The sequence below is a fragment of the Pristis pectinata genome, chromosome 3 (assembly GCF_009764475.1).
Source record: "Pristis pectinata isolate sPriPec2 chromosome 3, sPriPec2.1.pri, whole genome shotgun sequence".
In the NCBI taxonomy this organism is placed as follows: domain Eukaryota; kingdom Metazoa; phylum Chordata; class Chondrichthyes; order Rhinopristiformes; family Pristidae; genus Pristis; species Pristis pectinata.
The window spans coordinates 101602229-101705083 of record NC_067407.1 but is presented as its reverse complement, the minus strand read 5'-3'; the positions used below and the strand labels follow the sequence as shown (position 1 = coordinate 101705083).

Below are 102855 nucleotides of genomic sequence, written 5' to 3'. Positions count from 1 at the left end.
ACCTCCATGAGTTTGTTTATTTTGTTCCAGATTCCAAAATCTACAGTCTGTTCTGTCTCCTTAATTCATTGAAAATTTCCTTAAAGCACATGCAATTTTGTTCTTCTTTCCCAAGATATTACAGAATTATTACTCACATAGAATATGTGTAATGTGAAAGTTACAACAACAAAGCAGCCATTCACCCAGTTGTTCTGAGCATAAATATGAGCCATTCACCCAGGATGACATTTTTTTTCATCTCAATTCAACATATCAGCATACATGAGCACACGAAGCAGGATCAAGAATGGGTCAATTACCATCTTGAGTCTGCTCTGCCAGTCAACAAAATCATGGCTGATCCACTCACAAAAACAGAAAATGATGGAAGAACTGAGCCAGTCAAGCAGCATCTGTGGAAAGAGAAACTAGTTAACATTTCAGATCAGGGACCCTTCCTCAGAACCGGGGGAAGAGTGGAGGAGTTGCAGTTTTCAAAACAGAGCCGGGGGGAGGAGTGAGATGTGAGACAAAATACTATATGGAGATTGGTTAAGACAGATCGAGTGATATTAAGCATGAGTACTGACTATAAGGGAGACATTTTATAGAAATGAGGTGAGAAAGGGACATGTTGAGAGATCAGTTTACCTGAAGTCAGAAAATGCAATGTTCAGTCCAGAAGGTCGCAAAGTGCCCAGACACTTTGTTCCTTTAGCTTACATTGGGCTTCACTGTGGCAATGGAGGGGTATGCAGAGAGGCAGGTTGGAATAGGAATGGGATTAAGATTTAAAATGGCATGCAACAAGCTCAGGATCACCACTGGGGACTGAGCGCAGGTACTCTGCAAAGCAATCACCTAATCTGCATTTGGTTTCTCCAATGTAGAGAGGTGAACACCAAATGCAGCAGACTAGATAGGGAGAAGAGCAAGTAAATCTGCTTGGAGATTAAGCAAAAAAAAATTGCTTGAGGAACTTGGCGAGTCAGGCAACTTCTGTGGTGTCAAAGGGATAGTCGAGTGAGCCTTTGGCTCGCAGTGACCTGGAGTTCATTCCAAAGATTCTGGAGCCCTCGTAATTTTCATAAATTGCCAAAGACCCTGGGTCAGATCCAGAGAATTTCTGGATCTTGGGCTGTGCTTGTCCATTTGACATTGGGGTTTGATGCATACGTTGGAGTCAAACCTCAACAGGCTTAAGTCTTTCCCACTATTTCCCAGAAATGGAGACAGGATGGGTCAGCGGGCACAGGGTTGACAAATGTACTTGATATGGTAGGTCATGGATAGGAACATTTGAATGACAAATTTACACACAGTAGCAAGAGGGAGGCCAGCCAGGAATGTGTTAGAATTATGTTTTTAAAGAAGCTTGCTTTTAAAATGTGCCAAAATGCCTCAAAAGTACTCCAGTTATGTTATCAGAGGCTATGGCGATAGTATAGGCTTTGCCAACCGATGGCTACACACCTAACATTCTAAATCAGGAGCATTATTTTTGTATAAAAAACTGTACTAGACCAGAGTTGGCCTTCAAGCTCAAAGCTGGTTGAATGGAAAGGCAAAACAGTGCGTTTGAGCAGCCTGTCATAAATGGCATTGTGACCGCAACCTTTCCTGTCTTATTCAAGCGGAATGTTGGAGAGTCATAGCACGGAAGAACAAACTTGGCTTATACTTGTAGTGACGCATGTCCCTTTTGGGCTTGAAAGACCAAGCTGTTACTCTTCTTTATGCCGAGCTCCTTGGTTGTCAAGGAAACACATTTGGAGCAGCTCTCATCCGGGAACCTTGACGTCCTGGTGGTGAGCTGAGTCGCTTTCCTTTCAGCTCCAGAAAAAATGGAAGAGTGGGTTGTGGAAGGGATTGCTGGGTTCCTCAGCAGCCCGTGTTGGATTATTCCAGTCACTGATTTTATCGAACAGAATTGTGCAGGTAAGCAGCTAATTCGATGTTTATTCTATTCCGTTCATGTACTAAACGGAATTTTCAGTGGTTTGTCATTAGCAGAGTTTTAGGCCTTCTGTGATTTGACAACACAAGTTTCAATATGTAACTCTGTGTTAACATGCTCCTCATCGCTCATTTATTGTGTTCTCACCAGTTTACTGAATCATAAAAATATATTACGGATGCTGAAGCAGTAGGGTTGGAGGACGTAAATGCAGTGTTTATTAGACACCTTAGTGTAGATGCTTATTTTTTTCTATTTCAGTTTTCGATGATGAAGAAGAAAACAAGTTATCTTATACAGAAATCCATCAAGATTACAAGGATTTGGTGAGTTATTTTGGTCAACAAAGTGTAGTTCAGTATCACTGGTTATATAATTTGATTTGATATGCATTGAAAAATATTTGATGGACTGTTTAATGCATTGGTGCAGACACAATGATTAAAGCTGAGGATTGCACTAAAAATTACTGTCTTAGATTTTTCTCCAAGTTTCTTTCGTCTTATTTATTGTTGTTTTATTGTCTTTGATTCTTTCAATTTTTCAGCTTCTTCTCATCTTGTCCATGAGATTTGCATTATGTTCTTTCCACTATATCTTAACCTTAACTTAATTCTGATGCCTTCATAGCCCATGTGACAATTGACACTGCAAACAATTCCCTTTCCTCCTGTATTATTTCCTTCCTCCTCGTTGTTATCATTCCCCTTTCTCAAAAAAACCCTTGTCCCTTTTCTCTGAACATATCAGTCTTGTGTCCTGCATTAATATCCATCTGTTCCACAACTCTGTTTGAACCTATCTCATTTTTTCCCCATGCTATGGTCTGAAACAACTTGCATCAAACATGAAAATAACATACTTTGTGACTGTGGCCATTGTGCACTGTACACCCCCTATCCCCTGTGACATAATTGACCAAGCTATCTTTTTTTCTTCACTTCTTCAGTGATCTGGTTGAATGGGACTATCCTTGGAAGGTTCTATTCACTTCTCTCAAATTGTAGTAGATCTCCTTGAATGACTTTTTCCAGCTCCCAAACCTTTCTATTTGATTTCTTTCTTCCAAGGAATCTATTTCTCATTTACATGCTGAATTTGGTATTCTCACACTGAATTCACTCCTGTTTTTATTTTAGGGTTTAATTATTTGTCTTTTTTAACCTTTTTATTTGCACTGAAATCTGTTAACTTTCAAGATTAATGTGTTATATTTTCATGATTCTATGGTGTTACATTTGCATTAAACCATGCATGCTTGTTGGAGATCTTCTGATGATCTGTATTACCTTAATAAATTTATTTATCTGCAGCTGGGGAAGATTTCAGTGATTCATTATTTGCAAAATATTTTTGTAATTGAGTTGTTATTATAACGAATATCAACATAAAAGCGACTAATATATCAACATAACTACACTGTTAGTATTCTGCATGTAGTGTTTGGAGAAAATGAAGCAGAATTAACGTACCAGGTTTATGACCTTCAGTCATAACATTTTTATCCTGTTTATCGAATCCCCAGAATCTTTCTTTTCACATTTCTAAGATTAATGTTAGAAAAGGAGTCCTTTGAGTTGAATGAGTCCTTTGAGTTGAATGAACTGAATGTTCAAAACATGCATAAATAGCTCTTGTGTGTATTGTGTTCATGCTGTGTTTAATATTAAATTATTTAAAATCTGTGAGCAGATATTTCATGGGTAAGCCATAAATGTTGTTATGTTGCTACTGAGAAAAAAAGTAATAGTTTTCATGAAACATTCTGCTCTGTTGTGACACATAAGAGTAGATCCTCATTTATGACATCAGTTTGAATTGTTTGATAGCTATAGTAATTCTACAGTGAGGTTGTTGAGTTTCTTACTAAGAGACCTTGGAATACATTGTGCTAGAATCTGTGTCTGCCTATCTTCCGATTGATGTTGTTGCAATAACTTTTTGAGGCCATACAGTTCCCAAATTCTGTTAGCCTTACATGAGATGGACTGTAACCAGGTTGCAAGTAATAGAAACTAAGGGTCTGTCCACAAACTTCATTGTTGGCCTGCTGATCTGTTATCATGATAATCAGAGGTATTGAGGGACAGTTGAATAAGTTTATATATTTAATATATATATAAACTTATATTTTTTCTTGTATATAATTAATTTTAAACACTTGTGCTAATTAATTAATTAAAAAGTGGCTTAATTGATATTTATTAGGATGCAAAGGTGGCCACTTGATCCATGTAGGATCCCACCTGCCCAATCCCATGAATTCATGTTGTCTATACTTTCCCCTTGCCTGGTGTTTTTCGAGGTGCTATGCAAAAGAGAGGCAATGTTATTCCTGTTAGCAATGAGGTATTTTCTTTAAACACCAATCACACGAGAAGTATTAAAGTTTGTTATCAAATTTATAAAACAATGCAGCCTTGACTTGTTATTTGTTCATACCCAATTTTGCGACAAGCAAATATGCCTTGCGCTAAACCTTTTGAATGGCAAATATTTAACACATTTTCAAAATGCTTTAACTATGTTTAAAAAATTACATTTATGAAATTTGTTACTTGGCTGAAATAATGTAAAACAGAAACTTGTTTCTTCTAACACCTTTTTGGAAGAGAACATTCTGTTCTCTAATACTATGATCATTTATGTACTAATTGCCAGGTGAGAACTTCAAGAAATAGCATCTGCTCAGATGGATTTGAAAACTCTTAAGGAAGTGTTGAGATACAAATACTTCAATATCTAGGCTGAGCCCTTTTAAAAAGTTAAGAGTTGTTTTTAGAAGTGTTTTGTTTTTTTTGACATGAGTGATTTCTAATTTCAGCTATAAATTTTTCTGGGAAATAATGCCAAATTTTAATTTACTCATTAAGATCGTGTATTTTTATACTTTTAATGAGTAGGCAGGAACTACAAAGAAATTTTTTGATAGACTGACCTGGGAGTTAATGATTTTGATGGTTTGCTTATTTTTAATGCATCAGGACAAAGCAATTACTTAGTTAACTTGATTGATAATTCAAGCAAATATTTTTGCTTTGTTGAAGTAACAGTTATGCAGGTAGGCTCAAGGGAGAAAGCTGCTTCTCGGATAATGGTAGCCAATTTAGCAGAACTGTGGTACAACTTCTGAACAGTAATGGAGTTAACAGTCAAACTACCAACATTTTGTCTAGTTGGGATTAATTTTACATTGGTAAAGTTGTACCACCCAGTTTCTTGCCTTGGTTGAGAACAATAGATGTCAACTGTAGAAAGGAAATACTTAGATTAATTTGAGAGATGATATATGCATAAGTCAATAGTGGCTGTTAAAAGTGCCAAAGCAATTCTATTACTTTGCCATTATCCATCATTGAAACCACTGTGCAATTCTTGAACAATATGCATTCCTAACTACGTTTTGGACATAAGTAATATATGGGTAATAGGTGAACACTATTAAACCTATTTTTGAGTCTGGTTGAGAGAGAAGAAAGTATTCTTTGATTCTCTGATGCAGCTTTCCATGGTGGCTTGTGGGAAATGAGAATCTAGACCTGAGGCACTGTAGGGTTCTCTAGGTCTCTCTTAGCAGCATGATGAGAATATACAGTTAGACGGATATCTTGATATTCCATGTTAATTTCTTCTGATTTCCACGTACACAGTTAATTGTTGAATATAGTTGCTGCCTTTGCGAAGCAAGTTATCAAAAGCAATTAATTTTAGTTACTAGAATTTGCATACAGCATTTAGTATGATGTTGACTCTTGAAATTTCTGGTGAATAGCTATTGCAGAATACTTAAGGACCTATCGCTGCCTTCATTCCACCATAACATGCTTCCTAGGTCTTCATTTTCAAATGATGCTCCTTTCATTTCTTATGAATTTATCCCATACGAATGTGCAGATTTTCTTGCTCTTTATTATCATTTTAATGTTTTGTCTCTTCTATTAAGGCGGCACGGTAACAGTAGCGTGACACTATTACAGCGCCAGCGATTTGGGGTTCCATTCCCGTCGCTGTCTCTAAGGAGCTTGTACGTTTTCTCTGTGTCTGTGTGGGTTTCCTCCGGGTGCTCCGGTTTCCTCCCATATTCCAAAGACATATGGGTAGGTTAACACCGTACGTCTTGGGCGGTGCGGACTCATTGGGCTGGAAGGGCCTGTTACCATGCTGTATAAATAAACTTTTTTGCAGTTTTAATTGAAATTTAATTCTTTGACCTCTGATAGGTACACTACACTGTCAGTTAACTGTACTTCAAATTGGTTCAATTCTGAAATAAGTTTCTGGGAAAAGTTAGTCTGACAATTTTTATAATTGTATAATGATTCTTTGATCCATTATAAGGTACCTTTTGCAGAAAAATATCTTTGTATATATGATAAAGGAGGTAAGAGTGGTACTTTTAGCAGATGACAGAAATTGATGGGTGTTGTTGATAATGAGGAACAGTTTTAAACTACAGAATGATATTGATCAGCTGATAAGTTGGGCAGAGCAATTTCAGATGGAATTAAATCCTGGTGGGTGATGTATATTGGTGCAAGACCTAAAAATTACAGTAAGTTACAAAAAATAGTGCAAAAGAGGGATAATGAGGTAATGTTCATGGGCTCATGGACCATTCAGAAATCTGATGGTGGAGAGGAAGAAGCTGTTCCTAAAACGTTGAGTGTGGGTCTTCAGGCTCTTGTACCTCCTCACCGATGGTAGTAACACGAAGAGGGCATGTCCCAGGTGGTGAGTGTCCTTAATGATGAATGCCGTCTTCTTGAGGCACCGCCTCTTGAAGATCTCCTCGATGGCACCACCTCTTGAAGATGTCCTCAATGTCCATGATGGAGCTGGCTAAATCTACAACCCTCTGCAGCCTCTTTCGATCCTGCGCATTGGAGCCTCCATATCAGGCAGTGATGCAACCAGTCAGAATGCTCTCCACCTTGCATCTGTAAAAGTTTGCAAGAGTCTTTAGTGACATATCAACTCTCCTCAAACTCCTTTCTTTTTCAATCTTTTTACTAATTTTCAAATTAGTACAAAATATATATATATATAACATTAGTAATTATACATATGGTGCAGAGAGATCAGGATAACAATCATAATAGTTAATACATATAATCACAAGGAGAAAAAAAAAGTAATCTGGACCTCCCGCTCTCTTATTAAGTGAACAAATACAATAGGAAATATTGAAAAGAGATGAAATTTAATTATATGAAAGAAGAACCCTCAAATCAAAAAAAAATTGATAATAAACCAAAAAAAACTTAAAAACTTCAAAAAAAAGGACTGATATTTCTTCAATTAAAAAGAAAAAAAGCCATTATTATGTCGTCAACTCCGCTTCTCTGTATTTAAGGGTTATTGAAAGGGATCTGAAAAAGGTTAGCTTATATCATATGGAAGTATTGAATAAATGGACTCCAAATTCCTCAAATTTAAGCAAAGGATCAACAGTACCACTCCTAGTTTTTTCTAAGTTTAACCATGCTATAGTTTGAGAAAACCACTGAAAAGTGGTGGGAGGTATTGGATCCTTCCATTTGAACAAAATGGATTGCTTGGCCATTAATGTGACAAAGGTGATTATATGAATGAAGTTTGAGAGAGAGAATGAGAGATTGATTAAGTTGGAATTTGTAAGATAGAGGAGTTATCTCTATGAGATGACAATATTTCAAAAGGGTAAGTACCAAGGAGCTGTTTATCTTGGCTGGAGAATCTAGAAATGCAGTACAGGTGCTGCCCAGGTTACGAATCCCCAACATATGTACAGCATGTATATATCAAAGCATTTGGGTAACCAGTAGGATGGATTTGCAGCTGCTGTGGGGCTTCAGGTATCTTCTACTGCCCCAAGAACTCCGTTTGTGTTGCATTTCCAACTTGCGAACTGTCCAGGTTATGAACAGTTCACAAGAACAGAACACTGCCCTAACCTAGGGAGGACCTGTATGTTGTCTTGATAATGGGTTTACAAATTGAGACCAAGATGAGACATTTCTTTAATTATAGTTGTGGATTTGTCCAGAGGTCTGTAAATGCTCAACTGTTGAGATTTTTAAAAGCTGACACGAGTAGATGTTTGGAAAGTATCGATAAATGTTATGGGGATTGCTTGAGATGAGGAGGTTAGCCGCAACCTCCAATGTTGGAAGAGGCTTGAGCGGCTGGTTTTTTTCCTAATTTAGTATCAAAAAAGTTGATGTTGGTGCAATGCATGGGCTTGTCATTTTATACTTTTTAAATTTTTGAGTGTAAGAAAAAAATCAAATCCTTGTCACATGTACTTGCAAACCAAAATATTTTGCATATTTTTACCAGAATACAATATCTTAAAAACATAGGGAATGAGAAGAGGTTCCAGACCCTAACCAGGCTTTCTTTCCAATAATGAGATGCTAATTGCCTTAGCTGTACATTGTAAACTTGCACCTCAGCGAAAAAGGAACTGATTGGAGGGGTGCAGGGAAAACACCAGAAATAGCCAATCCTATAAGTCCAGCAAGTTCCAACCCTTTAAGTTTTCAAAATATCTTTTAATTTTTTTTTCTCACTGAAACTGTACTTTAACATTTTACATATTTTGCCGTATGTTTGCATTGGTCCATTTGTGACCTATTTCCATTCAGCCTAACCATTCCGTGCCAGTATTTGTACTCTCCTCAAATCTTCTTGTCTTTCCTTGTCTAAATCTGAAAGCGTAACTGTCTATTGCCACTCCCTTGTGCTTACTTAGCCTCTCCTTAAATGTATCTTGCTATTTCCACCAATCTGCAGTGGCAGGTTACCCATTCTCACCATTCCTACCACCATCTTATATTGATGATCTCTGTTGTGCTCTTCCCCACATGTGAAATATTCTGTTTGTATCCACTTAGTCAAAACGCTTGATAATTTTAAAGTCCTCTGTTAGTTTCTCTGTCAGCCACCTTTTTCTTGAGAGAAAACAGACACAGTCTGATCATTTTTTTTTGCAGCTGCATATACCCTCTGATTTCCGGTATTATCTTTGTAAGTCTTCTCTACACCCTTCCTGTACCTCAATGTCAGGGCAACCGAAGTTTGATACTTTCCTATTTTTCAATTCTGTTTCTCTGGGAGTGATCTCAGGTGCTTAGTTTACTTTCTTTATAGCCTTGATAAACTGTGCTACTTTGGGATTGGTGTATCATTCTCAGAGATCTGTTTCTTCATCTTTGTCATCAAGGCTCCCAACTTCCTAAATATAAAATAAAAATTGCCTCCCTTTCTACCAAAATGCAGTAATTTGCACTTGTGTTGAACTTACTCTGCCAATTTTTTTTATCCATTCTGCAAGTTTATTAATGTGCTCTTGTACTTTGTTGCTGTCTAGTCGATTCCTCTTTTGTTTTTCCTCGTGTAAATCTATTAGTACCTGCCTTCTCAACATTTAGTATCATCCCAAATAGAAAATAACAGGAAATCCACCTATCTCTTTAATATTGTGTGAGTAAAATGAGGGAGGGACGATAAGGTGGAGACACAGGAGACTGCAGATGCTGGAATCTGGAACAAAAAACGAGCTGCTGGAGGAACTGAGTGGGTTGGGCGGCATCTGTGGAGGGAAATGGAGAGACGATGTTTTGGGCTGAGACCCTTCATTTGGACCCGAAACATTGACTGCCCATTTCCCTCCACAGATACCAACTGACCCACTGACTTCCTCTAGCAGTTCATTTTTTTTGCAAGGGACAATAAGGTGATGTATTTGAAAAAGAAATTCATCAGTGTAATTTCATTGCCAAGTTCAATGACAACACACAGCATTGTTTGCATGCTGCTAGTTGTATTCTCTCGTCAAAGGATGAGGATTTTGTACGTAAGTTGCTCAAACTGTTCTGTGCCTGATTTTAACTAACATTTAAAGTAGATTTCTCTATACATTGCAGCTAATACTCTTGAAATTTATTGGAAACACATATGGACAAAATATGTCTTGGAATTACAGTGGAGATCTAAGATCTTAGTAAATGAAACCTTCAGTATAAAAATAACATTCCTCCAACATCTGGATGTGGGTACTTATTTCAGTTTTCATCCAAACAAAAAAAATAATTTTCTATGTGGAATTGTTTTCATGTGTCTAGTGGCTTCATGAAGCTGAAATCCTTTTGTCTCCAGAGGATATTTTTCAAAGAAATACTCTCCATTCTTTTCTACTTTAACCTCTGATGACTTGGTCTTTACTTTGACCTCTAGTCCCACTAGAATTTGCTATTTTGCTATTTTCCCATTATTTTCATGGTTTACCCCCAACTTATTTGCCCCTTCTCTTCCTATGTCCTTGATCATTGTTCAGGGCATCTCTGATCACCTCCTTGCATTCCTCTCCATGTATATCTTTCTGTTCCCTTCTGAGGAAGAAATATTTTGCCCTGGTTACTTTTGTAACGGCATTTTCTAACTGTCTACTCTTTTTGCTCTCCATTTATTTGATACCTCTGCCAATGTTAATTTTATCAACAGCTTACTAACCTTCAATTGGATTCCCTATTCTCAAGAGCTTCACTGCTTCCCACCCAAATCATTCTTAGACCCTATCTTTGTGCTGTAAGTATAAATAGTACACAACTGGTTTGGATTTCATTACCAGATTTGACTGTAGCACAACAAACTTTTATGCATTTCGTACTATTGCCAAAATTGCCTCATTGGTCCAGAATCACTCTGAAGAGCAAAGCTGACATCCTCCTTTACTCTGCTATGAGCTGCCTTAAATTCCACTATCACCACCCTTTCCATTCTCAACTCCAAAACCTGCAAGAAATTCCTGAACTGCTCTGTTACTGACAGGGAGACCATTTAGTTAATTGATCATACTGTTTAATTCCTTTACTTTTGACCAACATGCCAAACTTCCCCATTCCACTCCTTACCGTAATTCTGAACTCCTGTCATCGTATGGTCCATTTCCCATATTTTCGTACACTCTCCATGTCTTCAAGTTCATTTCATCCAAAAGTTCCACCACCTAAAACTCCAACTTGTTTAAAATCTTTCCTTCCTGCTCCCTTTGCTTGCTGACTTTGTAAATAGTACTATTTCATCAGGCACTGCCCCCTCATTCAAAAGTGCCATCATTACCCTCGTGCAAAAATCTCGCCTCTTACTTTTAAAGTAAGATATCTTTATTAATCACATGTACATCGAAACACACAGTGAAGTGCATCTTTTGTGTAGAGTGTTCTGGGGGCAGCCCGCAAGTGTTGCCACATTTCCAGCACCAACATAGCGTGTCCCCAACTTCCTAACCCCTATGTCTTTGGAATGTGGGAGGAAACCGGAGCACCCGGAGGAAACCCACGCAGACACGGGGAGAACGTACAAACTCCTGACAGACAGCGGTGGGAATTGAACCCAGGTCACTGGCACTATAATAGCGTTATGCTAACCGCTACACTACTGTGCCTGCCTTTTGTTTTCCTTATTAACCATTGTTCTGTTTCCAATATACATTTCTGCACAGGTCATTGAGTATTTTGTCAATTTTCTGACCATCTCTCTTGTAACTTTTTGCTTGATGCTTCCAATCAAGTTATTGCTGGTTTTGCAATAGAAATGCCCTAACCAAATTCTGTGATTTGTGATGCATCATCTGTCATGGATACTGTACAAGAAATGCTGAAATTTATGGGACTCTGGAGCAAACTCCAGATCTTTCAGGCTAAAATGCCCACCCTACTGGTACTGCACTGCATATTGAATGTTCCATGAGCACTTCAGACCTAATGATTCTCTACTTCTTGTGAGGGACTAACCAGGTGGTCACACTGTGGCCAGAGTTGGACTTTGAACGAAAACAATGTGGAGGCTTGTGCTTACATGCAACTTGTTTACATAGATTGACAACATATTTATTCTGCAGCACAAAACTGTAGAAGTGCCTGGGAATTCATGGAATTCTCAGGGATGAAGTTGCATTTGGTTTGATTCATGTGATTATTTGCCTTACAATTTGCACAAGAGAAGCCAAGTCTTCACCAATATCACTTGCAGTGCTAACTGTGGGTTGGAGGTGGGTGCATGCAATGCAGGAGTGAAACATTTGATACTTAAACATTTCTTATGCATGTCCCCTAAGGTAATTGCTTTCTTTTCCTTAATTTGTTTTGAATAATGTGTGTATTTGCAATATATGCTTCATAGTACAGGGCATTTCATTTATGTACAAGATTCAAATTATATTTATTCTGTCAATGTTTTATTTATCTAAATTCCATGACCATGCAGTCTGAGGGATGTGCAATGGTGGCAGACTTTGTGATGGTGCACCAAATTTCTATGTGCTCTTAAACTAGTGGTTCTGGTCTTTTAGAATGTACCAATCTGCGATATTTAATTGTGGATAGCTCCAAGCATTTAAAGACCAGCAGGTTTCCATCAGTCTGGGTGTCTTTCAGCAAGTTAATAGTCTTGCAGCCATAGTTGACGTTTGTCCCTGGGTGTAGCCTCAGAGTCCTCTTTTAGTTTGTTGAACATTCTCTACAAATGTGGATTCTGTCAGGATGTTGATGAATGTCTTATCACTTACAGTTGATTTGAGAGCAGTATATGATAATATAAATATCCTGGAGGATGAAGGATCTGATGAGGAGGGTCATTTTCACCATCAATTAAGCAAAATCTTGGTGCTTGTTTGAAAGTTCTGGTGGTGAGACATTCTACCAAGTAACTTTGACAGTCTGTGCAGGAAGGTGAAAGGTGTATTCTTCTGCACAGCTTTTCTGTGAGAGAAAGGTGGTACTGAACAATCCAACCAAAAGGAATTTTGCACAGCAACATGGTTAGATCCATCCTTTGCAGTACCGGAGACCAGGGGAACCTCTGCATGGAGTGCCACAATCTATGGACTGATGGAAGTTCTGAACAGAAGATGGCAATGTAATCTATGTACAAGGGGGCTTTGAGTTGAGCAGAGCAAAAGCAGCAAGACTGAAAGAATTCAGCCAGTCAAGCAGCATTGTCCTTGCAAAATTCTGTGCCCTGGAACATGCTGGAATAAATAGTGTAGCCCAGTGGTAGTCAGTCAACAGTTTCTTTTTTCTTTTAGGGGTGGAGGGCAAGGGAAAATCTGTCCCATCTTGTTTGTTCCTTTTGTTCCTCTCAACTTGCAAGATTGGTTGAATCCAATGATACTCCTTTGCTACCAAGAGTATTTTTAAAAAAAATTTTTTTTTGTTTTACTGTTCTTTGGATTATAATGTTAAACAGTATGATGTCATAGTTACGTGTTTCATTCTCCTTTTAAAACGTCTAAGAGTATTATATTAGTATTTGTGAAATCGTCTGCCTTTACAATTGAATTTACAGACATAAAACCTCTGAAGTTTTCATGTAAGAACTGAATATTAAATTTGTTCATTTGTCTGTTTTGGGTGGTTCCTTCCTCTTTGAATATTAGTTTACTTTCCTTTGCTTTAGGTTGAACAATTGCTAGAAGGCTACGTTCAAGATGTTGGGATCCAGGAAGACCAGTTTTTGGAAGCCTGCAATTCCCCACTTGCACAGTCTGAGTCATTTCGGGTAAAGAAGCAAATTTTGTGATTGCTGTCATTTGGATTCAAAGTCTCAGACTACATCTGACGTGCTATATAGAGTAATAATTTTATGACATTCAGAACCTGAATTATTGAAAAGAACGAGGCTTGCTTTTATTTTGGTTCACATTTTCTCTCGTCTCTTGGCCAAGCCCTTCTTCCAGTGATTTAAGACATGTCACCATGTGAAAGATACCTGATAATCTGACTGATTCCTACTCATTCTGGGCCTGCACTCTTTTTATTCTGGCCTCTTGCCATCCTCAGATTTCATTGCATCATTGTTGGGAGTCTTTAGTGATAAAGCCTTAAGCTCTGAAATTTCTTCCATGCACCTCTTTGCCTTTCTTTCCAGTTTTTAGATATTTCATAAAAACTACCTCAGATCAGGCTTTTGGTCATCTGTCCTAATTTCTGTGTGTGGCTTGGTGGCAAATTTTGTTTTAAAGTTCTCTTGTGAAGACTCTTGGAACAATTTGCTATATTAAAAGTGATTTACAAATAAATGGTATTATATCTATACCTCAACATATCTGAATCTTTGACAGTATACCATTGATTTTTTAATCTGACTATTAATATTGAGTGGAAAGACTATTAATATTGAGTGGAAAGACTAATATTTTTCAGAAATTGCATTGAAGAATAACTTGTGCAAGGTTTACTGGTCAAAAATGTTATTTCCAGTGATGTATTTTAAAAGTTTGTTTAGCTCTAATAGTAGCTCCACTTTGTGAAAGAGCTGTGTCTGTGGATTTGCAACATATTGCATTGTTCTTGTAGTTGGGAATGTTCTAATCCTTTCCTTTCCTTCAGTAAATTCCATATATTGGAGTTCTCTTAACTATTTATAATTACATCACAAAATAAAATTCCAGCTAAGCTTCAGGTTGGCATGAAATAATTTCATGTCTTTCAAACCACAGATGTTGTTACTTACATTTCTCTTAATAGGTTAGTAACATTTATATTGTACACGTGCATTGATTCCCACATTTGAACATTAGAAGTAGGCTATTATGATCTGTCGAGCCTTCTCAAATCCAGTTTGTTGCTCAGATCCCTTATCCTCTAGCAATCTTAGTCTCAAAAATCCTCAATATGTGAGCATCCACAGACCTCATGGAAAATTCCAAAAAACTTCTTCTCATGTCAGTCTTAAATGGCCATCTCCTTATCCTAGCACTGCAGCCCCTAATTATAGACTTTGCAGCTAGAGGCTGTCCTTTCAATCCCTCTTATTATCTTATATATCTTAATGAGGTGACATTTTATTCTCCTAAACTCTAGTGAGCAAAAGCCATTCTTCCTTGAACTCTGCTGGACTTGATTCCAAAGCAAATATTGCCTTGCCTTAAGGTGCGGAAGCTAAGATCGCATACAGTATTCCATATAAGATCTCATTAAAGCCCTGTACAATTGTAACAAGGTCTTCTAAGTTTTGTATTCCAACCAACTTACAATTAAAGCCAGTACCTTAGTGTAGCGGTTAGCGTAACGCTATTACAGCGCCAGCGACCCAGGTTTAATTCCGGCCACTGTCTGTAAGGAGTTTGTACGTTCTCTCCATGTCTGTGTGGGTTTCCTCTGGGTGCTCCGGTTTCCTCCCACATTCCAAAGACACGTGTTGACACTGGAAGCGTGGCGACACTTGCAGGCTGCCCCCAGAACACTCTCTGCAAAAGATGCATTTCACTGTGTGTTTCGATGTACATGTGACTAATAAATATATCTTATCATACACTATTTACCTTCCAACTTGAAGGCTATGCCCATATGATCACTTTCAGCATTTCATAAATCAGCCATCCTGTCTACAATTCTTCTCAGCCCTTTTCCTGCAATTACATTTTGCTAATTACTGTCTCCATGGCATCTGTAGCTCTTCATTGAGTTCGGCATACTAGTGGAATCTTTTTGCTCTTTTGTTAGCTGACAGCCTCCTACTGTTGACCCAGGCAGCACCTGAACTGCTCAAGCCATTTAACAGCTTAAATCCTTTACTTTTTATCTAACTATACTTTAATGCAGTTGCAAACAACCTTAAAGAAATATGTCATAAAGAGCTATGTTATTTTTCCCAGGAATATCATTCTATATTTAAACACTTTTGTATTAGCAATTGGTTTGCGCTGTCTTTATGGGCTAGAATTAGGAAACATGGTCCTGACCCAGTCTAGCCTTTTCATGAACTGCCACTGCACTCAATTCTGCCCAAGTTATAACTGATAGTATTGCTTCAGTATTAATGTGGCTGACCTTCTAGTTACATTTAAGGGACTTGAACATTAATGTATTTTGATAGTATAATTGAAAGTTAATTGATGTTAGAATTCCAGTATTTATAGGCAAAGAGCGAGTGAGCTCAGTATTGTAGGGGATCCCCGGCATAACTGAAAAGTGGGAATACTGGTGAATTGTCATGTGTGGCTGGTGAGTCAGGGGGCTGGGTCTTGAGGCTCTTCAAGCCATTTGGAGTGGGATTGGTCATTTGAAGCAGGTCAGAGGTCCTGCTTGCCAATAGGTTGGGCCTTGGAAGAATTTTAATTATGTAGGCTCCTCTAATGCTACTTTTAGAATACTTAATTTCATGGATCTGGTGGATAAAAAATTATTTCCTCCATTTAATGGTAATTGGTGGATTTGCATTCTAGACATCCAGTCTTGACATTTTGAGAGCCAAACTTTCCTTGTAAACTTTGAATGAGGCCAATAATGAGATATCAATATTCTGAAGTTGGCAGGGTGGGGAAGTAAATACTATTGATCTGTAGAAGCTGGTGGTGTTCTTTTATAAACGGAAAATTAGCTAAAAATTAAATGTTATTACTCCTTTGTTTGCTAGGCCGAGTCACTGATTATCATTGGAATAATGCAATTGTGAACCAGTTAAGCATTTCATTTTTTTTAAAAGAAATTAAATGTTTCAGTTGCAAATAGTACATGAAGTCAGAAATCTGAAATGTTTGGCATGTGATTCAAATTGGTGATGCCCTGGAATTAAGATCTTGGCATAATGCTGTAATCCAGTGCAAAATGATCCCATGCATCAAGTTGGCACTAGTTCCTTTTATTAAAAAAAAATCCAGTTGGTCCACTCCCTGCTTTTTTTCCCCTATTGTTACAACACGTTTTGCTTTCTTTGAATATTCATCAAATTCTCTTTTGAAGGCTACTATTAAATCTGGATGCTGTGCCTTCCAAAATCTAACCACTGTTTGCAGTAAATAAATGTACCTTGCATTACTTCTGTTCATTCACCGTATCGCCTCAGCTTCCGACCTCTAACAAATCTTGTCCTTGGAAATGATTTTTCTTTATTCTGTATAAATCATTCATAATTTTAAACACTTTATCAAATCTTCACTTTGCCTTCTCTGTTCTAAGTTCATCCTATCTGTGTATTTCATCACACTCCTGACTTGTGTTTAGTTAATATGAACATACAGATTAGGAGCAGGAGTAGGCCTCTGGGGAGTCAGAAAGTGATTCATTTGCTGCAGAATACACAACTTCCCACTTAATCTTGTAAATATAGTAATTTTGTGGCTGCTCTCCTGAGTATGAGATTGTCATCTACCTTCTTATGGAATGTGTGCTTGCTGATAATGTCTGGAAAGAAATACAGTGGTCTTTGTGGAGACTCATCCCAGTTGACTGTATAACACTGAACTCTGTGCTCTGCACACTTTTCTGAGGGATGCACACCGAGGCAACTGCTCCTGGAAAACTTATCAACTCCATGAAAGATGTTCTCTGGCTTTATCTGAAACTTGCAACATTTCCAGTGCAAGGAGCTATCCCTATTTGAATGTTACAGACTGACATATCACAAGGTTCATGATAGCATACTGAGGGACACACTGAAGCTTGGTGTAGCTACTGCAAAGGCAGTACAGGAAAAGGTCACAGTGTAAGGTCCTGCTGTCAATGCACAATGATGGCTGAATGGGGTTTAAAAAAACTCTTTGGCTGTTTGCTCAAGGAATGTATGTGAAGGAAAAATTGATACTATGCTGAAATAATGTAAATCTTGTAAATAAATAGAATTATGACACTGAGAATGCCAACATGTATTGTACAATGAATAAAGTATATTTTTGGGGACTAAAGTATAGCTGATTTGGGTCTTAAGCAAATGTGTATCATGATCATGATAAGCAGTTTTAATAACTACTTTGGCTTCAATATGTTTACATAAACCCAAAGTGGAGAGGCAGTGCAGACATTGGGGAACACGGGGATCTGAGTAAGGCCAGAGGAGTGAAGACTCTGCCAACCATCCACTATGTGCATTTGGAAGGAGAGTGAATTGACTGGCTGTGATTGGGGGGTGGGGGGGGGGGGGGGGGAAGAAGAAAACAGGCCAGTATGGGGAAAAAAAAGTAGTCCAGTCACTAATGAGGTGCGGTTGGTATTGTGGCCCTAATTTGAGGGAATAGCCCAGAACAGGGGAAGGCCCTGTGTTTCCTTGTGAAGCTCACATTTTTAAACAGAAAATGATACTTGTCTTCTATGGCTCTTCAGGCGCACAATCAGGCTTCTGACAGTATTCTAATCCTGGCACATATTTAAATCAAGACCCTGTTGTCTTTCTCTCTGAGACTCAATTGTTGTTTAAAGGAGTAAGTTAATTAACAGGGCGGAAAAGAAGCAAGAATGATGGAGGCTAGTGATTCCTGTAATTTTCACTGCCAGTCAATTATCTCCCTATCCACCCACCTCCACACCCAATCCCCCCGGAGCTTAATTTCTGCCAGATGATGATGGTTAACATCAGGGCCTCCATGATTCAGGATTATTGAGGTAATAATGTTGCATGGAGAATTGTCTTGTGTGTAATAGTTTTTCTTTTAAAATTTAGTATTTTTTTTAGTATTGCAAAACATTTTCAATGAGAAAGCTTATTTGGTGTAGAATTTTTACAATGGTCTTCTGTTTTCTTTGAGATGTTGGTCAACAGAATTCTATCTAATGTGCTGTTAAATGGTTCAATGAAGTATGTCACTGTTCTTTAACAAAAATGTATGTTTGTATGTCTTGAATTTTCAAATTGAGCTTTTTTTTTAAATAGCCTGTCTTCCAACCAGTACTAGCTGCAGAAGATTTTCAAGTCTTTAAGTCATTGATGTTACAGAAAAATGTAGAATTGCAATTACAAGCTCTTCGAATGATTCAGGAGAGAAATGGTAAGAAGCCAACTAAATTATAAAGTATTATTGATAGTTGCAGTAGAAAATTTAAGTGATAAGCACATGGCCCTGTGAGCAAAGTTTTACCAAAATATTATTTTGTTTAAACACCAAAGTTGCAGGAGTTTGGTGTGAAATCTTCATAATACGTGACGTTATGAAGGTTTGACAATTGCACTTTGGTTGATATATTTTATAACTATGGTCCCACAGTGATGGTCTTTTGGGGGAATTACTTCACTACTTTATTTTTTTTTTAAATTCCCAATTTTATATAGTTAACAAGCAATATTGCAGAGAAAATTGTTTCTCTATCATTATTGAATTAGTTTATCATTTTAAATATCTCAATTGGATCTCACAATTAGGATAAAATTGTGCAATCCATCCTTAAAGTGTATTCCTATCAACCCTGGTAACAATCTGGAGAGTTGGTCCTGCACTACCTCCAAGAACATATTAATCTTGAGATATACAACCCAAACGTGAGCTCAGTAGTCAGGATGTGGTCTGGTGAAGGCCCTGTACTACTTTAGCATAAATTCCTACCCTTTTTTATGTTCTCCATGTCAAAATAAACATCAACTTTCCATTAGCTTTTAAGAATAAGTTTCCCCATTCGCACATTAACTTCTAATGATCTATGTACCAGTGCAACCAATTGTACTGTACAGCTCTACAATATATAGGCTTTTGTCATTAAGAAATCTTTTGATATTTTGTTTGATAATCTACACTGAATGAACTTGCATTTCTCCATAGTAGATATCATCTACTACAGTCATGTCCATTCGCTTAATTTATGTCCAACTATGCTGCTGTGAAATGCTTTGCAACATTTTATTATGTTAGAAATACTACGTAAATGCATGTTGTTCCTTTGTAACTTGCCCATCAACATGATTTGATGTTCTTTCTAATACAGCCCTAATCAAATTTCAGTATGTAAACCTTTCACTCCTTTATCCATTTCTTGTTGTATGGTGAAAGCTGTGACCCAGTCCTGACGTCTGACAAATACCATATGTGATACTTCACCTATCACAGTGCTTCCTCTTTATTCCTTTTGTCTCTTACCACCTCGCCAATGACTAGCTGGAGTCACAAAGTTGCTTCTGCATGCTGTGGTTTTTGCACACAATCTCTTGAATGGGACTTTATCGAATATCTTTTAAGTCCATAATAACAAAATCCATTAACTGTCACCTGTACATTCTGTAAGATTCTCTTGTGAACTGATGCTTATGCGAATGCTCAGTCACCCTGTTGCCAATAATAGATCCCAGTAGCTTTCCATAGTTGACATAAGAAACTATAGATCCACTAGTTTTGTTTTATATAATGTATCTTTCCAATCCAGTGTCACAAACTTGTGAATCTTGTGAACTTTGAAAACTTCTCCTGTTTCTTTTAATGTCTTTGGGTGGAAACCATAAGGTCCTGGAAATTTATTTGAATTATTTTCTCCATTACTTTTACCAAAAACTTTAATTGCTCTGAATTTTTCCTCAAACTTATTTTCAGTTTGCCTTGTATCATTAGTATTTTGTTTTCCACTTTCCATGGTGAAAATTTAAACTAAATATTCATTTAAGTTTACCATTTTCATATCATTAATTGTAGGAACACTTGTACCTATTTTTAATTGGCCTGCTTTCTCCATTGTTACTCACTTGCTCTTAACATTTCAAAATCTCCTGTATAAGTTTCAATAGTTATCTCTTACCAGCTTCTGTTCAAGCTCCTTTTTACCAACTTTTTAGTTTATATCTCTTATTTACTGTATACACCTCATGCTGCTGGATTTCCTCCTTTTTTTCCCCCCGTGCATTTATGTAACTTTTTAGATAAATATTTTCTCCTTTCTAGGGGTCATTTAATTGCAGAAGTGGAATTTTGTCTTTAGATTTTGTACTGAAAATTTCATTGACCACTTTCCACTGCTTGTTGTTAATGCATTAATAGTTCAGCTCTTGTTAATTTATTCACTTCTCACCCCCGTGAAGTTCGTCTTGCTTTTGTGTAAAGTCTTGAGTTGTGAATGTAGCTCGTTCTACCATTCACAAGATGTTCCTTTGGTCAGATTGGTAATAAATTCAGGTTACCCTCATCCCAACCACCATAAGTCCACACCAAGGAACCAACCTGGGTAACGACTAGTGTCGAAGTTATCTATTTGATGTCCTGCAATTTGGATTGAAATTGTTTTTTTCATCATTCCTTGGGATACCCAAAAGTTATAAATATATTAACTTTTTCTTGTTTCTTTAGAAAAGTTTGACACATTGCATACTCCCCACCCACCCACCCAGACATTGAAAGGCTCTAAAACTACATTTGTTTTTGTACCAGCCATTCTTGAGCCCATCCTCAGGGGTTGATGATGACTTGCTTCCACTCCAATTCTGAGGTGACTCATGATACCAATATGGGACCTGCAAACTCTGTAACAGGTTGGACAGAAGGTGCTTGATTGGGAGGACGGGTACATGGCTTCCTCTTGCCACTTATGCTTCGATTCTAATGGAGAGACTGGAGGTTTCCATTGTTATCCCATGTGATTTAATGTTTATGTGCTAGGGATTCCCATGCATTGGTGGGCATGTCACACCTTCAAGGAAGCTTTGAGAACTTCCTTGAACTGTTTTCTCCATCTACCAGGTAATCTCTTGCTGTGGCAGAGCTCAAAAGTAGAGTGTCTGTTTCTGGAGTCTAATCTTGGGCAAGCAAGCATTTCCTGCCCATGGGAGCCAGGATGTTGGCCTGGTTGTGGATACTGACATGGGTTTCTTCATTACGCCAGTGGATTTGGAGGATTTTGCAGAGATGACAGTGGTGGTTCTTCTCTAGTGCTTTGAGCTGCATGCTGTAGGTATTCCGCATCTTAGAAGTGTTCAAGAGAGCACAGATCATCGCTGCCTGGTAGATGTGCATTTGTGTTAAAGAACATAAGAAATAGGAACAGGAATAGGCCACCTACCCCGTCAAGTCTGCTTCATCATTCAATAAGATCATGGCTGATCTGACTGTGGATTCAGCTCCACCTACTTGTTGTGTTGGATTAGAGGTCATGATCAAATGTTACTCTGTGCAGAAAGCAAGAGTGAATTTCTTCACTGATTGTCTACCTTTGCTGAGAGGTCACTATTGTGATATGAAATGTGGGCCACATTGTCCAGTGTCTTGTCATGCAACTTTATTATTAGGTGGGAGGGAGGTGGTTGTGCTGCTGTTGTGCATTGGGGCCAGGTTGGTAGAGGATCTTATTTTTAAGGATATTTTGTGTAAGTCCCTTTGTCTCCTACTTCATTGATTTGAAACTCAGCCTCTGAACAAGTATTTTTTGGACTCTACAAATCTATTACTGGTGTTGGAGTGAACTCTGATCCTGGAGTGGAGGTGACAGGTACAGTTTTCCATTTGTTCTGTACATTAGCTCCACTCTAGTAGGAAGTTTGTTGGAGGTGGAAGTACAATGTCATGGTAAGAATGATTGAGAAAAGTTCTGGAATGATGACCCAGTCTTTCCCCAGGACATTTGAAAAGTCCTCCTTTTTCAGGAAGTGTGGCTTCCCTTCTGCTGTGGTTGATGGAGGTCGCTCTTGAATCTCCTCTGTTTCTCTTAGTTCTGCTCTCACCCTGCTTACCTCCAGATAGAACAGAGATAGAGTTCCCCTAGTCCTCACCTTTCACCCTATGAGCCTCTGATTCCAGCATGTCATCCTTCATCATTTTTGCCAGTTGCAACCACCAGCCACATTTTCTCTTCCCCACCCCTTTCCTCCTTCTGCAGGGACCACTTCCTCCATGACTCCCTGGTCGGCTCACCCCTCCCTGACCTCTGGCATTTTCCCCTGCCCTCGCAGGGGTGTAACACTTGTCCTTGCATCTCCTCCCTCATTACCAACCATGGACCTAAACAGCCCATCCAGGTGAGGCAAAGGTTCACATGCATCTCCTCCAACCTTGCCTACTGCAATTGCTGTTCCTGATGAAGGTGGAGACCATAATGGTGAGATCAAGCTTAGACTGTGCGACTGTTTCACAGAGTATCTATGCTTGGTCCCCATTGGCCATCTGGAGCTCCCAGTTGCATGGCAGTTCAATTCCCCTTTCCAATTCCACACTGACCTGTCCATCCTCTACCTCCTCTACTATCAGTATGAAGCCCAATGTAAACAGGAGGTACAACCCCTCTTATTCCGCCTGGGTAGTCTATAACCCAATGGCATGAATATTGAGTTTTCCAATTTTAGGTAACCCTTTCCTCTGGTGGGTTGTTTTCTCCCCCCTTTCCCTCCCTCCCTCCTCCTGGTTCCATCCATCCACTATACACCACCCATGGGTCTATTCCCCCTCCCCCCTCCCCCCCCCCCCCCCCCCCCCCCCCCCACACACCTCACACACTATCTTGTTCTGGTTTCAACTGCCATTGACCTCTCCCCTAATGGTTCCCATTCTCACCTCCTTAGTACTGAGTCCAACACTGGTAGCCCTTTGTGTTCCTGCTTAGCTCCCTCCAGCAACTGTCTCCAATCTTCACACTCCCCTCCGCCTCCGTTGCCTTATCTGCCTCTCCATATTTTTTTTCTCTTTTTGTCTGCCTCCATCTATCACTCATGTGCCAGTGGCTCCCAACTCCATCCCTGCTCCCCTCCCCTACCTGGCACTACCTGCTTGTCATCTTACACCGCTCTTCAGTCCATCAAATGTCGACAATTCCTTTCCTCCCACAGATGTTGCTCAATCCGCTGAATTTCTCCAGCAGATTGTTTGTTGCTCTTGATCCCAACCTGTGTTGAGATTGATTCTTCTGGTACTTTGCCCGTGGCTAAAGATGATGCAAATATCTTTGTCAGAGGCCCAGCAATCTCTTCCCTTTCGATTATACCCTAGGATAGATTTCATCCAGGCACACAAAAAGGTTGCCATGAAGGCAGGCTTCCCAGTCCTCATCCTTGTGAAAACCACCTTGCATCTGAAGATGGTGACTTTTTTTTGTTAAACTTTAATCACCAAATGAGACTTCTGTAATCCATTGGATTCATAGGATCAATGATTGTATGTATTAAAAGGAATTATCAATTTGAACTGTTTTTAAGAAAAACATAGTAGTGAGGGGAACAATTTGATTTTATTTTTGGAAGAATCTGATTGTTCTTGAACTTGATTTATGAAGTGGCCTGATTATCGAGTTTACTTCATAATAAAATCAAAGGAAGTTTTTATCGTTTAAAAAGAAAGACATTTGGTTTATTGTGTCAATGCTGACCTTTTGCTTAGGTAATCTAAAATTGGATTACTTGCTTGTACATCCACGTACATGTGTGCATCTTGCCTTGTTTCAAATATTTATCTCCCGAGGTAGCATTTCAGTTATGTTACTGGACAACTGAATCTGAAAACGTGAGCTTGAATTCCACGCGCCCCCCCCCCACCAAGGCAGCTGAGGAACTTAAACAAAAGAAATTAATGAATCTGATCTTGTGAATGGTGACTACGAAATCACTAATTGTTGTACAATACATCAGGTTTATTAATCTAATCTGCTGTCAAAAAGCAAAATAGTACAGGAACTTGAAATTAAAAAAAAACATAAAATGCTGGAAATGCCCAACAACAGGTCAGGTGTATTGTGCGGAGGCAGAAATAGAGTTAATGTTTTAGGTTGATAACCTTCTATCAGAACATGTACAAAGTGACTATAAAAATGACTTTCTCTGCTTGGCAGGAGTTCTACCTGAATGTTTGACAGATGGTGAGGATAAGATCAGTGAACTGGAGCAACAGGAACTTAGGATATTAAGAGAGGTGCTAAAGTGAGTAAATGCGTTGGATTACGTTTCTGGGGTGCTTTTGAATTACTTGTTAAATTTATTAAATGGACAAGGGTAGAACATCTATATAAAACAATGAAGTGACCAGACCTAACTATTGTTATCAATTATATTGGAATGTATAGCGATTGTTCATTAAGTTTTATTCAGTCAGATTGATTAATGTTTCAGCCTATTTATCATAATTCATCCAAACTTGTCCCAGTAATTATAACTTTAACTGGAGTGTTAACCTTCCATTTCACTGGACATGAACGATAGAGGCCCTACATTGGAGGATCAATGTCTTCATAGAGCAGTGCATCCTTGGCACCTTTGCAAACAACTGTGGCCTTCAATCTTTGGTTGATGTACCAGGATGATGGAAGAATGGGAGACCAGCAAGCACTAAGATGCTGAACATTTTTTTTGTGTGTTGTTTGATAAGCTGTTCCACTATGTAGTCACTGTTTAATAGGCATGGTACTCAGTCTGCCTCAGAAGGCTTACGTAAATAAAACGGGGCTGTTCAGTATGATGTGCAGATTCAAACAGAGGTAGGAGGCAACCTGTGTTATTGATCATCTTCCACCTTTGTTGAGAATTTTACTAAGGCTAACCAGCTGGCTGTTTCAAGCCAGTGTTAATAATTCTGACAGTCTTGGCCTTCAAGTTTACATACACAAGAAGGAGAGGTGGTGCTACATGTGGGATTTCTTGATCTAGGGTCCAATTATATGAAGCAAACCTATTCTCAAGCACTCCAATTTCTACTGTTTTTCTTATTTCTAACGATGATGGTTTAAAGCTGTTATCTGAAACCTTCAGGGATAGCAAGCGGAAGTACAATTACATCAATTAAATTAACTGTTTTGTTTTTATATATAAAAAAAATCACTGGCATTTAAAAAGAGTATAAAATGAGTTTGAGAATAATCAACTCAATTTTTATTGCAAGCCATTAAAAATAGACTGCTGTAAATGGTTACTTGCATGAGGAAGACTTCTGTTTATCTGGAGAGTTTCACACTGCTTTGTCCTGAAGGAGGTATCTTTCTCATTTCATTACTGTGATATGTGGGCCATGTCCTCCATGTAATAGTATGAAAAGTTTTTACATATAATTGCTGTGACTGATCAAAATAATAAGTCTGGAAATTCTTCACTGTCTAACAATATGCAGTGAGTGGTAGGCAAATAAGTGTTGAGAGAGTCCATTCCTACAAAATTTGATTAATGTAAGGGCCAAGGCATTCTGTGCAGTAGAAGAGGTATACAGGAATATTAATGTGCTCAAAGGTCTTCATTGAGCAGAGGACAAGTGGTGGTTCACAGTTCCAAGATGCAATGGTGGACTTGTTTGAGTAGGGGTCGGGTGGGGTGGTGGGAGGGAGGAAGGAGATGATGGGTTGCAATTTGATTGGGGGTAGTCATCTCTTAGAGTTGGCATCAGGATTGTAATCTGCTGCTGCGCGTGTGGCTGTTTGGGATCATGATCAGGAACGTCAAGATTGCAATTAAGTGTGCGAATGGATCAAGTCATAATATGGGGGTGGTGTTTGGAGGTTCCTTGAAGGATTCCACCCCTTCACACCCACTCAAGTCCTGGACTTCATGGGCATTGCACACTGCTGGATATTACTCAATGTCCAAGCACCTCTATGCATTAGCACATCACATACATGGAGGATCATGCCTAAAAGCTGCTGCCTCAAAAAGAAAAATGAAAACAGTGGTCTTGATATGAAATTGTTTAATGCATTGCTGAGAAGAGTGTTCATTAATGCTTGCACAATGTTGGAGATCAAGGACTGAAAGATCAGGTGGGGAATGGGGCAGATTATTAAAATGACTTGGCAAGCACATTTCCATGTTCTGAAACGCACTTTTTTTAAAAAGGTACAGTTGATGTCCATTTAAATCATAATATTTAACTTTGACATGTATTAAATTCCTAAATTTTTCCTAGAGCATATGAAATTTTGATTACCAAATTGTTTTTTAATTATGTTAAACTGGATGAGAATTTGTAGTTGTTTTGGTGAGAAAATTAGTGGTTAAATGTCTGGAATGTTAAAACAATTAAACAATATAACATCAGTACAGGTTCTCCCCATCTTATGAGTGCCTAACTTAGGTACAGCCCGTACATATGATCAATCCTTTGGGCGGCTGGCAGGATGGATTTGCAGGCATCTTTTGCCGTGTGGGAACTCAGTATGTGGCCGCATTTCTGACTTGCAAACTGTTTGGGTTACGAACAGTTAACTGAAACAGAACTCCGTCATACACTGTATTAGGCAACACTAAATTCTTCATTCATTGATTTAGGCTTCATAAATTTGAATGATATATCAATAACCCATTAAGTTTATTTTAAAGTAGATGTTTGGATTAAATTGGTGGATGACATGCTGTCATAGTCCTATGTACATTGCACTAAGTAATTCACTGTTACTGTATGTTTGAATTAATTATGTAATTTGCTCAAGCATCATCAAATAGCTACTTAGTTTTGCTTTTATATTGCACGTAAACTGAAACTTTTTTGGCTTCCGTTGGTGCCATAGTATAATTTTACATAGTACAAAACTGTTGGATAGCTGCAGTGCACTGAAGGCCCTGATACAGTTTGTGTCTTGCTCCTCCACTGTATACCAGCCTTGGCTGGCACATCTTAAACAGTGCCATTCATTTGAATGTGATTGCCGATTTGGATAGAAGTGGTAAGTGAAAGTAAATTACTTGTTAATTTTAAACTTTAATTAAAATATATTTTAAAATTTGTGTAAGTTTGATTATCTTAAATTAATTTTAATTTTTTAAAATATTTTGAATGTCTTTCAACTGCTTCTCAATATCTCTGATCATAGACATTCAGAAACAGTGTGAGCGGCTTTTTGACAACAAGCAACCAGAAGACCATGTGGGTGGGGCCCTATTTTTGCCACCTATGAGTCTGTTGCCATTTGCGGCCCTCTCCATTATTTTCAATACTGATCATATTTCCCTGATGTTTTTAGCTCACAGTTCTTTTTGTCTTCTTTTGACATCCTTTTATTTTTATTCTCCCCTCTCTATGTACTTATCATTTAGCTCTTCCTGTTTTTTTTTCTTGTTTATTAATATTTTTCATATTCGGTGTTCAACACCGTTTTAAATGTTTCCCATTTCTGTTTGACACTATTGTTTGGTGTAATTGTTATCCATTTTATTTTCTTGCTCTTTTCTCAGTTCCTCAAATCAGATTTTCTCTGATCTATGAACTTTGTCATACTTGTGTCATCTCAATTATTATCTTCTGCTGTGGTCTCTTTGGCCTAGGTACCACTAATTCTGCCCTGGTTCATTCTGCATTCTAGATCCAGAAGCAAACCTTGCGTTGTTGAGATACAATTTATTCCACGTGCACTTGACCTGAATTTTTTGGCCAGTTGATTTCAGAGTATTGTGACCACTTCTTCCAATCTTTTCATTTATTTGTTTACATATGTCTCTTCACATTCATTCCATTGCTAGGTGACAGCTCTTTTTTTATCAGTTTTTTACTTTCATGGTTTTTTGATATCTCTTTTATCTCTTATCTAGACAATCTAAAGATGAGTATGAACAGGAGATGGCAAAAAGATGTGCTGCAGAAACAGGAGCTAAAGCTGGAGCAGTAATACAAAGTGACTTGGAGAAAGCAATTGTGGAAAATGCAGAACAAGAGGCAGCGCGATTATCCAGACAACACCAACGAGGAAAGAAAAATTTAGAATGGGTAATAAAATTTCCTTACAATGGTACTTTACACTGTAGGTGAAATGTTCCATCACATTAAATGGATATCTAATGGAAATTTTTAAGAGTTCTCTTGTGATATTGAATGGGATAAATGCTAGAATATTGCTACACATGATCTTCCCATTAACCTCACAATGAGTTGTCCAGAGACTGATTTGCTCGTCAATAGAGATTTCAAGTACACAATCCTGTATGGTACATTTTTCCTGTGATCTCTGGCACCTGTGAGCAGAGCAAACTGCAAGGAGGTTTTCAACAAATCAGATTGAAAAACCTTCACTAAAAAAATTCAGTGAAAAGCAGGAGGTGGAAGAAAATGGGAAATATAAATAATATTTAAATTATTGTACAGGAAATGAAATGAACTTTGAAACTTGTGCATGGAACTAAGTAGTAAAGGAGAACAAAAAACTTATGGAAATATCTTAAAGATCTGCAACTTTAATTTTCTTAAAATAAGATTCCACATGTAATTTTTTTTCAGAGCCAGAGTGGTTATTATGCTGTTAAAGTTTAATTATTCTTAATTCTACAAGCCCTAACCTTTGCATCGTTCTTTAGTGTGACAATAGAAATTTTGGTCCAACTTTCAGCTTTATTACCAGTTATTTTTTACGCAAGATGAATTTCTTAACCTTTTACAGTTTTCTTTCCCCCATTTTCTAAATATCATACCCTGAAATAATACAAAGATTCAAAATCCATCCCACACCATCAGTCACTTGTGTTAAACGTGTATTTATAATGGTGGCTGTTCATTGTAATCGATGAAATTGAATTTTGCAAGCAGAGTACAATGCACAGCTGTTACTATGTATGTACAGTATGTTAGTAAAGTGGATCAAGGGCAAATCTATATCCTATTGCTTATGAAAGTATTGTTCTACAGTTGACAGCAGTACTCTCATACAGGCTTAGTCTCAGCAATGCAAGTAAGTGAACACAGGAACCTGAACAATTTAACCTATTTTGCAGTTTGGGCATCCACTGCCACTTTCTCCAAGTATTGTGCAGAGCACTGACAGAACCTGGAATAGTTTTGATTTCCAATGCACCCTTCATACACAGCCATTCGACAGGTCTGTGGGGTTCCTTTTGTGAGCAGGTCTTGTAGGAAACAAATAGACAGATGATGTATACCAAGGTGAATTTATAATTTATTTTTTTAATGATTGGAATATTTCGGACTGTTGTTTTCTTTTAATCAGGAAGTAAAGCATAATGTAGCTAACAAAAGAACATTTATTTGTGTCAAATTATAGCATGCATTTGCAATATTCTGAGCACTTGTTTCCATGGAGCAGTCTGTTTAACAAATCAGCAATCTTGCCCACTGTGTATTTAACATTATAATTAAACATTTGAACTATGTTTCTTTGTCTTGGCTTTACAGTGGAATTTTTGGCAGCTATAATATAATGCACTCAATCTTCCTGGACCAGGCCCACTGCTTGAAGTTGTTGCCCATGGTCCTCAGCTACTTGCACAATCTTGGTCCAGGCATTGAGGGCTAACCTCACTGATGATGAGGTCTGAATGGCAATTAGGTCTTGGAGAGCATAGCCTTAAAGCCTTGCCACCATAATGCCCCTGACAGGCTTTGATAGAAGGCAAAGCTGAAAGAGATACTTTGCTCCTGTCAAAGCTGTCAAGGATTTCAACAGTTTTTAAAATGCTCCTGAATTCTGGATCATTATATAAAGAAAAAAATTAAATAAATGATATTAAAAATATTTCTTTGAAAACAGAAGAGCACTTAGAACTGATGAAATATCATTAAATGAAAGTAATAATTTAGAAAAAACTACTTACTTTTCCCTTTGCATCTTAAGCTGCAGTCCTGGCATGTCCATTGAAATCAGTGGGATCTCTGATCCTATGTCTGATCTGACCTAGTGCAGGATTGAAAAACGTGATATCCCAGCGTAATGCTGGGGAATCCTTGCAAGATTGAGCTCCATCCTTGCTAGTGCACAAAGAGCATAATGACAGATGGAATGCCATCTGTCATTCAGTAAGTCTTGGATTTTGCTTTCAGCATTGCAATGGAATCGAAATGTATTCCTCTCCTTCAGTCACTTGTACTAAATGTGCTTCTATAATGGTGATTGAACATTGTACTGAATGAAATTGAATTTTGGAATTGGAGTACAACACGATGGAACTCAGGGTACAGAAGTCCAAAACACACTCAAGTTCAATGTCTGAGAGAAGTCATTATCTGAATTTGATGGAGTTAGTGCTTAGAAATTGTGTCTAACTTTTTATCATGTGCTAAAACGTTGTAATGTGTGATGCTAATGCCAAATTGCAATATTCAAAAATTGATCACAAAATTAGTTAAAAATGATCATTAGCCTGGCTTCAGTCTCAAAGGATGTATTGAATTGTGTAGGTCCCAATGGAACCAATATCATTGTAATGCAGTTTCCACCACCTTGCTGTGCAGCATCAAGAAAGGATCTTTATTCCTTGAAAAGCACAGTCCTCATTGCAACCAGACTACCAATAGCACACAAGCTCTATGGCGAGAGGAGGCTGCAGCAGAGAATGCCTTCACAATTGTGCATTTCTGTGCCTCTCCCTCAGAGGTGGCTAGACGACCAAAGTCATCTGACTTGCCTGGCCTTACAACTGCAGTATCTATGGGATGATAACTAAGCCAAACCTAATATTATTTTCTCACTTGTTACGTTCCCCAAAAAGTGTTTGTAGTTTTATCTATAGTCTGTGCATGTGTGTAGTATCTAATGAGTTTTGGAATGCTAGGCAAAGTGTTCAGTTGTTAGCAGAGTTACCCTTTAGTTGGGAGCTAAATATTATGCTCCTTGGTTTTGTTTTGTGATTGTTCATGACAGTCTATTTTTGGACTTTGGAACTCTAGTTTATTTCACAAGGGTTTGAAATGTGTAGTGCATGATTGATGTCATGGGGTGCACATCCAATGTTGGAAATTGTTGGACATGCATCATTACCGCAAATGTCTGGTACAATTTTGTGACCTGCATGATTTCATTCACTTGAATAATTGATCACACTTATACATGTAGGATCACAGTGAAAACCTGGGGTACCTTGTGGATACTTGGCTTAGCAGGTTCTTGGACAAGCTTGATACCTGCTGCAAGTTTACAAATCTTTGCTGGGGAACTTCCTGCCACCTCAACTCTCTCCCCTGTCCCCCAGCCACTTTTCTACCAACCTCAACTCAAGACCCCACCTACTTCAAATTAATATGCTAGTGGCCATTTTGCTGGAAAACAGATGTCAGATACAAAATCACAGGACAAGTGATTGTATTTTGTGTTGGAGACGTGGGAGGGGTGAATTGGACATCATGTCTTCTAATTTTGTAGGCAAACTTCTGTATTCCAAGGAAAGCAATAAGTACACTTAATTCGTAGAACTAATCCCTGTTGCCTCATCTGTCAGGATTGTCTTAGTTTGAGAATCTCTGCCTCCATGACTTAAGTACAAAAGCTTATCTGAAATGGAGGCAGGCAGCCTCATTAAATGATTTAGTTGACCAAGAGATCGGTTACCTAACTTGTCTCCACTAAAACCACATGTTGAATTCAGTTTGACAATTTCAAAGTTTTTAGCAAGTTTTCCTTGGAAGTTAATATTCATAATTTGCATCATTATAAAGAGGTCATGATACTTGTGTATATATTCAACTGACCTTATTCTTTGCCAAAGAAGTGGAACAAAGCCACTGTTTGTATTGGTTCCAAAATGTTTTGAAGACTGTACTCTTTTAGTTTATAATTACAGCTGCATCCACATTTCTTCATACTATTTTGATATTTCATTATTAATTCCACTGCTTTTCCCCACTGTTTAATGAACATAGTTGTGACTAAATAGTGTTCGTTAGTAAAATTGAATCCATGTGCCAGGTTAATCTATTTTAAATATTGCTTTCACACCATAATATGACTTGAAATAACTGTGACCATGCAGATTATTGGTCAAATTTGCAAAATAAATGTATCATTAAATGTATTGAATTTGCATACCTAATAAATTATCAACATTTTAAGTGCATCTCATGTATTTCACCAACCAATTTGATGAAATGCATGAATAAATCTTCAGAAAATTTTAGAATTTATTGAGATGAAGTTTCACTGAGATAAAAATAGTTAAGATCAGTGTCCACAAATAGTGGAGTTTATAACAAACATCTTAATAATGAATGGTCTTAAGTCAATTTGTTATTATTACGATGATACTTGCAACTCAAGTTTTTTTATTGTGCAATGATAAAAGCATTAATTGTCTATCCATCATTGCCTAAGCTGAGTTAAATGGTGATAACTTGGATGAATCACAATGACCTTCTGTTGAGTTTAGAAATGCATTGGGAGAATTCCCTTGATTTCTCCTTCCAAAACCACTTTCCCAAGTTAATTGACTTGACCCGAAGACGATAGTAAAAGAAGTGATGCAGAAACCAGGATGAAATGGGAGATAAAGTTGATAATATAGGAGATGGAGGTAGGTTTAGGATTATTTAGAAAAATTGGAATACCATTGAGAGAACATGTAACTTTGAAAAATCCCATGTTCAGTTTAGAGTTTACTCTAGTTTACATGGAAGGTTTCCATTTTATTATCTAAAATTGGGAAGGAAAGCGTACAGACTTTATAGATATTAAGGAACCCATTGTTTTGTGAGTGCAGTGAGGTTGACTATGTTAACATCCCAAACTTTTTTACAGGCTGTTCAGAACTCTTTGCAAAAAAGAGCTTCAACAAGAGAAGATGCAGTTGCATCCACAAGTAACTTAGATGAGGTAGTAGATGAACTTACAAGATTCTTAGTCTCTGTCACGAGGTAGTTATTAAATCATGAACCAATTTTGTATTCTTTGAAAAATTCACACTGCTTTAAAAGTGAAGGTTTTTTTGGAATAACAAATTACCTACATTGAACAGATAAGGAGATGAATCTAATATCCAATACATGATTTTTGTATAGTTCAAGATTACTGAGCACTGGATCTTAAATCCATATTTTTATATTGTTATATATTATCATTGGTTACTTCTGTGGTTTGGAAGTAATTGTATTTTCAGTTTTTCTCTCTGGTTCTATTCAATAATTCATATATTTATATGCACTGTCTACCATAAATTTGTTTTTTTTTTGAAAGATAGCAGTCCTTGGGCTGCATTTTTTTTTGCTGTCCTGGAGTTTTAGATGGATAATAGGGATATCAGAGAGGAGCTATTGTAAGAGAGATACAGTGTGATACGGTTTGTCTGTGGGTTTTTTCCCTGAAAATATGGTCCATAAATTCAAGTGTGCAAGCTTGAGGTGATTGGTGACTTCTGAGGCTTCCCAGATATTGTTCACCGAGCTGACCAATTTTCAATAGCCTGCCAGAGAAGAGTCTCAAAGGTGGGTTGCTGCTAGAGCTACATGTAAGTGTATGTGTAGGTGAAAAATATGGTATCAAGAATTGTTGGAAGGGTCAGTATTGAGAATTATGGGAAGGTGGGCCAAAAGAATTGAGCAAGAGGTGATTAGCATGTGATAAAGAATAAGTTGAATGCTTCAGGAGGAGAGTGGAATTGATGGGATTTCTCTGTTGGGAGCTGGCATGGACCTAGTGAACTGAAAGGCTCCTTCTGTGCCATAGTAGACTTTTTTTTTGAACCATCTGATTAGAGTGAATAGATTTGGGACTTTGTGCAAATCTAGAATTGTATGTGCATGATAAAATTATCTAGCCACTTCATTTTTTCTGTTGTATCAATTATTTTTATTTACATTATACTGTATGGATCTGATTTAATGGTATTAGCATATTGTCAAAAAGTTACCCCTTCCCACTCCTTTGGAATCTTCCCACCAGGAAGGTTCTTGTATTCTACATAGCATTTAACTAATTAAGGTAGACTGAAACATTGCACCTTGACATTGCACGTTGCTATTATGAACATTTTGCCCCTTGTTTGCCATCTTTGCTTACTTCCTCTTGTGCTCTTTTTCTTTGTCTCGTTGCTTTCCTTTTCAAATTATCTTTTCACCTATCAATCATTGTTTTTCATTTCCTGCGCCTCTAGCTTTTCATGAACTAATTGTGTACATAAGGAACTGATTTTAAAAATATAATTAAACCTCTATCCTTGAGCTTTTAATTATTGTTAATCACAACAACAGGGGCTCTTAACAGACAATCAGAGCCACCTGATCCTCAGGTGAAATATTTGTCTTGTAGTTTGGGCAGCAGTTTACGAAATGGGGCAAATTTTGTCCAACTTATCCATCAAAAACATCAGGGAGTGGGAGCTCTGTGGTTTGAAAGCTAATTCTTTTGACTGGAATGATGCTAGCTGGCTGAAACATCTAGAATACGACAGGTACCTCATGAATAGTTGCATTCATTTTGTCATAGGATCTCAATGGGATTTTAACTGGTCAGGTCAAAAATCTGACTCGACCATCCATGCCCTGTAGTAAACGTTGCAGAGATCTGTTTCAGATACAGTCGCCTCACTAATGTGCAGGGCTCCAATGACCTGGATTTTATTCCAGTGCTGTCTTTGAGACATTTGCACATTCTCCCTGTGACAATGTGGGTTTCCACCTGGGTCCCCCAGTTTCCTCTCACCTTCCGAAGATATTCTGGTAGGTTAATTGGCTTCTGTAAATTGCTCCTAGTGCAGCTGGATGGCAGAAGCTTTGGGGGTTGGGGGGAAGTTGATGAGCATGGTAGAGAGAATTGGTTATAGGGGTATGGAAATGATGGGAATACTCTAAAAGCTGGCAACGACTTAAAATGCAAAATGGTCTTTTGTGTCATTAGGAAATATTTAGATTAGTGCTCAATCTAGCAAGCACTCAGCTAAAACGATTAATGTCTCATGGGGTTCTATGTGTTCTTTGTAGTTTTACAAGATAATTTCCAGGTTGAACATTGCTTTTTTGCCTTGCTCATGTTGATTAAGCTATTCTTGATTCCCAGATCAATTTTTGCTTCATTGTTTTACACAGAAGTGCATCCCAAACAGCATCACCTGCAGTCTCTAACCAGTAGGAAAGTATGGTTTACCTGAACAGTGCTTGCTGACCCAAGTGGCTCCAACTTATCAGTGCTTAGAGCAGACTGCCTAAAGTACTTTTCACATTGTATGCCAAAATCTTGTTGGAGTCAAAATCAGCTGTGTTTAGACCACATAATTGCTTTAAGATGGCATTTGCTAGATATTTTTTATTTTGTCTGAATCTGTGCATCATTGACCATCCCTAATTGCTTTTGAGAAAATGATGGTGAGCCACCTTCTTGAACTGCTGCAGTCATTCTGGAGAAGGTGTTCCCACAATGTAGTAGAGTGGGGACTTTCCAAGATTTAGACTCTGTGATGATGAAGGATCAGCAAAGTATTTCTGGATTGGGAAAGTGTGCGACTGAGAAGGGAACATGCAGGTGGTAGTGTTCTTGTGTTTCTTTCTTGGGGTAAAGGTCACAGTAGCCTCAGAAAATAACTGCAGTGCATATTGTAGATGGTACATGCTGTGTTTACTGTTCATCGTGGCGAATGGTGTGAACGTTGTGGGCAGCTGCTGGGGTGTCAGTTCAATGGCCTGCTTCATCCTGGATGGAGTTGGGCTTCTTGAGAGTTGTTGGAGCTGAACTCATCTGGGCAAATGGAGAGTATTCCGTCATGCTCCTGACTCATGCCTTGATGATAGAAAGGCTTTGGGGTGACAGGAGGTGAGCCATATGCTACAAGATATCCAGCTTCTGACGTCCTCTTATAGCCATGGTATTTATGTGGCTGGTTCAGCTGAGTTTTATTATGTATTCAAGTTATGATGTGTTTTACACCATCATTTGCAGGCTCCTCTTTAATGTAAATGATGTTATCTACATGCTTTTGGAGTAGTTGTTGCAAGTTCAAAAAATGTTGATGTAGCCTGGACCAGTAATTGCAGTACATACTGCAACCATGGTAGGCTGGTGGTGAATAGAAGGCTAATCAAGCAGGTTACTTTGTAAATAGCTAGAGTTAATCTTCTCGAGTGTTGGAGTTGCTTTCATCCAGGCAAGTAGAGGATATTCTGATTTTTTTTTAGATGACAGAAAGGCTTTGAATTATTCGGTATATGATACCCAACTCCTGACCTGGTCTAGTTGATGGGGATCATGGTGGGGCCACTGTTTATTTTTTCTTTTCCTCTCATTTTTCTGGGCCTGGGTGTTGCTGGCAAAGCCATCATTTATTGCCTGAATTTATTACCAGATGATTTCAGAGGGAATTTAATGATCAACCACAATGGTGAGCTTAGGGTTGCATGTAGATCAGACTGCATAAGACCAACTGAAACCAGTTGAGTTTTTAATTATCATCATTAGTAATGACTAGGTTGTTTCGAACTCCAGGTTATTAATTGACTTTAAATTCAACAGCTGCTGTGGTGAGACTTGGCATCCCTGGAGTCCAAATCTAGGCCTCTGGATTACTGGTCTGTTAATTTAACTACTGTACCACCACTGTATCCTGAGACTACTTGTGAAGCTGGGTATAAGAGTTAAGGGTACGTAACTTGCATGGACAATACCTAGTACCCACGTGGTATATGGTGGGAATGATCCTTGTCGTTTATCAGCCCACATCTGAATGTGGTCTAGGTCTTACTGGATAAACATGCAAACTGCTTTATTTGCTGAGGAACTGTGAATGGAATTGCAATCATCAGTGAACATCTCTACTTCTGTCCTTAAGATCAAAGGAAGGTTATGATGAAGCAGCTGAAGTTGGTTGGGCCTAAGACACTGAGGAAATCTAACAGCAGTGGCTAAGGGCTGGGATGAATTATAATGATTAGTCTGGTAACTTCTTGGAAATTGAGATTGCATTAATAGCATGGAAGGATTAATGTTTCGTTGGAGCTAATTTTACCTCTAAATGCAACTAAAAGCTTTATGCTATGTTACAACTTTTATTTTGCACTCAATATATGCTTTAGTACTATATCATTTGATTGTAAAGCTCCGGTTTATAAAACTGATAGTACAGATGAACAACTTCATCCTGATTCATTAAGCTTGAATATTTGATTTTTTTTTCCCCAGAATTCTACAAAGTTTTTAAACACCTTAGAGCAAATACCAGAAGCTGTATCCTCAAGCAACTTGGGTAATGATCACCAATGCAGCTTATCAGGTAAATGCAAGATCAGCACCTGTAAAGTGAAAGGCATTTATTAATGATGTTTATGGTTTGGTGGAATTAATTGACAATATTCAGACCAACTATTATCATAGAATATAGAGCAGTTGTGAGAAAATATAAAATACTTGTGAATAAGCTTGATTCTTAAGAAAGTTGTTTGACCTTTTTTAGCATTCTGTTATTGTTTTCCCTTGTACAACCTCAATGAACTGATGTGATGAAATGATCTGTATGGATGGCATGCAAAACAAAGTTTTACACTGTAGCTTGGTACATGTGACAATAATAAACTAATTTACCAATTTGTAAAATTGATTTTTTTTAAGTCATGAGGATAATTCATTTTTATCTCCTATCCTTTTCATCTTTTGAGTGGTTCCTTGATGTTTATCCGATTACATTTTTTTGAAAAGTGCATTGGGAACAGATGTATTATCATCCCATCAAAAGCCATCAAATTAGTCTGGGAGATTACATTGGGTCTGTATTCTTTTAAGTGCCTGGGAAATGCAGAGCACAATGCAGAAGCAAATCCCACTCTTAATTGAAATAACTCGGTGTCCAGCCATTTACTCCAAGAGCAAGCAGCATCCTGTTCAAAGGTCTACCATCTCTGGGTAAAGAACCATGTCCTGATATGTAACATTTGGACCCAATGTAATCTATTTAAAATTGTAATCCTGTGGTCCTCTATCCGACTTAATGGAACTGTCAACTAGAACACAATATTTTCCCTTTTACTTTTTAAATCTCATTGGTTCACCCTTTGGAGTATGCTTCCCTAAAGTGCAGAGTCCAGCTTTTTCTTTTAAAAGCCAATCCTGATAACAAAGATGTGATAAACAGGGAATTATTATAGTGGCCGCCTTCTGTGCCCTTCCATAACTTCAATTTTACTTGCCATGTGGGGAAGACTAAAACTTGATGAAATATTCAAAGTGAGACTGCATTGCTTTTGCTGAGGATAATAGAATTATAAACACTTGCTAATTTCCTCACCTTGTCCTCACTTTTCATTTCACCAATCTCTGCATGCAGCAGAGATTTCCGCCAGTTCCAATGGGATCCCACTACCAGCCACATTTTCCCCTCTTCTGCTGCCCTCTCTGTGATTCTCTGGCCCACTTATCCCTTATCACCCACCTCTCCTGTCCCCTGGCACTTGCCCTTGCTACTGTAGGCAGTGTTACACTTGTCCCTACACCACCTCCCTCACCACCATCCAGGGACCTAAACAGCCCTTCCAGGTGAGGCAGGGATTTACGTGCAGCTCCTCCAACCTGGGCTATTGCATTCATTGCTCGCAAAGCAGCCTCCTCTACATTGGCGAGACTAAGGCTAGACTGTTTTACAGAACACCTCCCTTCTGTCTGCAACAGTCATCCCATGCTCCTGGTGAATGTCATTTCATCTCCCCTTCCCATTCACACACTGACCTGTCTGTCCTCAGCCTTCTCCAGTGCCAAGGTGAGGCCACACACAAACTAGAAGAATAGCATCTCATATTCTTCTTGGGTAGTCTACAGCCCAATGGTATGGACATACAAATTTTCCAATTTCAGGTATATCTTCCACCAGACCATACAGACTCTCTCTCTCTTTGTTCACATTTTATATCCCTTCCTACTTCTATAAACTAAACATCACCTTCCCCCACCTAGTTCCATCTGCCCATCACCCTCATACCTATCTACCTGGGTTTCTTCTCCCATGGCAAAGTTTTCCTTGCCTATCACCCTCCTCCTCATCTGGTTCCACCTATCACTTTAAGTGTAGGCTATCCCCCCTCTATACTCTATCCTGATGCACGATCTTGACCCAAAATATCGACTATCCCTTTGTTTCCACAAATACTTCTTGGCCTGCCGAATTCTTCTGGCAGTTGATCTTTTGATCCAGATTCCAGCACTTGTAGTCTCTTGTTCCTCCATGCTAATTTCCCTAGTTATTACTTCATGGCATTCTTGTATATATTTTGAGAAGGATGCATAAATTGTCCAAATTTATTTTTCTTTTAAAAACATTGTTGCTTGCAGTTTCTGAATAGTGATTGATTAATATTGTGTTGGAAGAAATGGAAATAAATTAAACTACAAAACATAAAATTGTTTCTTAAATTAAAAACATTTGATTATTGGAATCTAAATAAGTGATCTTTAATTTAAATTTAAGGATTAATTGATCTGATAGTTAAAGGGGCTTTGGTAAACAATGATCGGTATATAATTAATTCTGTCTTAAGTCTGAATAAAACAGTCCACGGAGACATAAGTTGACCTCAGTAGATTGGGAAACTAAATTACAAGGTGTATGTCAATTAACCAGCAACGGCCAGCTTTCAAAGGCTCAACACTTAGCTCGCATGTAATATATAGAACAGTACAGCACAATACAGGCCCTTCAGCCCACAATGTTGTGCCGACCTTTAAACCTGGCATCAGACTATCTAACCCCTTCCTCCCACATATCCCTCTATTTTACATTCCTCCATATGCTTATCTAGTAATCTCTTGAATTTGACCAATGTACCTGCCTCCACCACCGCATTCCATGCTCCAACCACACTCTGGGTAAAAAAACCTTCTTCTGATATCTCCCTTGAACTTCCCACCCATTACTTTAAAGCCATGCCCTTTTGTATTGAGCATTGGTGCCCTGGGAAAGAGGTGCTGGCTGTCCACTCTATCTATTCCTCTTAATATTTTGTACACCTCTATCATGTCTCCTCTCATCCTCCTTCTCTCCAAAGAGTAAAGCCCTAGCTCCCTTAGTCTCTCCTCATAATGCATACTCTCTAAACTGGGCAGCATCCCAGTAAATATCCTCTGCACCCTTTCCAGCTCTTCCACATCCTTCCTATAATGTGGCGACCAGAACTGGATACAGTATTCTAAGTGTGGTCGAACCAGACTTTTACAGAGCTGCATCATTACCTCGCAGCTTTTAAACTCGATCCCTCGACTTATGAAAGCTAACATCCCATAAGCTTTCTTAACTACCCTATCCACCTGTGAGGCAACTTTCAGGGATCTGTGGATATGGACCCCTAGATCCCTCTGCTCCTCCACACTACCCAGAATCCTGCCATTAACTTTGTACTCTGCCTTGGAGTTTGTCCTTCTAAAGTGTATCACCTCACACTTCTCCAGATTGAACTCCATCTGCCACTTTGCAGCCCAGCTCTGCATCCTATCAATGTCCCTCTTAAATCTTCGACAATCCTCTACACTCTCCACAACACCACCAACCTTTGTGTTGTCTGCAAACTTGCCAACCCATCCTTCTACCCCTTCATCCAAGTCATTAATAAAAATCATGAAAAGCAGAGGTCCCAGAACTGATCCTTGTTGGACACCGCTAGTTGCAGCCCTCCAATCTGAATGCACTCCCTCCACCACAACCCTCTGCTTTCGACAGGCAAGCCAATTCTAAATCCATATGGCCAAGCTTCCCTGGATCCCTTGCCCTCTGACCTTCTGAAGAACCTTGTCAAATGCCTTACTAAAATCCATGTTGACCACATCTACTGCACTACCCTCATCAATCAATATTATCTCTTGATAATATATACCTTATTTAAAGTAAAAAGTACCCAATAAGAAAAAGGCTGTAGCCAAGGCTGTAGGGTCATGGCTGTCATCAAATGAAATGACTTAAAATGTTGCCAGAAAAAAAACATTAAACTGGAGGATTGGAAAATTTTCAGAATCTAGCAAATGTGGACCAAGGTATTGATGTGGAAAAGGAAAGAAGAATACAAGAGTAGGTCAGTGAGAAACATAAAAGCAGATTCTAAGAATTGCTCTACATGTTCAGTGATAATAGACTTAGCAAAAGTTTTTGTGGGTTCACTATAGATTGAAAGAGGAGAAATTGTATTGGGGATAAAGAAAATGGCAGAAAAACGAAATAAATTGTTGAACAAAAAAGTGGCCCAGAACAAGTGACAAGTGTTGGACTGCAGGCCTGGAGTATAAACAAGGCTCAAAGAAATTATCATTAGTGAAAATAACAAAGCATTCAAGAAATTACGGGACTGAAAGGTGATAAATCCATAGGACATGATAACCTGCATCCTTGTGTTTTAAAATGGGTAGCTTTTTAGATAGTGAGCACATTGGTTGTTATCTTCAAAACTTCCATAGATTCTAGAATGGTTCTACCAGATTACAAAGTAGCAATTGCAACCTCTGCAATTTAAGAAAGGAGCAGGAGAGAAGACAGGACTGTAGGGCAGTTAAGCCTGACAAAGAAATTTGATCTATATCCTGTCATGTGTAGCTAAATAAATCATATCTATATTCTTTGTTTAGAAGAATGAGGGCAATCTTATTGAAACATATGATCCTTAGCAGGCACAACAAGATAGATGTAGAAATGTTTTCATTAGTGCGATTATCTCAAATGAGGGGACATAGTTTTAAATGACCATCCCCTATTCTTGTCACTGAGCTGTGTAGGAACTTCTCTGGAGGGTGGTGAATCTCTGGAATTTCCTACACCGGAGGTTTGTGGAGCCTAGGTTATTCAGGGTATTTGAAGAAAAATCAGGGAATTGAGGGCTACGAGGAACTGGCAAAGAGATGAGGGCAGGTCAGGGCGTTATGAAAAGGAAATCGTGATTTGAATGAGGAGACGCTGCCTAATGGGGTGCCTCGGGGATTCCAAGGGAATAGGATTAGTGCAGGAAAGGGCACTGAAGTAAAAGATCACCCGTTGTTTTATTGAATAATGGAGTAGGCACAAGATGCAGAATGGGCTACTACTGCTTCTGTTTGGTATGTTTTATATTGTGACATACACATTGACACCAGAAATTATAGCTCTAAACTTGAAATAATATTTTGAGTATATTCAGGTATTATGTTTTCATAATGACATGAGAATTCATAGAACCACATTTTATTCTTGGTTACTTCCACTGTGGAAATTGCAGATGAATATTGAAATTTGGTCTCTTTTAAGTTAATGGAACAGAATTCGGAATACAATGTGAAATCACAATGCAAACACGTTTAATGCAAGTTACCAATAATAAATTCCTATGTTTATTTTAAGTTTTCCTTTTCTCACTCATGCCATTTTTTTTTGCTTACAAACCAGGACAAAACAACAGAATATCCAGAGAAGTGTTAGGGCCAGTACGAGCCCCAGTGAAGGGAGAATTGCCTTTGCCTTCAGAATCAATAGAAAAAAAGACGAATCAAAGTGATGCAGCGGAGATATGGCTACAACAGGCGAAAAAGGAAGCCGGTATTTTGGGTTCTGTTTTAGTAAGTAACTGAGAGCTTGGCTAAAAATTTAAAAGTGAAACCACAGGAGAAATAAATCAATAATTATATTTTCCTCTTCCCAGATAAATGTAAGTTTTGGATTGGCAGGTGAAAAATATTTTGGGGAATGATGGTCATGCAGCACAGAAGCAGGCCCTTCTGCCCACCATGTCCTTGCTGACCACAAGTACTCATCCTCACTAATCATGTTTACCAGCACTTGCTCCTTTGGCTTCTGTGCCTTGGTGATTCAAGTACTCGTTTAGGTGGTGCTGAAATGTTGTGACAGTCTCTGTCTCCACCACCCCATTAGGCAGAGTGCGCCAGATTTCAACCTGTGTGTGTGTGTGTGTGTGTGTGTGTGTGTGTGTGTGTGTGTGTGTGTGTGTGTGTGTGTGTGTGTGTGTGTGTGTGTGTGCATGCACGCGTGCACACAGGAGGAGAACGGGGGACACAAATTTCCTCTGATTCCTTCTAAATGTCCCGTCCCTTAACTTTTGTCCTCTACTGTGGTGAAAAGTTTCCCATTATTTCCCTATCCATGCCCCTCATTATTTTGAAAACCTCTAGTCAGGTCCCCCTTCGCCTGCTCTGCTCTGAAGAAAACAAATCCAACCTATCTAGTCTCTTCTTATAACTGAAATGCTTCATCCTAGGCAAAATTCTGGTGCATCTCCCCTGCACTCTTTCCTGTGTCACCATCTTTCCTACAGTGTGGCAACTAGAACTGTACATGGTGTTCCAGTTGTGGCCTAACTAATGTTTTATAAAGTTGTACCATAACCTCTCTGCTCTTATTTTCTATGCCTTGGCTAATGAAGGCAAGTATCCCATATATTTTCCCCATCTCATCTACCTGAGCTGCCACCTTCACAGATCCTTAGGTTTGTCCACTTGGGTCCCACTGCTCCTTGATACTCCCTAGAACATTGATTGTGTATGTCCTACCCTCACTAGTGCTCCCACATGCATTTATCAAGATTAAATTCCATCTGCCATTGTTCTGCTTATCTTACTAATTCATTGGTATTTCTCCTCACTATCAACTATATCACTAATTTTCTTGTCATCTGAAAACTTACCATAATACCTCCTCCATTCACATCCAGATTGTTAATGCACATGACAAACATTTAAGGGTCCTAGCAGAAAACCCTATGGCACACCACTGGTCACAAGCTACCAATCACAACACCAACCCATCACCCTCTGCCCCCTAATTACCAGACCAGTTTTGGATTCAATTTGTTGAATCCCATAGACTTTAACCATTCAAACCTCTCTCCCACATGTGATTTTATCACACCCCTTATGAAATCCAGGAAGACACCACCAACCACACTGCTCTCATCAATATATTTTGTTTCCTTCTTGAAAAAATTCAAATTGCTCAGATAGGATCTTTGCCACTGTCCTCCCCCCAAACAAAGCCACGTTGATTATTTTAGATTAATCACTATTTGTCAATTTAATCCTCTCTATCAGAACTATTTCCAATTACTTCTCTACCATGGTATTGGACTCGCAGGCCTTAATTATCTTGCTTATTCTTGCTGCCTATCTTTAATAAGTGTACTACATTTGGTATTCTCCAGTCATCTATGGCCAGCAAAGGTTTAAAAACCTATCAGGGTCCCAGTAATCTCCTCCTTTGCCTCTTATAGTAACCTGGGATATATCTTATCAGTTCCAGAGGATTTATCGACTTTAAATCCACCAAGGCTTCCAATACCTCCTTTTTTATTAATGGCAGCTTGTTTAGAATATCATCATCCTCCTCCCTGAATTCTCCAACTACAACTTTCTCTTTAGTGAATACAGATGAGAAGTATTCATTGGTCTTTGGTCCCTATTGGGTCCCCACTATTTCCCTTGTTACCCTTTGTTCTTAATATAGTTATGAAATGCTTTAGAGTTTTCCTTAACCTTGTTTGCCAGTGATTCTTTATGCCTCATTTTTGCCCTTCTAATTCCCCTCCCCCCCAACCACCGCCCTGCGCTCCTGATGGGCCCTCTCCTCATTTCTCTATACCTGCTATATGCTTTTTTTCCCCATTTTATGCAACCCTTGATATCTCTTGTATTTCAGGTTCCCTCAGACATTCTGTCCTTGCCTTCAACCCTTAAGGGGACTTAACTGTTAAATGACTCCCACTTATCAAACGTAGACATGACATGCTCCTGTTGCACAAAACTGAAATTGATCTTTCCCTGTTACTCCTCATTTCAGATTATTGTCATTTCATCAGATTAAGGAAGCTGGAAATTTAAATGGGTTTTGTTGCTGAGAAAGGGAGGGGCAAAGAAGAGAAAAGGCGCTAAGAGTAGAGACCAGAAGAGGTGGTGGTATCCCCTAAGGTATATCTGTGGTATTGACATCACATTGGAAGTGTTGGCAATTGTGGAGGTTGACCTATTGAACACGGCGGCTAGTGCAGAGGACAAGATGAACCCTGTACATGCTGTGGGTGGGTGGGAGAAGGGCTAAGCGCATAACCCTCCATTTTACTATCATTCATGTGGCTATCTAAGAGTCTCTTAAATGTCCCTCATGTATCTGGCCCTCACAACCTCTGCTGGCAGTGTGTTCCACGCACCCACCACTCTCTGTGTAAAAAAAACCTTACCTCCAGTCACCTTAAAATTATGCCCCCTTGTGTTGGCCATTTTGGCCCTGGGAAAAAGTTTCTGACTATCCACTTAATCTATGCCTCTTATCACCTTATAGATCTCTATCAAGTCACCTCTCATCCTCCTCTCCAAAGAGAAAAGCCCTAGCTCACTCAACCAATCCTCATAAGACATGCTCTCCAATCTAGGCAGGATCCTGGTAAATCTCTTCTGCACCCTTTCTATAGCTTTCACATCCTTCTTATAATGAGGCAACCAGAACTGAACGCAATACTCCAAGTGTGGTCTAACCAGAGTTCTGTAGAGTGCAACATTACCTCGCAGCTCTTGAACTCAATACCCCTACTAATGAAGGCCAACATACCATACGCCTTCTTAACAACCCTATCGACCTATGCAGCAAGCTTGAGGGATTTATGGACGTGGACCCCAAGATCCCTCTGTTCCTCCACACTGCTAAGAGTCCTGCCAATAACCTTGTATTCTTCCTTCAAATTCGATCTCTCGAAGTGTATCACTTCACACTTTTCCAGGTTGAACTCCATCTGCCACTTCTCAGCCCAACTCTGCATCCTATCAATGTCCTGTTGTAATCTACAGCAACCTTCTACACTATCCACAGCTCCATCAACCTTTGTGTCATCAGCAAACTTACTAACCCACCCTTCCACATCCTCATCCAAGTCATTTATAAAAATCACAGAGAGCAGGGGTCCCAGAACAGATCTCTGTGGAACACCACTGGTCACTGACCTCCATGCAGGATATACTCCACCTACCACCACCCTATGTCTTCTATGGGCAAGCCATTTCTGAATCCACACAGCCATGTTTCCCTGGATCCCATGCCTCGTGACTTTCTGAATGAAGCATGGTAGAATGGAATGGAGTTCTTGTTTTCAGCATGTTAGGAGGAAGTATGGTCAACATAGCCCTGAGAGGTTCCAAGTTTGTTGTGGATACTGGTTGCTAAACAATTCCCTGAAAAGGAAACAGAGGGTAATAAAAAAGATGTCAGAGATGGACAGATAGGGGTGAGAGCAAGGTGGAAACAGGCAATAAAGATGATTAATTTTGTTTTGAGATCTTTTTCGAGTAGGAACCAGCACAAAGTCGTTGATGAAAGGAAATAATGGGGGAGAAATTCTGAGTAGGACTGAAATAAACAATGTTCAGTGTATCCCAGCTGCAAGCATTTTAATTTCAAACATATTCTCATTAATTTCCATTTATTAGAATATTTACTTTGAATGACTTTGTCATTGCATAACGTAACCTCTAGCTATAAATTTATACACAGTAGATTGGAAAGTAGAGAATGGATTATAATTGGGGTCATTTAAGGTATAACTGACTGCTTGTTTTGAATTCAAATTCCAGCATGTCAATTTTTGAGCAGTTATTAAGAATCTGGTCATTTGCGGCTGACACTATAAACACAATCAGTTTACTGATGTCCTTCAGGGAAGGAAACCATTCCACTTACTGATATATGGTGCTAATGACTTGATTCTTGCAGAACGTCGTTATTCACTCAATCAGTGAGGTTAGGCAGGAATAGGCAACGTTTAATTTTGCCTGTAACATGTGATGAAAATTATACAATGATGCTGACAAAAAAATTGGGTCCCAGAATCATTAAAATTGCTGATTGTTCTTCATGGCAGGAACTTTCTGAGAATGAGAGGAGGCAACTTCATGAACGAGCAGCATATCTTAAAGAACAGCGAGATAAATTAGTGGCAATGAAGAAAGAACAGAGAGAGAAACATCTACCAAAAAATCCAGAAACGCTGAATGCACCACCCATACTAGAAACTAAAGAGGTACTGATAACAGAGAATTGTCAACTAGATGTAGATATTTATGGCAGAAGTGCAATTTGTCATCAGATTGGGCAACAAATTTGGGAATGTAGACACACACAGTATGTACATATGTGTGTCTACATTCCCAAATTTGTATCTTTTATAATTGGCAAGGAACTATAGTAATTGTTAATGAATTACGGACTACATGTAGCCCAAGCTTTAATAACTAGCCCTAAAAGTTCCTTGTTGGAAGGAACATCTGAGCCTATTCCTGAAACTTGCAGCTTGACATGAACACCAGACTGTTTCATTTCTTTAACAAAATGAACAATGAAACTGCATTTAATTTTTAGTCAAACTCTTCCTATTCTGATTTTTGTTTTTCCCTAATTTGATTTGCATTGCTTTAGGCTCCAAACTACCCCTTTTCACTATGAATGGTGGTTGAGAATTTTCCAGGCATGGGGAAAAGTGAATGTGGCATTGAGCAGAAACTGAAGTGTTGTGGGAGACACCAGCTGAGGAGATGCAAGACTGGATGGGGTGAAACTGTGAGGAGAATGGAAGTCTTAGGATAATTATTTAAAATTTAGTATTTTAGGGGTTATGTTGCCACGTCAATGAGAATGGGTGTGATGGAAAAGTGGGAATTTGTGCAGTTCAAATTAATAGACTTACATATATGGTAAAAACTACTTGTGTTCAGGGGGTATTTAGGTGGTAGAAAAGTTTGACAGAAATCAAGGGATGCAAATTTTAACAACCGAACAATGGGCAGGAGAGATTCGAGAAATTAGTTTCACTTTTTCATATTTAACCCAAATTCCATCCTTGTTTTACTGTTGTGGGTTTGGGTTTAGCAAGGCAACCCTCTGTGAAAAGACTGGAGTTATTCAGTTGGAGCACTGTGATTCAGAATTGCATTTAATGTCTGTGGATTTCTCAGAGTTCAGGAAGCCTGGCAGCTGGAAGGAAGTGCAAGCTAGTGTCTGCAGAAGTTAAGCTAAGCCCAAAATCAGTGTCAGGGCAAAGAACGGACTATTTACTCAGTCATCTTGTTGGACACGTCCCCCATGCCTTGTCTTCTGCTTACCACGATAAAGCCCTTATTACCAACAGATAGTGCTTGTCACTGAGTTTTCTGGTTGCTTTTCTTCACAGATCCCTGCTTTTCTTTTTTTTCCTCTTTCTCTTTTACTCTCTTTCCTCCCCGCCTCCCCCCCCCCCCCCCCGGTCAACGGAGGGAAAACAAACCTTGCCCTATTTTAACAGCTGGACCTTGTACTTTCATGTTTTCCTGGTGTTTTGCATTCAGAAGGCCATTGGTAAAATTCCACAATTAGTGTGCAAAATCAAAGCAAATGGGATTGGTGGTGATATACATGCATAGAATGAAAACTGATTTGAAAGATATTAACAGAAATGAATGATTTTCTCAGAGTGGCAGGTGGTGGCTAGTGGAGTACTGGAGGGATGAGTACTTGCACCCACCAGCCCCAACCCCCCCCAGTTGTTTACCGAATACATCAGTGATTTGAATGAGGGAATGAAATGTAATATTACTAAGTCTGCTGAAGACAGTAGGGGTTGTGAAGAGGCCTCAATGCAATTTAGACAGGTTGAGTGAGGGGGTAAAGGCAGTGTAATGTGCATAAATGCAAAGTTATCCACTAGACAAGAAAAAACAGAAGGACGAGATAGATTGAGAAATATTGTTGCACGAAGGGATCTAAGTGTCCTTGTACACCATTCCCTGTGCAGCAAACGGGGAAAACATTCAAGGTGCAGCAAGCATTTTAGTTTACATGATAAGAGATTTTCAATACAAGCAAGAATGTATTGTTACAATTATATTGAACACATCCTTGAATAAGAGAGGCTATGCTTGCCAGAGAGGAAGTACAGGTTCATTAGACCCCACCAGCCCAGGAAATATTCTGCCCCTTTCCAGGAATAGTCTAAACAGGGGGTTGGAGTGAGCGATAAATCTCATTTAGGACTGTGATTGGGAGAAACTACCTCACTTGGAGTGGAAACTCCTCAAGAAATTGAATGAGGAAGTTAGAAGAATCACCTTTTACCCAGTATAGGTTTATGAAACCACAATGTTTGAAGGGAATAATATATTTCAAGAGTTTGGAAAGTTAGATGGGTGACTACCAGGGGAGTAGGCAGACAGAGCAGGGTTCCCCTGTGGCCATTCCCCTCACTAACCTTTGTGGAGGATGACCTTTCAGAGGCCAGCAGCAATACCCAGCTCAGTGGCACTGTGCCCAGCCCTGTGGCAAAGGAGGGAAGGGTGAAGTCAGGCAGAGCAATAGTGATGGGGGACTCAGTAGTAAGGGGCACAGACAGGGGTTTCTGTGGCCGCAATAGAGATTCTAGGATGGTGTATTGGCTCCCTGATACCAGGGCCAAGGATGTCTCGCAGTGGGTACAGGACATTCTGAGAGGGGAGGGTGAGCAGCCAGAGGCTGTGGTCCATATTAGTACGAATGACATAGGCACGAGCAGGGATGAGGTCCTGCAAAGTGATTTTCAGGAGCTTGGTAGAAAGTTTAAAAAGCAGGACTTCCAAGGTTGTAATCTCAGGATTACTACTCATGCCACATGCTAGCGAGGTGAGGAATAGATACATAGTGCAGTTCAATATGTGGCTAAGGAGCTGGTGCAGGAGGGAGGGCTTCAGATTTATGGATTATTGGGCTCTCTTCCAGGGCAGGTGGGACCTGCACAAAGAAGACGGTTTGCATCTGAACTGGAGGGGAACCAATATCCTCGCCGGGCGGTTTGCTGGTGCCACTTGGGAGGGTTTAAACTAGAGTGGCAGGGGGATGGAAACCACAGCAGCAGGGCAACAGGTTGTGGGGTATTGGTTTATTATAGTCACTTGTACCGAGGTACATGAAAAACTTGTCTTGCATACCGATCATACAGATCAATTCATTACACAGTGCATTGAGGTAGTACAGGGTAAAAACAATAAAGGAATACAAAGTGTCACAGCTACAGGGGAAGTGCAGTGCAGGTGGACAATAAGGTGCAAGGTCATAACAAGGTAGATTGTGAAGTCAAGAGTCCATCTCATTATATAAGGGAACCGTTCAATAGTCTTGTAACAGTGGGATAGAAGCTGTCCTTGAGCCTGGTGGTATGTGCCCTCAGGCTCCTGTATCTTCTGCCTAATGGGCAAGGGGGAGAAGAGAGAATGACCCAGGTGGGTGGGGTCTTTGATTATGCTGGCTGCTTCACCAAGGCATCGAGAGGTATAGACAGACTCCTTGGAGGGGATGCTGGTGTCTGTGATGTGCTGGGCTGTGTCCACAACTCTCTGCAGCTTCTTGCAGTCCCAGGCAGAGCAGTTGCCATACCAAGCCATGATGCATCCAGGTGGGATGCTTTCTATGGTGCATCGATAAAAGTTGCTGAGTGTCAAAGGGGACATGCCAAATTTCTTTAGCCTCCTGAGGAAATAGAGGCGCTGGTGAGTTTTCTTGGCCGTGGCGTCTACGTGGTTGAATCAGGACAGGCTATTGGTGATATTCACTCCAAGGAACTTGAAGCTCTCAACCTTCTTGACCTCAGCACCATCAATGTAGACAGGTGCATGTACACCGCCCCCTTTCCTGAAGTCAATGACTAGCTTTGTTTTGCTGACACTGACGGAAAGGTTGTTGTCATGACACAAAGCTCTCTATCTCCTTCCTGGACTCCAACTCATCATTATTTGAGATACGGCCTACTTTGGTGGTATCATCTGCAAACTTGTAGATGGAGGGTTGAGGACAAGAAAGATGGTATGACAAGACAGACAGAGGAAGAACAGCAAGGGACAGGCTCGTAAACATGGTGGGACTGATGGACTGAAATGTGTTTATTTCAATGCCAGTATTATGGGTAAGGAGGATGAATTTAGAGCCTGGATCAGTACATGGAATTATGATGCTGTTGCTATTACAGAGACCTGGTTGTGTGAGGGACAGGACTGGCAGCTCAATGTTCCTGGGTTTTGTTGTTTTAGACGATGGAGACAGGGTAAAAGAGGTGGAGGGGTTGCAGTCCTAATAAGGGAGAATGTCACAGCAGTACTCAGAGAACATAGTGAATAGCTTATCCACAGAGGCAATTTGGGTGGAGCTCAGAAGTAGGATAGGTGCAATTACACTGATGGGATTATACTATAGGCCCCCCAATAGCCACCGAGAGGAGGAACAGATATGTAGGGAGATTATAGAAAGGTGCAGAAACAAAGGGATGGCATAGTGGGAGGTTTAACTTCCCCAGTATTGATTGGCACTTCCTTAATACAAGAAGCTTAGATGGGGCGGGACTTCTTCAGTGCATCCAAGAGGGGTTCTTAAAACAGTATGTGGAGAGTCCAACTAGAGGAGAGCACATACTGGACCAAGTTTTGGAGAATGAGCCAGGCCAGGTGATAGGCCTGATAGTGGGTGAACATTTTGGGAATAGTGACCACAACTCAAATGTTTTAAGATGGTTATGAGCAAGGATAAAATTGGATCTTGTGGGAAGGTACTAAATTGGGGGAGAGCGAATTACGACAGGATAAGACTGGAGCTAAGGGGTGTTGATTAGGAGCAGCTGTTGTCAGACAAGTCCATGTCTGACATGTGGGAGTTGTTTAAAGATCAGCTGATCAGAGCTTAGGATCAGCATGTTTTGGAGGGGGGTAAGGACAAGGACAGTAAGGTAAGGGAACCTTAGATGACCCAAGAGGTCCTAAACTTAGTCAGGAAGAAAAAGGAAGCATATGTAAGGTTTAGGAAGCTAAAATCAGACTGGGCCCTTGTGGAATATAAAGATAGCAGGAGAGTGCTCAAGCAGGCGATTAGGAAGGCCAAAAGGGGCCACGAAATGTCCTTAGTGAGCAGAATCAAGGAAAATCCCCAAGGCATTTCACTTATATTAAGAAAAAAAAGATAACTAAGGAGAGGGTAGGTTCACTCAAGGATAAAGGAAGGAATTTGTGCTTGGAGTCAGAGCAAGTGGCTGAGGTACTAAATGAGTACTTTGTGTCAGTATTTACTGAGAAGTTGTTGAAGGATAATGAAAACAGAGTGGGGCATGCTAATGTGCTGGGACATTTTGAGATTAAGGAGGGGTGGTGCTGGGTCTTCTGAAAAGCATTAAGGTGGATAAGTATCCAGGGCCTGATGGCATATATCCCAAAATATTGAAAGGAGCAAGCAAGGAGATTGAGTTGAGATATCTTTATTAGTCACATGTACATCAAAACACACAGTGAAATGCATCTTTTGCATAGAGTGTTCTGGGGGCAGCCCGCAAGTGTCGCTATGCTTCCGGCACCAACATAGCATGCCCACAACTTCCTAACCCATACGTCTTTGGAATGTGGGAGGAAACCACAGCACCCGGAGGAAACCCACACAGTCACAGGGAGAACATACAAACTCCTTACAGACAGTGGCCAGAATTGAACCTGGGTCGCTGGCGCTGTAATAGTATTACGCTAACAACAACACTACTGTGCTTGCCTAGGGCTTTTGAGGATCTTTGTGCCCTCACTAACAACAGGTGAGGTACCGGAGAGCAGCAAATGTTGTTCCTTTGTTCAGGAAGGGAAATAGGGATAATCCAGGTAATTACAGGGCAGTGAGCCTCACGTCAGTGGTAGGGAAAGCTATTGGAGAGGATACTGAGGGATAGGATTTATGTACATTCAGAAAAGGCATGGCTTGCTTAAGGACTGCCAGCATGGCTTTGTGCTGGGCAGATCATGACTTAAACTTTGTCACCTCCTCAAAAAAACTCGACCAAGGTGCATAATGAGAGCAAGGCAGTGGACGTTATCTACATGGACTTTAGTAAGGCATTTGATATAGGTTGATTCAGAAGGATGCTTGGGATTCAAGATAAATTGCAAGTTTTGATTTGGAACTGGCTTGCCCATAGAAGACAGAGTAGGGGTGGAAGGCTATTATTTCTGGCTGTTGTTTGTGATTATGTATCAATGATTTGGATGAAAACGTAGATGGATGGATAAGCAAGTTTGTGATTGGTGAATTGGTGAACCGAGATTGGTGGAGTTGTGGACAGTGTATAGAATACAGTGGGATATGAGTCAATTACAGATGTGAGCAGAGAAGTGGCAGATAGAGTTAAAATCTGGGCAAGTGTGAGGTGTTGAACTTTGAGGTCAAATGAAAGAAAGTATACAGTTAATGGTAGGCCCCCAATAGCATTGAGGTACATCAGGATCTTGGGGTTTAGGTCCTCAGTTCATTGAAAGTGGCTACGCAAGTGGATTAAGTGGTAAAGAGGGCATATGAAATGCTTGCCTTTGGTAGGGGTGTTGAGTACAAGAGTAGTCATACTGCAGCTATATAAAACTTTAGTCAGACCACACTTGGAGTACTGTGTGCAGTTCTGGTTGCCCCATTATAGGAAGGATGTGGAGACTGTGGAAAAAGTGCAGTAGAGGTTTACCAGGTTGCTGCAATGGGTTACTAGAGTAGTAGTGGAATTGGGTAGTTTGATTGAGTTTGAGGCTTTTAGATAGACACATGAATATGAAAGGTATGGAGGGATATGGATGACAAACAGAAGGACATTTAGTACAAATTGGCCTCAAGATTAGCAGAACATCATGGGTGATATGGTCTGTCTAGTGCTGTAGTGTTCTATGTTCATATGAGGAAGGGAACAGAGTTTCCCTCATCGAGAGGGAAAGGCAGATAATGGCTTGAGTGGAGAATTAAGGAACTGGTTGGGGCAAGTAGCTGGTTTCTGTATTCTATGCCCTATGGATCGTTGATAATCTAGTTAGTGAATATAACATTGAAAAGCATAAATTAAGTGATTTTTGTAATTTCTACTCATTTACTTTTACTACACTTACCATGAATCTAATTCATTTTTTCCCCCATTCCCTTTCTGTATAGTTTTTCCATTCTGACAGCATGGAGATATTAATAATTCTACCTGTGTAGCAAATAGTAAAATAAGGGCTTGTTTCCAAAAAGTATTACTCTATGACACTGTATGAGTCATTAGTCACAATAGATTTATTCAACCTACATTTTTTTGTTTCCCCACACTGAAGACCTTTATCCTGGTTTTGCTTTAATTGTATGACTGTTAGAATGTCTTGGACCATATTTCCTTTTCTATTGTGGCCAGTTCAATGAGTGATTGAAAATAGAACATTCATTGATATTAGAGTAGAACAGCCTGGGAAGACTCACAAAGAATACATTTCATGATGTATAGGCACACTAATACCTAGAACATAGAACAATTTTAGCACAATTCAGGGCCTTCGGCCCACAACATTTGTAATTTTCTTTTGCATTACACTGGGTCCAGGCACTTGGGTTAGATGCTATTGCATACAACTTAATCTTTGATTTGGCTGCACTTGATACCTTAGTCATTTTAGCATGAAGAATGTTCTTAACATTCAGCAGCTGGTGGAGCAAGTGGGGGTGAGAGAGGTTAATTCTGTTACATGCCTCTTCTGACACCACAGTTTTAGTTGGCTGTTGGTGGAGCATCTTTGACTGCACAAGAGGTGATTGTGGGCACTAATGACTGAAGGCCTTCAAACAAAATCATAATGTAAAGAGATTATTTTCCTTGTTAGAGAAAAAGCAGGTATTAGCATCGTTGATGGTCTTTAAGTAGTAGATTTGGAGATAATGCAGAAATAATGACCAGTACAATGTATCTTTTTTCTTTACATAGTTATCTGAAGAAGAAAAGCAGAAAATTCAGAAAAGGAAACATTTGGCAGAAAAACTTAAACAGGAAGTTATCAAAAAATAAAATGTGGACAGCAGAGGATACAAAATCCATCATTTTAATTGAGAGATCCAACTACAATATTTCATTGAACTGCATTAAAGTTGAAGCACTATGTATTGTGACTCTTACCAGTGGTAATTTGCTGATGGTATTGAAACACTTTAGCTGCAATTTGAATTGGCCTATCTTTTACTTAATTTATCAGCTGCACGAGTAAATTAAATTGTTTGCGACTTAGAATGCTAAATGGTAGTTGTATTGTTCTTATGAATTATAATGTAGTTCAAAACTATTGTTACCTGCAGAACACTAACTTTCAATTACCATCTCATCATTAACAATGTGCTTGTGTAAATAAACCAGCTTATTACAGACTCAGACTTGCTAGGAGTTAAATATAAACTGTAATGGTATAAACAGTGAAGGCTTACAAGCTGAGAGGATCTAGATATGTCCAGACCTGTGGTGAAACATTGACAATTCTGATTGTCAAATTAACCACTAAGTTTTGGAAAACAATTTCTTCTTTCAATTACAATAATTTTCTAACTGAAGATACACAAAGATGTTCAATGAAGGCATCTGGGCTATTCATCACCTCCTTTCATATGGCTGATGCAAAAATTATAGATATTGTTGTTTAGCATCAGTAGTTAGGCAGTTGATCCAGCTACTATCTAGCATAGAACAGTACAGCAAAGGAACAGGCCCTTCAGCTCACAATGTTGTGCTGAACTAATCAAATGCCCAACTAAACTAATCCCTTGTGCCTACACAATGTCCATATCTTTCCATTTCCTGCACATTCATGTGCCTATCGAAGACACTCTTGAACTCCCCAATTGTATTTGCCTCCACCCCAGATGCAGCCTAACTAAAGTTTTATAAAGCTGCATCACAACTTCCTGACTCTTGAATTCGATGCCTTGACTGATAAATGAAGCCACTTTCAGGGAACTATGAACTTGGATCTCAAGATCCTTCTGCTCATCAACACTGTTAAGGGTCTTGCCATTAACAGTGCACTCTTTACATTTGATCTCCCAAGGTGCAACACTTCACATTTGGCCGAGTTAAACTCCATCTCCCATTTCTCCACCCATATCTACAATTGATATACAATCCTACAGTATCCTCTGGCAGTCTTCTACACCACCCACAACGCCCCCAATCTTCAAATCATCTGCAAACTTACGAACCCATCGACCTACATTTTCATCCAGGTCATTTATATACATCACAAGGAAGGATCCCTTCGGAACAATAGTCCCATCGACCACTAGCCATGTATCTTAATCTGGATGAGCCTTCCATGAGCCTTCCATGAGGGACCTTGTCAAATGCCTTTCTAAAATTCATGTTGACAACATCCACAGCTCTACCTTCATCAATCACCCTTGTCACCTCAAAAAAAACTCAATCAAGTTATTAAGACATGACTTGCACTGCACAATTAGGCCATGGTTTTCCAGATGCTCATAAATTCTATACCTAAGAACTTCCCTACCAGTGACGTGAGACTCACCGGGCTATAGTTTGCAGGATTATCCCCATTTCCCTTCATGAATAATGGAACATGAGCTACTTGCCAATCCTCCGGGACCTCACCAGTGGCTAGAGAGGACACGGAGATATTGGTCAAGACACCAGCAATCTCATCTCTTGCCTCTCTCAATACCTGGGGTATATCCTGTCAGGCCCTGGGGATGTCCACCTTAATGTTCTTTAAGAGACCCAACGCTACCTCCTTTATCTCAAAATGCCCTAGCAAATTAGCATGCTCCGCACTGATCTCCCTATCCTCCATATCCTCTTTCTTGGTAAATACTGATGCAAAGTACTCATTTAGGACCTCACCGACATAGTCTATCCTTGAGTGATCCTATCAGAATCAAGTTTATCATCATTGACGTATGTTGTGTAATTTATTGTTTTGTCAGCAGTACAATGCAAGACATAGAAATTACCGAGTCACAAAAATAAATAAATAGTGCAAAAGAAGAATAACGAGGTAACCTACTCCCTAGTTATACTCTTGCACGTGATGTATGTATAGAATGCTTTGGGATTCTCCTTAATCCTACTTGCCAAGGAATTTTCATGGCCCTCCTGGCTTTCCTAATTCCCTTGGAGTTCTTTTCTGGCTTCTTTATAATCTTCAAGGGTTCTGTTTGATCTTTACATACATTTTTGTTTATCTTCTCTACTAAATTCACCACCTCTCTTGACATCCAAGGTTCCCTGACTTTGCCATCATTGTCCTTCCTTCCTGGAACATACCCGTCCTGTCTCTGTGCAGTTGGTCTTTAAACACCCTCCACGTCAGATGTGGACTTGCCTAAAAACAGCTCTTCCCCATCAACTCTCCCTAGTTCCTGCCCAATGCTCTCGTAATTTGCCCTGCTCCAATTTCATACTCTCCCGCAAGATTCATACTTATTCTTATCTATAGCTATCTTAAAACTTTAGTTGTGATCACTGTTCCCCAACTGTTCTCCCACTGAATGGTCAGTCACCTGACCAGGCTCATTACCCAACACCAGGTCCAGTACAGCCCCTCTTGTTGGACGACCTGCATATTGATTGAAGAAACCCTCATGGATGCACCAAACAAATTCTGCCCCACCTGAACTTCTTGTACTAAGGAGGTCCCAGTCTTTACATTAGGGAAGCTGAAATCACCCACTACAACAACCCTGTTATTTTTACACTTTTCCTTTATCTGCCTGCATATCTGTTCCTCAATGTCCCAGTGGCTGTTGGGAGGTCAGAGTGATTGCACCTTTCTTATTTTTAAGTTCTACTCACATAGACTCAGTGGATGAGCCCTCCATTATGTTCCCTCTGAGGGCAGCTGTGATATTGTCCCTGATTAATAACACAACTCCCCATCCCCGTCTTTTACCTCCTCTTTTTCTAAAAGATCAAAACTCTGGAACATTAAGCACCCATTCCTGTTCCTCTCTCAACCAAGTCTCTGTTATGGCCACAACATTGTAGTTCCATGTACTGATCCATGCTCTAAGTTCATCACCCTTACCCATAACACTCTTAGCATTAAAATACACAACCTCACAAAGAAGCTACACCTGCTGGGCCTTAGCACCTCCACCTGCAACTAGATTCTGGACTTCCTCTCTGAAAGGCCACAGTCAGTTTGCATTGGAAATACTCAGAAAACCTACAGCACAATTCAGGCCCTTTGGCCCACAAAGCTGTGCTGAACATGTCCCTGCCTTAGAAATTACTAGGTTTACCCATAGCCCTCTATTTTTCTAAGCTCCATGTACCTATCCAAAAGTCTCTTAAAAGACCCTATCGTATCCGCCTCCACCACCATTGCCAGCAGCCCATTCCACGCACTCACCACTCTGAGTAAAAGACTTACCCCTGACATGTCCTCTATACCTACTCCCCAGCACCTTAAACCTGTGTCCTCTTGTGGCAACCATTATAGCCCTGGGAAAATGCCTCAGGCTATTCACACGATCAATGCCTCTCATCATTTTATACAATCTAAATAAACTTACTTCTTAACGATGAAAACATTGTGATACCAAAGAAAGGACAAAGATCTTTACAAGTACTGGACTTTCAAAGTCAGAGCTGCCTATTATGAGAATGTCAAAGCTTCTAGTTCTCCTAACAATTCTCCTACAATTCTTCAGTCCATGCCTTCTAATTACAGAATTACAAAGCAACTGAAAGAACTCATCAATGCCCTTAATGTTTTTAAACAAAATAGTCAAAGGAACAGTATTACACCATGAATCGGCATGACACTGACAAATAGCTTAGATCAACCGAAACCCAAGTCGATAGATGGATTACTGATTGGTAGGTTTGATTCCACCCCATTCTCAACTCAAACTCAGTTGGTTTTTCTGCTATCTCACCCCAAAGTAACTTCAAGAGACAACTTACCCAAGATGGGTCTGGGATACGAGAAACATGTTCTTGGAAAGCAGGGGACTCGTGACCCTCCATATGCCAGCGTACTAACGTATTGATAGTTTTGGAGATTGGCCCACCTCAAACTTCACCAGGCTGAGCACTGAAGCCCCCCAGGGCTGCGTGCTCAGTGCACTGCTGTTCATGCTGCTGACCCACGACTGCCCTGCCAACTCAAGCTCTAACCACATCAAGTTTGCTGAGGACACAACAGTGGTGGGCCTCATCAGCAGGAAAGATGAAACAGCTTACAGAGGTGGAGAGGCTGGTGGACTGGTGCTCAGTCAACAATATCTCCTTGAACGTGGACAAAACAAGGGAGATGGCTGTGGATTTTAGAAAGGCCCTGGCTGACCACTCACCTCTGTGCATCAATGGCATCATTGTACAGAGCATCAGCTGCTATAAGTTCTTGGGAATACGCATAGCAGACGACCTGTCCTGGTCAACCAACACCTCCTCCCTAGCCAAGGCAGCACAGCAGCATCTCCACTTCCTACGGCAGCTGAAGAGAGCAAACCTGCCCTCCCCACATTCTACAGGGGTACCATTGAGTGTCCTGACCAGCTGCATCTCTGCCTGGTACAGTAACTGTAACACCTCAAACCACAAGACTCTGCAGAGAACTGCGAGCACAGCTGGAAAGATCATTGGAGTACCTCTTACCTCCATCCTGGACATCTCCAACACTCGATGCACCCGCAAGGCCTGCAGAATCATAGATGACCCCTCTCATGAGCATCCAGCTCTCACCCAGCTCTTACCGGAGCATCTGGGCCAGAACTACTAGACTGTACAACAGCTTTTCTCCCCCCAGGCTGTCAGGCTCCTGAACACCCCAGAGGCAGTCTCAGACAAATGCCACGTCAAAAGTCCTGATTTGCACAATGACGCATGAGAACTTTGGCTGCTGCTGAACATGTTTATACACCTAGTGCAATACACTGAGTTCTGTATTTTCTTTGTCCAACTCAGTTTTGCGCTAACCCTGCACTAATTTTGTATCCTGTATATACCACTTTTGCACTATTTGCGTTTGCACAATTTTTCTGTCTGCCTTTATTGTATGTCCTCTGTTGTGAGAGTCTGGGGGAAACAACATTTCGTTCTTCCATGTGTTTTACAGCATATGGGTGAATGACAATAAAGTACAACTTGACTTGACTTCAACCCATCTGTCCCATCGTGTCTATTACTTTGCTCCTGCCTGTTTTTACTGGTCATGACATCGACTTTCCTCTCAATCCCTCCACTTTCTGACTTGGTGCTCTGGTTCCCATCCTCTTGCCAAACTAGTTTAAACCCTCCTGAATAACAGATCTAATATCCAAATCGATTACAGTATCCCATAAAATTCTGACTCTTTACTACCCTCAGTTGCTGAAATATCAGCTCAGTGATACATTAAAACAATCACCATTTCATTAGGTGTAAAGATAGTATGAATAAAGTAAGACATTATTGAAATAGGAATGAAGTATTTACTGTGTGCCAAAGGAAATGGGTTATCGTCTAATCATTTGGCCTATAGAGTTTTAAGTGAACTTTTTGAAACAAGTTTCATTCCTTTCCCATTCTACATCTTGCTGCTTCAATTACGTCATCACAACAGCCTACTTAATTGGCACCCCATCCAAACACCTTAAACATTCATTCTCTCCAGCACCATCCCAAAATAGCTGCAGTATCACCAACACATACTGTAGCAATTCACCACCTTGTAAACCTGCAACTCTACAAGGACAAGACCACCACTACTGATTTCCTCCATGTCACACACCATCTTGATTTGGAAAAGTCCCTTCATTGTTGTCGTGGAAAACCCTGGAATGTGCTATGAGCTCTGTAGGATTATCTTTGAACCACAGTGCAGCAGGTCAAGAATGTAGTTTGACATGCAGAAACTAGGGCTGGTCAATTCTTTTGAACCTCCTCAGCCCTTCAATAAAGTTATCCAATCAACAAGTGCAGATACTGGAAATCTGAAACAAAACCACAAAATATTACCAACACTTACTACAGGTAGCATCTGTGGAAAGAAAAACTGTGTCAAAGACATCACAAGATTTGTGAAGAGTCTTAAATCTGAAATGTTAATCCCATTTCTCTTTCTACAGATGATGCCATACTACTGAGTGTTCTAGCAATTGGTTTTTATTTAAGTACCCTTTTCCAAGTTTCTCCCCATATGTATAGATCTCTTTGCCATATATAAAAAATACATTAAGGAAGGCGATACAACCTCAAATGCCTTCTGAGGTAGAGAATTCCACAAGACCACAACTCTGTGGGCAAGTACTTTCTTCTCACCTCAGTCCGAAATACCTTGCCGTGTATCCTTTGACTGTGATCCCTAGTTCTGGATTCTTCCTCTGAACATCCTAGTCTCTCCAATCCTGTCAGAATTTTAAGTTTCAATGAGGTCCCTTGTAGGAATAACCAGTAAATAATGGCCTTGTCAGTGATGCCCATATCCCATGAATGAAAAATGCACTACAAACATCTGACAACTTGAAATCCTGCTTTTTTTAGCCATGCTTCCCATGTAAGTTTAAGCACACACCATGAATATGCATTAATGGTGGAAAACATCTTTGTATAAAAAAAACACATTTCAATAGATATCAGGAGAAGTCATTTTAAAATGACCTCAACTCAAACTTGTGGAAGACCAATCTCATTTTGCCCAGTCGCATACTATTAACAATATAAAGACTCAGTAAATAATCAAAGAAAAGTTTGAAGTCTATCCTTGATTACCAAAATATCAAATAATCTAGTTAATCTCTGCTACACTTTTGGCCCAAGAAAAATCTCGAAGTACAGTAAAAATATTTGGTTGTTCAAAAATCCAAATGGATTGGCTCACCAGGTGCCAATCCTCACTCTCCATTGAAACTCACCTGATTCTCCCATGCTCCCTTGAAACTCACTTGAGTCACCATAAAATTTATTATACTCAGTACTGCAAAACATTAAAAAAAATTGAACTGAAAGTGCACTGGGATTATTAATTGGAATAGCATCCAATAATCTGGAAAATCTGCCAGTCCAGCAGCACTAAAGTCTTATATGTGCCAGATTAAGAGGTTAACCGTAGTTAAATTTTCAGCTGTGCATCGGAAACATTTTACTCTCAAATCCTCACTCAAAAACTAGCTTCAAATAGTACAGTTAAGTAACTTGAATTTATTAAACATATTTCAATTAAATTATTTAATAAAAATCCCTTTGTTAGATCAGCACTGTGACAGCAAAAATAGTTTAACTGGGAAATTATTTAACATCCTAATACGATAGAGCTATAATACAATGTACGAAAACAATTTTATGTTTTTGGGAAAACACTTAATAAACTGGATTTTGCACATTTTTTGAAATTAAAAAACAAAAGCAGAATATATGCAAATCATTGCTTGGACCTCAATATCCTTTAAAAAAATATAAAAAGTAAGCAATGCTCAGAATTTTTCCAATAAAGTGCAGTGATAATGAAAATAAATCAGTCTGAAAATTGATTGGAATGTAATGTTAAGATGTGTTAACGTTTGGGATTGTATAAAATCCTATTAATGAGAAGTTAAAGTGCAATCAGAAGATAATACTAATCAGGATTTTTCTTTCAACTTACTCCATTATCTTGAGCTACAGTATTTGCTTTTGGAGTTAAAAATGCATTTAATTTCATGGACTAATTATAATCAAGTGGTTTAACAGAACTCATTTCTAATGCTGGGTTTATAATATAAAAGATTAATGTAACAAATTCACTTAAACTGCTGCTGAGAGCAGGCTGTTTCCACTATTTGAGAAATTATGGACCATGTATTAAGAAATGAAAAATGAAACAAGCATGTTTGAGAATTATTTCCATTGAGATACAAAAATATGATAACACATTTTAAGATTGCCCAAAAACAAGGTTGTTCCAGGAGAAAGGTCAACTAATGTCAATAGAGTTCCAAATGATTCACAGGGCAAACACAGAGGGATACACATTGCCAATGGCAAGCTTAAAATTTCTTTTGTCTTAAATATAAAAAAAACTGAATTAATCAAATGGTATTGAAATTACAATACAGCAACAGTTGATCACAAACATCACTGTTATTTTAAAGTTATAAGTATTTTTGTTTGCAAGGTTGAATCTAGTCAACAGATTCAAGTTGTTACTATTCATGAACACTTTGGAGATTTAAAATGGTACTGTGATTTGTGATGAGGATCACAATTGAAACCTAAAATTCAAATATACCAGCTTTACAGAAAAGATGTAAATGCATGTTAATCATATATTTTTAAACTAATCCAGTACATAATAGACAGTCACCCAAATAAAGTAACCAAATGACAAAAATGAAAATTAATTTTGATTAGCATAAACACATTTAGTTGCTGCTTTGGCTTATCTTTTAAATACTGTGCATAATCCTATAAATAAAATTTTAAAACATCAACTGGCCAAGGATAAATTAATCAATTTTCAGTTTACAATTCAGCACCATTAAAAAAGTTCATTTTTTTTTAACCAGAAAATAGACACAACAGCATTATGTTTATGGAATTACAGGGTCACATTTTAATTCCTGAATCTTACATTGCCTCATTAATATCAACATGTGTACAGTGTAAAATAACAGTTACAGTGGTGGTTATTCATCCATACAAAATAAACTTCTGTCTTATGGAAAAATTATACTTTGTATCTACATGACAGATAGCCCGCTTCTTCCAAAGAATGTTTATGTTGAGCTACAAAACCTCCAAAAATATCAAGGGGCAATGATGACCTCAAAAAAAAACTTTTTTTTTAGAAAAAGAGGTTTCTCAGACTTATCTCAGATGGCCAGTTGGCTGATTTGGCTACAGCTGGTTTAACAACCTGCGTTAACCACTGTATTAAAAATGATCAAAACAGTATACTGTGCAATAAAAACATCTGGAACTGAGCAAGCCTTTTATTGTGCTTGAATCTTAATTACTACTTCACCAAAACAATGTGACTAACAGGGCAAAGGCAGACTTGTTAAATTCATGTTTTGGTGCAGCTTTTTATGAAGCTCCCAGCATTATGTCAGTTGCCCGTAAAAATTAGTGTTCCCTAAAGGTAACTCCATTATCTATCAACTACAATGAAATGTTATTCTGTAATACAATAGCCAAAAATATACATAAAAATCATATGGGATAAAATTTTCTCTATTTAGTAGTATGTTCAGGCTGGGAACATTGCAATCCAAAACTTCCACAATATATAATCTGCAAATGATCTAAGAACAGTAGCTTTTCTCATGAGCCTTCTTGCTGCAACCACCAGCATCAGCTTTTACCACACTGGCTTGTGAAACAGTCTGTCGTACAGTATCTAACTGAGGTGTGTATTCTTGTGCTTTTCCAACCATTCACCATTTTGATTAGAGTTGCTAAACAGGCCCAGTGGATGTCCCAAGATCCAATGAACATGACAGCAATCTCATCATTAGGGTCCCAATAGTAGCTTTAGATCCTTCTATGTAGAAATATATTGGCAAGTTTCCTCCCTCCCCACCACCCCACAATTTAAAAACATGGAATTGGAGGCAAACAAGGTAGAGGATATAACATGTGGAATTGCACTTAATTCATTTCAGAACGCAAAGGCTTGCACATGATACTCTGTTTGTATGTCCCAGTTTTGGTTTCCTGGAAAAGAACACCAAAAATTTTGGTGGAACACTTGCTGCCTTGTTCAAGCTTTCCCTAACCCACCCCAAATCAGAATATCTTCCCCACTTGGGAAACTCAATCAACTCCCAAGTACTAACCGCTAGTCCTACCAGCCTTATTGGCCAGTTTGCCTTTCCAACTTTATTCCAGAGAGATCCAGTTCCTCATTGGCATACTGTTGCCATGTAGAACTCAAGCCCTCTGGTTGAAGCACACTGTTTGCTACTCCTTATTTGCATCTTCTGTTTTCACAGTAAAGGAGCCTTTCCCGATTCAGACCTGATGCTCATGGAACAGTTGCACCATTGTATCAGATCCCAACTCAAGCCAATGCATCAATTATGAACCTAGCCGAGGTCGTTTCCTTGGTGATGCTGCTTCTTCTTCCTCCTCCTCTTCCTCATCATCAGGATAATCTACAAGACCCACACGACCTCCCTGAAGTAATTCAGAAAAAAGATACCAATATGTTAGGAATGCTGCCCGAGAAGTACTGGCCAGCAACTCACAGTAAATGATTTACTTCTACCGTAAGTAAGAAGATGTAATACCCAGGGCACTTACACCAAAATGGGAGGGGAAAAAAAAAAAATCGAGGCTACCAAATATAACGGTATCATGGTGAAAACTTAGCTTGAATAGTATGACAGTTCATTTTTAACTCACTCAGAATTAGTTGAACCGACTTCTTTTAAATATAGCTTGCAAGGAAAGATTTATTTTAAGAAAACCATACCATCACTTAGTCAAGTGGAGACTTTAAATTTGTTCTAAAAACTCAAATCTGTGAAGTTAAAGGATCTCAATTTCCAAAGCCTAGAAGTCAAATTACAAAATCTATAATCAAAGAATTAAATAATTTGGTAATAGACTGACTTGAAGCAGATTTTCAACGCAAGTGAAGATTATCCAAACCTTTGCTGTCACTGCAGTAGATGGACTTGTATGCTTTGAGGAAGAACTAGTAGAACTGGCTGGAGTAGTCTGAGCTGCTGTTGATTTACCATTGGTGCCATTTGTTCCATTTGCTGTACTGGATGGACAAGTGTGTGAAAATGTAAACTTAAAGCTGGGACTTGATGATCGCTTTGGAAGGTTTTCCTTGTCCTCACTTTCTTTAGCTAGGAAAGAAACATCTATGAGCTTGGACCGAACCAATTTCAGGCAGTTAAATCAATTCACCTCTTTTCAACAAGAAAATAAAATCAATATATTAGTGCTCTGAAGTTGGTTATAGAGGACAGATGAGAGAAAACTTGTAGAAGAAAATGAGGATAATACAGACAGGTAAAATAAGCAGTAATTGTATGCATAGGTTTGTTGATGAAAAGAAAGGATAGGATAAAGCAATGGAATGGCATCATGCCTTCAATATGAACCCTCTCAATTTCATATTCCTGTACTCTCCCCACATTATGAACATCTTTCACTGTTAAGGTAAAGTGAAAGTTTAATACACAAAACATAAATCAAAGCTTTAAATCTCAACTCTTCCATGGAGTGCAAGAAAAATAGAACATTTAATTCTTCAAATTACTCTTCACACATTGCATGTTTGAATAAGGATTTAATCTAATATTTTCAATAACCTAAAATATTCAATTTTTAATCTTTCCAATAAAATACTGTGGAGATTCAACATTTAATCTGGTTAACCATTCATTGAAGTTTTCAGAAATACCTGTATCCCTGAGGATTGGGAGCATTTTAAAAATCAGCAAAGGAAGACCAAGAAATTGATAAAGGAAAACAAAATAGAATACGAGTACATACTGCTGAAAAACAAAAACTGACTGCAATAGCTTTCATAGGTTTGTAAAAAGGGGAAAGACTAATGAGAGCCCCTTATAGAGATGAGGGAATTCATAACAGGGAATAAAGAATGGCAAAAGAATTAAACAGTTATTTTGCATGTGTCTTCACAGAAGTCACAGTAAATACATTAGAGAGGAAAGAGTCCAGTGAGAATAAGGAATTAATATTAGACAAAAAGTAATACTAGAGAAGTTGAGCAGAAAGCTTTAAATCCCAAAGTTTTGATGATATACATACTAGAGATTTGCAATAGGTAAGCTTAAGAGATGGTTGAAGATCTAAAGTTCTACAGATTCAGGAATTGTTCCTGTGGATTCGAAGGTAGTAAATATGACCCCACTACTTTGGGAAAGGGGAGAGAGAGGCAAGGACAATTCTGGAATTTATAATGAAGGTAGTAATAACAGAACACCTTGAAAAGAATAATAGGATTGAGCTGAGTCCATGTAGTTTTAAGAAAATCAGGTTTGACTAATCTGCTGGAGTTCTGAGTATGTGACTGGGAGCAAAGGGGAAAACCAGTGAACGTGATGTATTTGGAGTTTTGGAAGACTTTTGACAAGTTCTCACATAGGTTGGTCAACAAGAAATTTCTTTGCTCAAGGGGGTGCTGAACCTTTGGAATCCTCTAAATCTGGAAGGCTCAGAGGCCCAGCCATTGGGCTTATTCAAAACAAATTGATAGACTTGTAGACATTAAGGGAAGCAATGGATACAGGGATAGTGCTGGGAAATGGCACTGAGGTAGTACACCAGCCACGATCTTGATGAATGGCAAACCAGGTTGGAAGAGCCAGATGACCCACTCTGCTCCCCTTTCTTATGTTCTTCCTCATTCTCATGACAGTCCCAAACTAGTCCACATTTACCAGCATATTCACTGGCAGTTTAATTGCCTACCACCACAGGAAAATCCGAGTTATTAAAATTCAGTAAAGATCAAAATGCACCAGAGGGCTAAAAATTCTTGTACCCTTTTTTGTCTCCAGAAATTTCCCATAATTGTCTGGATAGTCATCCTCAGATTTAGATTTCTCAACATGCGGTACTAAAGCTTCTCCTTCTTCCTCTTCCTCATTAAACCACATCTCTTCATCATCATCCAAAGCTCGTGCATCTCTCCGGTACCGGTTATTACGCAATATGGATGGCACACTTGAAATGAAAAGCACAAAGAATGAATTAGCAAGTTCTATAGTAGCCCAAAAACATCAACTGGGAAGTGCATTTCTCAGCTTCCATAGTTAGATTCACATACACATATCCACAATTACTGGAATTGTGCAACAGGGTTAAACTCTGATTTAATTCTATCTGCAATTTAAAAAAAAATTCCCCTCTACCACTTCTCCTCAAATCACCCCTTATCCCACAGCATATTCTCCAGATAGTCCTGGTTTCACTTGTGGTTTGGCTATTGCTCTGAGTCAAACTTCACGTGAACATAATCAGCATATGCTGGCAGAGCATATGCTGTGTTATTCCAGGAATATCAGACCCAAGAATAATTGTAAGTTCATCTGTTATCCCTATATATATGCAACTTGGACAACAAATAGATGAATAATACATTGAGAAGCATAACTTCTTGCCGGTTTGCAATGGAAACCAATTACAAAAGTACGAAAAATGCCCAAAACAATCTTGAATATTAAACAGACATTTTGGTTAACATTGTTGAGTATTACAATGGTGCAGCTAGTTGTGCCGCTGCCTTGTGGCTCCAGTGACTTGGAGTCAATCCAGATCTCTCGAGCTGCCTGTGTGAAGTTTTCACATTTTCGTTACGCAATGTAGATCCTTAATGAGCCTTAGTTAGGATCTGCACGGGTTTCCCTTGAGGTTTTTCATTTGTGCATATTGTAATGTTTTTAATTACTCTTTAGTGGTCCCCAGTGGCCATTCCCCTCAGGATACTGCTGGGGTGGAGGGGCGAGGGAAAATGACCTTTCAAGGCACAGCAACAGCAGCCAAGTCGGTGGCACTGTAACCATGTCTGAGGCGTTTAAGATCAGAGGAGGAATGTTGAGAGGTGTCAGAGGTAGGTCCTTTACAAAGAGAGTGGTGGGTGCCCGGAACGCACTGCCAGGGGTGGTTGTAGAGGCTGATACAATAGGGACATTTAAAAGGCTCTTACTTAGATAGGCACATGGAAGAAAGAAAAATAGAGGGTTATGGTCTGTGCAGGAGGAGAGGGTTAGATTGACCATGGAGTAGATGTTCATATAGTTCAGCACATCGTGGGCCGGAAAGCCTGTACTGTGCTGTACTATTCTATGTAACAGATATGCAGACAGATTAGGGAAAAGTGCAAAATCAACAGGATCGTCCTAGTGGGTGACTTCAACTTCCCTAATATACACTGGGACCTCCTTAGTGTAAGATAGTTAGACGGGGTTGAATTCCTAGGCGCATCCAAGAGACTTTCTTGGAACAGTATATGGATGGTCCAATTTGAGGTGACATCATACCTTGTATTGGGAAATAAGGCTGGCCAGGTGACTTAGACTTTTCAGTGGGGGAACATCTAGGAAACACTGATCGTAACTCAATTTTTAAGATGGTTATGAATAAGTATGGACCATGCGCGGAAGTATTAAATTTGGGTAGGAAAAATTACGGGAGTTATTAGGCAGGAGCTAGGGAGAATTAATGGGAACAGCTGTCTTTGGGCAAGTTCACATCTGACAAGTGGAGGGTGTTTAAAGACCAAAGGCACAAAGGACTGGTATGAAGAAGGACAGACAAGGATGGCAAGGTAAGGAAGCCCTGGATGACAGGGGAGGCTGGGAATTTTAGTCAATAAGTAAAAAGAAGCATATGTAAGGTTTAGAAAGCTAAAATCAAAAAGGGCCCTTGAGGAAATATAAAGAAGCTGAAAAGGAACTCAAGAAGGGAATTGGGAGAGCCAGGGGGGCCATGAAAGGTCCTTGGCAAGTAGGATTAAAGAGAATTGTACGGCATTCTATTCATACATCAAGAGCAAGGATGTAACTAGGAAGAGGGTAGGAGCACTCAAGGGTAAAGAAGAGAACACGTGCTTGGAGGCAGAGGATGTGGGCGAGGTCCGAAATGAGTACTTTGCGTCAGTATTCACCAAGAAGGACGTGAAGGATAGGGAGATCAAAGTGGAACACACTAATATGCTGAGGCATTTTGAGATAAAGAAAGAGGTGGTGTTGGGTCTCTTGAAGAATGTTAAGGTGGATAAGTCCCCAGGTCCTGATGAGATATACTCCAGTTAATTGAGGGAGGCAAGAGATGAGAATACTGGGCCTTGATCAAGATCTTTGTGTCCTCTCTAGCCACAGGCAAGGTCCTGAAGGACTGGAAAGTAGCCAATGTTGTTCCATTATTCAAGGAGGGGGGAAATAGGGATAATCCTGAATATTACAGACTGGTGAGTCTCACGTCAGTGGTAGGGAAGCTATTAATGAGGATTCTTAGGGATAGGATTTATGAACATTTGACCTAATTAGGGACAGTCAGCATGGCTATATGTGGGGCAGGTCATGTCTTTCCAACTTGATTGAGCTTTCAGGTGGTGATGAAGGTGGAGTTGTGGATGTTGTCTACATGGACTTTAGCAAGGCATTCAACAAGGTCCCTCATTGTAGGCTCATCCAGAAGATTAAGATGCATGGGATCCACAGGGACTTGACCATCTGGATTCAGAATTGGCTTGCCCATATAAGATAGAGCGTAGTGGTCAGTGGGTCTTACTCTGGTTGGAGGGACATGACTAGTGGTGATCCACAGGGATCCATATTGGGTCCACTGCTGTTTGCGACATACAGTATATAAATGAATTGGATGAAAATATGAATGGGTGGGTTAGTAAGTTTGCAGATGACAAAAAGATTGGTGGTATTGTGGGTAGTGTAGAAGATTTCCAAAAGATACAGTGGGGTATAGATCAGTTGCAGATATGGGTGGAAAAATGGCAGATGGAGATTAACCCGGGCAAGTGCGAGGTGTTGCACTTTGGGATATCAAATATAAAGGACCCTTAACAGCACTGATGTACGGAGGGATCTTGGGGTCCAAGTCCATAGTTCCCTGAAAGTGCCTGCACAAGTTGGTAGGGTGGTAAAGAAGCCATGTGGCAAGCTTGCCTTTATCAGTCAAGGCACTGAGTTCAAGAGTCAGGAAGTTACATTGCAGCTTTCTGAAACTCTGGTTAGGCCACATCTGGAGTATTGCATTCAATTCTGGTCACCCCATAATTGGAAGGACATGGAGGCTTTGGAGAGGGTGCAGAAGAGGTTTACCAGGATGCTGCCTGGATTAGAGGACAAGTGCTAAAAGGAAAGGTTGGACAAACCAGGGTTGTTTTCTCTGGTGCGGCAGAAGCTGAGGGGAGACCTCATCGAAATTTATGTTATGAGAGGCAATAGATAGACAGCTGGTATCTTTTTCCCAGCATCGAAATATCTAATACAAGAGGGCACACATTTAAGGTGAGGAGGAAAGTTCAAAGGTGTACAGAGTTTTTTTGCGCAGAGTGTGGTGGGTGCCTAGAATGCACTGCTGGGGTGGTGGTGAAGCCAGGTACAATAAGAAGCGTTTAAGAGGCTCTTGCATAGGCACATGAATATGCAGAGACTGGAGGGATATGGACCATGTGCAGGCAGAAGTGCAATTAGCTTAATTAGTTTGGCACAACATCGTGGGCTGAAGGGCCTGTTCCTGCCCTGTACTGTTCTAGGTTCTATTGCCCAAGTTAGGAAAGACATACAGGAAGACGAGCTGGTCAAAAATATCTGCAATCATGACACCTGACTGTGCATCTGATGATGCTAGTAGACAGCACTCATCTGCTCAGGGGCAGTGACAGTTGATGTTTGGGCCCCCCAAGTGTTAAATTCCCCAATCAATGGCACATTCAAGCTGACTTCATGTGTTTCTACTATCTGCTACACCCCATTCTCAGTTGAAATTAGTCTGAATTCCTTAAAATGTTACATGTCAGACAATAACATTGAGGTAATTTTTAGAATATATGCTTGTCATGATCATAATTCAAACACTACAAGGCTCATACTATAGTATTAAAACTGTGGTACATTTTTAGGTTCAATTCACTTTGAAATCTATGAAGCTCAATTACCTGAAAAACAGGTCCTACTTCAAAAACTGGTTTTATACAGGGTCTTAATAATGTAAGAAATAGCAGCAGTAAACCATTCAGCCTCTCAAGCCTGCCCTGCCACTTAGTAAGATTAGTAAGATGGCTGATTTTTAATTTACCCAAGCGCCACTTTCCAGCACGAACTCCACATTCCCCGATTCTCTTAATGTTTAAAAATGTATCAATTTGTCTTGAATGTACTCAGTGGATGAACCCCCTCCATCCTCTTGGGTTGTGAATGAAATGTTAGAACAACAATCTGACAAGGAACTCAACAGGTCGGGCAGCGTCTGTGGGGGGAGAGGAATTGCCTGTTTTGGGTTGAAATTCTGCATCAGGGCTAAGAGTGGGGAGGGGAGATGGCCAGTATAAAAAGGACAAGGGGAGTGATGAGATGGGGGCCACAGGTGACTGGTGAATTGAGGAGGGGTGAATGATGACGGGCAGATCAAGCCAAGGGGGGGGGGGGGGGGGGGGAGGATGAGGGGTGGAACTGGGAGACAGGCAGGTGGACGATCGATAGAGGCAGAAAATACAAAGAGGAAGATGGAGTCAGGAGCAGGGAGGGGGAAGGTGAAGGCATAGACAGCTGCTGGAACGTGATAACCAGGATCACAAAGGCTATCTTTGCTGGAATCTGATAAATAAGGAAGGCGATAAAGGGAACCATTAGGGAGGAGGTGAAAGGCAGATGAAACCAGGAAGACAGAGGAGGGGGAGAGCCAATGTGGGTAGTGGGTGGATGGAACTGGGAGGGGGACGAAAATGGGTGATGGGGGGCTGGAGTGGAGGTGTGGGAAAGGGGACAAAAATAGGGTGACCAGAGGTGGATCAGAAACTTGAGGTGAGGGTTACCTGAAATTGGGGAATTCAATTTCTATCCAGGCAGAATAATGAGGTATTGTTCCTTTAGTTTGCATTGTGCCTCACCCTGACTCCATATTCCTCCTTTATATTGTCTGCCTCCATCTATCATCTACTTGCCTGTCTCCTAGCTCCACCCACACCCAACCTGGCTTGATTTGCCTGTCATCCAACACCTCCCGGGCGCCACCGCCTCCCCCCCCCCCCCAAAATCAGTCCACCAATCACCTTTGTGTCACCACTCCCCTCTCTAGTTTATACTAGCTATCCCCTCTGTCCTGATACAGGGTTTCAACCCAAAATGTTGACAATTCCCACCCCCCACACCACCCAACAGATGCTGCTCAACCCAGTTCTTCCAGCAGTTGTTTGTAGCTTCAAGTTCTAGCATCTGTTGGCTCATGTGTCTTAATTAAATATTAGACATAGGAGTATTACCAAAGAAAAATATTATGGTCAATATCCTAAAGCTTGGTCGAGCAGGTTGAGAAATAGAAAGCTAGAGCAAGCAGAGGAGAAAAAGGCTCTTAAATTAACTCCATACCTGCTTAGTTTCTGATTTTGAAGTCTATCCCTTTCTTGCTCGTATCTTAACTTCAATCCTTTAAACGTTTGCACATACTCTATATGTTCAAGTGCTTTGTAGAAGTTGTCAACTATATGCGTTGTGAGTGACTTGATATCCTCCTGTGACAAAAACATTATAAAAGGAACAGATCACACACTTCTAAGAACAGTAGAAAGCCTCAACCTACTAGGAAATGAGGAAAACTTTAACATTTTTCTCAAATAATATCCAAGGTGAAAACATTTACCACATGCTATTACAAAAAAAAAAGAATCTTACCACTCTGATAAATTCAAAAAGTTCAATTATTGCTGAATTGAGCAGATTATATCGGGTTCCATTATCCAAAAAGGCATTTATAACTGGCTCAAAGAGGTTTCCTTTAGTAATGTAACGATTATAGAATTCATCCTTTAGTCCAATGATTCTCCTCATAAAACGCAGTGCACCTATTTTCAGGGGGAGGAAAAAATGCTGTAAAATATCCAAGTTCTGGCCATTAACTGGACCTCCTCCAGAGGTAATTTTTGTGATCAAATCCTATTAAACCACTCATCAACTTGTAAGCAACTCATGGAATCCAAGTCCAAGAGAACAATTAAGTGAAAGTTTAAAAAAGATGCTGGAAATCTAAAACAGAAAATGTTGGAAATACTTAAGTCAGGCCACGTCCCTTTTTCAGACGACCTAAAATGTTAACTGTTTCTCTTCCCAAAGATGCAGTCTGACCTGCTGGTATTTCCAACATTTGTTTTTTAATCCAAGAGAACTCTTCATCCCTTTCAAGATTTACACACCATCCAACCTCTACAACTTCTCCCCATGCTCCTTTACAAAATTCATTTCAGCTACAAAACCCAACGCCAGCTCTCTAAGACTACTCCTGAACAATACAATTCTGCCTGACCCTATGATTATTGATGGTATTTGCATTCTCCTGTTATTCTCCTTTACAAAACCAACAGCATTCCCAAAGTCCTACTCAATCCTTTCTCTCCAGGGTCTGCAAAAGCCTAGGGCCATCCAATTATATATTCACCTTTCCTTCTGGCACTCTATAATCCAGCTCTTGTACCATCATGCTTGGAACTGCAATTCAAATTCACCAAAATCTGCTGTTATTTTATCCATTCTCCACCACTGGCACACCTCAGACCATCTTCATCATAAACCTCCCTTGCATTCTAGCCAATTAGCCAACATGTAGTCATTCTTAAAAAAAAATTTGAAGTTACAGAGTTGCCCTCTGACTCACAGTGCTCCATTTTTATTGTTCTTCAGTATCTCCAGAGTTATTAAATATACTGTGGCTGCAATAACATCACACCCTGAATGAGTCAGGATTTCTTTAAGCTCACCACCAAGACCGAATCTATTCTGACTCCCAACCGGGTCAAAATGGCTTCAAGCTGTTTTTCATTAGCATTGTTTAGTCAACATCAGTGGCACAAACTTCAGTGCACCCTCTAGCCAAGTTTCCTTCCCCAATTCTTCAATCTGCAAAATCACAAGATTTAACTTGAATACTGTCCATTCTCAATTCTTCATAATCTTTGAACTTTTGTTTTCATGTCAAAAGGATTATTCTCCAAATGGCTTCCTCTTGTTTACCATACAGAAATTTAAAATAACCCAGAATTGAATGCACTTGATCCTCATCTCCTCTAACTCTAGATCAATATTTAGTTTTTCCACTCTGACAACTAAAATACAGCTACCCTTTGGAGTTCTTGTCCAAAACCACTTTACCTTATTAAGTCCTCTATAGATGGAAATGGGCAAATGGAAATAACAGATTTTTCCTTGACATATTTTTTAAATACTTGGCTTCAAGAACTTGAATTTATACAATGCCATTTAAAGTGCTCAATTTAATGCATTAAGAAAGCAAACATGGCAACCAATTTGCTCATTATTAATTCTATGACCAGAACAAGTTATGTGACTTGCTTTACTGAGATTTGGGAGATGAATACTCCCAGTATTAAACCTCAATGTCTAGCCAGAAACTATTCTTGAATCCTGATTCGAGAGATGAAAGTGACATTAACTGAACCAAAGAGCATATTATGGCATAACCATGCAATGCTAAAGCAATACACATCTACAATGAACAGGCCATTAAAAGCCCTATTTTACTGACATTCTTCATTAATTTGTGTAGAGATGAATAGAAGGGTACTTAGAATCATGATGTCTCACAACTGCCAACGCTGTGCCTCTATTTAAGGAGGATTGCAAGGACAAGCTAGGGAACAACAAACCATCGAGGAAGTTTTTGGAAGGGATTCTAAGAGACAGTATCAACCCGCATTAGAAAGGACTGATTAAGGATAGTCAACAATGACTTTGTTTGTGGGACAGTGTCTCACAAATTTGCGTATTTTTTGAAGAAGTGACCAAGAGGATGAACAAGGGCAGGGTGGAAGACGTCATCTACACGGACTTTAGAAAGGCTTTTTATATGGATCAGCATGGTAGGCTGGTCCGGAAGGCAAGATCATATTGGATCCAGGTGAGCTAGCCAATTTGATACAAAATTAGCTTGGTGGAAGGAGTCAGAGAGTGGCAGGGGAGGATTGTTTGTCAGATTGAAGGCCTGTGACCATTAGTGTACCACAGGGATCTGTGCTGGGTACCCTCTTGTTCGTTATATAAATTAACGAATTGGATGAGAACGTAGGTGGCACGATTATTAAGTTTGCAGATGATATCAAAATTGGTGGTGTAGTGGACAATGAAGAAGGTTGTCTAAGGTTACAACTGGATCTAAAATTAACTGGGAAGTGGGGGGGGGGTGCAGCAAAGGAATGACAGATGGAATTTAACTCAGGCAAGTGTGAAGTGATACAGTTAAACAAGGGCAGGATATACATAGTGAATGGCTGGGCCCTGGAGAGTGTTGTTCCCTTCGGTCCCTCTGTTCTACAAGTACATTGTTCCCTGAAAGTGGCACACAGTTCGATAGAGTGGTAAAAGGCATTAGGCAAGCTTGCCTTCATCGGTCAGGGCTCTGAGTACAAGAGATGGGATGTCACGTTACAGCCGTACAAGACATAGGTGAGACCTTGGAGTATTAGTACAGTTCTAGTCACCACACTATAGTAAGGATGAGATCAAGCTAGTGAGAGTGCCGAGAAGATTAATAAGGATGTTGCCAAGACTGGAGGGCATGGAAAGACTGGAGGCTGGAACTGTTTTCCCTGGAGTGAAGGCAGCTGAAGGATGACAATATTGAGGTTTATAAAATCACGAGGGGCACAGATGAAGTAGATGGTCATTGTCCTTTTCCCCAGGGTAGGGAGTCTAAATCTAGAGGGCAGAGGTTTCAAGTGAAAGGAGAAAGATTTAAGGGGACCCAAGGGGCATTTTTTTTCCCCCCCCACACAGTGAAATGAGCTGCCAGAGGAAAGTAGCAGAGGCAGCAACAACTGCAACATTTAAAAGACATTTAGACAGGTACATGGATAGGAAAGGTTTAGGTTGATATGGGCCAAATGCAGGCAAATGGGACTAGCTCAGTTGGTACCTTGACTGGCATTGATGAGTTGGGCTAAAGGCCTGTTTCTCTGCTATGAACTACTCATTATGTACAGAAGAATATAATGCAACACTATTGCCAAACTTCAACACACTTCGTCAATGAGATTTTCATCTCAAGTATGAATCAGTTTGCAAATCACAATAACTGTGTTAATCAAGAATGGCAAATAAACTTCAGGATTCATTAGAGCTGGTTTACATCTATAGAATAAATGCAATTTTATTTGCTCCATTCTGTAAACTTAACAAAAACATCAAAGATAAAAAAATTAGCAATACTAATGAGGACCTCAAAAAGCAATTGTTTGTTTACAGCCTTAGATAGAAAATACATATCCCAAATAATTCTATTTCATAAAATTTTGCTGTTTGGATGGAGTTTTTGATTTTGAGACTGAATACTCTGGACTTCCTCAAAACCTCGGTATGGAAGTGCGTGGTTTGGGAGAACTGCTTATGTAAACTACACAGCATGCTTCAAAATCAGTTTCTGGATAACAAGCTTTATTGTATCTCGCCCAACTTGTCAAATCCTCATCTCAATTGCTTGGTACATTCAACCTACACTGTACAGGTAGAACAACCAGCTATACATCTGCTATTTAGGTCGAATAAAAAAAAAAATTATGTACAAATTGTTGAAGAACATGGAAACAAAGGATAACTAAATATAGAGATGATTCAGTCATCAGATTTACCTCACAAACATCAACTTACACAAGGCTAGAAAAGTATGTTTTGAATTCATCAGTACCAAAACCCTTCGTAGTAAATCTTTGTTCATGATGTAGTTCTTGATATGATATGTGTGATGCTCTACACAGAACGTGAGCAGCTCTAAAATCAAGGCCAACAATTGTGCTGTCTGGAAGTTATCTACAAAAAAGGTAAATTGAGTTATGCAATTGTGATCCATACATGGATTAACAGAAGAGCTAACTGATAATATGCTTGAAACTGCAATGCAAATCTTGGTCAGACCAAGTCTTCTACTACAAAAGTTGATTCATCTAAATCCAGCTTACAGTACTGCCAGAACTTCATGTACAAAGCTGGACAGTCAAAAGAAAATAGCAACTGACTGTCATCTAAAACCAACAAAGACGATTTAGCACCTTTAACAAAATGAAAGGACACAACCTGTAAATAATATTTATGTCCTGATCTTGTTTGCATGTTTTCTGTGTTATTGCATAGTGCTGCCATTTTTTCCTCACATTCCAAAGTACTCCTCATTGGTGAATTGACTCATGTAAATCTCCGAGCATAGGTTAATAGCAAAAAACATCAAAGGGAGATGATGGGAACGTATGAGAGAACAAGTTACAGGGAAATGAGGAGAGGGTGAATGGGACTAATGAGACTAATGAGATTGTTCCCCTGCAAACCCCTCCATAGATCTGATGGACTGAATGGTCTTCTTCTGTGCTAATGTAGAAATACATATTCAGGAAATGTCCATTTGTCCCTTCACTGGATGGAAGAAGCAGGTTTCCCCAGGAGCACAGCCACAGTGAGCACCATTGGGTCATGCATGGCCCAGCTAGAGAAAGTGAGGAGAAAAGCGAAGACAGAAATCGTTATGGGGGATTTTACAGTTAGGGGACCAGATAGCAGTTCCCTTAGTTGACTTCTGAATAACAGAGTCAAAAATAGCACAGACTGGCTGCAGAATATTCTAAAAGGGAAGATGAACAGCCACAAGTCCATATCAATACCAACAAAATAGAAAAAAAGGATGAGGTTCTCTGGGCAGATTTTTGACAGTTAACTAAGAGATTAAACCTCTGGATTATTCCTGGTGCCACAGGAATTGATACAAAAATACATAATGTGGTGGTGCAGCAGTTAAGCTCAAGTCTTGTTAGTTTAATTTCAGAGAGGAGAAAATTATTGGAAGTCAATTCTATTGGATAGTATAAACCTTCATTTAGAAAGGGCCAGTGAGGATTTGCTAAGAGAAGGTTGTGTCTAATGATTGAGTTTGAGGTAATGAAGAGTATCGATGAGGGTAATGTGTTTGTGAGAGCGTATGAAAGTAGAATTAATTGGATAGATCTCCTGAAGAGCTGGCAGATGTTTTAATCGGCTTATTGGTCTTCTGCTATACTGTACACTAAGTTGCCTACTAATCAATACATGTACATACACATCTATTATATAAATATATTTATATCTGTCAGTCAATCCTTCAGCTACAAAGACCAAAATCAATGGTCAAATATTAATACCCGGAGTTACGCCTACATCAATTAACTCACCAAAACTGGAACTTTGTCATCTGAATGGTTTGGCATCACACTGCATTGATTTACCTACCAATGGTATTTGATACTTAAACAAAATTCAAATGTAAACAAGTGCTTTGAAATCAATACCAGGTGAAGTAAAATTATCAATTTTTAAAAAATATCTGCAATTTAATCTATGCTATTTCATGCCACCATAGGAAACACATTTCAAATCCAAGAAAGTGACATACTAGGGTATATGGACTTTTTAATGCAGATGGTAAATGTTAATTCACCATATTCAAAAGTGGGCAAATCATTAGGCATCTGTACACAAAACTGATTACCTTAGGATGCATTGTAATCAATTGTAAACTGTTGAAATTTATTTAATATCCAAAATATTATTAAAGCAACAAGTTATTCAATCTTAAAAAGGTAAAATTAATCTAACTTACCAGAACAAAAAGCAATATTCTTGTTAGATCCATCTACAACAGCATCTAATAATCAAAGAAAACGTTATGGAGACTCATTGCTAATATGGTTCACAAAACTAAGTTAGAAAATTACCCATTCAGAAAAAAAATTAAACTCTAATTGCTTACATTATTCTGCTTCCACTTGCATGGATCCCCCCACCCCATTTACAGTATGTGACCATTGCCTGCAAGGCCAGTATACAATGCTTGGCACTACTGGTCCCGGAGATGGCAGACAGGAGCAACTTTCTTAACCTGCAGCTGTCTTGGCACTGAAGAACTTTCACAAGATTTTCATTCAGCCTTGACAGAAGAATGACAATATTTTCTCAAATCAGGAAAGTGTGTGACTTGAGGGGTATCTGCATTTTCAAGTGGGGGAACGCAACATTCCCCCCCCCCACTCATAATGCAGGGGCTGCCTGTACTTGAAACCTTAATTATCTTTAAATGGATCCTGTTTATTGAGTACATAAACTCAACTTTGCCAACAAACTATGTGCTGGAGGAACTCAGCGGGTCATGAAGCATCCAGGGGAGGAAAGAAATTGTCGACACTTCGGGGTCAAAACTCTGCATCAGGACTACTTTGCTATTTTCCTGCTGCAAGACCAGCCTACCAGTAACATCAAGATTGACAATAAAAGCTATTGGCTGACACACTGATGTCAATCAACACTGGTTCTTAAACAGGGAAACAGTGGAATCACTGAATGTATGTATCAAAGAAAATGTGACTAAAGATTAAAAGAATTTCAAATGGAAAAAAAAACTATTACAATTGTGCAGACACAGTTAATATTGAAAAGTTCTCAGGATAATTTGTAGAAGAGAGGATTTTAACACACAAGTTTGAAACTTACCTTTATAGCTGCGTTTTTCATCTGTATTAGCCAGCAAAGGAGCACTGAGAACATGCATACAATGCTTGTAGAAAAAGCTGAGGAACTCTGTCTTCTCAGTTTTCTAACAGAAATGGCAAGAATACACTGGTAATTAGTCAGTCCCTTAATTGCTTCATTACTGAAGTTCTGACATTTTTCATATATGCATGCTTCATGGTTTGTAGAGCAGCAAAACTCATCTCTAAAAAGCGTTTGAGTAGGCATATGGTCAAATCACTGTAAAGATTTCTATCTCAACTAATCATGAATATCTTAAAAACAAGTAGATAGTTTACCAATTACTATCAAGTACACAAAAGCAGAAACATTAATCGCTCAAAAATAATGTTAATTCTATTTTTTTGTTTACAAATAAATCGTGGATTAAAAAGCCATGCCTCGCAATTGAGTCAAGTCATTTTCAATATTTTAAAAGTTTTCTCTAATGCTCAAAGTTAAAATTGCCAATTCATTAAGGTCAACAATTACATATTATTAATAAAGTCAATGTAATAAAGTAGTGGAGCAGTGTTTTGGGAACAAGTTGCACCATTGTACCAATGCAGCAAAAAGTGCTGCTGCCAATGATGGGGGCAAGGAAGAGAAGTTGCATCTGAGATTTACCAGTGGCACAAGATTTATAACATAAATGATTTTTTCCACAACGACAGCACAGAGAATTATCTGAACTTGGTGCATTATAGGATAAAACAGCTGAACTTTGGATTGGATGAGACTATGGAAGAGAATTCAGGCCAGCAAGGCAACATGGTAGTCTAGAGAAAAAGAACAGGAATTTTCTGAATACACAGGAAAATGAACTGAAAATATGTTTTTTGACTGAATCACTACTTTTGGTTGAACAGGCATTGGAGATTCACACAGGCTGAGTGACTGACTGGAAAAGGGGCAAAATTAACAATGCATTTTTTTTGTGGAGGTTGAAAACTACCTCCATATTAAAGGTGTCCGGCTGAAGAAAATGGTGTCAATTGTTGCAAAGAGTCAATGCACAAGGATCATGCAAGTGGGTGATAGAATTTGATGTCAGCATACAAATAGGAACCAATAAACTGTGGACGAGGCAATACATAGACAAGAGTAGTAAATCAAGGTTGGATTTACTGAGGACCAGAGGTGATTATTCAGAGACACAAAGCTGCTGCTGTTGATCTAGTGGCTGCTCTGTGATAGACAAGAGGGATCACGCACGGGCAAACCCAAGGATCTATACAGAGAGAATGGAGCAGTACCGCCATCTGTATCAAACCAGTGTGAAGGTTACTTTGACAAAATGTTATTCCTGATTTGTGCACAGCAACCTTTGCAATGGTAATGCTTGAGGAAGGGAAGGAAACAAAAGGAATAAGAAGAGGGAGAGGAAAAGGTGGGGGGGGGAGAGAGATGGTTCAACGGGGCTTTTTTTTTTAGGGAATAAGATGAAGGCAAGAAGAGGTAATTGAATCGTGAGGAAAACTTGAAAAGAGCTCTAAAGTGTTTAAAACTGAGAATTCTCAAAGCACAAGTTTCAATGTAGCATTTATTAGTCTCCCAGAATGTGGGTACTTTATCTGTGGAAGCAACTTAATGATACATCCTATTAGGTCCAACTTAAAATTAGGAATAGAAGCACAAGATTGTTCACAGCAAATTAAATTAGGCTTTTTATTAAAAAAGAGCATCTTTAAGTGCCTTACATTTGCTGTGGCTAACATATTCTCAGGATCAATTAATGTCTTTAGTAACCCCATTAATTGAACTGCTCCACCAAGTTCTGGGTCAGCATCACAGATCATCTGTTCGATGATTACATTAATTAGAAGAATGTCCTGAATAAAGAGAAATGGAAAAAAAACAGAATTAATTTTAAATTAGTGGACACAAAATAATACCCAGTTTCAAAATGATGCACTGCTTAGCTTTTCAAATTATAAGATCAACATTCTTTTCAATCTTTTTATTAGTTTTCAAATACAGATTGATATATAGCATCAATATTTATACACGTAATACAAAGAGATCAGGATAACAATCATAGTATAAATAATCATAAAGAACAATAAAATATAAAAATCTGTAGACCCAACGACCTCAATAAATGAATATAAAAGAAAGGAAAGATTTATTATATAAATTTTAAAAAAATAAATCAATAAGAAAAATTGTAAACAATATAAACGAAACAAAAAAATTTTCAAATAAAAAACAACAAGAAAAAAGAAAAACTGGGCTAAAATTTCTCAGTAGAAACAGAGCAATATTATGTCGTCAAGTCTGTTCCTTCAAGTTGGAAAGTTATTGAAAGGGATCTACATCATGTGAAAATATTGAATAAATGGACTCCAAATATCTTCAAATTTAAGCGAAGGATCGACAGTACCACTCCTAATTTTTTCCAAGTTTAAACATGATATAGTTTGAGAAATATTCTTTATTCAAATCATTGAATACTCTTCCAAGTTACTATTTTCACAAGATAACAAGACAAGGGAGCAGAAGTAGGCCATTCGGCCCATCGAGTCTGCTCCAAAGAAAAGAAAGGGAAAAAAGAAAAAAGAAATGAGAAATGGGGGAATGTCCATGAGAAAAAAAAAGCTATTCCTTTCTAGCCCCAATTTCCGGCCTTATCCCCATATCCCTTGATACCTTGACTAATTAGATAACTATCTATCTCCCCCTTAACCACCTCCAATGATCGGACTTCCACTGCTGTAGGTGGCAAAGAATTCCATAAATTCACTACCCTCTGGCTAAAGAAATTTCTCCTCAACTCTCTTTTAAACCTGTACCCTCTAATTCTAAGATTGTGCCCTCTGGTCCTGGACTCACCCTCCAAGGGAAACAGCTTGGCCACATCTACTCCGTCCATTCCTTTCAACATTCTAAATGTTTCTGAGGTCCCCTCTCATTCTTCTGTACTCCAGTGAGTACCGTCCAAGAGCCGACAAACACACATCATAGGTCAGCCCTTTCATTCTGGGAATCATCTTCGTAAATCTCCTCTGAACCCTCTCCAACATTAGCATATCCTTCCTAAGATACGGGTCCCAAAACTGCACACAGTATTCCAAATGAGGCCTCACTAGTGCCCTGTAGAGCCTCATCAACACCTCCCTACTTTTATACACTATACCTCTCGAAATGAATGCCAACATAGCATTCGCTTTCCTTACTGCTCTTACATCATCAAATGGATGCTAATCTACAAGGGTTCCTGTCAATCAACTTCATAAATTGACAATCTCTTTTTAATATGGTTCCTCCAAAGTGGTCCCAGAAACCAGTTCTGGTCTAGCACCCTTTTGTCATGTTGTCCTTGCATATCAACTTGCGGTTCAGTTGATTTTTTTTCTGTCCTATTACTCTTGCTGATCTCTCTCATGAAAGACCCAGATGAGCCGCTCCTTTTTCATAAGCAATTAGCCTTATTTGAGCTTGATGGATTCCATATTTGTATTTATCATGGAAGTATGCAGCACTCAAATCATGGCCAATTCGTGCAAAGCATTCAAAGCTTTCTTGGGATTTAAGCTAAAATAGGTTTTGTTTTGCTTGAGAAAAGGCAGCTGAGGTGTAACCTAATAGAATTCTTTAAAATGATGAAAAGAAAGAATATTACTGCAGGCCATCATTAGAGTCAAAATATCCAATATGGGAATTCAGAAATGTCTTTACCCTAAGATTGATGAGAATGAGGAACTAGCAATGAAGCTAAGTGTTTGAAAATATTATAAAAGAATCACTTAATTTATAAAATGGTTAACTTCCTGGTGTATTCCAGATCTCAAAAAAATTTGGTTAAAAACACAAACAACTTGAACGAATTAAAATATTGTTTCATTAACAATCAAATACAATAAAAAGCCCTAAACAACTGTCCTGGGCTCCAATCCAATCCCCACCCTTTACATCGCCTGGCACTTGGCCATCTCCCTGTCCTGCAATTCCCATCATCTCTTTTCCCCGCCGATCCTGCTGTGGACTCAAACATTTTCCCCACACTCTTCCAGCCCCACTTATGCCCTTCCCACTACTTGTTGATGCATTTAAAAGGGCACTAGGCAAACATCAGAGAGCAGAGAACAGAGTCATGCTAATAGAATTAAATGTGGAAAGACAAGAGAAAGCTCAAGCGGAGCATAAATGCTGGACTACTATTTGTGGTATGCAGGAAAGAAACAAGTTATAATGATTTGTCCAAAAAAACCTGCTACCTCAAAATTGATGTACAAGGATGCATTTAAAACATGAGAAAGGAAGGAATAATGAATGAAGTAGGATGGAATGTGGTTCATGGGGTACATTAACACCGGCATTGAATAACTATGTCAATAGGCTTGTTTTTGTTGTGCTAAATCAGTGCTGTAAATGTAATTTTGTGTGAACCTCACTTCAGTTGCTCAAGATGTTTACAAGAATAAAAATTACACCATGTTAGCTTCTTGACAATAACAAAAGCAAATATTCTATTGAGTATCAGAAACCAAGATATTAGACTACTGAATAGGGATCCACTCTGTTTGGTTTCATCGGCATTTTAATTTGTTTAGAATCCTAAACAAATTCTTTTATTACCAGATATTCAGATTTGCTCCGATTTATCTGGACACTAAAGACATACATACAAGCTTATTTTTCTGATAAGAAATCAACTCTAAAGCTTTGTTTGAAAAATATGATTGAATTTCAACTATAAATTATGAATTGGTTTTAATACATAATGAGGTTAAAGTGAAGTACTAGTAAATCATGACATTGTGCACAATATAACACAAGTCCAACCCTTTGGCAATGCAAACAGAGTTTATACCATGTAGTTTATTACTAGACAACATACATTAAACTGCAGCTCTTTCTACCTAAACACCTCATTCATGTTTAGGGACAGAATGCCAAATATTTTGTGCACTGTGGTACTTTATGATTTGAAACATATCCCACAAACCGCGACAAGAACAAAAACCTGAAGCACATAATACTAAACATATATGCATCCTATGTAATTGCAACAAAAACAATCTATTCCTTATCTTCCTTTGACATATCTGCAGTTTTTCACAGAGTTGACTACACTCTCCTCTTTCAGCGCCACTCTATCATCTGACTGGATGGGATTGCATTCACCAAGTTTAATTCTTAGTTACCCATCAAGCTCAAGCATCACCTGTACCATTATCTTTGGTGACCCAAAGAATCTAGTATCATGCCACTGCAGTATTATTTGTATGCTGCCTTTTGTCAACATCAATAAAACAGCATCAGTTTTAGTAGCTCTACCTCACCATTTTTTTTAAACCTATGTGCAGTTGCTAAATTGTCAGGCTTTTCTGACACCCAGAAGTAAATGACCAGAGTACAATAACAGCAGTTAAATTACTGGACTAGCAGCCACTGAGCCACAGAAAGTTTCAAATCCCACCACGGCAACTGTGGAACTTAAAATTTAAAATTGTTATACAATCTCAACTTAAGAAAAAAAAGCTACCTCCTGCAACAACAAAATGCCATAATGTCCTTCTGGAAAGTAAATCTGCCATCCTTATCCAATCTTGCCTATATGCAAGTCCAGATCCACCAATGCAATTGATTCTTAACTGCCTCCTCAGTTCAGTGACAATTAGGGATAGGCAATTAATGATGGCCAGCCAAGTCCACACATCATGAAAAAAAATACACGAAGGAATTTTAACCAACTCTCAAAAGACTGAAGACATCACCTTTGGTCGCAGGCAAACACTCAATACCTCCTCTGGGCAAATGACTGAAACTACTACATTTGCTCTTTGATTTGGAGATGAGTTGAGGTTTGGAGTACATATACACACACACACAGTCATTAAGACCTACTTTTCCATCAATATAACATTGCCCAGCTCACGTGACTTGTTGCCGAAACCTCAACTACACATTTATTACCCGACTCCAACCTCTCTCTTGACTCTACCTTTCACAGTTTTGAGGATACCCAAAACTTTGCAGCTCACATCCCAATTTACACCAAATTCTTTTGCTGCCCATATTCTAATTCATACTAAGTTCTGCTTATAATCAGCCAAAATGATTAGTGACCTGTATTTCCAATGCTTTACATAGCAACAGACCACTGTCAAAATATTAAGCAACTGAAAGGAAAAATCATCATTCCAACTTATGCTATTCCAGCTCTATTTTGAAACAATTAGTCTTTTTTCATGTGGTATAAGGACAAATACTTACATCGTCACTCTGCTGAGCTTCCTGCATTACAAACTCACGTACCATTGATGGACTATATTCTACCAGATAAGAAAATATGTCTGTAGCAGCAGCTCGCACCTGCATGTCATCCATACCCTGTTAAGTAAAAAGATAAAGGCTTAATCGTAATTTTAATTAACATGCATGTGGTCAAATATATTTCATTTTATCCCTAACCAACTGAAAGGCTTTGCAATAGCTTAAAAATAAAAATGACACTTAATACTATTAATAAGCTAGAAAACACAACTTACCAATACATCATTTCAGAACACACATTATGCTCCCCATTGCAAAAAACTGCAATTTTTTTTAGACTATGCCATTTCCTTACAAATCCAGACTTGCAGATTACTCTGTTACTCCATTATTTCCCACAAATTAAAACTGCAATCTTTGCCATGGTATCAGTGGGAAGCTAGTCTTCCTCATACAACGAAACAAATATTACAACTATAGCATGGGGTTTATCACCTGACTACTGATCACTCAAAACAGAACAGGAAGAGATCCACTGGTGGGTTCCAAGATGAGAGACAGAAACATACAAAGGAACTTCCCTGACAGGCAGAATGGAGAATTTATAATGGGGAAAGAAAAGAAATGGCAGAGGAAATAAATTACTTTTGTGCCCATCTTCATGGGACACATGAAAAAAGAACCAAGGCTTTAGTGAGAATGAGAAACTGAATCAGGAAGTCAGTTTAAGCCAAAGTACAAGAAAAATTAGTGAGACTGAAAGCTGATAAATTCCAAGGACCCAATGTTCCACGCCCCAGAGTTTTGAAAAATTCCAATATTCCATAAATTCCAGAACTGTTACTGTGGACCGAAGAGTTGCAAATGTGACCCCATGATTTAAGAAAGGAGGGAGTAAGTAAACAGGTAACCACTGACTGGAAGACAAAAATCCAAAATACTGGAATCAATAATAAAGAAGGTAATAACACCTTGAAAAGAACACAATTGAGCCGAGTAAGCATGAATTCAAGAAGGGAAAATCATGTTTGACCAATTGACTGAGATCATTAAGGGTATGACCTGTAAAACAGATATGGGGAAACCCATGGATATGGTGTGTTTAAATTTTATAAGAATTCAACAAGGTCCTGCATAGGAGGTTGGTCAATAAGCTTAGGGCACACATAGATTGAGAATTTTTTATTGACACAAAGCAACGAGTGGGAATAAATGAATCCTTCTCAGGTTGGCAGACTTTGACTTGGCGGGGGAGGGGGTTAGTGCATGGCTACTACAGGGATCAGTGCTTGAGCTCCAGCAATTCGCAGTCTATAAAAACAATTTGGCTGATGGAATCCAGTCATATTTCCAGCTGGGATTCCAAGTTGGGCAAAAGATGTAAAGAGGCTTCAAGTTGAATGACCGAACAAAAACATGGCAGGTGAAATAAAATGTGGAAAAATGTGAAGTTACCCACTTTGTGCATTTAACAGAAAAGCTGATTTTTTTTATATATAAAATGGTAGATTGACTAACACTGACATTCAACAAATCAATATGTACACAAGCCACTGGAAACCAACATGTGGGTTCAGTAAACAATTAGGTAGGCTAATCATACACTGGCCTTCATTACAAGAGGATCTGAGTATACAGGTATTACTGCAATCATATAGGGCCTTGGTGAGAATGGACCTGAAATATCATGTATACTTTTGCTCTTCTTAGCGAAGAAATGTTGCACTTGCCATAGAGGGAGTGCAGCGGAGATTCACTAGACTGGCTCCTGGCAAGTTGGGTTTGCCAAAGAGGAGGCATTGGCTAGACTAGGCCTGCAGAGTTTATGAAAATGAGACTTCATTGAAACGTGTACAATTCTTACCAGGATCAACAGGCTGAATGCAGGAAGGATACTTCTGGTTTAAGAGTCTTGGAAACAAGGGGGTAGGCAATTTAGGACTGAGATTAGAAAAAATTTCTTCATGTAAAAGGGTGACAAATTCCTGGAATTTTACAGATGAGGGCTTTGGAAAATCATTCCTTGAGTTCATTATAAACAGAGATCAATAGGTTTCTGGGATATTAAGGGTATGTGTAGTGCAGAACAATGGTGCTGAGATGTATCAGTTATGATCTAGACGGAATAGCAGAGAAGACCCAAAGGGCCAAGTGGCTTCTGTTCTTATATTCCGCAACAGTAAAGATAAGTATTTTATTTACTCGATGCATTGAAAAGTAGATTTAAAAAAAACTTTTCCATGGTCTCTGACATTGGAGACCTTCAATTCTGAATTTATATTTAAAAACCCATCGAGAATTTACTGTTCCATTCTCGCAAAATGAAAAGAATATCATCTGATGGCATGGAAAACATTGCAGTGAACCAATTATATTTTAATGGGAAGACAGAAATAGTTCAGTGCGATTTAGACTAGACTGAAAGCAGCATGATGATACTAAGTTTTAAAATACAAATCAACAAAATACAAATGATACACATTATATTCAAAGGCAACTCAAATTAAAATAGGACTACTTAAAAATTCTACACTTACCAGAACTATTTCAAGGGCAGGAAGTATCCCTAAATTTGCCAGGGTCTTGAAAAATGCATCCCGATTCTGAGGTTGCAGTGTTTGAGAGAATGCACAAAATTCCTTTAAGAAGTCCACCTGTGTTTTAGAAAAAATTGTCTGAAATATAGTATTGTGTGCTAAATTTAATGTTTTCAAGCTGAAAGAGTAAACTTACTAATTCATGTCTCTTATGATCATCTGTTGCTTCATCAGTTAATTGTGCAAAGAGTTCAGTCAAAAATTTCTCATCTTCCTACAGCAAAATAAATTGCAACTTTCAGTTTTGTAATTAAGTACAACTGCAACCTGTAAAACTTTTATGTACATGATCAACCTGTGAAATGGCAATTTAAAAATGTTAATTATTCTGTCCACTTAAAGATCAAAATTCAAGTAGACCTGTTCATAGAACATTGTATTTTTGATCACAACCAAAAATGTATCAATCCTAGGATCTTCTATGTGACTTCAAAAGAAAATGATTTTTCCTTCATCTACTTTTTCCAATACGAGATTAACTACAGTACAGGGGTCGAGAATTAGCATCATTAAAAACCTGGATGCAGGTACAAGGAGCAACTGAAAAGATAAGCAGAATGTTGGGCTTGACCTGAATGGGTATGAAAGGGAGAAGAAATTATTTCAGCCTTAATATCAGTGAAACAATTAGTTCTTTAAATTTATGATTGCGACTCTGTAGTATTAACCAATAGCAATGACAAGATTATACAATATTCTCTTTACCCAGTCACTGCAAATATGTCTATTGAAGTAAATGCAACTTTGAAACACCTAGCAAACGATCACCTCTACAGAAATATCTACAATCCCCAGCCCCGATCCTATGTGCAGATGAGTCCAAAGATCCTACTTTTTCCCCTAGGTTTTCTGTGAGTTACAGGCCTCCTGCTATTCAGCAGTTCCATCAGAACAAGGAAAGTTAGAAAATTTTGTGAGGAAGTGTCATTGAACTAAATGTTGATTGTGTTTCTCTTCCCTTATATGCTGCCCGACCCATTGAATGTTTCCAGCAGTTTGTTTTTTTTATATAGCCAATCTACACTGATTTTCATTTTGATGTACCAAAAAAAAACAGTAACTGCCAGGCTTAGGCAGCATTCAAGTAAACGTAATTTAAGGCATGCCTTCAGCTACCAAAGTTATTCAAGTCAGCTATATTTTTAACTGCAGTGCAAACTTGAAAGCTAAAACTACACATAATGAAAGAGATATTTATGCCTTGAAATAGTCACATAGTAAATCATACAAGCTGGCCAATTGCTCTTTTTCACTGATTACAAAGTTACTAAGAAATTGCTACCACCAAATATTTCAAAAATATATTTTAGGTATTCCCTTATTAATTTTGTTGGTTATATAAACTCTGAGCTTGAACGACTTGAGAATAGAAGAAACAGAGCTGCACTTGCCAAGCTGGACAAGGGAACAGAAGTAATACAGCTTGGGATAACTGGGCCAAAGAAAATTAGGGAACTGAATTAATAGCTAGCTAAAGTGTCTTTATTGATAACAACTCCAATTACATTCCGTAGTCTTTTGCTTTCAGTGATGTATACAAACAGGAATAATACCAATAATGCAGAGAATTATAAAGCACAATTTGAGTAGCAAGTTTCTTTAAATAAAAATGGCAGAGAAAGAAAATGGTCTAAAAATGCATTTAAAGCATTATATAATGGCAGACACAAAAAAGTAGTTTTCAATGTAAAAGTGATGCACATCTTTTGGACACACAGTTCGCAGGAGCTAAAGATTTAAAGAGTTTACATTCCTGGCCAATTAAATGATGATTTTGGAATTATTGTCATTTTTAATTATGTAACTTTACTTGTTACACACAAGGAGGTCATCAACCATCCAGTTCATGCCAGTTTCCCCAGCATATTCCCATCAATCCCATGCCCCTTTCCCTATAATCCACAACCAGTTCTCACATATCGATCAACTCATCCTGTGCGCGTTTGGCCACTATACTCATGGGTAATTTTCTGAAGCTAATTAGCCTACCAACACATCTTTGGAATTTTGAAGGAATCCCGAGTACCCAGTGGAAACCCAGAGTCACAGAGAGAACAATACAAACAGCTCTCAAACTAAGATTAAACACTGGTCTCTGGAATGGCAAGGCAGCAGAAATAACTGCTGAACCACCAGGGATTATTCCTAAATTCTTGCAGCACAAAAATCTTTCTCTTCACAAAAAGAATTTAGACACATTTCCAAATGTACTGCTTCAGAATCAGGAACAAAAGCAATATAAAATGCTACGATCTCTTAAGAAACTGAAGGAGTTGACCATATGGTCTCTTGTGCCTCCTTCACCATTCAATGAAACCACGGCAAATCCTTTACCTCTTCACCTCTTTCCTGTGCTAATCTATAACCCCTAGTTTACTTAATAACCAAAATATATTGTTTGTAATCTTTTTAATAATCAGCACATTGATATTCAACACCAAGGTCTCAAAAACAAATTTTCTCTCAAATTGCTAATAGTCAAAATAGTTAACATTGAATTAATTAACAAAAAAGTTTCAATTAAAATGCTCTCCTTAATTATTTCATGATTTCTCAAATACTATTAAGTGTACTCTAGTTTAGTCAACAGATTTGGCAATGCTGAGAGAAGAAAGGGTGGTCAAAGAAAATCAACAAACTTAAATCAATATGATTTCTTGTGTATTATTTTGTTCTTGTTGTATACCTTTAATCAATCACTAACTGCTCCAACCACTATCTTTCTTTTGAAAAAGTGCTTACTGCCACCATGGAAAACTATGGCTTTCCCTGCTAAGGTATTCACCATATTAGAAGAACAGTTGCACAGTGAGCAGCAAGACCAATTACTTATTAGTTTTGAGTGTTTCAGAGGTAGCCGTCAAAAATTAGCAGTTTGGAGAGAATTTTAATCCCAGGATGATAATTTCCCAGATTCCAATGGGATAAAGAACTCTTGAACCAATGTAGAACAACAAGGATCATTAATTGGAATTAGGTACAGGTAACTATAATTTGTCAAGCTGTGATGTGTGGATAATAGGAGGGAATACATGACAACTCTAGAAATGACAACAGCATGAATTGAGCTTTCAGTGGCAATAGCAGACAAGGTATAGGTGGAAGGAGGCAATGGTATGTGAGTAGTAACAGATAGACTCTGCTGGGTAGGAATGAGATTTAGTCAAACACTAGGGCTGAACAACACACCAAGTTTTCAGACTCTGGTTCTATCAACTTACAGTGGAATAGATCTATACGTGGACAATACCTCAAACTTACTTTTGTATCCTGATCCAGATACAACTTGCATCAACAAGCAGTTTGTCTGACATTAAGTCACAAGATTTTCTGACCAACCATCAGGTGAAAAAAAAATTGAAGTCAACAAAGACTCAGCTCCTGTGCCTGACTCCACTCTACTTCTTTGTTACATGACCAGACTGAAACATTGCTTGCCTCCATCACTGTAGACTTGAATACCCTTCTAGGTGACCTCACATCCTCTGCAAAGAGCAAGATGTCTAAACTTAAGCTGGCTGTACCTAGTCTTGTACCAATTCCTGCTTGTTCAACCTCACTGATTGACACTAGTTTCCACTTTGCACCAAAATCTCCAGAGTATAGAATCAGGGCCCAGCCAGTATCTGTGCTGAAATAAAGCAAGACACCCAGAGAACAGGGCTCTCCCTGCTTCTATATTTGATGATGCACCGTCAAGTTAGGCTTAAAAGAGGTTGGATGCATCTTAGACCAACTGGACACTTTTACACTTACTTGCAATCAAATTAAAAAGTTTAGACAGGGCAGATGCTAAAAGCAACATTAAGCAAATTGTATCCACAGCAAGGAACTACACAGTTGTAGTTATGCAGGTTCTGGAAAAAAAATTCAAAGTTCATTCAGACAACAAAGTAAAATCAAATGCTGTACATCTGAAAACAAAAGGTAGAAATGATAGACCAATCATCATCTGTAAAGAAAAAGTGTTAGCATTTCAGCCATATATTCTTCATGATATAAATAGTCTGCCTGAAACCAAAATATGTCTGTTAATGTCAACTTAGCAAGGTGTATAAATGCACCCCAAGCTTAGCTGCTTAAACAGAAGTGTCCACTCCACAAGTTGGCAAAACCTTCATATTTAGTATATTCAGATAGTGCCCGTTCTTTTTAACGGGTTTGTAGCACGAAAAATCCCACACAAAATGCACCTAATAGAGGGAAAACAAGTGTAAACTGATTTCAAGTGGAGATCTGGTATCAGTATCTGATATTGTAAAACAAAGATGTAAAGCAAGTTCCAATTACACTTAATGATTAATTGTTATTACTTCCATAGTGTGCATTTTCCCTTGCACAAGAGGAAACTGAGCTTGTCCCACTGAATCTGAGAGTAATTTTTTTCACAACTAAATCTGAAAATGAAATTAATATTAACGACACTCACAAAATAAGTAATATGTAACATACCTGTAACATACTAACAATTTCCACTTTGTTGAAGAATATAAATGAGGTCAACGTAGAAAGAAAGTTCTCCTCAAATACAGATGGAGTAGGTAAAATGATATCCTGGATATACTGTACCCGGTATGTCTGGTGGATCTTTTGCTTCAGCTCAGTGTCTGTGATAGGTATAACCTCTTTAAATTTGGCTGTTTTGGTCAAAAATTCTCGGTGTTTCCTAGGATGAGGTAAGGAAGGATCATACTCCAAACACCCGACCACATCCATAATGCACTCATCTGAAAACATCCCTTCAAACAGTGCTGCTTTATTGAGGAATAAAATGCCTCTAATAATTTCATACAAATGATGTAAACCTTCTGTGTTGTCAAGGTCTTCACAAACTCGGAATAGCTGCAAAAGCTTTTTAATGTAGCCCTCATTTTCTAAAGCTAGTGCTAACTTCTCTCTGCGGATAGGAGAGGAGATAACAGAGGTTACCAAGTCGGCAATCTCTTCCAGTTTGTTTAGTTCACATGGTGGAAGATCAACAGCATGAGTCGTTTCAGGCATTTCTTCAAATCGCTCCTCTTCAGACTCATCAATAATGTCCTGAGTTATATCAAGTGACGGATCTCGTCCCTGGACCTGCAATGATAATAAAGGATGCACTTGAAATGTATTACACTATTGCAGCCTGTAAACTATATACATATAGTATATGACGGAAATAATGATTCCAGAGAATAATTCCAAAGAATAATCAAAAACAAGTAGTTTCAAGTAGGCATTTATAGTTCTATGGAACACTTTTTTAAGAAAAAAAGGAACAATGTCTTGAAATGTACACATAGTAACGGAATATAATACTGTCAAACCAATATAATTTCAGACGCTTTAGATCAATCAGGTGACAAAAAGTAACTATTCAAAGAAAACTAGTAGATTACCATTGATTTTGTCCATGATAGTTCAGGAATACAAACTTGGCATCACAACTAGAGAACACTTAATAAATTTCTTCCATAAGGTTTACCATCCAGGTCATTAACATCATCGTGGCACTTAACACAACAGCTTAACAGCAAATACTGACAGAACAATACAACTGAAATTACAATAAAATCCAAGTCTTATGCACAAAAATCATTACAGGGCAAAAGCATAACATTCTTTGTAAAGCCACTTCACCCATAACTTGACCTTCCCCCAAGACTGCAATGAGTCATAGATCTGATCACTGTTAGCAATGGAGACAAGATCTTCCACAAAGTCCATTTCAGCCAACAATTAAAATACTCAGGTTACTGTTTCTAATGTTTGCTTTCACGAGTACTATGATTTGAGACATGGAATTGAGAGGAATGGCTCCCATTTTTACTCTTATTCTAGGGCATTGGCCATTACTATTCACCTGTGATGCATCAGCATTACCTCACCCATTTCTAAATAACCACCTCAATTAAACAGATGAATTTTGAAACACACAAACTATTCCAATTGAAACCCAATTTCCAGAGCAGAGTAATATGCCAACTTGGAGCTTTAAAATCCAAGACTAAATTGTAGGGCGAAAAAAAAGCAATGGCAGTGCATCACAGTATTGAAAAGATGATTCCAAACTTGAGCTCACTTATATTGGGGGCACATACATACCTTCTGGAAGCAAAGACAATGAGCTGGCCCAGACCCCAAGAAACTACAATCAGTTCACAAAATGCACAAGTTTTCTTTCTATCCAGTATTTCCCAAGAATATATTGTACCCATTGTTCAGATCATTCAGTATCTCCAAATTTTCCAACTTTGCAAATGCTTCAAAACTGTCAATTATCTAGACTGTATTTCTTCCATAGCATTGCCTCCTCATGGGCACCTTAACATGTCAGATATCTTCAAGGGTATAAAGATGTGATTCTAGTTCCCAAAGCAATGGATGGCTAATAATGTATGGAAACAATTAAAGTTTCGAGGGGAGCTTTTTGAAATGATGACCCCATCTTCCTTTGAATAACTGATAGGAATGTAGGATGAAGGAGAGGGTGGTAGGGGATTGATAGTGTAGAGCGACTTAGCTGTTCTCTATGTTTGAATACTCGATAGTCTAAGTATTTGAAAAATTGGCATGTCGAGAAGGTACAGGAGAATGAAAAGATATAATGCAAATCCCAACCTACTGTTTCATGCCATATGCATTTTCAAGTAAACCAGCATGAAGAATCAATTGATGGGGAGACTATGAAGGGATGATGATTATTTCTCAAAGATGACTTGGTAATTGGTTTATTATTGTCACATATACCGAGATACAGTGAAAATCTTTGTTTTGCATGCCATCTGTACAGATCATTTCAAAATATAGATCATTTCAAAACTTGGTATGGAAAATAGTTACCATAACATACTTTGATGTTTCCATACTAATACTTATGTTACAAATGATCAGACAAAACTAAAACATTTGCCACATACTTGTTACATGAATTAGACACACACACACACAGGATAGATAAGACATCCTTTCAAGAATTTCTGGATGAATTTCAATTACATGTAATAGGGATACATTGAGCTTCAGCAAATCATTAACGACTGAATTTGACTATAAAGAATTGATTTCCAAATTTTTTTCTATATTTCCTTGGGACAGAGGGAAGTGAACTGGCTCACTGTGTCGGTGCCAGCTCACAGAGAAAACCCACTTCCCGATTAATTCTCCCCACACTCTCATCAATTCTACCACATACCTAGACAAGGGTAAATTTATAGTGGCCAATTAACCTACCTAGCTACCCATACACCTTTGGGATGCAAAAGGAAACTGGAGCATCTAGAGGAAACCTATGCAGACAGGGGGAACTTGCAAACCCCATGCAGACAGCACTAGCACTGGATTGAAACTGGGCCGCTGGAACTGTGAGGAAATATGTTTTCATGCTAAGCAACTGTGCTGGCCAATTGTATTCGTAATAATCCCATGATTAGCATGGTTTTTTTTCCTTGAAAATCGAACCAGAATAGGTCAGCATTGAAGTGCATTTTGTTTAAAACTATGATGGCCAAATAACTTACAGCTTCTCATGCATTTGGTAGCATGAGAATGAACAAAACTGTTCTATATTACATTTCAAATGTCAGGCTATGATTAATAACTGTTTTGATGGAAAAGAATATTCATCTCTTTGAATTAATTATGTTTCACTCACAGCAGAGATCCAATCTTTAATCTATTCTTTCTAAAGGCATACTTCAAATGAAACTTTTAAGCTACAACCTGGCAGCCTTGGCAAGAAAAAAATTATTGGAATTGGCAGACAAAACAAAAGTATTATCTGTTATACTTTCCAAACACATGTATGCACATACTCTCAGATAAAATATGATTACACAAAATATAATCTAATCAAAAATTGACATTGGAAATTAAATACAGACTACAATCAGAACCTGTTTAAAAAACACCATTAAATAAAGAGTACCAAATCAAAGGAAAGGTGGAATGTAGATTTTCTAGAATGAGGGATGTGCAAAACCAGAGTCGTATTTACAAGAACAGCAATTAAAGGTGTAGCACATCTTAAATGCCAAATAGATTTTCAGGAGAACAGTGTATTATTTCAGCTCATCAATGAAATGGTCACTAACAAAGAACGGAAGATTTCACTCTCGAACATAAACTAAGGAAATTAGAAGCATAACATTTGCTAACTCTTCCCTCCCACCACATCCTATTACAAATTCCCATGCACAAATTTCAGAATCCAGCTATGCAAACACCTCATCCTGTCTCTGAACAATTTGATTGTTGTATTCCCACAACTGCTTTAATGTCCTCTCTTGTTAAACCAAGATGCCTTGCAGAACAAGAAGTTCCACAAAAAAAAAAATCACAGTTCATGATGAGGATGGTTCCAACATACCATCCTCTCTAAAGGGAACTGAAGAGAAAGAATGTGAAGGAAAAATGCAAGGGTCAGCCATCACTGGCATCTCGACTCCACTACATCAACTACAACCTCCTATCCTGGAGATAAAGATGGGAGTAGAGAGAACAAAAACAATTAGAGGGAAGAGGAAACAAAAATTTAAGGAGACCATATTCACTATTTACCACATCTGAAAAGATGCAAGGAAAACAAATACATACAATTAAGTGTTTTCCATTATAGATTTCCACCAAGAAATTCGGATGGCCTTCTTGCTATAATAATAGAACACTGATGGAAATAACATTCAGAGTTTTAAAGTACAGAAACAGGCTCTTGACCCAATTCATCCAGGCTGACCAAGATGTCTATCTGAGCTACACCTATTTGACTGAGTTTGGCCCATATGTCTCTTGGCTTTTTCTATCCATGTACTTGTCCGAATGTCCTTTAAACACTGTAATTGTACCTGCCCCTGCAGCTTCCTCTGGCAGTTCGCTCCATATACCCACCACCCTGTGTGAAAAAGTTAACCCTGCGATACCCTTTAAATCTTTCCCCTCTCACCTTAAATCTGTGCCCTCTAGTTTCAGATTCCCCTACCCTGGGAAAAAGACTATGACTATCCACCTTATATCAATCATATTTCCCTCATGATTTTATATACCTCTAAGGTCACCCCTCAATCTCTTGAACTCCAGGGAAAAATGCCCCAGCCTATCAAGCCTCAACCCCAGCCGATCAAGCCTCTTCTTATACCTCAAGCCCTCCAGTCCTGGTAACATCCTTGTGAATCTTTTCTGCACCCTTTCCAGCTTAATATCCTTCCTATAGCAAAGCAACCAGAAATACAAACAATACTCTAAGTGTGGTCTCACATATGACTTGTGTCGTTGTGACATGATGTCCCAACTCCTGTACTCAATGGTCTGATTGATGAAGGTAAGGATATCAAACACCTTCTTCACAACCCATCTACCCATTTTGCCATTTTCTAAGAACTATCTACCTGTACCCCCAGGTCTCTCTGTTCTACAACACTTTCCTGGGCCCCACCATTTACTGTAAGTCTCTCCAGGGCCCTACTGTTTACTGTGCAAGTCAAATTGCTCAATTAACTCACAAACAGGAAAGGTTTTGAAAAGACGCTTCAGACAATGAAACGTCTTGCTAAAAGTCTACACACTGTAGGTGATTACAAAACTAATCCATAAAAACAATGGCTTTTAATAAACTGAAAGAAAAATAAAAGCCTTTTGTTTGTGTTTTTTTTTCAGATTAGTAGATAATTAAGTGAAATAACAGAGAAACAAGCTTTTATTTCCCAGATTTTAAAAGAATAAATTCAAATCCTCAATCTACCGTCACTAGGTATTAGTTCACAATTTCTGGATTATTCATTCTGTTCTCAGACATTTACCACACACCACTGTGCCTAATAGCCATATAAATAAGTGCAGAACCCATTTTAATTAATCAAATGAGCAACATCACTGCAAATCCATGAAGACAAATAAAACAGTTCAGATACAAATACAGATGTTGAAAACTAAAAGTTTCAATAATGGAAAAAACCAATGGTTTTAAAATACCTCAAATTTTTTGATTTCAATATTTAGACATAATTAACACACTTAACCTCATACCTTAGTAACCAACATAAAAGCAATTTTCAATAAAGCCACTTTTGCAAAGGTTCAAGGAAAAAAAACACACTGAGCAAATGTCTTTAATAGTTGTGATTTTATACAGTATATCTATAAAACGGGTTATTTCAGTGGTGTGTACACTACCTGACAAATTTTCTCCCAGATTTCATCACATCCAGCTTTTTCTTGGAAACTGAGTGCCAAGTCGTAATTGTCTGCTTCAGACCAAACAATCAAAGTATCCTATTTTATAATAAGATAAAGGTCAAATACAATTGTCCACTTATAAACTATTTTAACTAATTTATCATAATCAGACATGCAACTTAGCCACTAGTGATTTCTGTAATACCACTTTTAATATAGAAAAATGTTTGTACATACTTGGAACATTCAACTGCACGAAGTAATATTTACTAATTTCGGTAACCCCAAGTTATAATAATGTCTCCATGTGATTTACAAATTACGAAATATTTATTTCCGTATTGCGGCTTTCACGAATCGCACCTTTAAGGCACTAACAGAAAAAGTTTTGCAAATGTCTCACAATTTTTTCAGTTTACCTGCTGTTTCTGGTACGCCGTATTTGGATTGATTTTCGATTCTAACAGAAGTGAACCTAGAAGGATGGAATACAAAGCATGAAAACATCTCTCCACATCCTCTTCACGCACACACTTCTATAGTAAATATCATTTAAACCTACCTCCGTCGTCTCCCCTCCCCCCGCACGTCATATTCACACACTTTCCTGCAAGATTCGGCTCGTAATTTACCCTGGGTCATTCGGATACTCGCAATTACAGTTTAACACATACAAACACGTACGCTTCGGAGCAATGAGGGCAGGTTCAGAAAAGAAAGGGCGATAGCTCCCTTTAACAAAGGGGATTTAGCTGCAGAAAAAATGCCTGGGCGAAGAGACGGAGGAAGCTGGCCAGCCTTGGTCTTACCGTCGGACTCGGCCCGGACCAACAAGGACATTCCATTCAGCCGATCGACGTAGGTCGAGGACACATGCCCCGTGCCCCGGTCGTCCCATTGCCGGTCTTCGTTCAGCGTGTACACTTTCACCCGTCTCCGAGTATCCGACATGATTCCTTCCCTCCGCTGGGATATTGCTCCCTCTTGTTTTCTTTCGGGGGGTTGCGGTCCTTCTCTTTCGCTTCTTGTTTTTCCACCTCCTTCCCCCCCAGGAAAAAACCGTCACCGCCGTGATTTTACAATGGTGTAAAACGCCACTAAGCAGTCGTGCGACATGTTATTGCAAATAAATAAAGGAAGGCGATAGAGAAGGAAGATTAAATGAAAATAGTTTGTGGAAGATGGGCAGGCCCAGCCTTCCTCCCTTTCCCTTCACCACTGTACAACATCCGCCATCTTGTAACCCGATCCGGGCGAATCAATCAACGCACGGGGTTTCTTCCTCTCTGTCGCAGGGCCTCGGCTCCCAGGCTCAAAAAAACACTGACGTCATCATCACGTAACGAGATAGGAACCCCATTCTTTCTTCTTTAAAGATACTTCAAGTACCACTTCTCATCCCCATCAAACGGATGGTTATATTCCTCTCGGATTGGAATGACAATTTTTTTTGAATGTGCAAATATTTTTGATAGAAAAATTCCAGATTACTCGTGCCTTCTTTACAATTTTCAATTGTATTTGTTTAATTGATAAAATCAACTTTCAGGCTGTATCAGATTCACTGATTAGGCTGCAAGAATCACTAATAACGCATACAAAAGAACATTTAAGATTCGGTATTGAGGGCAGGGATGAAATGGACTTTAGTCACTTTTAAGATTGTCACCCTTACTGCTATTAGAAATTGAATATTTGACTGGCAGAGTCCCAGAGGATTGAGGTGCCATCTGCCATGTCCTAATACTCCAGGTGGCCTCCTCTGGTTTTTGTGAACTCTGACTGTGAGGGGACTCTCTTCTGGAGTCATAGAAAGGTGTAGCACAGAAACCAGCCCTTCGACTTGCTGCATCCATGCCAAATGTCAACCACCCATTTTAAACTATTTTAATTCCTTTTAATCCTTTAAACTTTAAGGGGTTATTGTAGTATTATGCTCCTCGTGTCTATTATTATGCTCCTCATATTTATATTTCCAAGCTTTGTCCCTGCACACCCATATTCAAAGCCTTTTATATCAGTGGAGGCAGTGTCCCCAGTAATGACCCTTAGGGAACAACCCCATCAATCATCTGCCAGTCTGAAAAATATTTTTTTATACCACCACTCAAATTCTAGCCATGCTATCTCCGACTGTATAATTCCACAAGCCTCAATTTTTATTCATCAGCTTTTTGTATGGGACTTTATCAAATATCTTCTGAAAATCCTCTCAACTTTTACCCCATCCATTATATCCCACTCTACAGAGATACTGTGCCAATGAAAAAGGCCAAGATCTAGGCGCACTGTGGGAAATGAGTTGCTTCCCCCCTTCCCAAAAACCTTTCCACATGGACAGGGATCCACAATGTGACTGAATACTCTTTACTTGCCTGGAAAAATGACATTCTATTCTTGAACTCGAGCAGCAGAATACTAATCAGGAAAAGCAGCCTGTGTGAATGAAACTTTCAGCATCAATGGTGCAGCAGTGTACGCCATCTATAAATTGCACTGCAACATCTCCTCATGGCTTCTTTGACATCCCCCAAACCTGCAAGCTCTGTTGCCTTGAAAGACAAGGGCACACAGAAACACCAATCTCTACAAGTCACCTTCTGCTGAACAAAGTTTCATTACCAACAGCATGCTACCTGTGAAATGTTACAAATTACTCAAGGGTGTCCAATGTTTCTCCATTTCCTCCATCATCTCTGTTTTAGTAGAAGACTGTCACACATGTGAAAAAAAGTTGTCATACAAAACCATTTTTGGATGTATCCAGAAGATTCATTTTATCTGACTCCTAACATCTATTCTGGTCCTGAAATCCAATTATTCCATCTCCTGCAACTTTACTTGACTTAAAGGCATTCCAAACGTGAGTATTTGTTACAAGTCTTGGTAATAAAGGAGAGAAGACAAAATGGGAGCCAAAAGAGCAGTGCAAGAAAAAAAATCCCCATTGCTCATCCAGCAAGGATGAACATGCCAATTTGGATTTTGGTTAGTAGATTAGAACTACCTGGCAAGATATCCAAGCTAGAGAAACAAAGGACTGCAGATGCTGGAATCTAGGTGAAAAATACTATGATGCTGGAGGAACTCAGCAGGGCCAGGCAGCATTGTAGTGAAAAGCAGGCAAGTCAATGTTTTGGGTCAGGACCCTTCTTCAGGACTGAAGATAGGAAAAGGGGAAGCCCAACAGAAAGTGGGGGGAAAGCAGAGCAGTGATAGGTAGACAAAAGAGGGAAGGCAGGGTGGGCACAAGGTGGTGAGAGGTAGATGCAGGTGAGATAGCATAGGCAGGTGCGGAGGAGGAGGGGAGAGCAAATCCACTGGGGGATGAGTCAAAGGTAAGGAGAGAAAGGAAAAAAAATGGGGTAGATAAAAAGACATAGGCTAGGAAAGGGAAGAAGAGAAGAGAAGCGGGAGGGGGTTGTGGGGAAGGGGGGTGGGGATTACTTAAAGTGGAAGAATTCAATGTTCATGCCATTAGGCTGCAAGGTTCCAAGATGGGAAATGAGATGCTGTTCCAGTTTGCGCTTGGAATTCTCCTAATCACTGATATGTCATTCCTCGGCCTCCTCCACTGCCAGGAGAATTCCAAGCGCAAACTGGAGGAACAGCACCTCATTCTTCCACTTTAAGTAATCCCCATACCCCTTCCCACCATGCTTCTCTTTCCTACTTTTTTTTTTACCCTTTTTCCCCTTTCTCTCCTTACCTTTGGCCCATCCCCTGTTGGATCTGCTCTCC

At 39.0% G+C, this 102855-nt stretch overlaps 2 protein-coding genes across 4 annotated transcripts; one reads left to right on the top strand and one right to left on the bottom strand.

Annotated features, from left to right (window-relative positions):
* Positions 1–1766: 1766 nt before the first annotated feature.
* Positions 1767–55351, top strand: cfap36 (cilia and flagella associated protein 36). Of its 2 annotated transcripts, XM_052013040.1 has the most exons (10): positions 1767–1920; positions 2201–2265; positions 13379–13480; positions 18569–18683; positions 24418–24505; positions 28091–28265; positions 37378–37468; positions 42581–42750; positions 47049–47207; positions 54918–55351. In XM_052013040.1, exons 1-10 carry the CDS (start codon positions 1827–1829, stop codon positions 54996–54998), a joined length of 1140 nt encoding a protein of 379 aa, XP_051869000.1. In that variant the 5' UTR covers positions 1767–1826; the 3' UTR covers positions 54999–55351. The 2 variants fall into 2 exon arrangements, with proteins under 2 accessions (XP_051869000.1, XP_051869001.1); XM_052013041.1 differs by lacking the exon at positions 47049–47207.
* A 6839-nt stretch (positions 55352–62190) lies between these two features.
* Positions 62191–100504, bottom strand: LOC127567868 (serine/threonine-protein phosphatase 4 regulatory subunit 3). 2 transcript variants are annotated; one of them, XM_052011020.1, is made up of 16 exons: positions 99924–100370; positions 99534–99589; positions 99112–99210; positions 93418–94041; positions 89102–89179; positions 88906–89007; positions 86369–86485; positions 81850–81981; positions 80132–80234; positions 79245–79289; positions 77273–77431; positions 73292–73461; positions 72989–73131; positions 67423–67604; positions 65550–65755; positions 62191–65072 (listed from the first exon to the last, which is right to left on the bottom strand). In XM_052011020.1, the coding sequence occupies exons 1-16, from the start codon at positions 100063–100065 to the stop codon at positions 64974–64976; spliced, it is 2457 nt and encodes an 818-aa protein (XP_051866980.1). In that variant the 5' UTR covers positions 100066–100370; the 3' UTR covers positions 62191–64973. The 2 variants fall into 2 exon arrangements, with proteins under 2 accessions (XP_051866980.1, XP_051866979.1); XM_052011019.1 differs by having other exon boundaries at positions 62192–65072; positions 88906–89022; positions 99924–100504.
* Between the last annotated feature and the right edge of the window lie 2351 nt (positions 100505–102855).

Coding starts and splice junctions, on each gene's coding strand:
- LOC127567868 (XM_052011019.1), bottom strand. CDS start 100,065: ATGTCGGATACTCGGAGACGGGTGAAAGTGTACACGCTGAACGAAGAC. Junction 99,590..99,923: donor GGTCCGGGCCGAGTCCGACG/GTAAGACCAAGG, acceptor CCATCCTTCTAG/GTTCACTTCTGTTAGAATCG. Junction 81,982..86,368: donor AAGCTCAGCAGAGTGACGAT/GTAAGTATTTGT, acceptor CTCTTTATTCAG/GACATTCTTCTAATTAATGT.
- cfap36 (XM_052013040.1), top strand. CDS start 1,827: ATGGAAGAGTGGGTTGTGGAAGGGATTGCTGGGTTCCTCAGCAGCCCG. Junction 1,921..2,200: donor TATCGAACAGAATTGTGCAG/GTAAGCAGCTAA, acceptor TTTCTATTTCAG/TTTTCGATGATGAAGAAGAA. Junction 47,208..54,917: donor CCATACTAGAAACTAAAGAG/GTACTGATAACA, acceptor TTCTTTACATAG/TTATCTGAAGAAGAAAAGCA.